General features: G+C 38.2%; 7 protein-coding genes across 13 annotated transcripts in view; 4 read left to right on the top strand and 3 right to left on the bottom strand.

Annotated features, from left to right (window-relative positions):
- The first annotated feature begins 3,960 nt into the window (after positions 1-3,960).
- gad1a (glutamate decarboxylase 1a) lies at positions 3,961-24,097 on the top strand. 2 transcript variants are annotated; one of them, XM_066686224.1, is made up of 17 exons: positions 3,961-4,076; positions 8,697-8,876; positions 10,855-10,914; positions 12,855-13,010; positions 14,590-14,832; positions 15,423-15,513; positions 17,296-17,408; positions 18,097-18,212; positions 18,571-18,650; positions 18,755-18,809; positions 19,278-19,394; positions 20,127-20,191; positions 20,281-20,359; positions 20,693-20,842; positions 21,088-21,195; positions 21,556-21,645; positions 22,136-24,097. In XM_066686224.1, exons 2-17 carry the CDS (start codon positions 8,801-8,803, stop codon positions 22,307-22,309), a joined length of 1,773 nt encoding a protein of 590 aa, XP_066542321.1. In that variant the 5' UTR covers positions 3,961-4,076; positions 8,697-8,800; the 3' UTR covers positions 22,310-24,097. The 2 variants fall into 2 exon arrangements, with proteins under 2 accessions (XP_066542321.1, XP_066542320.1); XM_066686223.1 differs by lacking the exon at positions 3,961-4,076 and adding an exon at positions 7,601-7,893.
- Positions 24,098-38,938: 14,841 nt separating this feature from the next.
- On the bottom strand, positions 38,939-68,924 carry tlk1a (tousled-like kinase 1a). Of its 5 annotated transcripts, none has more exons than XM_066686431.1 (23): positions 68,839-68,924; positions 68,487-68,630; positions 55,874-55,995; positions 55,295-55,366; positions 52,152-52,190; positions 50,937-51,012; positions 50,769-50,812; positions 50,389-50,484; positions 50,221-50,307; positions 50,031-50,123; positions 49,520-49,630; positions 49,210-49,346; positions 48,784-48,972; positions 48,587-48,653; positions 48,347-48,444; positions 44,909-44,990; positions 44,734-44,825; positions 44,099-44,188; positions 43,322-43,491; positions 43,086-43,221; positions 42,846-42,957; positions 41,069-41,176; positions 38,939-40,058 (listed from the first exon to the last, which is right to left on the bottom strand). In XM_066686431.1, exons 2-23 carry the CDS (start codon positions 68,623-68,625, stop codon positions 39,903-39,905), a joined length of 2,316 nt encoding a protein of 771 aa, XP_066542528.1. In that variant the 5' UTR covers positions 68,626-68,630; positions 68,839-68,924; the 3' UTR covers positions 38,939-39,902. The 5 variants fall into 5 exon arrangements, with proteins under 5 accessions (XP_066542528.1, XP_066542529.1, XP_066542526.1 ...); XM_066686432.1 differs by having other exon boundaries at positions 50,389-50,478; positions 68,788-68,900; XM_066686429.1 differs by having other exon boundaries at positions 68,788-68,900.
- A 1,607-nt stretch (positions 68,925-70,531) lies between these two features.
- On the bottom strand, positions 70,532-79,768 carry mettl8 (methyltransferase 8, methylcytidine). Of its 2 annotated transcripts, none has more exons than XM_066641242.1 (10): positions 79,676-79,768; positions 78,146-78,318; positions 77,850-77,941; positions 77,230-77,510; positions 77,060-77,109; positions 76,438-76,498; positions 74,121-74,260; positions 72,168-72,274; positions 71,120-71,185; positions 70,532-70,958 (listed from the first exon to the last, which is right to left on the bottom strand). In XM_066641242.1, the coding sequence occupies exons 2-10, from the start codon at positions 78,289-78,291 to the stop codon at positions 70,822-70,824; spliced, it is 1,080 nt and encodes a 359-aa protein (XP_066497339.1). In that variant the 5' UTR covers positions 78,292-78,318; positions 79,676-79,768; the 3' UTR covers positions 70,532-70,821. The 2 variants fall into 2 exon arrangements, with proteins under 2 accessions (XP_066497339.1, XP_066497340.1); XM_066641243.1 differs by lacking the exon at positions 79,676-79,768 and adding an exon at positions 78,865-78,886.
- dcaf17 (ddb1 and cul4 associated factor 17) lies at positions 78,954-88,004 on the top strand. The gene is made up of 14 exons (XM_066641241.1): positions 78,954-79,894; positions 80,355-80,458; positions 80,884-80,974; positions 81,084-81,220; positions 81,428-81,506; positions 81,613-81,702; positions 81,785-81,892; positions 82,350-82,455; positions 82,613-82,755; positions 83,260-83,369; positions 83,449-83,536; positions 85,387-85,470; positions 87,523-87,681; positions 87,766-88,004. The coding sequence occupies exons 1-14, from the start codon at positions 79,712-79,714 to the stop codon at positions 87,874-87,876; spliced, it is 1,593 nt and encodes a 530-aa protein (XP_066497338.1). The 5' UTR covers positions 78,954-79,711; the 3' UTR covers positions 87,877-88,004.
- A 161-nt stretch (positions 88,005-88,165) lies between these two features.
- On the top strand, positions 88,166-93,392 carry cybrd1 (cytochrome b reductase 1). Its single transcript, XM_066685997.1, has 4 exons — positions 88,166-88,659; positions 90,718-90,926; positions 91,032-91,186; positions 92,287-93,392. Exons 1-4 carry the CDS (start codon positions 88,473-88,475, stop codon positions 92,498-92,500), a joined length of 765 nt encoding a protein of 254 aa, XP_066542094.1. The 5' UTR covers positions 88,166-88,472; the 3' UTR covers positions 92,501-93,392.
- Positions 93,393-93,402: 10 nt separating this feature from the next.
- On the bottom strand, positions 93,403-121,624 carry itga6a (integrin, alpha 6a). Its single transcript, XM_066685996.1, has 25 exons — positions 121,393-121,624; positions 112,617-112,744; positions 112,180-112,259; positions 111,106-111,367; positions 110,408-110,539; positions 109,940-110,153; positions 108,904-109,097; positions 107,571-107,665; positions 105,890-106,017; positions 105,718-105,807; positions 105,034-105,095; positions 101,462-101,631; positions 101,097-101,240; positions 100,805-100,920; positions 100,503-100,662; positions 99,622-99,705; positions 99,455-99,534; positions 99,255-99,332; positions 99,068-99,170; positions 98,738-98,914; positions 98,203-98,304; positions 97,999-98,109; positions 97,801-97,899; positions 97,354-97,479; positions 93,403-95,994 (listed from the first exon to the last, which is right to left on the bottom strand). The coding sequence occupies exons 1-25, from the start codon at positions 121,572-121,574 to the stop codon at positions 95,830-95,832; spliced, it is 3,282 nt and encodes a 1,093-aa protein (XP_066542093.1). The 5' UTR covers positions 121,575-121,624; the 3' UTR covers positions 93,403-95,829.
- An 18,714-nt stretch (positions 121,625-140,338) lies between these two features.
- The window catches only part of dlx2a (distal-less homeobox 2a), a 3,553-nt gene continuing 1,191 nt past the window's right edge, over positions 140,339-142,700 (top strand). Inside the window, exons 1-3 of the mRNA XM_066687016.1 lie at positions 140,339-140,837; positions 141,554-141,738; positions 142,602-142,700. The exon at positions 142,602-142,700 is cut by the window's right edge and continues 1,191 nt beyond it. Coding sequence (XP_066543113.1) covers positions 140,519-140,837; positions 141,554-141,738; positions 142,602-142,700 — 603 coding nt within the window. The 5' untranslated portion in view covers positions 140,339-140,518. The remainder of the gene's footprint in view (positions 140,838-141,553; positions 141,739-142,601) is intronic.

Raw genomic sequence — 142,700 nt, forward strand, 5'->3', positions numbered from 1 at the left:
TAATTCACTGTAATTAAAGCTAATAGAGAGTCAAGGATCAAAATACTCTCAAAAACATGTTCATGTGCGAGAGACCCTGCAGATCCACCAAAGCTGAATTATTGAAGAGGTTAATGTTTGCCAAAGGGGAGATGTTGGTATCTAAGTGCTGTATTTACATTTCTCCATAGCGTCTTACAGAGGCGCGCCGGCTAAAAGACAGGAAACGAGTGGTTATCTTCTGTTCTTTGGTAGATCAGTTCTGTACATGGTTTGTTGCATTGAGTTGCTCCCGAAGGCAGTGTGCATTTATGAATTCAGCATGTGCTGATCCCACAGCCTTATATTCTTTTCATGTGTAATGTGTGGCACAAGCAAGTATTTGGACAGACAAATCCAGTGCGCTGTTTATGTGCAATAATTCAGACTGACAGCTTTGCTCTTTATGTTCAAGTAGATTCCTGTGCATCTTTAATGTTCCAGCCTTTATCGAGACAGATGCATGTCGATTGTAAATGGATAATATATAAACTGCATTTGAGTTAATAGTACATTATACAAAATGGTCTGATTTTTAATGTAGTTTCTCACTGGAAAGCTTTTTCCATATTTTTGTATCAAGCACTAATTTTTGAAATCTAACCTGATAGGATATCATTGGGGAGCGTTTCATTGATTTTAGCCGTGGCATTATTGAAGAAGCAAGGACCTGGAGCACACACTTTTTACTGAAGCAGCCAACAGACTGCAGAAAGGCTAAGGAACGTCCCACCCACTGCATGACTGGAAATTACAAAGGTATAATTTGGGAAATACACATGGAGATGGTGGGGCCCATAAAGAAACTACAACCATCCTTGTGTCATTTCCCAAATGGAGTCTCTACATCACTACAATAAAACTGCATTTTCACAAGCAATAACAACCACAACTTCATCCAGTGGTACTTTATTTGAGTCTGATCCTGCCTCAGCAAGATCCAGCACCTGTCGTATTTAAAACACATGCTTTCTGGAACCTAATCAGATGAATCTGGCACCTCTGCATTTTTTTAATAGAATAATTTAATTACCTTTAACCTCCCTTACCCCGCACCCCCAACCCCAAAGCACACTAGTCTGTCTATAACATGCACCCTATACTGCTCAACAAGCCCCCATACTGGTCTGTCCGTAGAATACAGCTGGATCCTTTACACTACACACACACTTGATGGATCACTCCACTCCATGTTCCCTTACTGCATGATTTACAAATTAAGCCCTGACTACAGCTATAAAAAAAGAAAGTCTCACCCCAGGGGATTACAGGGTCATGCTGGCAGCCATTTTGCATGGCTCCACCCCCTTACCTACTCTGGATGTGTGGGGGGAAAATGTGAAATGCCATTCAGCCACTCTCCCAAGAGCCAACACTCCCAGTGGCCTTCACTCCAGCCCCCAGCAAAGGCCCACACATCCACAGGCCAGCTTTCCTCCATCTGCCATGCTCCTCTATGAAGAGGAGCCACTAGGTCTTGCTGGTGACGTAGGTTCCGCAGCACTGATTATCTTCATCTGCTTTGCCTTCATTTGTTCAAGGCTGTCAAGTGAGGCAGTTTGCATGTGGCACTGGTGGGCCTCCACATTAGCTCATCCTGGCTGTGGCCCCTAAATTTAGGGTCTGCCAGCCTCAACATGGTGGTTAGCTTAGCAGCTAATGCTTCTAATTAGTGGCTACTGCTAACATCCTAGGCTACTCTCGTCTCTGCTACCTCAGACACTGCTCTGGAGCAAAGTGCTGCAGTCACTGTGGTCATCAAAACTAGACTGAATTACATGGCCCATGCCATCAACGCTGAATTTCCATTGAGTGCAGGTGTTGTGATGGGGGCCTTGCCCAGCTATAGCATGTGAGGACCACAGTGCCAGCCACTTTTATCTACAAGGCGTTGTCAAGTGGGGAGTTAGCAGCCTCCATCCTCTTACTCACCCAGATACCAAGCACAGAGCCCCGGACCACTAGTGCTGCATTCTCCATTGACTGACTCTATCTTTTCACTATGGAGTACCCATTTGAATGCATGTTGTCATGAGGGTCTCCAACACATTGCAACCACTATCCAGACCTCTAGCAACCTTTTCCACGCTGCCTACATTATGCCATCACTGTCTCTCCCTGGCTGGTAATGTAGCTGGCCTGCTCAGTCAGAGTACAGACATTGTGCTCAGTACCTACCTCCCGAGGGATCAATGTTCATTATTTGCTTAAAATCCATCCCCGTCCTCAGCTGATCACAGAGTGTGAAGCCCTGGACCACCCCGTGCACCATCCCTGGTCTGCCTCTGAGTGTCGCTCTCTCCACCGCTGTTTGTTTCTGTCTATTGACCCTGAAGTGCCTCCCTGGATACACATTCCTGCATGGGAAACAACACAAAATCAGTACTGGGAATGGTTTCCCGGACGATCAGTCCCATCTTAAGTGCATACTGCCACTGCCGATTCTCTCACTCAGTATTTCACTCAGTATCCATACCCTGGTGGGTCAGTGTTCATTGCTCTTTTCCACCAGAGAGAAAAGCAGATTTTCTGACACAGACAGGGACTTATTGGAAAGGCAGACCACCGTTAGAAAAACACCACCCAAACTGTAACACACACAGGGAAGCAGGTAAATGCAGGGAAAAAGACAAGTTGGGAAAGGAGACAAGAAAAGCTGGGGCCCTCAGAAAAAAAAACTCATGTATAAAGCAACACAGCCAACATAAATAAATAAATTCAATAAAATTATACCTACTTTAAAACAATAAAAAATATAAACATTGATATGGAGCCTGTTGTCAGCTATTGTGCATCTCACCAGTCCCTTATTTCATTGTTAATTTCATTAGTGAAATGTATGACAAAATATATTCTTTGACCACCTGTTTTTCACAATGATGAAAGCAATGATTATATTAATTTTTCAGCAATGATATAAAAACTAAACGATAATGTGATAAACAGGCACCTTATCCAGTTTGTAATTTGAAAACAGAAAATCACAATGAACCAGACTCTGAAATTATTTTACACACGTCACAAATAAGACACAACAGTATCTGTGTCACATGATTATGACGAAAGAGCGTTTTCCTTTAGGAGTGTGAGGAGATTTGGGTTTAAGAGTCGACATTATATCTATATTAAAAAGGGAAAAAGCCTTCTTCCACAGTCCCGCGACCTGAGGCAGATATTGTGTGAAATGTCCAAATTTATTTTCAGAGTATGGTTCCAGTCCGTCCCGATGAGCATCACATAAGAGCGGCAGAACACAGTCAAAGTAATAGGGTTTATTGAAGAGGAGTCGAATCTCAAAGAATCGATTCTTTGTCGCTCTTATCAAATGTTGCCCAATGATTTATGGAGTTGAGACATCTGGCGTGGACTCAACCTCGTTTTAACATGTTTGTAAATGTAACATAGCTATTAAGCTATGAAACTAAGTAAGAAATAATACCTATAAGATAGAAAAATCATTACAAATGTGTGCGTAAGATTAGGCTAAATGTTTTAATTGATTGATTAAAATGAGACTAAAATATTTGTAGTTTCCATTGATTAAAATTAAATTAAATCTAAAGATATTAAATGACAAATGTAACTGAAACTGAATAATTTATTTAAAATAAATCAAAATCTGCTGTCAAATTTAATACTGTTTATATATATATATCCAAAAGCCACAATTAAATACACATAACTTGTATCTAAAACTCCGTGGTTATAAACTATAAAGTTGAAGCCCCAGATAAAAGTGTAGCCTTTTAGATTTATAGTGTTTAATGAAATATGTAGATGTATGCATTTTTTCACTTACATTTTTTATTTATATTAGTATCACATTGGTCACACACAGCTAACATTAGCTACTCAAACAACTGACAAGAATTTCGTAGATAAAACGTAAACTGGCTTATGATCTGCTAGTTTCTAATCTTTTATTTGTCCCTTCCACCTTAACTGGTAGCACCACCTGATTCCACTTGTACTGACTGTTATGTTTACTACTGTGCCGTTTTTAAGGGGAAAGAGAAATTAGAATTAGAAACCAGCCTCGGCCTCGTGTACCATGTCAGGTAAACCTTTTACAGCACAGATGTAGCTGTATTACACGCTAGCTGGGTGATTAGCTTATGGGCACCAGGAATACAGTCAGAAAGAAAGAAACGATGGCGCTACAGAATGCTGTTTGAGTGTGTTAAACTTGTTGCATGATAGATTATCTTGAACTCTGCCATGGTGATAGAGTCTATACCTTTGCCTCAGACACCATTATATTTCGTGGTGTGTTTTAGGCCTTGGCATGACGAAAATAACATCTGCTAATATTTAATTTAGTATTAAGATTGAGTAGTAGACCCGCTCTGGGTGACACTGTGGAGGCTGATAAGTTTTCCCTGTGTCCGCCTGGGTTTCCTCCGAGTGTTCCGGTGGATTGGCTACTCAAAACGTATCCGGGTGTGAGTGTGTAAGTGAATATGTGAGTGTGTGGTGCCGTGCACTGTACTGGCGCCCTATACAGGGCGTGTTCGTGCCTTGAAATGCAGTTACAGGCGGTGAATGAATGAATGAGAGTGGTATTGCCTACCAAGTTTGCAGTTGAAAAGTGGAACCTGTTGAAGTGAGATCCCAAGGCAAGAGCGTTTATAGCTATACTGACATGCTACTGACCTGTGTGTGAGTTGCAAATAATACTGATCATGCACAGCAGTGCTAGTTTTTAAACCTTGTATATTTTTGCTGTCCACACTTGCCTTGTCTTGTAGATGTGAGAAGACCCTAGTTCTGTTGCTGCAGTTTGTTTTAATTCTCCTCTAGTTTTAATTAGTGTCAATTTCTTTGAATATTTTTGTTGGCTCTTTAGCCCAACAATGACACCAATTTGTTTAAGTACTGCAGCAACAGTACTGTATCTGATCCAGTGTCCACAACATACACAGCATCAGTTCCTGTGAGAGTCCTGAGGACTGGTGAAATGCAAAGTGTAAAGGCTAACAAATAAAACAGCAATAGATGGTAGGCACTTTACACTACTAAAAATCAATGTGCTACAAAAGATTCTTTGAGCGATGCCATAGGAGAACCACTTTTGGTTCCGTAAAGGACCATTTTTGCTGATACATTTAAATTGGTAAAGCATCTTAAGACAGGAACCCTGTGAAGGACTGGCGCCCCCTCCAGGGTGTGTTCCCGCCTTGCGCCCAATGATTCCAGGTAGGCTCTGGACCCACCGCGACCCTGAACTGGATAAGCGGTTACAGATAATGAATGAATGAATGAATCTTAAGACAGGGTGTTGCTCAATGAACCCTTTGTAGCACTGTTATTTTAAAGAGCGTACACTGTACTACTAGATCCAGCACCTACAGATTTTTTTAACGGATTTGAGTTACAGTGTTTGAAGAACATTAGTGTGACAACTGTTATATTTGTTGCACAGAAAAGCAAGATAGATTTACATAAAATACCACCACAATGGACCGTGAAGGAAAAATGTTCTGTATTGCCCACAGTGTAAATACAGATTTGTGATAGTCTACTGTAACTAAAATGTCAGGATTAATAATGAAGTTTACAGAAACATTACCGTGCTTAGATCTAGCTAAACAGCCCAGAGAGTGGGGGGTGTTCTATCACGGCAAAACAGTCATGAAACTCGAAAAAAAATGCATGGTTTTCATTGGTAACTATATGGGAATGTTCTAGATAACTGCACCATTCACAGCCACATCTTTTAACTCACTGAGAACAGACTCAGGGTAAAAGGCTCCAGTTCATGAGCTGTGCTTTTGTCTATACACTCAGACATTTTAACAGCTAACAAGTCTGAACAATGTAAAAACAAAATGGTTTCACATGTGACTTCTGAAAACCTTCACTTGAATAGGGGTTGACAGGTACTAAACCAGTAATTGTCACAGTGGAACTGTTCTCTATCTGGAGCAAATATAGTACGTTTAAGGTTGAATATATATTTATATATGTATGTGTGTGTGTGTGTATGTGTGTGTGTATTGTGTTTTTCTAGAAGACGTCACAGCGCGTACAAAATCTTTTTTTGTAATGACTCTTTTATGCAATGTCATACGTCACACTGGCAATGTCAGCTTGTAGATCAAGAAGTCTGTTAGAAGGCTGTTATATTGCACCGCCATCTAGTGGTGGTTTGTAGAGGTTTCAAATGTATTCTCCTGATTGTTTTTCTTCCTTGCTTCAAAGACCACAGCGTTCACTACAGAACCATTACCACCTGCAGAGCCCGGGGCGCCTGAGCCTCTCTCCGGCGTCATCCGTTGCCAGAAAAATGTTTTCCCACAGATACGCAGCAAGTAGCCTGGTCGTTAGATTTGGATCAGCGATTAAGGTGATCAGAATAAACTTTTTAAGACACTGTCGAGTACAATACAAAGTTTTCCCCCAAAAACTTGACGCTTCAAACAGGGATCCTTCATCAGCTGTGTAAGCAAATTGCTCCTAAAGCTTAAAGAGATCAGAACGGTGCATGACTCATTCACATCTGAACTAGCCGGAGTGTGTGGGCGGAAATATTACGTCAGTATGGACACTTTGGAGTGCTATTCTGCTCTACTTTTACATATGATTATATATTTAATACATATTGTGTATATATATATATATGTGTGTGTGTTACATATGATGATATATTTGGTGGGATGATAGACTTGTATTAGCACATGCTGGGGTAGGAGAAATGGAGGACAATGAGGTCAGTCAGAAATCATTGTACTAGGCATCAAAAGAAAGCCAGGAGACTTCTTTATAATCAGTGATGTCTGAAGGAGCTGTCCAGTGCTGAAACCTGAAATGGATCTCCATGAATAACGGGAATCTGGACCATATTTACAGAGAGAGAGAGAGAGAGAGAGAGAGAGAGAGAGAGAGAGAGAGAGAACGAGAGATGAATGCTCAAACGTGCACTTATTTTTGGTTTTGTAAATATGGGAGATCCACTGCCTTTAGTAGTCTGTGCAAAGGCATTATTTCAGAGATGTACAGCTCCCGCATAAATATTTTTATTCCTCTCAATCAGATAACCTCGGATTCGTTAGAAATGACAGCTTCAGACTGAAATGTTTACGTTCAGACGTTACGCTTCGTTCAAAAATCCCAGGGAAGGAGGAATAGGAGCTTATTAAACCGACTGCTTGCTGCCATCGTGTGGCTTTTTCTTCCAGAGCACGCACCTCCTGGCTCCTCATATAGACTTTAACAGATTTTCTGGCGTTTCATTTCAGCAGGAGAGTGCATAAGGTCATTTAAAGCAGATTAAACACACAGTCTGAAATAACTGTAATTTAAACGGGAGCGTCACATTTGTCCAAGTGCATTGTTATGATCAGTGACACAACAAACCAGCCCTAACAGACCGTACATCATCTCTGGTTAGCTATGGGCACAGCTGTCCTTGGTATTATGAAGGTCAGAATTGTTGCCCCTCCCTCTCCCTCTCGCCGCTCGTGGAAAGTGCTTGAGCGTAATGTGTTGCTATTGGGTCAAACTTCCCAAGTCTTTGTTCGTGACTCGGATTCTCATTCGAGGCGCAAAGTGCTGCGGGCGCGTCCTCCTCCTCCTCTAAAAAAAAAAAAAAAAAAAAAGTGTCTGCGCTCCCGGACACGCAGCCGTGAGATGAGCTTTCAGAAAACAAAGCCACTCGCGACATGCGCCACGGGAGCACACAGCAGCTCGAGCGGGGGACGGACACGCGCTCGATCCGCGCCGAAAAGCAGCAAATCGCGCAGTGAGTTGCCGGAGGTCACCGCGAATGGGAATTAGTCCTGCGCCTCTGGACAGAAAGCGCTGCGCTCACATCTGGGACTGAGCCGAGGGTTTTTGGAGTGGGCTGCTGCTGTTCCTCTGGATCTCGTCGGCGAGGTAACCCTGGATCATTTCCGTTTTTAGAAGAATGAGAAATGGCAATTTACGCGTCCTCTCTGATCTAACAGGTGCTTTATAACAGTGCTGGTGATGGCGGTGCGCGTTGGTCCAGTCTCAGGTTGCGCTGAGATGATGAGCTCATTAAAGCCTTTCGTTTTCATTAGATGATCATCCTCCAGATGCTGGCTTTCCTTTCGTAATTACTTCAGCCGTCACTGCCAGGGTCCTCTCACCTGAGGAGCCTGTTTCTGGGAGGATTCCTGTAATGTCATGGAGATCTGCTGCGCCACTAAGCTGTGGCTAAACGGCCTTTTCGCAACAATTTCAGCCGCTTTTCAGAACTTTACATTCCATCATATCATAATATCACCTCTGAGTTCGGGCTGCGTGAATAGAACACGGAGAATAATCCTGAAAATATCTTAGGGCTTCTATTGGAATTTAAAACCAGACGCAAACACAAGCTCTCTGGGAGATGCCACCCAAAATGTCTTTGTATATCTACAGAGATTATTATATTATTTAATTTCTTATATTTATTCGTACATCAGTCCATGAATTTTAAAGATAGCCCCCCCCACCCACCCACACGTATATGTGTGTGTGTGTGTGTGCATTTTTCATGTGAACAGGTTTCACATAAGTACCTCTCTCGTGTCTGTCACTCGTATATAAATGATTTTATAACAAGGTCTTCTTTTATTTGTCTATTCTATACTCAGTCTATTGTGGCCGGCTTAAACTTTCTCTCTCTCTCTCTGTCTCTCTCTCTCTCTCTCTCCTGTGTCTTCTTCTTCCAGTGGATGTGATTGTCCTCGCGCTGGTTAAAATAAGAGCTGTGCTCCTTCTGAAGTGACAGCGCTGCTGGCGCGCGCAAACGCCGCCGGTGTGTGTTCAGTGAGTGATGGCGGCTTGGGCACCTTCCTCCTCCGCCGGCGAGCCGGACCCCAACACGGCTAATTTACGACCACCTTCCTCAAGTAGGTCCATCACCGATAAAGCGCTATTTCACTCCGGCTATTTGCTTTGTGGCCAGCCTCGTTAATCTTGTCTTACGGTTGGGTGGGGTGGGTGGAGGGGGCTGTTCGTGGGGGGGTTTGAGGGGGCGTCGTTGTCGGGTGTAGGGAGGGGGGGGGGCGGTAAAACGGCACTCTTCGCGCTTCGTCTCACCTCCAACAAATCACTGCTGCAGTGCGCGCGCGGCGCGACAGACCCCCGCATCAGCCCACCAGCGCGAGCTGCCCTTTAAAAACACGGAGCGACGAACAATTAAAGAAGACACACGGGCTCACTGCGCCCATCCGTCTCTATCGATTACACAACGCCAGACTTTTAGCTCCACTTCACCCACAGAACTGACACAGAAATAATTACTGACAGGCTTATTAAATATGATCAGAATGTGATTATTATATTCATTATAATGATCTTTGACCCGTAACCGTTGTGGGGAAAATAGCAGAGCCATAAAAAATAAAATAATAAAAAAAGAAACATTATTTTATTTATTATACTTTATATTCGTGTTATAATACAATATATTTTTGTTTATAATTTCTACGTAATAATATGTGATTATATAACGCTGAATGTTGATATTAATGCACACAGACTTGCAATGTGCGCATACGATTGTTACGCAGCTGTAACATACGACGAGGAATTACTGTGATTTATGTATTTTATAACTATACAATAATTTCAGATATGGAAAATAAAGGAGAGCCAAATGTTCTTTAGAATTCCACTAATAAAAAATAGAACCATTCAAACTAATCATTAATCCATTCTTAGTCTTTACGTTTAGGTCACATGCTTACTATTGTTTATTATTATTATTTGTAGTATTAGTATTACTGATAGAATTATGGAAATTGCATTTAAATGTATCACAGTTACTCTGCGCCTATTAGTCTCCCAAATGGTCTTTTTATTTCTTCGTTATCAGTGTTTTTTTTCCTTGTGTGTGTGTGTGTGTGTGTGTCCGCGCAGTGCGGTGTAATGAAGTGAGGAGAGCCTCTAATTGTGGAGATATTAAAGAGCTCCTAATGGCTGGCTTTTGGCTGTGGCTTGGCTCCGAGGCTGTGGGGGTTTAATGGCTTTTTCAGCCTCAGAGAAGCGCGCGGACTCCGGAAAGCTTCCTACACTCACACACACTGTGCCCTGCTTTTTCTCCCCTGTAGCTGCGGGCGACTCCGCTGCTCGCCGCCCGCCGCTCTTACTGCTGCCGAAATGTCTCTCTGTGTTTATCGGCCTCCTGCAGAAGAGGAAAAAGCTTAATGTGATTATTTATATATTTATATACTTGTACAAAATACAATCATATATTTCTATATATCGGGCAATTATTATTCTGTATTCTATATTTATATTTAAATCTTATATATTATATGTCTCAAATTATGTAGTTTAAACCGTCAAAATGAATCTTGGACATTTGTTTTTTTTAATCACAATAGAACAGCTCTGACTCAGACTCTGATAGGGACATTTTGTTGAAATTGAGGTGATTTGGCGGGTTGTGTCTCTGTGTGTGTGTGTGTGTGTGTGTGTGTGTGTGTGTGTGTGTAAGAGAGAGAGAGAGAAAGAGGGGGGACAGGGAGAGATAGAGAAAAAGGGGTCTGGCCCGCTGAGATAATGCTGCTGCTGGTAAATGGTGGGGGAGAATGTGTGCCAAATCTGAAGTGTGTATTTGTGTGTGTGTGTTGGGGACGGGTGTTGGGGGGTGGGAGGGTATTTCCACCTGCTCTTACATTCACCTCCACCTCCGGCTTCTAAAACTAACACTTACTGTTTCATTAAATTGCAAATCGGTCGAGACAAAAGTACCTTGGTCTCGGCTGGACTGCATTTAAATTACAGAAGAGAGAGAGAGAGAGAGAGAGAGAGAGAGAGAGAGAGAGAGAGAGAGATGGAATTGTATTTGTATGTGATGGGTTTGTTGATTTGTTTCTGAAGGCTATGACTGGAGCGGGGTGGCACACGGGTGTACGAGGAAACTCGGGATGAAGATTTGTGGTGAGCTATATTTTTATCACTGTTTACGGCATAGTTATAAACTATATAAATGTGGTTATAAAAAAAAACTGGACCATAGCCATAAATAGTGAACTAAATGAATCTGGCCCTAAGCAGGTGCTGAAATATTCTCCAACAGAGGAACATCAGACAGAATTTCATTTTATATGGAAAATCACATTCCCCCTAAACAAATGGCCTTAGCTTCCACATTGATTTTCTCTATACGTTATATTTACTTGAGTAGAAAACTGATTTATTTCACATGAATTGGCGATGTATAGATATTATTCAATCATAACAGATCTAACATTTTGGTTACATTTGCACCAACAAAAAACAATCGAAAATGCCCATGTGTGCAAATAATCAGGCAACCATTCGATTCGATTTTGTGTACCAAAAAATGGAAACATTCGTGTGTAAAATGTTCTCTGAGATGACGCACATGTCCTGTTTAATGGAGGAGGATTAGATGAGAGGGCGGTCCTGTAGCGCCCCCAACTGCTGAAAGAGGGTCCTGACCTGCTGATTACACCTAATTGGGGATAAAACTAACTGTGTTTCATTTCGTAAAACAGCACACTTTAGGAACAGTATGAGAGAATAAAGCAGTAGCTGACTGGAGGGAGCAGACAGTAGTTGTAGATTACCGAACACTATATTTTAATCTCGCATGTAAATGAGAGCTTCTCTAAGTTAATGTTAGCTGTAGACAAACAAGGCGCATGTGTATTACGCTGTAGTTTCGTGTAGCACCGAAACTACACCGCTCCAGCAGGAGAGGAATCTTCAGTCTTTCATTAAACCATTCATATATCCTCTGTCCCTCGGGAGAATGGATGAACAGCACAAAGGTGTTCAGTGTCCGACTGTGTGTGTGTGGGAGAGAGATAGCGCGACCAGTGTGTGTGTGGGTTCATCTGATAACGCTTTCTGTGATTGTTGGGGGGGAAAGCTCGCCGATTCCCCTTCACATAAATCCGGGTGAAGAAGTCCCTCCTAGCGCCTTCGGCTTTACTTCAGTTTGAGCGACAAACGTGTTCAACATAGGCTAGTGTTTATTACTCTCGCGAGATTTACAGTGCCATTCTCAAGTGTAGACACATATTTTAAAAGCTTGGACGTTTTACTGAACCATATTTGAGATATTGCTATTATTAATATAGATTACCTGATAAAATTAGCTGTTGTTTAAAGGTAATAAATACTCTGTGTTCTGGACTCACTGCGCTCTGTGTGGCTGATTTAGTAGTTAATTCTCTCAGTCCTTATTTCTCCCCCGTTGTGTTATTCGTGTCGCTTCGTGTCGGAAGAATCTCACGGAGTAACGGCCGTTTACCTCAAGTCCCAAACGTATTTCCTTCATGGGTCGATGCATAAAATCAGCATCAGTCAGAAAGGGCCGGTATGGAAGAGCGGGTCTCTGATTATTTTATAGAATAATGACAGTGAATTTTGGTCGGTTTCAAATAGAATTTTTTTTCCAAGGAGAAACGCAATCTCGAGCCCTCCAGAGCTAGTTAGACTGCTATTAATTAAGCCGCTGATAGTTGATCTCCCACCCGTTTTCGAACAAGCTCCTCCCCCTACTTTGTGATTTGTTCAGACGGGTTGATAGGCGGGCTCCGTGTGGGTATGGACTGTAAGCCAATCACAGCAGAGACGACGGACCGTTCCCGCCTATCAGCTTGGTAGGAGGCGTCGTTTGCCGGACTATGGGTGGGAATCGTAAGGCGCTCTAAATGCCGGTGTTAGTTTGTGAAGACTGGACTTGCGCTGTTTGGTTCAGGAGGGAAACCCCCAGCAGCTCTCTGACCGTTAAAGCGCGCGGGATACGTGCACGCGCAAAGTGGAGAATAAACAAGACTCAGGCGGAATGTTTGAACCCTCGAAGCGCGCGCTGACCGTTTCCATTTCTCCCTCTTGTAACAATGCAGGGTTTTTACAGAAGAACAATAATGTGGACGAGAAGAGTCGGATTGTGGGCGCTTTTACGGAGCAGCCATCTCCGAAAAACTTGTTATCTCGAGATAACGAGCAGGAGTCCCGCTTCAGACGCACAGAGACAGACTTCTCGAATCTGTTCGCCCGCGGTGAGAGACACACCTTCACCCCTGCTCCACCACTCTGTTCAAAACCGAGAACAAGAGCACTGTCGCCCTTATTATTATTATTAATGATGTATTGGAATATTATTGCAAACAATAATAATGTCATGCTAGTAATTGTTTTGTCTCTTATATTCATGGCTCATTATTATTAGCGGTTGTAGAAGTTGTTTTAGTGAGTAAATATTTATTCAGTTATAGCATTTATGCGAATGATAATGTAGCTGTGTCTTTCAGATTAAATACACACTGTAAACTTTAACACACCGAGTTTATGTTAAAAAATGTTTGGAAACCTGTTGCCTCACATTTACAAAATTACTTTAATATAATTCATTTAATTTAATTTAAAGTTTTATTAATAATTTTCACTTGAGGATTCTTAAAGACTGTTACTAAAATACAGTTGTTGTTTTTTTGGGGGGGACAAATCAATGTTTACAATTTTGTATGGTGCAAATATCATGTGTCTGTTAGTTTGTTAATAGATGAAAGCTACAACACATGCTAGTGATGGTTAGGTTGATTAAATTCTATTATCCAAATGGGATATTGATTACAAACGGGATCGTAATTAGAAATGATGCCACTGAGCCCATATGTATCCATATGATTTATCTGTATGTTGCCTGTAAATCACAAGCTGTTGGAAATAAAAAGGGAAACTTGCCTAGACAAAAATCTTAGATAAAGTTTCCAGGGTCTGATGTTATAGTGAAAGATGGTACACAAAGACATTTACACCCGTCCTAAGTAACTGCTTAAATATACGCTACATGTCAGGAGAAGACAGTTGTGCTTTTCTGAATTAGTCATGGTCTAAGATACTACCATGTTCAATGCCTCATTTCAGTGGTTGATCACCTGGTCCCCATTGCCTATTGTCCCCATACCTAATTTCAGAGTAAATATTTCTTTTAAGATAACAGTAATCAGTTAGGGTTTCTCCCCACAGTCTAAAAACAGGATTAGGTGGATTGGCTACTCAAAAGTGTCCATATGTGTGAGTGTGTGTGTTGCCCTGTGAGGGACTGGCGCCCCCTTCAGGGTGTATTCCCTCCAGGTAGGCTCTGGACTCACTGGGACCCTGAACTGGATAAGAGGTAACCCTGGTGGTACTCCAATAAGTACCCCATCTCCTGATGTCAGCACCAGACGTACTGACTTTGGGATGATAAACCAACCCCCCTTCTTTCATGTTCAGAGAGACCCTCAGGCATGGAGCATTTGGTTAAACACTGATTAGGACCTTCATGCATTTTATACTATGTCTGTTCAATATCTAACCACTCTTTAAGAATGATCTAAGAATGATCATCAATCAACTTTTTAATTACCACTAAAAGAACATAACAATATTGAAGAAAGAAGATTTAATTTAGTAAAGCGGCAGGTGAACCAAACAAATTTCATTCAGTTATTCTAAAAGTAAAATCCATATTCATGAGGAAATTAATTTTTACATTTTTTTTTTTAAATCTGAACAACGTATCTCTTTTGTTTTTCCATTAATTGTATTTTCTCATTTGTCCCGCTGAAAACATGCCATGAATCTTCATTAAAGATTTACTGCCTGCCAAGAATGGTGAAGAGCCTACTCTCCAGTTCCTGCTGGAGGTGGTGGAGATCCTCACCAGCTATGTGCGGAAGACTTTTGACAGGTCCACCAAAGTGCTGGACTTCCACCACCCACACCAGCTCCTGGAGGGCATGGAGGGCTTCAACCTGGAGCTTTCAGACCAGCCTGAGAGCCTGGAGCAGATCCTGGTTGACTGTAGAGACACACTCAAGTATGGTGTCAGGACAGGTGAGAGACTTGAGACAACTGGCATGTGATTATGTGGGTTCAAGTGTGTCGGTACTTAGTCAATACTAATTTCTTAAACTCACAGACTGCATTCATAAAGACAGGTTTACAGTAACTACTATGAAACTAACACAGAATTCTACCCTGCTCTTCATGCACTAAATAAGAATATTGCTGTGAGGATTTCAGGTACTAATCTTGGATGATTAGTTCTGGATCACAAACACCCTTCCAGGTCATTTCAGGTGCTCCTTCTCTTCAGAGAATACTGCTCCACTGCTCTATAGCCAAATGCTGGGGCACTCACATTGGGTATGGTTACTGAAGGCTCATCTGCAGCTGCTCAAGATCATCCTATACAGAGGATCAATACAGAGACTGTACCAGGTGTAAAGGCAACTTTACCGGATATATTTGGACATATAATGACAGTGAGGAGCTTGTAGATTGGTCATTTGAATTTCAGAGGTGACAATTATACCCCTCTTTCATAAGATTAACTTAAAGTGCAGTTAATATTAGCACTCCCTCTGAGGAAACGTTAAGTCCTTTGGAATGGCACTTTATTGAGGATGTTGTTTTCTATTCAGGTCACCCCAGGTTTTTTAACCAGTTGTCAACCGGACTGGACATCATTGGCTTAGCTGGCGAGTGGCTCACCTCAACTGCAAACACTAATATGTGAGTTCTTTTTCTTATTTCCTGCTGGTGTATTTATCATACTGACGGGGTGCAGAAGGTGTAATTGAAACATTATCTTGCAAAAGCACACACAGTAGCTTTAAAAAGCCTATTTGTCACTTTGTGAAGAATTAGATTTCTTTGTTTCCCTGCTTAGTGTTTTTTCCCCCCACAACATTTCTTTATTCAGACCTCTGGGTGTGAATGTGATTATGATCAAATAATGATCAATGGTGTATTTGTTCTGGTAACAAGTAAAAAGCATGACATAGTTAGATTAGTCTGTGAAATGGCACAGAGGTTTAATACACAGCCTGCAGACAGGACAATCAAAGATTCATGGCTTTGCCTCATTGGTCAGGGCTAATTTACATCCTTATGGTCATACATATGGCTTCAAACCCACACAGTGTGCCTCCTTCATTTAACTCTCCATCACAAACACTCTCTCTCTGTCACACACACACTTTCACAGAGATCCCAATACAGTCAGTTTAAGCTGATCCGAAGTCTATGCTCAAAAATGAAACAGCTTGATATTCAAAAGAAATGCCACATTAAGTCTGTTCTCATCAAGTGTAAATGAGTCTTTTCACATTTTTGCATTCAGCAATGCATCCATTTTAAGCAAGTTAAGCCCTGTATCTCATACAATGATTCATCAATATAATCCGTGATGTTTTCCATCTTCACAAAACACTACAGCACATATAATCAGCAAAGTGTGAACACACCAGTTCTGGTTGACCTCTGGAGGTCAGACATTCTATTATATCTTTTTACTGCATGTGTCCTAACTATGTAAAGGTCAGTAAAGGATACACTGCTGATTTATTTTACCTTAGTAGTGCTGTGGTTCAATGACTGACCTGGTTGCTTTCAGTGGTTTAAAGAGTAGCGAACCATACTCACAAAAAGTTCACAAGGTCCATAATGACTTGTCACGTAAGGCAGAGGACTAATGCTGTTATAAAATGAGGAGTATGTTATCAGACATCAGGTGTTTCTTGTTTTATACAGCAAGGTGCAAAAGTCAGAGACCAATAGTAAAGATGTTTTGTGTTGTTTTCAAAAAATTTGAAAAGAAGTCAGATCCAGCCAAGAATCTGAAATTTTTTCTTCAAAAAACAAAAGCATAAAACATCTTTCTCTATAAAGATTTTAACATAGCAAATGTCAATAATTTGTTTACCTGTAGTAAACATATCAGTGACCTAGAAAGAGGGCAGCGTCTTGAATATTTCAAGATTATATAAAAATTAAAAAATGTCACATTGTTTATTTCCAGATTTTATCCCAGGTTTTTAATATGCTGTGAAAGGTCTGAAGCCACTGTAAATTTTGTGTTCGTGCTGAACACTCCATTGCCTCACAATAAAGATGTGAACACATGAGTAAATGATCTGAGACCAGGCTGCATACTTGACTGTCTCTGATGTCCCTTTAAAACAAGACTATTTATATTAATTAGCCTGAACAAACACTTGACATTAACATTCACTAATGAGCCTGAGATTGGTCTTAATTACTGTTGGTTATTGATCATCGTTATTGTGCTAAAAATGCCCCACTGGGATCTCTGTGCCAGAATATGTGATTAATTATGCTTTAATTTCAATAAGGTGCCACAAAGGTGTCATAATTTTAGGATAAAGATACTCTATTTGGATGATGATTGGTTGTGGTGACAATGCTAGTAGTATATTTAAGGGCTTTTGTTTGTTTAACCTTTCTAAGCATTTATTTGAAAGATTTTTCAATCGTGCATGGCTTTTTCCACAGGTTCACATATGAAATTGCACCAGTGTTTGTGTTGATGGAGCAGCTGACGCTGAAGAAGATGAGAGAGATTGTTGGCTGGCCTAATGGAGAAGGAGATGGCATATTCTCCCCAGGTAAGCTCAGATGCTAATGAACACAATGTTTGTGTGGGCTGATAGAGATCATAATGACTCTTGAGTCATATCAATCAAACCTTCAAAGATTTTGCCAGGGTACAATATGCAAACACTAATGCCACTCATAAGCATTAGCATACTGCAGTACTTCTTAAAGGGGGCATATTATGAAAAAATAACATTGTCAGTGCATGTGCACCTTCATTTGTGAATCTAGAGTCCCTACCAACCACAATCGTGAAAATAAACAATCCAGCCAGTTGTTTGTGGGCTGTCTAAATCTGAAAACATGAGATAACATGGGCTATTCAGGGCTTTCTTCAATAACTGAGCTAGACCTGTGTTTCGAGTCCAAAAAAGAGGATAAACAGAGCAAAACAAACATAAGCATAGAGAAAATGAGAACAGAGAAGAAAAAGAACCAAGCAAAAATGGCTAAATTCCAGAGCTTCTGCTCCTCGCTCCTTATTCATTGGCTTTAGATCTGAACATGGGCTGTGGTTCATTCTCATTTAAAGGAACTGTAACTTGTCATTCTGAACATGGCTGAGTTGTTTGATCCTTGTGGTATTCTGACCACAGCACGTCACAGAAGATGAATTAAGACCCCAGGGAACTGTATTATATGTCCCCTTTAAAACCCAAGGCCCATTGCCTATTGATCCAATCTGTTGTTTCTTTACAGGAGGAGCGATCTCCAACATGTACAGTGTGATGGTGGCTAGGTATAAGCACTTTCCTGAGGTGAAGACTAAAGGCATGACTGCAGCCCCAAGACTGATCCTGTTCACTTCAGAACATGTATGCATCTATATCTACCTCAATGAAATTTAAGGCAAAGTTCTCCTTGAGAGTTGGGTTGGGTTCATGGGAGTTCATGAGAGTTGGGAGTCATGCCTAAGGGCCTATATTGGAGTGGTTTGTACCCATGTCAGCAGTTAGGAGGCTGATATCACCCACACTATGTTATTGTACTCATGTAGCATCTTAGAAATGTGACTCTGATTTATTAAAGAATGTTGATGTTTGCCAAGTCCCCATCATGCATTATTAATGAATTTTCAGATGATTTTTAGAATCATGGTTGCTCCTGTTCATCTTTATATGTACTGATCAATATTTTGGATGACCTCTATGTACATTTTTCATATTCTTCCAGAGTCACTATTCCATAAAGAAAGCTAGTGCAGTTCTTGGTTTCGGGACAGAAAACCTGGTTTTGCTGAGAACAGATGAGAGGTAAGACAAGGCTCTGTCTGTGCTGTGATCTTCTTTAAGCTCCTGGTTTGTGTGTGTGTGTATGTGTGAGGGTGTCTGTGTTACATGTCCGTCTCCTTTGACAGAGGTAGAGTCATTCCTGCTGATCTGGAGGCCAAGGTCATTGATGCCAAACAGAAGGTGAGTTTTTCTATAGACCCAATGCCCCACTCAGGGCCTTTATAAATGTGTGGTACATCTAAAGGCTTATCATAATGTGCTTATTGAATAACACCAAAATTTAAACCCTGCATATATACTGTAATTATACTCTAATGATTCAGACATTGCATGCTATCTTAATGACAAATATAAAATAAACCAATAAGCTTGTTGGAAAATGATTAAATGAAGCAATTTGTCTCCACTGTGAGTGAAATAATTACATTCAAAACTGATTTTTAAGAATAAATTTAAAGGACCATCCTCATGCATGATCATATACTATGCACAGTCCATCACAATCATTCATGTGTCATCTACTTTCTTATGTTCATTTACAAGTGAGCAGCTTTCAGTCTTGTTCTCAGCTCTATTGGCTTTATCTGCTTTAGTCAGTGGATGTAATCCATTCAGAGTGACAGCTCATTTGTCTCTGTTCTTTTTCAGGGCTATGTTCCACTTTTCGTGAATGCCACTGCCGGCTCCACAGTTTACGGGGCTTTTGACCCCATCATTGAGATTGCGGACATCTGTGAGAAATACAACATGTGGCTCCATGTGGATGTAAGTACACACTCGTGTTTGTAAGTGCTCATAATGCCAACTGAAAAAAAAAAATTGGACAGTATTTGAAACCAGGAAAGTAGGGCTTCCTTAATTTGGCTTAATAAAAAGAGCACAGCATTTGATGTTTCCCTGGTGATTTTCTAAATTTATTTACTTATTTATGTAATGATTAAAAGCTCATTCCAAATTTATTGCCTGCAGCCATTCATTCAGGAATTGCCATTCATGTCCAGATGTCTTTTATACTTTAGATGGTATCATGAAATCTTTTCAAACATCCATTACTTTGTGTAACCAAAGACATATGTATATGCAAACATACCTGACCTGTACAAACCAATTAAAATGTAAAACAAAGGGCCAGATTTCACTTGACTGCTGCTTTTTATGGGCAAGCATGATTACCTCAGCTAAGGTGTTTTTGGATCATTTGAAAATCTTCAAAGTACAATTTGCCATTGTCCCACATTTTTGGAATGTGCTGAATACATCAGGTTAACAATCATTGTATATTTTCAAAATACTATAAATCTAATAAGGTAAAAGATATAACTTGTCTTTATGCTTTTTCTGTCAAAAGTGGATTTACAAATTATTTTCTTTGTATTTTACCCACGGTCCCAACTTTTTGGAACTGACTTTGTAAAATCATACGTTATTAAAAAAAGTGTTCTGTTGTCAGATCAAGCCTCTCTCAACACAAAGACATTGTGTGTTCGTTTTCTGCAGGGAGCATGGGGAGGTGGACTCCTGATGTCCAGAAAGCACAGACACAAGCTAAATGGCGTTGAGAGGTGAATTGTATCTTTCTACACCATGTACACAAACACACACAATCACACATTTTTGAGGCCATTCTTATTCCACTGTGTTATTACTGTAGGGCAAACTCTGTCACATGGAATCCACACAAGATGATGGGCGTTCCACTACAATGCTCTGCAATTCTGGTTCGAGAGAAGGTGAGGCACAGAGAATGTAAAATAAGACAGTGAGAAAGACAAGAGAGAAAGACAGTGAAAAAGAGAGAAAGAGCACTTAGAAGACAGTGCAACTATGTGAAAGAAACTGGATAGCAAAGTGAAATAGAGAGAGATGAACAGAACAAAAGGCTAAAAGAAAGAGAGAGCGAAGGGAGAGGTGGAGAGAGGGCTGGTGCTCACTGAATTGTATCATTAACGATTCTCCTCTTCCTGCCCTTTCTTCTCTCTCTCTCTCTCTCTGCAATAACATGTTATTATGTTAGTATCTGGCTCTCTGATAGTTTCATTTTGTGTGTGTGTGTGTGTGCACAGGGTCTTCTGCAGGGCTGCAATTCTATGTGTGCTGGCTACCTTTTCCAGCCCGATAAACAATATGATGTCACCTATGATACTGGAGACAAGGCCATACAGTGTGGCCGCCATGTGGATATCTTCAAATTCTGGCTCATGTGGAAGGCAAAGGTGCTTGGAATGAATGAATGAGAGGAATGAGGAAATACTCATATGCTGTATATATCATACTAATATGAGTGCTTTTATTTTGCCAGTTTTTAATATTATATTGTATATAGTCATGTATTTTATAGCGTTTTATGTTTAAAAAAGCAATATTTATTGTGCCTTATAAATGCATTATAATGCTCTAAAACTGTGACTGTAGCACCTTATAGACCTCAAATTAAAAGAAAGCTTTGTGTCCTTTACAGGGTACAGTTGGATTTGAAAAGCATATAGACCGGTGTTTGGAGCTGTCAGAGTACCTCTATAATAAGATCAAGAACCGAGAAGGCTATGAGATGGTTTTCCAAGGACAGGTTTGTGAAAATAATTCATTCCTCTTTGAAGAAATTAAGCATTGGCCTATTTATCAGATTTCTTCAAATTGATTGTATAATTCATGTAATTTTACCAGTTTTATGCACTGTGAGGAACAGCTGATGTAAATTTATGTCCAAAAAATGGGATATAAGATTTTGTTCCCATACTGAAAATATAATGATGACCAGTTCTGATTATATGAATACAGAAATACCCACAAGGATGTTCACATCTATTAAGCCACACGTTGTTCTATAGTGTATGGCTCAGAAAAACAACAGAAAAAAGCCATTGTGCATTCAGAGCAGTATGAGATGACTCATTATAGTTTCTGTTGTGCTGTTTCTCTCTCTCAGCCTCAGCACACTAATGTGTGTTTCTGGTACATTCCGCCAAGCCTGCGTAGCATGCCAGATGGAGAGGAGAAGAGACAAAGGCTCCATAAGGTAAAGTACTGTCTGTTTTAATATATCCTAATAATGCTTTCTGTGGAAACATTGGTCCTCAATAGACCACTGCATATAGAGCACTCAGAGAATCATTTGACTTCAAAAATGGTTCTTTACCCAGTTAAATAGTTCCCTATGTAAAAAAAAATCTGATTTAAATGGTTTTTAAAGATCCCCTTAAATCCTTTAAAAAAATTGCACTCTGCCACTGATTTGAGGCATCAATATCACCCATCGTGGATCAATTTGTTGACCGTGTGTGACCTGCAAAGTCATTTCCATGAGATGCTTCACAACCAAAAGCTATTAAAACTATTAACAATTAAAAAGCCCCTTTTCAGTGCTAGAGAACCCTATTGGCTAAGTGTTTAGAACACCATTCTAGCAAAGTGACCAATGATTAGGTGTAAATGATGTTTGAGCTTTCAAAAGGCTGTGTATATAAATGTCTGTGAATGGACTGGAATGGTTTCTCCTCCACAACCAGGTGGCCCCAAAAATCAAGGCAATGATGATGGAGTGTGGGACAACCATGGTGGGCTACCAGCCTCAAGGTGAAAAAGTCAACTTCTTCAGGATGGTCATTTCAAATCCCGCTGCCACCAGGTCAGATATCGACTTCCTGATCGACGAGATCGAAAGACTGGGCCAGGATTTATAAAGAGGCCACACATCATTTAGCCCGCTGTGGTCAAAATGCGGGGCAGGGTAGATGCCCCTGAGGAATCGCAAACAATTCCACATAGCATTAGCAAACCTTCTGGCAGCCCTTATACAGTTTTACCATCATTCTAAATAGCCTCCCTGGGCTCATATGACGCATGACTTTCTTTTATAACAACACTCCATAAAACAGATAATATTGGCACAAATATAATAGATAATATTGGGAAGTGAATGTTTCAGCATTTTCAAAATACTCTGTCTGCTGCATCTGTAACTTATGACTGATTACACACTCATTTTCTGAACAGAAAATAATCTAATGTAGTTGTCCGTGTCAGGGACTATGTGAAATGAAAACAGCAGATATAGGTATTACAATGAAAAACACCTATATTCCTTTACGTCTGTAGATGGTATTAAATCATTCCATTGTGGAACTGTTAGTGAAATTGTAGCTCTGTGAGGGCTTGAGTTTTTGGAAATATAAAAACTAAACCAGAAAGTATCTTTATTCATCTCTGTCACTGTGTCAATTCTGTACAAGATCTTCTACTCATAACAGTAAATATTTCACTAGATATGACTAGAGTACATTTGACTTCAGAGTTCTCTGCACTAGGATGTATTTTAAAACTGTAATTTATCAACATCAAGTAACTGTTGGTTCTAAATGTTGTCAGTGTGATTACAGAGTCGCATCTCTTAGCTGTTCTCCTGTGCTATAAATTAATGGGGAAAAAGGCATTAATTGCTACCATACCAGGAAATGTATTCAGTGTTTTTAGAACTATCAAGTCCTTTATGTAGATTGTGTATATTATTGTTATATGGCCTTTGTGACAAACATAGTTTTACAGTAAGAGATGTTTAAATAGTGATTACCAATTAAATAGAGATATTTATTAAGCTTTTATTTATACGAAGAGTTTAACTGTGTGAAAGATGTCTTTTCCTCCATTTGTAAGGGATCCTAATTTGTATTTTGAGAGGTTATAATGATCAGAGTGTTTTAACCAATGTTTTAAAGATTTCAGTGTATTCATTGACCAAAGACATGGAACAAAGTGGTGTTTATTTGTCTGTCACTTTAATCTGTACTACTCAGTGGCTTAGATGAAGTGATCAGCGTGTAACGTAAAGATATCAATGAGCACATTCAATATAACCCTAGTGCAATCAGTGTGGTGTAGCTGTGATTGTCACTATTATTATGCATACACAATGAATGTTAGCATTAATTGTCTAGTTCTAGTCAAGTCATAAGAAGTCCAGTGAAAAGAGGTGGCTGGGTTCTAGCTGATATGGCCAGGACTTGGTAAGAAAAGCACAAAAGACCTTTATCTCTTAAAATAAGTGTAGTGTATTTTATTAACATTTGGAGAGGATTTTTATATTAAAAAAATATTTAGCAAAGCCACGACTGTTTTCCAAGGCACAGATAAGGCCAAGTATCAGACTAAACTCTAGACTGCTATTGTGTTGTAATTCCTCTTTAATCTGAGAGGAGGCTTCTGTGTTTGGGAAGCAGAGCAGAGTCTGAAGGTTCTGTGTCTTGAAGCGGCCAATCAGTATGCTCACATTCCTCAACTCTCAACCGAAAAGTGTGTTCAGACAAGCCTGGGTGATGTAGTGTAAGCAGCAGGAGAGATTATGATTATTTACACACTGTTAAATGGTGGTGAAATACAGCCCTGTATATGAGAATGGTCTGTGAGATAAGAAGGCACTTTAACTTGTGCACAACTGCTGTCATATAAATACTGCAAATAAAGCACTCAGCTTTCCGTCGACCAGTCTATGATCCTTTATTAAAAACACTCAAACAGCGAGGGACTTCATTCAAGTATGCTTTATTTCCTTTCAACACTTTAAATGAATATGGATTGTTACCTATTCTCTCTCCCCATATAGTTATAACATTGCTTTATGTTAATCACAGAGCTTTTAATTAGCACCTACTTTTCTAGTCAAAGTAATATAAAGCTATTTACACTGAACACTTACAGTGACTTTATTCTGTTTCATTCATATAAAGTATACATAATGTATAATGCAGTCCATTGCAACCATTAGTTTACTAGCTGTGTGGTACTGCAGTCAAACCAGAAAACAATCATTTAAATTATACAAAAGTCTCAATAACATTGGTTTGTTCAGTAAGAAAAAAAACAATAATTCATCTTTTCTAACCACTTCATCTGGATTAGGGTTGAACCCAATTAGAATCACTGGGTTCTAGACAGGAACACACAAATAAACAAATGTTGTTGCTGTCCAATAATTAAAAACATGTATATCTATTTTAGTGTACAAAATCATTTGAAAACAGATGTCCTTTATGTTGTGTGAACATTTCATGATGAATGGCAACGATATATAAACAAGAACCATGTTTGCCTAGTTTCTTGTGTGAATATTAGTGTCTCCTTGAAGGAGAATACACCATCAGAGGCCTTCAGCAGAGCATTTATTATTTTATGGAGAGGACACATTGGTGATTCATTGGCTATTGACTAAAAGAAAGAGTTAAAGTTATTGGGAGATGTATTCAGCTTGTTTTGAGATTGTGTTATAGGCATTGGTTTTATATAAATATGCACTGTAAGTTTGTTTTCTGGCACCAAAAGAATGAATAACAAGCTAATTATAATCATACACAAGATAAGATGTAAAATATCCTATGCCAATCCATTAGAGCTTCACATAGGGCCCACCACACCCTCTTCCTACCTGCAGCCACCAAAATTCCTGCTGAATCTTTTATCACAACACTAAGGTTGCTGTGGCCGTTTACGATCCGATCAGTAACCGGCTGCCCTTAACGTCTACGGTTACTCATTGAGCCCAGCCCATGAGTACTCAGACCAGCCACTGTATCACTAGCTCTTTACAGGGGTCATCAGGCAGGCATCTCCTCTTTTTGGTGTTTCACTGAATTAAGCCCACGACACCTCCAGAAGGCTCAACAGTGAAGTCTGGCATCCTAGACCCACACCTCTCCAAGCCAGATATACAGTCCTACTTTACTCTTTACCATCAACAACCGTAAATCCACATTGTCCTCCCGGGTGACTAAGGCTGTACCTAGCCCCAGTGGCACCGTTAATGCATGCTCAGTGCCATCGGTTCCGTGTGAACTTTACGTGGTACATCACCATAAATAGTCAAATTAATGGAAACATCGTTCAACAAAAATGTATACAGTAATTTATACAAATATCGTCCATTATATGGATTTTTTTATAATCAAACTACGAAATTGTTTAAGGTCCCATCCACACAGATCAGTTTATTTTTAGGTTTTTGTCTGTGTTTTGGCCTCCGGTCCATTTGAAAAGGTTGTTTTAAATCACAGAAAATATAAGTTTTTGATAACGCTCTCCAAGGTGGAGGTTTTTGAAAACAGTTTTTTATGTGGACGAAGGTAAACGGACATTTTCGGAAACAATGGCGTCAGGCAGCATGCCTGTGTCTGGCTAAAATTCAAATCAATCAATAAATGAAAATGTATTTATATAGCGCTTTTTGATGTCACAAAGCAGTTTTACAGATTGGTAAAAGAACAGATATGTCGATACCTTCTCACTCCCTCTGTACTTAGGTACATAAGTCATTAAGCTACAATGTACATGCAGCTAGCACTAGATTTTAGATTCCCACATATGAATAAATATAAATGATGCTGTATTAAAAATATATAATACACTGTTAGGTTCTACATTCAGTAATTTCATGACTATAGTACACTTACATAGGGAGTATGGAGTGATTTGGGATTAACACCTCTGTGTTTCTCTCATGCATCGTGGTGTTTTGAAGCTTCTCTTTAAGAGGTACTATGGCCCCGTACTGGACTGGCATGATAATGCAGCCTTTTTATATCCGTCTGGATGGGAATATTTTCAAAAATTGAGAGAGGGAAATCTCCCTTTTAAAAATAATCGAATCCATGTGGATGGGGCCTATGAATGATCAGTTAAATTATTTCTCTGGTATTGATCCAAACCCCCTTTGTGGAACGTTTTTAATAGTATAGTAAATAATGTCTGTATTTTAAGGTGTTGAGTACATTTTCCAGTGTATATTACTATTTGTCATTTACATTTTCTTTTGTGAGAAGCTCAGGGGTCTCCTGGGGTCACAACTCTGTTATAGACATGGTCGACCAAGTGGAACAGACATTGAGCATCTGAATGGAAATCACTCATTTGAACAGACAAAGAGCTATAGCCATTCCACCATCAATCATTAGACATCATGGAGCATGGATTTTCTATGTTACAGCACATTTAACACAGGATATCTGTGAAGCCAAGCATGAAGTGATGTGATAGTGGAATGCAGATGTGGCCTTTAATCGAACAGAATCAATCCCACCCGAAAGACAAAAATCAAGCGTTAGCTGGTGTTAAAAAAAAAAAGCCAATTTCAGACAGCTTTCATCAAACCTTTCTCTATATCCCTGTATTCTGAACGATATTCAGTTTCCATTTTGCCTTGAGACAGACACTGGAGAATATTTCCCATTCTAGATCTTTTCTCAAATCCAGCTTCTCCCTCCTCTCCCTCTACTGTCATTCCCCATTTCTCAAATTAATCGCCTAGAGAGGGAGTTTTACAGGGCGATCTGCACAGCACTGAGCTTTCTCTGGCTCCTCAGCGAGACCGAGCTGCATTCATTATTCACTCTTTTAAAGATATTTATCATAAAAGTCATCAGACCTTGCTCTCTCTCAGACTCACTGCTTGCAGCTTATAGGAAGCCAATTTCAGAACCTGCCCTGGCTGAATGCATTTTATTTTTAATGTAGGAGAAGAAAGTGTGTGTGTGTGTGTGTGTGTGTGCTCGTGCACCTGGGCATGTTAACTAACTGTTAACCTTTGTAATATTTTTGAGTAGAATTATATTAATCTGACTACATGTGTCATGTGTATTTTTTCTGGATTATAAATCCAGCATATTGTAAGATCTGAGCACAGTATTAAACCACTTTGATCAGGTAGATATAAACCTTCTGGGCTTCCATTTTCACAAAAATTCTGTTCGCTTTGGTCTGTAAAGGCTGTAACTTGTGAAAGTAAAGATGTCGGTGGCCAAATGTTTCTTTCCTGTTCAAACTGTTATGGCTAGATGATTGGGTCAGAGCATCTTCACCACAGCATGTCTTGTGGGGTGTTATGCAATGGTTAGTACCAGCCACCAATGAACCAGCGAAGGGGTCATGGGCCCAAGAGGAAATGACGTGTAAGGAATTGCCAGTATAGGCGGTAAGATATAATTTACTGTGTGTGCTGATAACTTTCTGTCATAGCCATCTATCATTTCTTTGCAATTGCCAAATTTTGATCTAATAGCCCTTCTGTGGGATCAGACCTGACAGACTAGCCCCATGCACATCAGTGAGGCGTGGGTTCCCATGACCCTGTCGACAGTTCGCCAGTTGTCCTTCCTTGAACCACTTTTTGTTAGGGACTGATCACTGCACACAAAGATCACCCAACAAGATGTGCTATTTTGCAGATATTCTGAACCCTAAACTATTATGAATATCACATCGGTGCTCTCCAAATATATTTCCGTTTTTGCTTATGTCTGTCTTTTACATTATGTGAATTTCATGATGAAAGAACCAATAACAATGCTCCAAAAGTACTTTGAATCTTTTTTACATAGACTTCCATTGAATGTTAAGAATGCTAACACTCACCTATATTAAAGCTTACACATACACACATACATGTTTTTTATATCGTATTATTTTGTAACCACTACTTAAACATGCACCCACTGCAGAGGACACAAGCATTTAGTTGTGGACACAGAAACACAGTCAATCAATTGACATGCTCTGGAGCAGCTGCACAAAAGATTAAGGACAATGCCAAAAATAGCAAGAAAGGTATAAAAACCCCCAACAGTGCTTTCCAGAGTAATGGAGCTCATCCAGTATCTACAGCATAAGCTGGAGTGGTGTTTAAGATCCAGAAAGTTTATTTGGAGTTGTTATTAGTGTATGTCTATGCTAAAGTGGTATGTAGGAGTGCTTTAGGAAGTAATCACTTGTTTTTAGATGTAGCTTAAACTGTTTTGTCCTGAACATGTAAAGTATTAGTGCTGATAAAATTGTAGGAGCTTTATTAATTGATGCATAATTATGGAGTTAATTGGGAGGCAGGTGTCTCAGGCCTGAGGCTGTAATTGAAAGATAATGAAAACAAAGAGGGGCAATGGGAACAGAAGAATCTGTTCCAGCTTTTAATGCCACTATTACACTGACACAGTCCACTGACCACCCAGACCAGACTGCTTTCTGTCTCACATCACATAAGCCATAATTCGGGAGTACAGCAATACACACACAAACAGAACAATGAGAATAATGTTTCTCTGGTTTTTGTAATTGTGGAACTATGATGACTAGTGATTTTTAATGTGTGTGTGAGGTGTGTGTTTGATTGGTTTGGGGGGGAGGGGGTTGTAGCATTATATCTGTTAATCCATTCAGGCTTTTTAGTACCTTAGAGACTTCTATTTAAATGACGGAGTGCGTTAAGTTAGTGCTTTATAAAACTCTGACACACAGCCAAAAGAAATCACACTTAATTCACATTAGCTGCACAGCCTTAGCACAGCCTCCAATTCTGCATCAATTTCAATTACAAGCATTATTAAACCCAGACCAGACCACTAAAAATCTCTCTCTCTCGCTCTCTCTCTCTGTGTGTGTGTGTGTGTGTGTGTAAGATGGGCAGCAGACTGAGAAATACCTGCTGTCTGAGTCTATTCTAGAAAATGTGAGTGCACACATTCATATCCTCATTGCACCATATGCCTGCACCATATGCACAATATATAAAAGCATGCACATAAATAAAATTGATGGAAGTATTTTTCCATAGATTAAAGCTGTTGTGCCATTTCACAGCTACTTCTCTGACTGTGTCAGCATGTGCATAGTGTTTACTGTTCTAATCCCTTTTAGCATTTTTCTCATAAATCTCATAATACACAGTTCTCTCCATAGTTGCATTCAATGCCAGTTCCACAGATTACCTGAATCCTCTAGGCTGAGTGTCAGAAAGTTAGCACACGCTTCCTTTCACTTTTTGAAATGCTGCAAAAACACAGGATACCTTAATGCGCTTGGAGGAGATCCCAACTACATATCTCTGCAGGCCAGACACCAGCAACTGTGTGGGTCATACAGGCCGGAGAGCAGCATGTAGGTGGGGCATACACAGGAAATAGGTGGGTACCGGCAAATGGGAGGTTAGTGTTAGGTTGTCCCTCCCACTTGGAGTTGTTCCTCCCATTTGGCGGTGCCTCCGACCTGCAGAGATACCAGGGGCCTCATTTATAAAGGGTGCGTACGCACAAAAACGGGTCTGAAACGTGTGTATGTAACATCTCACACAGAAACTGTGAATTATAAAGAAATACTTTGAGTACAAATGAGCATATATTTAAGCAAGGTTTGACCCATTCGTAGCCATAAGATTTCGCGAAGAGAGCGCAAATTGATGACATCTTGTGGTACGAAAGAGACTTGCAAGTAAATGTGCAAAAGATCCTAACACGTAGGTACACGAGTGCAGCGTGCCCAGCAAACACACAACGTTGTCTACATTCTTAAAACGTTGCTACAACGTTGTCAAAAGATGGAACTGGTTACGTTGCCTGAACAATGTTGTCACGTATTTCTGTGGCGTATTTATATATATATATATACAAACCGGATTCCAAAAAATTTGGGACACTAAACAAATTGTGAATAAAAACTGAATGCAATGATGTGGAGATGGCAAATGTCAATATTTTATATGTAATAGAACATAGATGACAGATCAAAAGTTTAATCTGAGTAAATGTAACATTTTATAGGAAAAATATGTTGATTCAAAATTTCACAGTGTCAACAAATCCCAAAAAAGTTGGGACAAGTAGCAAGCAAGCAGCTGAAAGACCAATTAACACTAATTAGGTCAATTGACAACATGCTTGGGTATAAAAAGAGCTTCTCAGAGTGTCAGTGTCTCTCTGAAGCCAAGATGGTAAGAGGATCACCAATTCCACCATTGTTGCGCAGAAAGTTAGTGCAGCAATACCAGAATGGTGTTACCCAGCGTAAAATAGCAAAGACTTTTAAGTTATCATCATCAACCGTGCATAACATCATCAAAAGATTCAGAGAATCTGGAACAATTGCTGTGCGTAAGGGTCAAGGCCGTAAAACTCTACTGGATGCTAGTGATCTCCGGGCCCTTAAACGTCAAGGAAATAACAGAATGGGCTCAGGAATACTTCCAGAAAGCACTGTCAGTGAACACAATCCACCGTGCCATCCGCCGTTGCCAGCTGAAACTCTACAGTGCAAAGAGGAAGCCATTTCTAAGCAAGCTCCACAAGCTCAGACGTTTGCACTGGGCCAGGGGTCTTTTAAAATGGAGTGTGGCAAAATGGAAGACTGTTCTGTGGTCAGATGAGTCACGATTTGAAGTTCTTTATGGAACACTGGGACGCCATGTCATCCGGACCAGAGAGGACAAGGATAACCCAAGCTGTTCAAGTTGTTTAATTGTCCAGATCTTTCACTTATAGAGAACATTTGGCGCATCATAAAGAGGAAGGTGAGACAAAGAAGGCCCACGACGATTGAACAGTTAGAGGCCTGTATTAGACATGAATGGGAGAGCATTCCTATTTCTAAATTTGAGAAACTGGTCTCCTCTGTCCCAAGACGTCTGTTGAGTGTTGTAAGAAGAAGGGGGGATGCCACACAGTGGTAAAAAATGGCCTTGCCCCAATTTGTTGGGATTTGTTGACGCCATGAAATTTTGAAACAACATATTTTTCCCTTAAAATGATACATTCTCTCAGTTTAAACTTTTGATCTGTGATTTGTGTTCTATTCTGAATAAAATATTAGATGTTGGCACCTCCTCATCATTGCATTCAGTTTTTATTCATTATTTGTTTAGTGTCCCAACTTTTTTGAAATCTGGTTTGTATATATATATATATATGTGTGTGTGTGTGTGTGTGTGTGTTATGACCAGATGTCCTGGCAAGGTTAAGAGTTTCTCGCGTTTTCTATTACTGGCTCTATTTGAGTCGAAACAGAAGGTAAACGCAAAATCATTGGTCACGTGGATTGTGTCCTCATTACGGTACCACGTGCACAAGAGAAACCAAACCAGAGAAGGCATTACGTGTAAGTAGCTATCTAGATTTTTAAGACTCCACTCTACACTTTATTGCCTTCAGGCTAAAGATGCGTTTTTAGACACTTTGAACATAACTTCATCAGCTTTTAATGTGAAACAGAACATTCAAATAAGAAGCCAGGTTTATTTTTTATGTGGACTGTTTGTATTTTCTCTACAACATAAGCAGAAATGTATAAAACCCATCAAGAACTTACACTGAGCTTGTAGTAGGTGTTAATGTATGCACCATTTTAAGGTGGAAGGGAAAAATTGGAACCTGAAAAGTTCATAATCTGGTGGCTGTAGTAGTGAGGTATTAGTTGCTGCTGTGAGTAGTTCTACAGTAAACACAAATATTACTGCAGTGAATCAATACATTGATTTATAAACTTGAAGTACATGGCTGATGCACATTGGTTAAAATGTTTTTTCTTAAAAAACAAAAAACAAAAACTTGTTTCATCTATGATATAATACAACCTACATGCTGTATTGGTCCCAGTGTGAATGGATGAGATAGTACAAAAGCTTAAGCTATAGTGACTTTCAGTGACATTATTACCCATTTATTCAGAATTGGTTAACGCACGGTTCCAGTGGAAGAGATATTTTTTTAGAATGTGAATTTCATTTTTTGATTTTGATTATTGGGTGGCCTATGCCTTTAATGTTAGTCAGGTACAGGCCTAAATTGTGTATGGTAGTCACCAATGTTTTGACAACTTTTTTTGCACACAGCAACAAGAGCATTAGTGAGGTCAGATAGTAGGATACCACCTTTAGTGGCGTCCCGTAAATGATTAATAATCAAACATTTTGATAAGCCAAGGCTGAAATTTAGAGAGAGACAAACAAAAACAAAATGTACAGTAAATTAACACAAACATTCTGGCACCTAAGCTTTTTAATAGTCTGGTCCACCTTAAATGGACTTACATATGAGAATGTCACTATGGAGTGATTTAAGGTGGAAAACAAAATTAGAAATAATTGACGAAAAGCCATTACCTAACCACAATGTGTCATCGGCAAAATGACAACGACTCCATCCAGTGATTTCAAAGAGCCACACTTGCAAACTGAAAGAGAAATTAACACAAAGTATTTTACAGTCCCATCTTCTCCCAAATAATCAATACAAGATCAATACTAAACTCTGTTTATAAAACGAGGGCCTTGTTGTGTCTGACAAAATCTATTCACTGGCTTTTAGTGGAACTCATCCTCTGGCTTTATTTATTTACCGCTGCCTCAGAAATGTCAGCTTTTATAAAGTTATTTTCACACAGATAAACCAGGTTCACACCCATGTTCATTAACAATTAATAATGTGCACTGATGCATGAAGCTGATTGGTTCCACTCAGATTACTTTAACTAACTGAATATCTAACACAGTTTTAGGTGATTGTGGCTGGTCATCAGCACTGAAAAAGGGGGAATGCTATTTTACCTTATTTAGACGTAAATGCTAAAAGAGATTATTAACATTCATCTGTAAACGCTTATCCAGTTCAGGGTCGCGGCGGGAATACACCCTGGAGGGGGCGCCAGTCCTTCACAGGGCAATACAGACACACACATTCACACCTACAGACACTTTGGAGTCACCAATCCACCTACCAGCGTGTGTTTTTGGACTGTGGGAGGAAACAGGAGCACCCGGAGGAAACCCATGGGGAGAACACACCAAACTCCTCACAGACAGTCACCCGGAGGAAACCCACGCAGACACAGGAAGAACACACCACACTCCTCACAGACAGTCACCCAGAGGAAACCCACGCAGACACGGGGAGAACACACCACACTCCTCACAGACAGTCACCCGGAGCGGGAATCTAACCCACAACCTCCAGGTTCCTGGAGCTGTGTGACTGCGACACTACCTGCTGCTCCAGCATGCTGCCCCAGATTATTAACATATATATCTTAATTTGTCACTTGGGCGGCACGGTGGCGCAGCAGGTAGTGTCGCAGTCACACAGCTCCAGGGACCTGGAGGTTGTGGGTTTCAAGTCCTGTGTCGGATGACTGTCTGTGAGGAGTTGGTGTTCTCCCCGTGTCTTCATGGGTTTCCTCTGGGTGTTCCGGTTTCCTCCCACAGTCCAAAAACACACATTGGTAGGTGGATTGGCGACTCAAAAGTGTCCGTAGGTGTGAGTGAATGTGTGTGTGTCTGTGTTGCCCTGTGAAGGGCTGGCGCCCCCTCCAGGGTGTATTCCCGCCTTGCGCCCAATGATTCCAGGTAGGCTCTGGACCCCCCGCGACCCTGAACTGGATAAGTGGTTACATATAATGAATGAATGAGTAATTGATCAGTGTTGGATTTACCTCCAGCATTCAGGCTGAATAAAAGCTATGCTTAATACCCCCTCTGGAGAAGTCTATGAGCATGTTGGAGGAAAACAATGTGTCATATTCCCTGTCAGTGTCGGCTTATTTTCTATGCTAACCTTGCAATCTCATAGCTCTCTCTCTCTCTCTCTCTCCCTCTCCGTCTCTCTCGCTCTGTCAGGGTATCCACACAGACCTACACAAAGAGCCTCCATTGAAACCTCTTACACACACCCCAATGCAAAACTGTATATTCAGTGCCTGGGTAGTTTGAACAAACAATATGTGGATTAAACCTGGTCTTAGACACAATCTCAGTAGTGCTAAAAGAAAAATACTGCTGGATACTCAAGTGTAAATGTGGCTGGGAATTATCCCCCAGTGTATCAAACCTTTTCTTGTTAATTCTGTCTCGTCCCTCCAGCGCCCTCATGTGGCCATCTCTCTCTCTCTCCCGGGGGTTGATGTATAGTACTGCTCTAGTCACTGAGGTCTGATGTGCTGTGTTCTCCTGGGACTGCCTGCTGCATTAGGCTCCTGATAAATATTGACAGCCCGCTTTGTGCATGACTCCCTTCATCAAATGGTGATACTAAGGAGGGCAGGTTGGACTGGTTCCAGGATCTCATTCTCTCTTCACACAGACACATGCACAAAGATCTAGTACCTCAGTCAATAAAAAAACAGCCAAATTCCAAATGCTCTTCTATGGCCTCACTGCTAATTTGCTGATTATTTATTTCACAGTTTTTGTTTTGACTCCCTACTGTCAGGTTAATTCTGTTAAAGGAGGTTTGTGGTCAAAATGGCGGTGCTCAACAACGCATATCTGCTTCCACTGTTATTGATCCTGCAGCAAAGCTTGGCTTCCTCCAGAACAGACGGATTATCACTACGGGGAGATTTATTGGCATTCACATGCAGTTTGTTTCTCTCACAGTGTCTAACAAGTCTGTGGTGGTAAGTGTCTTTCTGAGAAGAGTCTCAGCTGTGGAAAGAGCTTTGTCTCTGTAGGAGTGAGAGAGGAGGACAGCTAATTCACCAAACGGCAAATAATTTGTAGCGATATTCGGAGGCACCATAAGCTTGCAGACACCCTTCTGTAAGATGGTGAGTCCCCAACAAAAAAATAATAAATCAACACCCCTTACCCACACAATAAAACTAAAAGCCTGAAAACAACCTCAGACAAATAAGTGAAACCGCACTCAACTTTTGACTAGTCAGAATAACAATTTAAGATATCTACAATGACATTCAGAGTAGTCAGAATTATCATTTAAGATGTTGTATACTCCTAAACTGGCGTTACAGGTGAGGTGTAAATTGTGCCACTGCGATGTATCACCTTACCACTAGGTGCTGGCACCTATAAATGACTTTCAGTTCTCGGCTTTTTGTGCCTGACGCAGACATATATCGTGATATTAGAATGGGAAAACTTGTAGTTCAGTTGTCCATAAACAAAGTGACAGTGAACTGTGTGCGAATATGGGATGCTGTTACTTAGGGTGACCAGATCTGAGATGGTGAAAAAGAGGACACGTCTTGGGGGCCCTCGCTGCCGTTGTATGCTTAGCTGAACCCATGTGTGCTTTTAAGTCCTTTACACCTTCATTTGCTACACAAAACATGGGAATTTCTTTTTTAATTCATCCGAGAACTTACATTTACGTATTGTCATAGCTGCTCGAGATGAGGGTGGGTACATGAGCTTTACCTGACGTAAACAAGGACTACTGACGTGCAGACTGACCAATTAAATGTTTACAGAGAAGGTTATTGACCAATAACGGTAGCTCTACAGTCAGACCGTCCAATCAAAAGATTTTAGGCTACGTAACCACGCCCCCTTCTCACTCAAGCGAACCAATCGGAGTAGGGGAGGGCGGGACTAGTTTGTGAACGAAACGCTTCTTGAAGTTCTATGTAAGCTCTAGAAAAACAAAATCCCGGATATTTTTTTAAGTCTAAAAAAGAGGACATGTCCGGGTAAAAGAGGACGTCTGGTCACCCTAATGTTACTTGTTTGGTCCGTTTACATGTTAGTAGCATACATGTGTTACTTAGCTATAGCCTAAACATCCATGCGCTAGCTAAACGTAGGCTACTGGCAGATGTTCAACAATGAATTGGAGTATATGCCAACGTAAAAACGGATGCCGACTTCAACGGCATATGCCACTGTCACCAGAACGTAAGGTGCCGATGCCTTTTTATGTTATTACTGCCTCTCTCCCTCAGTCGACTAGGGACGCGGCTTGTACTAAGACAAGGCTACAACAGGTAACCAGTAGTGATGTGTCGGTCGCGAACGAACCGATTCAAAGAGCCGGCTCTTGTACGTGAACGATGAGAGCCGGTTCCCGTCTAAGACCGAGCCATTTTTTTCTAAGGCTTGTCATTCAACCAATCAGAGAACAAAAAGCAAAGGTAATAATCAGCGAAGAGTTATACCGTCAAGCAGGGAGGGGAGGGGTGGGTGGCCGGATCAACCCCTCCAAGCTGAGACACTTGGTTTTCCTGAATGCCAATCTGCCTTCCAAAAAATATTTGAAAAAAATGTTAAATGTTTGTTGACAGTTGTGGTTGTTTTAATCACTACCGTTGAATGCTGCTGTTTTGCACTTTGCAGAGTATTTGTTTATTTTATTACCGAGAAATGGATGATTATTTAATTTAATAAGCTATTTTGTAATACCTACCTGTTGGGTTCCATTTGCTATATTTCAGAGTTTACAAGTGATTTTTTATTAAGGTTTTTAAATAAAAACCCAGTTATTTATACAATTGAATGTGTGAGTGCAGTCAGTGAGTTATTACAAGACAGCCATAAAACAATTGGCCACTGCAACACTATGTATTATTTTTAATATTGAACAATAATATTTTGTCCATATAGTCATGTAAAATGTAGGTAATATTGTTCTGTACCAGTGGAAATAAGTGGTAAAACAAAGAGCCATTTAGGAGCTGAAAGAGCCGGCTCTTTATGAAGAGCCGAGCCAAAAGAGCCGGCTCCCCAAAAAGAGCCGAAATTCCCATCACTAGTAACCAGGCCCTCTCTCCCAGAGGAACAGTGCTCAGAAACGTCTTTCATTTTCAATGAAACCACCATATTATCAATATAATGAAAATGGGCGCACTATGATCTGGGGGAGCTGCTGCTGTTGCCCTCTTGACAGAATACGCACACGTAGTGTTGCCAACCGTCCCGTAAAATAAGCGTTCTTGAGATCACAAATGTTATGGCGATGGTTTGAAACAGAAACACACAGCTCTCTCTCAACCGGAACGGAGGAAGAGATTCTTCACGACCCCTAAACGGAGAACAGGCTTTTCATTGGTCGTCACATTTATTTAGCCAATCAGCAGCCAGAGTTATCTGGCCATCATTCGGTGCTGCAGCCAATAGGGTCATAGTGCCTCCTACAGGGGGTTTGTTGTGCTGCGGCGCTGACAGCAGCAGGTAAGACCTGAAACATTGCCCAGTAAACAAGGAACGTCCCTGGACGTTCAAAATAGGTCTAAAAGTAGTCTGTCTGTCAAGGACATATTTTAAACGTCAATGGACATCTAAATTCCATCTTAATAAGTTAGTTAAGTGGTGACCAAACGATAACGTCAGTGGACGTCCAAAATGCGTTTTATACAAGTAATTTGTTTCGGGACCAATTACACTTTCAGTAATGCAGATAACTGTCCCCTGAGTTATAAGACAATATCACCCACATATGGAACTGGAATAGAGCGATCCTATTTTTAGGGGTACCAGAAGCCTGCAGACAGCAAAACCCCAACAAAAACACTTTGCAACACACTTCAAGCTCAAACACACACAAACACATTCATTTATTGTCTGTAACTGCTAATCCAGTTCAGGGTCGCGGTGGGTCTGGAGACTTCCCAGAATAACTGGGTGCAAGGCAGGAACACACCCTGGACGTGTGTGCCAGTCCATCCACAGGGCATAAACATACTCCAAATATTCACTCACACCTATGGACACCTTTGAGTAGCCAATCCGCCGATCAATGTGTGTATCTGGTACTGTGGGAGGAAACCAGAGCACACGGAGGAAACTCAGACACAGGGAAAAGGAAAGGAAATTTGTCAAGTCCAATGATCTGATAAACCTCTCACAAGGGTCACATTTTGACGGTCATATTGTGTTTTCAGAACATCTTGCAGACAATGGAGAAAGCTGGGTGCTCCAAATCTGTACCGGTTAGTACCTACCAAAGCCAGTCCATGGTCATGGAGCTGTATGCAACTCGTATGGTGAGATCCCGTAGATGAGCCACTCTATTACACAAATTGCTGAAAAAAAAGATAGCTGTTATACAAACTTGTTACAACACAGGGCTTCTGAACTTGGTGCATACGGAGCTGCCCAACACTTTCACTGTCCTGGCACATCAGTGAATTATGCCAGTTTACCAGTTATCCTTCCATATATATATATTTAACAAAGTTGCTCAGATGCTTACCCATTTCTTTCTGCTTCAGCACATCTACTTCCAGCAATGGCTGTTCACTTGCTGCTTGATAAATCCCACCCTTTGTCAAGTGCCACTGTAATAAAAGTGTTATTATTTTCACATTTCAGCATTTTTCATCTTATGGCTGATTGGTGTGTGCACTGCCCATTTGCTGAGGTCTATTCTGAAGAGGCCAGATTTTCTCACAAAGATTCAGACCAGTGGTTCCCAAAGTGGGGGGGCACAGCAAAGCAAATTAATGACATACATAATGCATGTCACTTGTTAGAATTCCATTGCAATTGTGATTTGTTGCTTTATTTTTTGTTAAACAGGGTTCACTTAGTGGGCAAAATAAATTCCAGTGGAGAAACAAACTATGATCCTTTTTCAAAGATAGCCTTTCAAGACCTTATTCCATACGACCCAAGCATTGGTTTACATCATGCATTGTCTCTCTCTTCTTCAACTGAAAACTGCTTATTGCATTTTAGGTGAACATTGTGGCACTTGCCCATCAGGATCAATGTAAGAAAACAGGCTCCAGGGCGTGTTTTGCAGCATAACAGAGTATAATTCAGGCGATATAATTTCCTGGCATTTATTATCATTTATTAATTAAACAGAACTGTACAATTTGTACCCAAAGTAGTTCTTACAGCCATTTTTTCTTTTATTTTCTATTTTTTTTTCTTAAAAAGCAACATCAAAGCAGCAAACACTCCAGGAAATCAAATTTACAGGAAAGAAGGGCAAAAAAAATGTTAAAGATTTGTACAGAATGAATTTGCTGAAATTTAACATCTGAAATTAAGGTCCTGTACAGCAAATATACATTATCTTTCTAGAAGGGATTCTTTTATTTATTTTTTTTATCCTGCATAGGATCCTGTACATTGTCATTTGTCTACATTTGGTTATGTTGTGCATTCAACATTAGTATGCTGCCTGGCCTCATTGTGACCCTAAATGTCACAATGTATGCTATAATTACATTCTCATAGCTAATTATACAAAGAAATGAGCTTTCCTCCAAAACCCAAACACCACCACTGAGCAGATGTGAAATCCATAGATACCTACACTATGTAGACTGTTTTAGCAAATGCCTGACATACAAATCCTGTTATCATGGCAGAAATCTCATGAATTTTCCTTACAGTGGGTTGCCAGGTCTTCACATATATTTTCAAGGCAACTGCCACAAAAAACAAAACAAAAAAAAAATTAAAATAAAAAATAACAAATGTCACATTTCAAGGTACTTATTAGTAGCAGTGCTCTATAGTTTCTTCAAGGCCATTACACTTCAACATTTATGCAGCGCTGTTCAATCTTGTCCCATACCCTCTTCTTTTCCTTTACACTTCACTTGGTCACTTACTCCACACTTGGTGCTGCCCAAAACCAAACACAAGCGTTAACCACCTTAATCTCCAATATCCACAACCTGAGGAGTTAAGTGTTTCATTTCCCTTGCTTGCTCTATCTCTGCCATGTTCCTGAAGAAGGGAGAGCAGAGATTGGCCAGCAATGCTGTCAGTCAGGGAGCCAGTGTGAGCTGTCAGTAGGAAATGACACTGGAAGAGGCGGGGCTTGAGGCCAGGTTGCCTGAAGAACTGGAGCGTCTCATGTGGGGAAGCAGATAGGAATCGCTTCCTAATTGATGTACATCGAACCTGTCCTCCTTTCTGTAGGCAAGACACCGTCTAATAAATGCCTGCAATCCACAACAGAACATTGTGTTAAAATGAATACTCAAACTCAAGATTTTATTTACAAAAATAAATAAATAAAATAAAAAAGCTGACATGTTTCCTTCAAACTTGGAATAAAAAATGCATTTCCACCTCAGTCTTTGAAACAATTAAAAACAAATGGAGTACATGGAGGACTACACTTACAACGAGGCAGAAATGTTTTTGATTACTGCAGTGCTCAATGCCATTCAAACCATGGAATAAGAAATATATTAAGTAGCTGCTGTGCAGGTTCTCTATATCAAGCTAATTACGGCGCTTTTGCTTTTCCACAGGCCAAATCTGGTACCTGGTTTTCAGTCTCAGCTCTCTCCGGGTTCTAACCGTGCTGAATAGGTACAAAACGGTGACGTGTAAACCCTCAGAGCGCTGATTGGCCAGAGAGACCCATCTCACCACAAAATGCAGATCTCATTTAAATCCAGCACAAACCGCCACTTGTAAAATGTCAGACGTTATAGCAGCTTTCACATTTTTTAATCGAACAGCAGCTCGTAACTTTACCTCAAGGTGTTTTGAAGGGGTTTACATTCTCCTTGGGCCGATGTCAGACAAAATTTTCAGTGAAAGTCGAACGTGTGACAAGTAAAACTGATCTGTGTGAACGGGAGTCGCAAACACACGACAAGTAAACAGCACATAGTTTAACCACCACCGTTGTTGTGGCTTTCAAAACTAGTGATTCCTGTTAGACGGGGTTTTTCGACACCACTGGCTCCTTTTCGACAAGCTTTAAGCGCGCCGAACGGAACCATATCTGTGTAGAGCCGGACCCATGCAGTGGAAAAGCGACATTAGTTCCAGTAGAAATGCTGTGAAAGAACTGGTCCTACCAATCAGTTCTATGTTAGTAACACTAGGGGGCATCCTTGTAGCACTACTGCAAATAAAATGACTCAAAATACCTTTGTAAAAATTACTCTCTCAGTCTTTCCCACCATGTTACTTAAACTTTGTTCCACCCACTGACCTTGGCCTCGTTGCTTGCCACAGGTTTGACAGGGAACTGCACCTCGGTGGCTTTGAGAATAGTGTTCTCCTGCAGGATATCTTGCTGTGACTGGTTATGGCCAAATGGCTGAAACAGAGTAAAAACATTCCTTTACAAACTCTCAAACAGGGTTTAAATGGTTAATACCTATTGCATGACTTATTATACAGACATTTGTTTAATATTTTAACTCTTAACTTATTATTGCTTTTTTTTTTTAAATATTACCGAATGTACACATTTTACATGAAACACGCAGCCTTTCCCAGCCTCATAAAATACTAAACAAAAAACAGAAGTATAAATGAGCACTGCATTGGATCCGAAAAACATGTAAGAACAGACATCGTCCTTGGTCATGAGTGCTGAACAGATCATAAATATATTTCACAATAGGAACAACAGAGGTAAAGCAAGCCATGTTCATCTCAAATAAAGTGTAAATCCAAGAGAAAAAAAATGATTTCCAGTCATTTAGTAACACACCAAAGCCTACAATTCATTAACAAAACACAGACAATTCAAGTGTCAGAGGATAATATCGCTCTGTTATAATTGTTTATAGCTTATAGCATAAACATGTTATGGCATGTTTCATAAGCAAACATATATAAGCTTGGTCCAATCATTGTGCAATATATTTTAAATATCTTAAAAGAGGGGGTTACAACTATTAAAATAATGTACAATTAGTGAGGGGAATAATTACTGGGTTATTTGCATATTCATAGATCACATTGTGTTCTTAAATAATGATTTAAATTCTGGGATGATCCTATGCCAATTTTAGTATAAACCCCATTTCCAGAAAAGTTGTAAAATGCAAGAATCTGTGTTGTGTTAGTTCCCTTCAACTCTCAAAAGCACATCAACACACACCTTTCACATTGACAAGTCACCCAATGCCGTGGTCACTGATACAACCCACAGCATTAGAAATACTGGCTTTTGCACCCATCTCTATGGATGATCCCGTTCGACATTAGCATAGAAACCACAACATGAAATTTTCATGAAAAGAAGCTGAAATATGGACTCCTTTGACAATAGCATGTTTCTGTTTTTTGGATCATCTGAGATGAGCCTGGGCCTAGATAACACGTTAGTGGTTCTGAATAGAATGGATGTATTTCTCTTTCTCCACATGTAACTGTTAAGTGTCAATAGTTTTTGAAGAACTCCCAAACTCAAGTGACTATATTTATGAAGGCAGCATGAAAGTTTCCTACACAGTGCCATCTGAGGGCTGAAAGGTCATATTTATTCAACATTACTGTCCAGCCAATTCTCACCTGTAGTTTGGCATATAATGAGAAGCAACAACCTATTTTTGTTTGCAAAGACTGAGCATTTCTGTGAATGGTCCTATTATATTCACCTTAAATTGTGTAATGCTTCAAAATAGTGATACATAAATGTTCTATAAACTTTTCACACAGTTTTCTCCAGTGGCAACATAATTTGAGTGTGGTGCAGGCACTGATTTCAAAGTTTTCTGCATATTGGGTTTGTATTTTCTTGGGAATAACAAATCAATAAAATATCAACTTATTATTCAACATATTTTTCATGGTTAACATATTTTCTAGCATGCATATGTTTAAAATATGGTTAAGAGAATTGATATCAAAGCAAGCATACTATTTGCTCACTACCCATAAAAGGACATAGTAATTTTATAAGACAAATTATTCATTTTTGAGAAAAATTATGGGAATAGTCACCATCGTCCTCATTACCCCTACAACCTACATACCTTTCTTCCATAGAGGCACTGAAAAAAGATGACTCCCACAGACCAGACGTCCACTTTGTTGGATATCTTTGGAGGTTCCTTACCCACAACAAAACACTCTGGAGGCAAGTACCTTACACGAAAAATCACACAAAAAAAAAATCTCAAAAATCATATGTAATACGTATAGTATCTACTTGTATTTCAAGAATATACACTGGTGTTCACGAGTTAGGGCATACATGGGTGAGTGTCACCTACCAGTATGTGCCAGCTCCTTGTGATGTCAAGTCCATTCCATCCACTCCATAATTGTCATCATCCATGATTTTAGACAAACCAAAATCTGTTATCTTTATTTCTCCACATGCTGTTCCATCCACTAGCAATATATTCCCTTAAAACAATGGGCAATGAACAATTATACAATAAGCAAAGATTACCTTCTAAAAAAAAGCTCACTACATTCCTGAACAGGATGAGAGTAGGCCTGGTACCTGGTTTAAGGTCATAGTGTATTATAGGTGGTTTGATCTCATTCAGATATCTTAGTGCATTAACGATCTGCATTACAATCGAACGAGCCTCTTTCTCTGACATCAGTTTGTGTTGCTTCAAGTAGAAATCCAAATCGTTGCCTTCACAGTATTCCAGAACTGTACAGAACCTATGGAGAAATTATAATATATTTTAAAAAGACTAAACATTGAATAAAAGGCTTATTGAATATCATTTTATCAACCACATCATATTTGAGATATCTTTTCAATATACAAAATGCTTAGGTAGAAAACAAAGCAAAGGTTTCATCTATAAATAAATCTGAGTCATATAGATGTAGCTCTTGACCCAGTTTCCAAAAAGCATCAGAGTCAGAGAAACACTGCAGGCAAAATACTAATGCTGTTGGTTTTAGGGGGCAAGTAGCCATTATACAAGTAAAAACAATAGCTTATGACCAACAAGGCATTCTCAACATCAAGGTGAATTAGAAATAAATGTCATAATCATTTTTTCTGTCCAAAACATGGCAGATGTCTCAACAAAACCACTAAATGAAGGACTCAAAGGTAGCTAAGTGTTTCCTGGTGAATTGTGTTGAATATGACTATGGGACGTTAACAAACACTGACAAAAATTAAGTTTCAGGCTGACGTAGGTAAAGTATTTTAAGATGATACTGTGCTACTGCATCTTTGGAATAACCATTCCTGGGCACAATTTAGCTAGGATGTGGAGCACAGCAGAAATTTAAAGCAGCAGTAGGTACTCACGTGTCCGTGTCCAGTGAAAAATAGTCATAAAGTTTGACTATTCGTGGATGATCCAGCTGCTTGTGTATTCTGTACTCTCTACAGGCATGTCTGCATATATGAGAGAGTGAGAGAGAAAGAAACACAAATGTGAGTGTTTATTTCAGCAACAGGAAGAAAGGGATGGAGAGGGTGAGAGAGGTTACCATGGGCAACAGAGGTGAGCCCCAGGCAGACAGACAGTCGGCCAGCCAGCCTCAGGTGAAACTGACTGGATTTCCAGACATTTACAGCACAGAACAGAATACCAATCAGACTTGAAATACCATATTACACATGGCCTGAGCTCACAAGGTTACAAAATGCAGACCTGTTTTACCTGCCAGTTCTATCAGCCTCTGGCCATCATACAGTCCAGTAGTTTCTTAACACAGGCAGTTTACATTTTTTCTTGTCAATACACATAAAACAAGCAAAACACTAAACACCTAGGTGCACTTCTGCTGGGGAGAAGATGGAATGAGAATCATGGAAAGACCAAAAGCAGGATTAACTGTCTGAAAATTATTTTCTGAAACATTGCTTTCACACACACACTTCCATTAAGACTGTTTGCTGGTACTATCAATTTATGACTAGGGATGAATGAAACATACTTGTGATAGTTCTCCTTCTTCTCCTCTCTCCAGTTTTTGTTGAGCTGATGGATTTTCACAGCTGCATACCTTTGTTCAATAAGGTCAAAAGCCTAAAAAGCACAAAATTAAACTAAAATGTAATACGATCTCACAAGTAAGGAATGCTGAAAAGACAGTACGAGAGTGTGAATACCTTGTAAACTTCACTAAAGCCTCCTCTTCCGAGCAGATGTAAAAGCAGGTATCGCTCGTTCAGAGTTGGGTGGTCTTTAAACCTAAGGATGCCACATAAACACAGTTGAGAGACATCAACTACTTTTAAATTACAATATGAAAAGAAGAAAAATCAGACATTGGTTTTCTTGCAGCTGTATGTCACACAGGACAAAAATGTAGGTGTTTAAGTTGTGCTACATTTGACTGATGAAAGTACAAGGTAATATTTTATGAGATTGGTAGATTATGCAATATTTTCATATTAGGGTGATGGGCATATTATTAACAGACAGGGTTTCATTTATTTAGGACATTGCTCAAACCTAAGAATGCTTCATAAGATAATTCAGCATATAAAACATGGGGTATGGTTTTTAAACATGATAAACAAAGCCTGGCAAAAAAGGTCATGTGCAAATACAAAGAAACACTGTCTGGCTTGTTATAATCGCACATTTCAATAACCTGAATCCGTTAGGCTACGGGGATGCATTAGTGCACATGGCATGGGTGACTTGCACATCTGTGAATGCACTGTTAAGACCAAACAATATATCGTTGCTGTCCAATGTAAACCCATGCGATGCAACACTATAGGAAACATGCCTTTGACAAATTTTTGTAATGTGTTGCTGGCATTAAATTAAAAATTTCTCAGCTTCAAAATTAAAAAAGATTTATTTGAAAGATTTTCAGATAAATACAGGTTTGAAAAACTAGAGCATCATTGCATTTTGTTTTCATTTACATTTTGCCCTGTCAATCTTTTGGAAATAGGTTTGTAAATATGCAATTTACAAAATATGTGTTTGTGAGGTCTGTGACTGAATAATTACTGATTAACATGTTTTAGCTGCAATAATACTTTTACTCGTATCTGTTAGCAGCTTATACAACAACGTGGAAAATAACCTGTTAGTGGAAACGAGATTATGTCTCACAAATGTCAAATTATTATCCTTCATCAAGCAAAGAAACCAGCTAAGGAGAATGCTGAAATTAATGGAATTAGGTTAGTAACTGTCCAACACACACTAGTTGTATGCTAAAATCTGGCCATAATTTGTGATCAAGATGGAAATTCATCCATCAAACATAAAACACAATGTGTTTGGCAAATCCAAAAACACTTACTAATCATCATGCCCTGTGCACTTACAGAAGCAATACTAAATAACAATGAAGAGATCACAGCTTACAAATGCTTTTTGCAGGCAAAAAAAAAAATTCAATCATTGTAGCTCAAGCAGTGATATATTCTTGGGTCATCTTGTATGTAACATCCTCAATATTTTGTAGGTCAGTGGACTACAGGGATATTTCTCAAAAGCTTCAGTTTCTGTCTGTTTAGGTCGTCCATACTGGATTTTGAGGTACAATATATTGCCAAAAGTATTTGCCTTTGAACGCATACATCCCATTCTTAATCCATAATGTTTAATATGATAGTGGCCCACCCTTTGCAGCTCTTCTGGAAAGGCTTTTCACAAGGTTTAGGAGTGGGTTTATGCAAATTTTTGAGCATTCATCCAGAAGCGCATTTGTGAGGTCAGACACTGATGTTGGATGAGAAGGTCTGGCTCGCAATCTCTGCCCTAATTCATCGCAAAAGTATTAATTCGGGTTGAGGTCAGGACTTTGTGCAGGCCAGTCAAGTTCTTCTACAACAAACTCACTCATCCATGTCTTTATGGACCTTGCACCAGTGTCATGTTGGAATAGGTAGGGGCCATGCCCAAACTGTTCCCACAAAGTTGGGAGCATGAAATTGTCCAAAATCTTTTGGAAGCATTAAGAGTTCTTTTCACTGGAACTAAGGTGCCAATCTCATTTCCTGAAAAACTATGCAGTCAGATAAGTACAGTTCTCCTGGCAAACACCAAACCCAGACTCATCCATCGGATTTGCCAGACAAAGTGCGATTCATCACTATACAGAACATGTCTCCACCGCTCTAGAGTCCAGTGGTGACATGCATCCGACGTTTTGCATTGGGCTTGGTGTTGTAAGGCTTGGATGCAGCTCCATGGAAACCCATTCCACTGTTCCTAAGGTAATTTGAAGCGACTGACTCTGTAGAAAGTTGCCGACCTTTGTGGCCGAGTTGCTGTCACTTTGTTATCATACAACTGACTTTAGACTTTTTGCACAAGTGGCATCCTATCATGGTACAACCCTGGAATGGAGCGTCTGAGAATGACAGATACTTTCACAAATGTTTGTAGAAGCAGTGTGCATACAAAGGTGCTTGTTGTTATACACCCGTGACCAAAGAAGTGATTTGAACACCTGAATACAATGATTTGAATGAGTTAGTGAATACTTTTGACAATATTGTGTATGTTTTGGATCACCGTGTTTTGTCAAAAGGTCAAAAGTAAGGTTTCCTTCTTGACTCTTCCATGAGGATTATGTTTGTGCAAGCAATGCTTAATGGTGGAACTCCTGACTCAACTTAACCTTCCTGCGGTTCTTGGCAGCCATATGAAGGTTTTGATTTACATTTCATACCAGTCTATGAGCAGTTCTCTCCAAAAAAATTCTTGGTTTTCTCATCTTAACCATTTTCTGAAATGCTACATTTCCCTGAAATACTATATTTAACCACAAGATGAAAATGGTTGGCTACACTGTTACAGAGCATTGTTTACAAGTATTTTCACATATTTAGACAAATCGGTGAAGGAGCCCATTCTTGCAGGGTGCACGAGCACATGCACATAAAAACAAAATCCATTAAAATGGTGAATTTAAAGGAAATTTAATTAGTTTAATGGCAGTTACAAAGATATCAGCCTCACAGCCAGGATTTTGCCAGTTGCATTCTGATTGGCTGTCTGCATCTTTCTAAACCTCATACCAAAATAGTAGACTTGTCATTGGTCCTTTCTTTTCTTACAGAAAGAAGGTGGTTCTTGGCCACGTTCAGTGGTAAAAGGCAACAGACTCTAGAGACCCTAGAGAGTCTGTCAGTGCAAGACTACTAGCCCAGTGACTAATTATTCACTGATATTAAACAAAATTGATCTAAATCTATAAATATTTAGGAAGTCCCAAAACGAAAATGTTTTTTCAAGTATTTGAGCCATGTTAGAATATTTCTATCTTTACTTTCTAGGGTGATCTGTTAATGTAAATTACAAGCATTTTTGACATATAGGTACTGTTGAATTATAAAATGTGATTTACACTACAGTTAGGGCAGTAGGTATTCTTCACCCTCATAGAACTTTACAGATTTTAAGTTACCACAACTCACAACTTGGTCAATCACGCTAGAAATGTTTTATGCCGCATTAATAATTATGCATATTATACTAAACAAAAAGTGCCATAACTTGCAGAACCCTGAAAGTCATAAATAATGATTCAGCTATAGAAGGCAGTTCAGTGTCACCATGGTGACCATACTCACTGAGAGCTGTCCTCGTTGTTTATTCTTTTCAGCTCACGGATGTGAAGGTTCCGCACCCGTTCCAAGCGCTCCAGCTCCGCCTGGATCTCAGCCTCCTCCTACGACACAACCACAAACACCATCAACCTTTCATCAAAAGACAGAGCACTCAACACTGACCACAAGCAGAAACATCTCATAGAAATAGATTCCCTCTATAGTATGGAAATATTAATATCTGATCTGTTAGAAACTACTGACCTTCTTGAGATGGCCAAGGCGTAGCTTGAAAATTTCCTCCTGCTCATGATACTCAGCTAAAGTTAATCTGCATACACAAAAGAAAGAACAAACAAATAAAAACAAATATCATAATTAGTAGTGGAAATAAAGCATGTTTCTACATGAAACAATTTCATAAATTACTTAAGCAACAGAAATACAGTACAGATACTCACAGCTGAGGTAGACTGGGTTTGAGAAAGGGGTCGTTCTCTGCCCCATTAACAGCCTTGGTTTTACGCTGCTTTGGCTCCGAATTGGCATTTGGGGTTTGAGGGTTACTGGCTGATGGGGGTTTCCTCTTGGCTAACAGCTTCCTTTGTCTCTCTATGTCCTCCCTCTGCTGGTTTATAGACTCCTGCTGCCTGCCAGACACACACACAAAGTACACATGGTGAACCACACCGTTAATACAGCTTGAATTGTTATTTCAATCCATGTGGACAATATTTAGATGAAAATGGGGGGGGGACAGGTATGTAAAAAGTACAAGCTGTTCCATCTTTTAACAACGCTGACACATTATTTAATGAATTTAGTCATAGTCTGTCTAAGGGAAGATAGACACCATAAGTAAATAATTATATAAACATTCTGCTTACTTGACAAGGTTCTGGAAAGCATATCCATCTGTCCACTGCTCAGTAAAGGAGGCCCCGTGTCTTACAGTGGTGAAGTGTCCTAACCGCAGCCTGTCCTGCATGCTCTTCTCTCGGCATGCTTGCTTCTCTTGGGTGCTCTAACGTTAGTTACAATAGTACATTTAAAGACATGAGAAGGGAAAAGAAATATTATATACACATCTCAAGTGAGCTGAAAGGTGGTGATTTGATGGGTCAGAAAGGGAAACACTGATTTAAAGCACATCTTTTCCTCTACTTATTTAAAAAAAAAAAAAAAACCCTTCCTCACCTTTTCAATGAGGAGTTTTTTGCTCATGGTGATACACTTGTTTAAGCGCTCCTTATACTTTTCAAGTAGTTTCTGTTGTTCATCTATTTGTCTCCTGAGATCACAGTTTGCCTTTTGTAAGAGGTAAAAACATTGTGTTAATATTTGTCCAAAGCACACAGATATTGTAGTTGTATGCTACAATTGAGCCATGATTGGCATTTAAGTCTCAAATTCTTCAACACACACACTAAATAAATATAAAAAAAAAAAAAAAACTAATCATCAAATGTGGCCTGGGCAAATGTCACCTTACAGAGGCAGTACTAATTAATAAATACTGTAAGCAAATAAGTAATTAAGCAAAAATCACAGCTTACAAAAGCTCTTTTTTCATTTATAATATTTCCCACTTTAGGGAAAAAAAAACACAAACATACCTCTATAACTGGCACCTACCACACCACAAATCATTTCAGACACAATTGTATGAAAAAGCACAGATACACTATTCTTGCTCTCCATTCCTCACCCGTAACAAGTCGTCTATTCTCCCCTCCTTCTTCTCCAGGTCCAGGTTTTTATTGCTCTCCAGAGCAGCCAGCTTCATTACAGTCAGATCAGTCTAGATGCAGAGAAGATTATGTACAGACATTTATTTACCCACAGCAAATAAGAGACCTAAATTGAGACTGGAAGTATAGAACACTTTCTTTTCTCACCTGGATACTCTTTACTGCTAACTGTTTAGGGTGCATCATATGGTCCCCAAAAGACAGACTGGTGGGTGATGAACTGTTTTGCCTGACCTGAATACGAGCACATGTTTAAAAAGACTGTTACGGCAAAAAAGTACACAACTATGTATGTGTAAGATGTGTAAGACATACACTAGATGCTGGTGCAGAATGGGAATGTGAGTTCTGGGGAAATCGAATGACTGGTGGCAAGCCTCGAACTGGACTGGACCCATTACCACCCTGTATCTAGAGAAAAAGTGAGCGAGAGGGGGGAAAGGGATAGGGAGATGGAGAAAAGGACAGGGAGATGGGGTGTGAGAGTAAACTGTTAATTTTTTTTAAATTGTTCCATTTATGAAGAACATTTACTTATGGTGTGTGTGCGCTTATTTGTCAGTAATACATTGTGTCAAATAAAACAGACTGACTGCTTTATTTCATTTGAACCAATTTAAGTTTGAAGAGTCAAACAATATATCATTTTCAAATTTTAGCTTATTAGTCAGTGAGAAATTCATTTAAACACTCACATCAAAATAATCACTAATTTTGGTTCCCCGAACAATAGATTTCCCTAAGAACAAAAAGAAAAAAAACATGGTGAGTAGTGAGGCTATAAATATGTAAAATAAATCTCATGCTCTGGCATAGAAAGAAAGCAAGAAAAACGTAAGGAAGAAAGCAAGAGAAAGATTTACCTTGGCTGCTCTCTGACTGAATCTCAGCTTTCCTCTTTCTTCCTCTAGATGATTCAGAGTGCTTTTTTTCAGGAGTCTACAGGATAGATCGTATTACAGAAAGGTTATACAACTAATACTTTCTAGATCCTGAAACAAATGAGAGCATTCCTTTTAAAAGGAAGGACTGAGACTTGAAGTGGAACTGCAGAAAAAGGAAAATCAGCCAAAATCTCCAAAATAAACATGCTATGACCAAACACTAGAGGTCACCTCTCAAAATAACCTAAAACCAAAACGATGTAACTTTAACCTCTTTGCTTCAATAACTTGCTTTTTGAGGAATGCTTCAGAACATTTAACAAAATGTAAATGATTGGTGAAGACAGTGGTACAAACCCTTGACCAAACAAAGAAATAACAGAGTGCCCATACACATTGCAGGGAGACTAAATTCAATTTCTCACAAATAAACAGTACAATGATTTGCCCCACAAAACACATCAACAGAAACATAACAAAACCACCAGCAAGTGGCTACAGAATGTACCAAATGAGCATTTTTATTCCAGCAAAATGCTACATCTGTATTTGTATTAATATATAATTATATTGGTATTAATATGTAGATAAAGAAATGTTAGTGTGACATGTCCATACATCATTTTCATCATAAAAATCTATACATTAACGTGAATTAATGCCTTGTTACAACCAGCTCCAAGCAAGAGGAGAAAGGATGCAGCAATCCTACTCAGCAGAGACAAAGAGTGGCCAGCTGCCAGTACATCTTTGCATTCTGATCACCAAGGAGTTCACTCGCTGCCTCAGCCTGGAAAATATTCTCAGCCACCTCCCCGCAAAACATATTTCTTTGACACAAGGCAATAAGATACCATTTTGTGGAAAATCAGATTGCACGCATTCAGAGTATGGCGGAACTTGTGTCTGTGAATATGTCAATGTCTGTTAAATGCAGATCTATTTATGGCTATAAAAAGAGGCTACTACCAGTACTCAGACATGGAGACCTCAGTTTATCCAGCTTTGACTATATACATTCCCTGTTTATTATTATATATTTATTTGCCCATGGAAGTCACATAAGGTTCCTTCTAACAGCACAGCATGTGATTAGTCTAGCTCAGATTTTAAGTTACTGCACTAGCTAAGAATGGACACAGTCACCAGACAGAGAGACAAAGAGGAAAAGACCAAAGAGAGAGACTGACTTACTGAATATGCAGGAGAACTGCCTCTTTTTACATCAGAGCCCTGGAAAGAAACAGTGAGGCATGGGCAGGGAGGAGAAAAGGGACAAACAGGGGAGAGAAGAAAGGGGAGAAATAAGACATTAAAGAAAAGCAGGTTTAGTGTAACAGACTACATGACCAAAGCCACTGTTTATAATTAGCCTTTAGTGACAGTGACTGAATGTCAGAGCAGTCTTAATGAGCGAACTGGGCTGGTTATGGATGCACCACGCGCTCCTTGCTGGCATTTTTGGGTCACATATGGGCACCAGCTCAGAGACAGGAAAACCCATGGAAATAAGATCATGATTTAAAAAAAAAAAAAAAAAAACTTGATTATTGGCCAGTAATTTCTAATAAGGGACACAAAACAACAATAAATACAAGAATGTGAGAATGTGTAACAATATTGTATAACAAAGCCTTCTAAAGGGGATAAAATAATACAGTGTATACTTATTTCACCATTTTAGACTTGTACAATTATTAAAATACTTTCATACTTGTGCTATCTATAGCCAGAGGGTTGCACACTCATTTCTGATATTCAACACACTAACATACTCTCACGTTTGAGGTCTGGTAATGATGACGCTCATATTTTAAGACAGAGTTCTATAAAAGTCTACATACAGTTTATGTTGTGCTGCTAGCACTTATTTGGTACACATTTAACCTTTTCTTTCTGAAGGGACCTGCTGAAATATATGTCTGACTGCTCATCACAGAGGTATAAAATTGAATAGCACAAATTTACGTAGGCCAGTTAAGTGTAGGTGGTAAAATGGGGAGCAGCTGCAGCACTCAGATAGGGTTGGCTCTTACATAAGCTTAATTTTGTCATCAAAATAAAAATGCAAATCCAGCCACTGGGAACATCCTCTCACAGCAATTCTATAGCCACCTTCAAAAAGCATACACAATATATAAATAAATACATAGATAAGGAATAAGTATTCCTCTATGATGTGTAGAGTACAGAAAGATAGAGTTGAGATGCAACAGACATCCTGTGCTGTATATTGTCTTTAGAGTGCTGTGTATTTTCTACAGATTTGTGTTTAGAGGAAAAGGCTAGTACTGGAGAACTGTAATATATTTTGGTCAGGGGTTGCTGGGCTGCTGCTAACTCTGCCATGTTTGATGTTATCTGTAATATTTATAGTATTGTCTGCTAGCTGCAGTGTTAGTGATGAATTTGTTGTGTAGAGGAGCCGGACTTGTTTTAATACCAATTTCTGAATCATATTCTGATACCTACTTATATATATTATATATATATATATATATATATATATATATATATATATATATATATATATATATATATATATATATATATATATATATATATATATATATATATATATGAGCACAAATCAATATCACGATTAATTGTAAATTTTACCACGATTGCACTGATTTCGTTTGTGTATTTTTGACCCTCATAGTTCAGTGACGAGGCTTGTACTGTAAATATGCTGCAGTATTAAAGCTGGGATATCTAATGATGCTGGGTGCTTGTTCCTCTTGTTTTTTGAGCACTGCTTATATTTGATGTGTGATTGTGCTTTGGTCGCTCACACTGTTTTTTCCCCTCAGTGTTTACATTTGACTTCTTTTTGTTCAGTGTTGTTTCAATTATAGTCAAATACAGCATGCTCACACCACAGATGATGTGTTTTTCTTTGGTATGGAGATGCTTGGTCATCCTCTGCATTTAGGTTGCTTCCATGTAGCAGATAGAGACAGAATCACGTGACTACATCATTGCAGCTTGGTTTTAAAAAGACAGTACATGAACACACAGTGGGGACAGAATAAAAATGATCAATGTTTTTGTCGATTAGAAGTTCTGATAGTCGATTCTGATGAGTCAAATATATTTAAAAACAGATTTTCTCACAAAAGGCTATAACAAAGGACATCATATTGTGCTGGGTAAATGTTCACTTCAAATTCATGCTTGTGTTAATTTGTAGTTTTTAGTAAAACTGTCCACTCCCACAAGTGCAAGACTCAGTAGTCCATAACTAGCCACATAGATATACAATTCTTGAACCAGGTTTACTTATCTATCCATCCATCTATCCCTTTAAAAATTAGAATAATAAAAAATAAATACAACATTAAAAATAAACAAAAATAAAAACTAAATGGCATGCTAGAATGGGAAAATTCACAGGAGCAGACAAGACTATGTAGTGATGTTAAGGTGCTGAACAGTAGAATTTGGTAGCATTTAAGTAAAGATGGACCATAAAATTATCCCACCCTATTTATTAACATCTGTAGTATTTCTGATACGTGATATGTGCATTATCTGTGGCATTTCCAGTGTCACATATTGTTGTGCTTTGCAGTCAGTTCTGTAGGTTAGGTGTAGTGGGAGCACTGAGGCGTGCTGTGTGTCTGTGGGAGTATTGTGACAGGTGTGTGTGGTGATTGAGAGTGTAACTGCTGCATCATTAGAGAGCACGCTGACGTATGGGGGCATCTGTGTGCCTGACATCTGCGCACAATCAGCAGCTCCGGCCAGCATAGGACAGGAGAGGGCTTTATAAACCCTTCATTTCCGCTCTCTGCCTTTCTCTCTCTCCGACCTCCTTTAGCTTAGCCCCCCTCACCCCCACCCAATCCCTGCACCCCACCCCACCCCCCCACACACACACACACCTTTCGTCCGCATTCTTTTTCCTGCATTACCAAATACCATCTCACCCAGCTTGCTCTCTCGTGTACTATCTCTCTACCAATCTGTTTCTCTCCAGCTCTCTCCCTCTCTCTGTGATATATGGCACAAGCAGGTGCGCTATGCAGGGGGCAGGAGGGGGAGGGTTGCAGACAACAGTCTTAATGTCTGGGAGTCTGTGCCTGTGTGCACGCATGCTTATGTGTATCTCTATGCGCATGTGTCGGGTGGTGCTAGCAATGCTTAGGTTTAAGTCTTCGAGGTAAACAGATGCAAGCTCACTAATTTGCCAAGTGCCTAACCACACATACGTTCTCTCACACATGCATGGCAACACTGTATCACAGCATTCAAATTTGAGGTCAACTCTAAAGCTGCGAATGTTCTGGAAAAGCAAATATGCAAGTTGTTAAGAAACATAAAACAGAACATACCTCTGACTCCTTATCACTGGAAGACCCCAGGCTGCCAAAGCTATGATTCGAACATTCGTTGTTTGTTAAGCCCTGAAACATTAAGATTGCATAATTCATACACAGATTCGCACATATCCCCACAAACAAATAGACCTCATTCTTTTTATCTTCTCCATTCTAACACCTTGCATCAATACAGCAGGTGGTGATTGCGAATTAACGACATCCCACAGAAAAGCACTAGGCATGCAGCACTAGAGCCTACCGAGGGGGAGCAGACAAGCCACAAAAAGGGAAATCTTTCAGAAAATCCATTCATCTCCCAGCCTGGTCTCTACTAAGATTATTAGAAGTATCAGAAAAAAAAACAAAAAACAAAGAATCATGAATTTCCATGAAAAATCAGAAGCTTCCTTTCATCGATTCATCTCCTGACTAAGTAATCTACTGAGAGACTGCAGAGGTGACAGAAGTGTAGGTGGAGCTGCTGCCATTTTGCTTTTACTTCTTGATCAGCTGAGAGAGAGAGAGATAGAAAAAAAAGAGAGAGAGAGGCAGAGGCAGCAACCTCTGATTTTAGGTCACTCTGCCACTCACTTTGGTTCCTCCACTGGTGCTGCCAGTACTGCCCCCTGTGCTGCCACTGACTCCTCCCATGAAACGTGCCTCCAGGAGTTCCTGTCGGCGTGGGTCCAGACTATGCAGCTCATCCATAGCACCTAAGAACATACACACAAACACATAAATATACAGCTCAAGGCTATGAAACCTCAATTACAAAATACACAAATACAACCTGAACTCTAAAGGTATGTTTATATTTTGCACTTGATCAAAACCCAGAAACACAGTAGTCAAAATATGAAAATTTTAACTTGAAAACAAGAGCTCTCTATTAAATAATCTTCAATTGTATTAATATTTTTTTAAATGAATAACTGAATATTTTACTAAACCTCATATAAACCATATTTAACTTATGAACTAATTTAATCTGAGAACTAATTAAGTTTTAAATAGATTATCAAGCAAGCTTAAACATTATGAAATATATAATGGAACGTTTTCCAAAAGAACCTACAGCTGAATTCCTGTTCAGCTCTGCTGTAAAGACATTTTGTAATAAGTAAATAGTGTGTGGTGGCTTCAGAGCGTATATGTGGTGGCATGAAGTTTCCAAAAGGAAGTCTACTGGCATGAGTCACATTAGGAATAATCACAGACTTCAGCAGAAACAAATGATTGAGATTGCAGTAACAGTTTTCAATAAAGCAGGTTTCAAGAACCTTCACCATGACTAAAGATTTCATTGCATTGTGAAAAGGTTCTTTAGACTGATGTCATCCTTGTAACATCAGAAGAACTGTTTTTGCTGCCATATAGAACCCATTCTTCATCAACCGGAAGAACCCTTTCATGATGCAAAGAATCCTTGAATCATGTAAAAGGTTCTTTTTAAGTGTTCAGAGATCTATATAGAATAATTTTCTTTACTAAAGAATGCTTGCAGAACCATCATGGTCATTTTTGATTTACAGCTGATTTCATAAAAATGTCTGGACCAAAGTCCCAACCAAGGTTCATTTTAGATTACATTGTATATTTTTTTTGTTCGACAGTTTTGGTTTCAGGATGCAATTTAGCAAACAGGCTAAGAGACTTTCCTATGTCCAATCGTCATCATGAGGGTGGCTAGAAAAAAAAAATTTAGATTCATTTTTACACCACCATAAATAGCTTAATATGTTGTATTTGCTGATTAATGCTGTATCGCATCTCACACCTGCCTGCTCTTTACTTTCTACACTACAGAGACCCTTCCAGTCATGATGGGGCATCTTTTTTTAAACCCTATATAGTGTGCAATTTGGGATAGAGAAAATTTAACAGTAGGAACAGTTTACTAGAGTAACACATGACATAAATACCAAGACATTCGATGTGTGAGACTGGAGAGAGGGATTTGGTTATATTTCCTTCATGTGTATAACTCTGAACATTACAGCATTTAGCCCGACTGAGAAACATTTACATAATCTCATGATATTCACAGTTCTGTGTTGATGCAGTTTTCACTTAAGGCAGCATGGTGTTGGTTACGGTAAAGTTACTTACAATTAAAATAAATTAAAAATGTTTTCTGTGTGAAGTGAGAATATCACCTGGTCACATCCATCTCTGTCATTTATACTGCCTCAAATTCTGAAGGTCAGAGTCATCCAAAATACGTTTTTTCACATTGCACATGAATCTACCCGTTTAATGTAGTTTAGAAAGTAAAGAGCAGGCAGGTGTGAGATGCGATACTGAGTCTGATTGTTTCAGACTAAACTGAAAATCTGAAATCCAGACTAGGCATGGGCAATATCCATATTTTTCATAAAGTTATACTGTCTCAATAAATTAACACAGTATCCAATCTTACTGTGGGGGTGGCGGGGTACACTGTTGTGAGCCTCATATCGGTGAGCACAAAGTCAAGTGAAGTGTTTTCAGGCACTGTGCAGTTCAGCTTAACACAACCCAACAGTGCGCACACAGACATATTGAAGATAAAAACCAGTTTCTGAGAGAGCAAATTTCAACTCAGGCTCGAGGAACAGAAAATAAGTGAAATAAGATGGTTCTACACTGTTTAGAAACATAGCTGGCCAGCTAACAGGGACTTCAGCACATTATAGCAGGTGGTTTTCCAATACATTCCCAACATCGAACTCATTCCCAAATGAGTTCAAATCACACAGAGGACAAAGCCTAATACCTGTGAGCACAAATCAAGTGAAGTATTTGGAGTATCCTTCCTTTTATTCAGCTTCCTTCCTCTCTCATTTAATCCCACTTCAGCACTACACTTACAACTGCCGTGGGCTACTGGGCTTGTTTTCCCCCCACCCGTTTTCAGACTATTACTTTACCATTCATTACACCTCCGCAACTCCCTTAAATGCACATGAATGAACTCTTTAGCCTCATACTAACCAACTTAACACACACGTCATAATTTTGAAATACAGTCCTCATTTTGAGATACCTGTGCAGCAGTATACAGCATACCAACCAACCCTAGTCCAGACCAAATATGGTATGTGCCAAAGCACCGAAAGTTAAATTTCTTACCAGTAAACAATATTAACCAGTACCCATAACCACCCAATAGTAACAAACGTATCTAACCATTTCATTCTGAATTGTGTGCAATTGTGTTTTTTTTAACTTATTAATGATTCTTTATTATATTAATATATTACCATATATATTACAGCTTCAAAATCATTAATGATTCTTCACTGAGCTGTAATTGGGAGAATAAGGCCTCTGTCGTTGCTACCCTGCAGTTCCTTATTACCTATTGTGTCAATTAGTAATTTTTCTAACGTAGCACTTAATTTCATGCATTTTATCTAAATAAGAGATGGATTTTTCATTTAGGACTTCAGACAATCCTCAGACAATTGTAAAGTAACCAGCACTTAAATAAATCATGACATGTACGCCATTATGCCTGAAATACCCACATTTTTAAAATACCACAATATGGCATTAGTAAGGGTGGCTCACTGCCTTCCGCATGGAAGGGGATTTTAACTTCTCTAAATTATGGCTGTGAAGCATTTTTCCCTGTGTAGCATTAGTGTACAGATCAAAAGATATGACTAATTTGAACTACTGACGTATGAATGACTCCTCGGTTTATTATTTGCACATGTAGCCATGTTAAAATGTTGTTTTATAGTAGCAACACACACACAGCAGGAGCACATCATTTCTTCCTGTTTACAAATCCCAGAGGTTACTTACACACACCCACCTCAAACAGATATAGACACACAACTCAACAGGGCTGGGAGCCTAGGGATTTCTTGATGGCACCATGCCCATAACAACTGATGAGCCAGACCCAAGAGATCACACCCTTCATTACTCAAGTGAACATATAACACTGCAACAGCTCAACACAGCTGACCTCTAACAAGGGTTATCGTTTTCACTGACACACACACACACACAAAGACCCCCAAGAACACATTTATAGTACCCAAGTTAGTGAATTAGGGACTGCTGTAAAGAAGAACCCACAAGAGACATTACTTCAGTGTTTCACCACAGCCCTAGAGCTCAATTTATTGCAATGAAATTTTGATACAAGCCTAGGCAAGACAAAGCTTGGTTAATCTGAGGCGTCTAGGTCAGAATGGGGTTCATGAAACTAACTGTGACTGCAGGAGAGTCTAAAAATATGAAGCACACATGATGAAGGCTAGTATTCCTGCATTGAAACAGCTCAGCAAACTGAAACACAAGCACATTAGATATGACATCTGAACAGAAATAACACTGAATTCGTGTGCTCCTTTTTGTAGGATATTTTCCATCTTTTATCATCCACATTCTTGATACTCCTACTACATATACCTCTTGGTCTCCCTCCCTCCTTCTAAAGCCCCAGGCTCGATCAGCCCCTCAGGCACAGCGGTCTGGATGTAGCTGTGAGGATCCTCCAGGCTACACAGAGCTGGCAATCTCCTCAGGGCCTGCCCTGCTGCCATCATCTTTCACTAATGAGCAGCCATCATGGCTCTACAGCACCCACAATTGCAGGAGGTCAGTGCAAGATTACATCGAGCCAGTGCCACTGTAACACACAGATAGATGCAACAGAAGCCTAATATATTCTCTTTGAACATAATTACTTGTCTTGTATTCATTAGGCTATTTGTTTTTCTTCATAAGGCACACCATTGATGTTAAATACTGCTTGTTGCAACCCGAGGCGGGGGTGGGGTGACCAAAAAAAAAAAAAACTGACAAAAGAAATTAATAAATAATGCGGAAATATATTTATATCGTTTATCCACACAAACTTTTATGATAGTAAAAAGAATCTTGTACTGGTGTTAACAATGTAACAGCAAGTAATTTGGACAACCAGTCAATATAGTAATACATGTATGCAGACTTCTAAAATGTAGCACTGAACATTGCAGTTCTTGTCTATAGTAAGCTGTTTCCTAAAGCTTAAGCCAATACAACAACATGATTAAATTCCAATACTGAGGCATAGCTGAAAGTCACATCTTGCAGCTTCCATCTTGTCTCTAATGTGCTTAAAACTAGCTATTGGTTATTTTCTGTAAATAATTTAAAAAAAGAAAAACTGACATCTCTCCAGTTTTTTGTTGTCTCTTGTGATGCCACATAAGGTCAATCATTATCCTGATCTGTGGCAAGCCCCAAGAAACCATTAAGACAAACAGAGAGAAAAAAAGACAATTTCATTGTGTCCTCACCTCGACCAGATAACCAAAGAACAAAACAGCACTGTCTACTAGACTATTCTCACAAGAGCTGCCCTCCACTGGGACATGCTCCGATTGGCTCCCAGAGCTCCCTCCCAGATACCACCAGAAGCATCAAAAACAAACTGCTCTCACCACTTAAGAGAGAGGTGTAATTACAGAGGTGAAAACGTAAGACTTTAAGGGCTTAATAAGGCCCTATATAATAATAATGATAAACTTTATTAAAATGAAATGACGACTCCGCACATGGAAGACACACTGATGTAAAAGCTTGCAATGGTGGTGCAAAGAAGCAAAGCTCATGAAGGCTTCCTAAATCAAGTCACAGAAAGCTAACAAAAGTCTGGAAATGTCCATGCAACAATATCAAATTAATTATTTTTATTTGCAGCACCAGTGTTTAAATTGGTTTCAGATCATTCTTTGTGATTTCAGTGTAGGATGTTTACATCCAAATCACTAGCTATATCTCACTGGAAAAATGAATATATATATATTTTTAATTATCACTATTAAGGCCCAATAATTTAAATCATATGCAAAAAAACAGACAACCAAGGGTACTGATAAAAAATGAAATAGTCAATTCACACACAAACTAGATTACATCATGAGGTGTGGAGGGAATTTGTATTGATCTTTAAATCATTAAACGCTGACAGCTAAATGGTATAAGCAACAATGTCATCTACTGTGATTAGCAAATGGAAAAGCTCAGAATTTCCACTGCTGTCATAAAATGACAAAATGAATTGTAACTATCTATGCATTAAAAAGTTATACAGTGGTGCTGACAAGTAAATGGTACATTGATATATGCAGACAGTGAGACCAAACAAAAATAACAGACAGATTGACAATAGAAACAGTGACAGAATAGAATATACTAATTACAAACACCTTTTCCTCATGTATTACTTAGCTCACACTAGTGCTTGGCAGCTAGATTCATTAAGCCCTCTTTAGTCTTTAACTTCATTTGACTCTACAGTAGATTATTCCCATAAAGCATTTAAGCTCCGTTCATTCAGCTGCTTAATGCGCAGTCCTGTCTAACAGAAAGAACAGGAGCACTATTAACCACTAATTTACACACACAGCCGAGGAAAGAGCAGCATAAAGACAACACGACCTGGCTCTCTCTTTCCCTGCCTTCGAATGGAAGGGCAGGTAAAGAAAAAAGGCAGAGAATGCAAAAGGGAGGGGAAAAAAGGCAGAGGGAGAGAGAGAATACCCCTGAGACACAAAGGATCAGGTAGTACAGAAGGGACTAGGACAGCCAAGATGGATGCCAGCATGGCTCATTTGTGGAGAAGGGTGAAAATATGTGCTGCTCTCATCCTATCCTAGTCTAGCATACATCCTTAGGAACAAGATAGCGCATACATTTGAAAAATTACAGCATTTTATTTAGCTGAAATAAAATGCAGTATATTATAGGCTACTGTTTAGATAGCAACTTCTCTAAGGAAATATACAATCAATGTCCAAGGAAATGAAAACGTATTAAATGACATCTTAATTATGCAGACAAAACATGATTATTTGGCAGTAACCCTCCTGTAATATCTTTAATTTCTGTTTCATAAACCAAAGAACAAAGCCCCCAGTGATGTGCTGTACAGCATTAAGAGTCACTGGAGGAGCAGCTAGAGGATATTTCAGCTTGGAGCAAAGGGTAACCTGAGAAATGTCATGTAACACTCATGATGCAGACCAGTAAATAACATTCTGCCAAATAATGATGCAAGGTTTCACTTTGAAAACACATACAATACATGTTTAACATATTTTGTGTGTCATACCTGAACAGAACAATGAACCAATACAATCATATTAAATCAGTGTAGGCTGAGGGCAGGGCAGCAAAGCAAGAAAATCCTTAAAACATAAACACTGACTTCTTAGATTGCATTATCTGTCATAAATTCACAGATTACTGGTTTCAGTACTGTAGGACAAAAGTACATTCTTGACTCAGCAATCTTCATACTGCTACAGCTTTCAATAGCCATTAAGTCACTTTCCGTACTTCTTAATTTAGAAACAGTCAATCGCAAAATTATTAAAACAGCAAATGCCTGTTGAAAAAATGAATGCAGCTGAAACATTTGAAAACAACTTTGACTAGCACATTTTACTGTCCATATGTACCACTAATGAACAACTTTTAAGCTACCAAATAATGGCAGTAATAAAACAACAACAAAAAAAATTCCATCAAGCAACAAAATAACCAGAGCACACTGTGGATTTGCATAAGTATTGAAGCACACTGTTCAACATTCTTGAGGTGTTTCACCCATAAGATATTCACTGCATCAAGAATCAAGCAAACTGAAACACTTGTTAAATGATAATGTTATGATAATGCTATGTTTTTAGTGAGCACCTGTTAACCCTATCCATGTGTTATATGCAAGAACTGCAATCAAAAATATTTGGCCGAGGGAAAAAAAAAAAAACAACTTTATCTCACATTCAAAAAATATATAGCCATACCAAGTTAAAGACATTGTTTTTGCTACCAAAATAACTGTCAAAGACATGTACGTCATCTTTGTAAATCTAAAGTATGTATATATCAACCACAAAAGTGTTAAGTGTTGAAATTCACATTCCCTTTACATCCCTACATGCTCTTCTCCCACTCACTGGTCATTGTGTTTTAAAATTACATAAGTTAAAAAAAAACAACTTTACTTTATTTAAATAATGCCACTCTCAAGACTCTACCCTTTTTTCTGTTTCATAATAATCATTCCTATTAAAAAAAAAGTTACATCTTACAATCAGGTAGTTGACTACAATAATCCTGTTATCCATCAAACATGGAAAACTATTTCCACCAAAATCAACACTGTATTCACTGCCTGATCAAGCCATGGGGAATAAGTGCTGCTTGCCCAAATCTCTGTGGTGATTTTTGCATACTAACATCATAATGGATTCTTAGATTTATGAAAGACTCTGAAACTGCTGAAAGTGACATTTCTTTGAGTCCTCAAAACTTAAAAACTTTTAGCTTAAAAATATCTAGCCTAAAGTACAAAATTATGCGTACTAAACACACACAAAAATATTTGAAAAAACATTTAGGGATTTTACATACATACATCTTTTCCACTTGTCCATTTCAGGGTCACGGTCATTTAGAGATTTAAAAATAAATAAAAATAAATAATTTAATAATAATAATTCAGATACATTCTATTACTTTCCAAGACTGCAATGACATCTTTGATGAATTTGATTCAAAGAATCTTACTAAAAGTAATTTAAGGCCCTGTGCATCCACCAATATAAAGTCTGGTAGTTACTCTTTCAAAAGTATATGCCCAACAAAAATTTGCACATGGACACATTTAAACACATTTTAACATTAGAAAATCGCTGTACAAGAACAGTTTATATGGGAGACTACCATAGCGCATACCACACAAAAAAAGCTGCCCTAATAAAGAGTGCTAAGATTACTTAAATAAAGAATACTTACAGCATTATTGTAATGAAGCTCTGTGGACAAAATATATTGATTCATTTATTCATTATTTGTTTGTAACCGCTTATCCAGTTCAGGGTCGCGGTAGGTACGGAGCCTACCCGGAATCACTGGGCGCAAGGTAGGACACCCTGGAGGAGGCACCAGTCCTTCACAAGGCAACACACACTCACACATTCACTTATATACACCTATGAAAACTTGAGTCGCTAATCCACCTACCAACGCGTGTTTTTGGACAATGGGAGGAAATAGAGAAGTAGAATGACTCATTTTATCTTGCGTATTATGTTGCTGGCTTTACACCAATTGACTTTGCATGTGAATTCACTGTTACAGACAATTTTCCAATGTCGAACAAATTCGCATAAAGTCTCGAGTCTTGCTAGAGTTACATTGCGGAGGTCAAAAGAGACGTTTAACTTTTTCTCGTATTATATCTTAGATAAAATCATCCAGGTATAATATCATTAATCTTCAGTCTTTGTTATTGCAAATAGTGACGTGGACACTGTTACTAACCAATTAACACTGAAAAGTACTGTATTTAATGTACGAAAATAGCTCACATTTGGAGTTAATTATATTCATGTGAGGCAGACATAAAAATGATCTACTAACGTACACATCACACTTAGCACCCCTACCTTGCACGTCCAATAACGCTGCCCCACCACTTCGATTCCTGACACAGGTGGCTCCTGACCAATTAGCTGTATTTGACGAGTTTGCAATGATGATGTGGAGGTGAGGGGCACTAATAAACTTGATGGTGGAGCGGCAGTCACTAATGTGGCACTAGTGTAGTGGGTGAAGTGGTTCAGCTTGTCACTCCATAACAAAGACACTGTAGAGGTCACTAAAATTACAAAACTTGTATAAATGTACTTTAAGGTGCTACAGTGATTTTAAAGTCCAGTTGTGTTCCTTAAAAGATCCTCTTCTACAGGAGGCCTTATGAATACCTGTAAACGTTTGTTACATTATGTGCAAAATAAAACAATAGTACTGGGGACAAAATAGGGTGTTAAAATCATCACAGCTTAAAAACCTACAATTAAATGTAGATAATGGCACAATTATGTTCCCTATCTAAAAGTACTGAATATGTACCAAAGACAAATGTTTTTTCTGAGACTAGTTGCAGTCTTGTAATTAGTGACACTGCAAGGTTTTCAGTCTTTGCAAAATCATAGTTTGCGACTAAAATCTCTGTGACGTTATCTTTAGATGTGAGAGTGTCACACTTTAGTCTTAAAAGTATTTTCAAAGTTATCTAGTGTATGGTTAGCAGTAGGCAGATTACAAAAAAACTGACTTGGTTTTTTTTATTTCAAAGTTTGTGGGTTGGGAGGAACTTTACATCAACAAATTAATATGTACATGCACTGAAAAAGTGACTGGTTTTTATGTTATGTTTCCTCAAAGTCCTACTGAAATTCTGTTGAATGTGATGGAATTAACCAATATTATTCTTAATTCAACATATTAACAGTCAGAGAATGTGTCTGGTGGAAGTTAAATAAGTTAAGTTTTTTTTAAACAAATGGTCCTCGTTGTACATTGACATTTATGCATTTGGCAGACGCTTTTATCCAAAGCGACTTACAAAAGAGGATCTAACATTCGAACTACAGCACAAATTATACAAAATACCTTACATTAAGTGCAATATGCCAGGAAGTAATAAGTACATTAAAGAAAGATATTCAGTGCAAAAGATACTCTCGGAAGAGCTGGATTTTCAATGATTTCTTGAATGCAGGGAGGGTTTTTGTTGCTCTGATAGTGATTGGAAGCTCATTGTACATATTACTCAATTAAAAAAGCACTGCAAAATATGCATTTAATGATAAATAAGACTATTTCTTATGACAGATTATGACTGTATTATGTAAAGCATCATCAAAGTTCACAAATATTTCACACAACTGTAGGTAAGTGGCATGTCAGAGTTACATCACATCTAAAAAGAATACATGTATTTTTGAGTGTTGATTATATATATATATATATATATATATATATACACACACACACACGTTAGACCAAATGGAAGCACTAAGTGTATCTGTAAACTATTTAGCAAAGGGCTCAGCCACAGAGCTTAGCCGCATCTCTGTATCCCACACTCTGCTATAGCTGACATTCTGCAGCACCGCCTGGCTGGCAGCAGTCCTTTAAACCAGACTTAGCCCACACTCTCTATGGAGCATGAGGAGCCAACATGGACGCCCCAAACACTAAGCCTGAAACAAAATGGCAGTGCAAAGATCAGCAGTGTTATCAGGCCTGAGGACAAACAGGCTGAAGATGGCGGAGAGAGTCATCATAAGAGTTAATGGCAGAAATAGCTGAGGAGAAGGTGAATCTGCTTACAGCAGCTTCACAGTGTAATAGTGTAGAAGAGAGGACATCCTTCAAGGGTGATAAATTATTCAATCAGCTTTCAAAACAATTGGTGATTGGGGGGGGGAGTCTGTGGGGAAAAAAAGTGGGCAGCTTTGTGAGTTCATCTGAACCAAGAATTTTCATTTTGTATGTTTTGTTGAGCGTAATTTGCATTTTATAAAGTTTTTTTTTTCTTTTTTTTTTTTTAATATCAGTGAACGCACATACATACAATTGAAAGAAAAAAAAAAAAAAAGGCAGGCCTATCACTAGGTGAACACTGGAGTACAGGAATAGTAATCCCTCCACCCCCCTCTGGTTAGGAGGCATCATTTCCTTGACATTCTGCATAGGTTTTCAGTGCGCACACAGGCACCAATTTTAAGCCCCTGCACAGGGAAGCGGTTGAACCCTTAGAATGCAGTGGATGTCATTTTAGCTCTCTATGCACTTCAGCAGAGCTGTGTCCACCTGTTTATGGCACACAGACTTTTAAATTAAAAATGCTCCATCTCATTTATCTACTACTCTTCAATACAAAATAAACAGTCAATCTAATGAAATAGAAAAAAAAATCTGTTAATATTCTTTTATAAAATAATGTAATATTATTATCAGTAGTAGTAGTATTTACAATAATACTACTACTATTAATAATAATAATAATAATATTTCTGCACCAACACTTAAAGTAATTTCAGCCTGACCTTGTGTTAAAGGGATACAAATATTTATTAGCAGAACTGTGGCACAACCAGCCAAAGGTAGACTCCCTAAAGAAGTAATAACTAAAGAAGTAATAACTGAACTGCCCTTGTAATACATTTTTGTCTCTTTAGGCCAGTGTTTTCTGAGAGCTCTCCAAGTTAGCAGAGATTTTATTAATCATTCAAATGCATAAAATTAACTGATTAAACAGCAAAACAATGTTGTTAAGTTGAATTAAAGGACGGTACACAGCAAATGACTAGCACAAGAAGGGAACCTCTAATTTAGTGAAATGATAGAAGTTGAAACTCTAGGGAACACGAACAAGGAAAATGTCACTGATACATGTAGCTACAGTGCTCTGTCCAGAATGCTCATGGATACATCTTGCCAAAACACTAAGTGTTTTTCCAAAGCAACACCCATGTCTTCATGACGGTGCTTATATCATGACACTCCATGTGTAATAAGCATGCATTTGCTCCCTGCAATAAAAAGGTGTCATCTGGACTCAGGTCCAAAAAAAGGAAAAGAGGCATACGAAAGAACCACCGCCGACAATAACAACAACAATACGTTTTAAAGTTGATTAAAAATCACACAAAAAAGTTGTACGGGATACATCAGAGGAAACTCTCGACAAAACAACCACAAGTCCTCCATGATGTCAAAGACCAGACCCTTGTTTTCTAACATGTATGACAGCCAATTCACGCTTTAACGTTGATCTCCTTGTTTGCAAGTAACGTTGTGGCTCGTATCTGGAAGCAGTTAAAACTTAGACGTTACGTTAGAAGGACGAAATTGATTCGAATGTAAACCACAGACTAACTAAAAAAAAGACTGACCGATAAAGCGGTGTCGGAGTCAAAGCTGGTCGGTGGATGTTTTCCGTTTGGTCACGTTAATCCACACAAACAGGCAGATAGAGACAGACAGCTCTCTAGCAGCTGCACTGTACTACAGTATAAACCCAACGAGCTAACAGAGCTAGCACACAGAGAAGGCACCATGAACCTGAAGTTGGCTTCTTATTTGATTTTCCCGATCCACCTTAAATGGTGCAGTAGTCACTATCCTGGCGCCCAGGACGCCTGACCGAATCTGATGCACGATTTAAGGTGGAACGAGTAATTCGAATAAGAAGCAGGCAAATAAGGAGCCAATTCAGCCTCATCAAGCCACCAACCCACGGCCTCGATGTAGCTCGGCTCGGGACAGGATTTCTAACCGCCAACAGCACGAACCGTCAAATAGTTCAGCAAATATGAAAGCCGTATAATGTAAGAATGAAATAAAAGCACAATACCTTCCTTGGCTTTTAAGAGAGGCGCGTTGAGCTGCTGAGAAAGCGAAAGCGACCCCGGCGTTGGGGACGTGGAGAGCTGGGACCAAGATGGCGTCCCCTCCAAACTTCCACCACTTCCACTGTTACTTTGGACACTCATCAAAGCTACTTTTGGGAACGACAAAGCAAACAAAAACCAGACGTACACCACGGTGAATTCCTCTTACTTTTCGTAGCTGTCGTAATTATACACAGTAATCGTGTATGTTACTACAGTTTTATATAAATATTTTTTTGGTAAAACAACATTTTGGACACAAACCTTCATCGCCCCCTGCACTGCGTCTGAAACCCCGGAGAGAGAGAGACTGACCTGAGAGTCTCTGTGCTGAGACGATATGGCGAAGATCACCACACAACGACACAGAGACTGAGGATGATGATGACGATGATGAAGGTGATGATAATGATGATGAAAAGGCCAAAGGAGGATCTCTCCGAAAACCCGTGACGTAATATTGTAAACATCTCTTACATCACGTACTGTAAATGATATCTAAGATATGCTACTGGCTAGGTTTGCCTGTAGTCTGTTCATGCCAGAAAATAATAATTCACCACATTGTACAAGTCTCATTCAACTTACAACACAATACATTATTTAAAAAATTAATACTAATAATGCACGTTTTTATTTAAAATGTATTTAAAAAATAAATAAAAACCTACTTAAAAACTACTAATAAAACGTCAATTTTTCATTTATCATTAATCATTTGATATTCCATGAGCATTAAAATTAAAACAGTACCTGCTGGCTGTATTACTAAATTACTATATGTACACTTTGGTTTACAAAAATTTTTCATTGTCAAAATATATCTAGAAATGTAGACGCCTCTATACCACATGTGAACTAATACAAGTAAAACATTCGTTTTAGCCAGGACGTTGGATTATCAGCAGACAAGATTCATGTGAGGTATCAGAAAAGATTACTCAGATGTTAATTCAAGTTAATGGCCGGTCAATATACACCAATCAACCATAACATTATGACCACTTCCTTGTTTTTACACTTACTGTCCAATCTCTCAGCTACGCTGTCCCCAGGAGCACATTGTAGTTTTACAATTACAGATTGTAGTCCATCTGTTGCTCTGTAGACAGTGTGCCCCCTTTCACCCAGTTCTTCAAACGTCTGGACCCCCAGAACGCAGATATGATTTGATCTAATATGATCCACAGTAGCACTGATGTTGTGGTGATGTGTTAGTGTGTGTAGCTCTGGTACGAGCGAATTAGACACATCAGTGCTGCTGGAGTTCTTAAAGCCCTCACTGTCACTGCTGGACTGAGAATAGTCCAACAACCAAAGATTCCAAGCCAGCAGTTTCCTGTGCCCACTGATGAAGGACTAGAGGACAACCACCACAAACTGTGCAGCAACAGATGAGCTACTCTCCGACTTTACAACTACAAGGTGGATCAATGAAGTAGGTGTGTATATCAGAGTGGACAAGTGGACTCAGTGTTTAAAAACTCCAGCAGCACTGTTGTCTGATCCACTCGTACCACCACAAAACAAAATAACGCACCACCGCTACATCAGTGTCACTGTAGTGCTGAGAATGATCCACCACCCAAATCTTACCTGCTCTGTAGTGCTGAAAAACAGGGTGAAAAGGGGATAATAATATATACAGAACAACAAATGAACTATAGTCTGTAATTATAAATATACAGAATGTTCCTGTATAGTCAGTGGAACTGAACAAGAAACCAGGAGGTGGTCATATTATTATGGTTGATCTGTGCATATGCTGTTATGTTTAAACAGTAACATTTGAAAATTTTTTTTTTTTTTTTTTTTAATGATTGTACCATCTTTATTACAGCTTTAACTGATCTGACCTTCATAGATGCTAGTAACCTCATGGGACTGGTTTGTAATTGATTAATCTCTTACTCATCTTCAACAAAATGCTCCACAATCACTTTTCATTGATTCACATGTGACACTGTGTATCATTGTTTTAAAAATATTTATTAATTTCATTCTCCTAAGTAAGAGCACAGTTTTTAGTTTTAGTAAGTATTCTTTAAAACAATAATCATATTTTGGAAAACAAGTATATAAAAAGACCCCAGGTTCATACTTTGTCTTCATTTCCTAGAGTTGCTGAAATGTCTTATTATCATTAACATCAAGTCCTACATCACCCACTACATGACATGACAACATCTGTTCTTCTCGAGTGCGGAGGCCATATTTCCATTCAAGTGGTCAGTATGTTCCTTAATTTGCAAATTTCGGTGGTCGATGCTCTAAAGCATTGGTAATGTCAGCATTGTTTTAAGGTTTCCGATATTTGCTCTGCATCCACACTCTGCGCATCACCACTTTCTTTCCTCGGTTCACCTGTAGCCTCCTGTCCTCCAGGTTCTGAATTTCCTCCAGACCAGCGTTGGTGAATAACAGGTTGATCTCATCTACAGAAACAACAAAGATCCTATCTATATTCTGTATCATATTACCATGATGAGTAATTACACATATTACTTCTACATTAATAAACTCAATTTAAACTCAATAAATAATTTCCTGATTATGATTTATGGTTAAATAATTTGGAATATATTTTTATATTTACCTTTAGTAAAAAAATATACACAGGTTCCATCTTGTCGCTTGTAAAAGTTTTCAGACAGACATTGACCTGTAAAGGCAGAATATTGAATCAAATGAATCAAAGCTCTAAACTGCTCTATGATTTTAAACTACAGTCTTGCAGTGTTGAAAGAAAATTATCCAATGCATGATGCAACCAGAAGTGGCACCATGTTGATTTGATTATGAAATGTGACTGGAGGGACCACTTAGTTAAGAAACACAAGATGTATTTTATTTTTATAAGAAGTCTGAAAACAAATTATGGTTAAAAAAGTGAAAGCATACTGAGTATTATTATAATTCAGTTATTAGATTCCACAGCTGATTCAGTTGAACCACCTTCACACTGATGCAGCAAAGAATTATTGCACCTCTATGAATTCAGAAGATCCAGAATACACATTAAGGATTTATGGATTTTTAACTCATGCAGACGTCCTGACTTCTCTTAGACTGGAAAGATAAGGCAGGGTTGTTTCACAGTAAAGTATACAAAGTCTACAATTGTAACTTCACAGATAACAGAGGGTTAAAATATGCATGTGGACATTACAGATAAGATTGTCTAAGTGTGCGTGTGTTTGTTGGGTGTGGAATCAATAATTTGTTTCTCCTAATTGTTATCCTCAAAAATATCAAAAGAGCTATTGTCATTCATTCATTCATTCATTATCTGTAACCCTTATTAAATTCAGGGTCACGGTGGGTCCAGAGCCTACCTGGAATCATTGGACGCAAGGCGGGAATACACCCTGGAGGGGGCGCCAGTCCTTCACAGGGCAGCTATTTTCATGTGATACTTTAAGCATTACCACAGCAATCAAAGCTCTAAATTATACTGTTGCATGCATGTAAACATCTCTCATGCTACATTTTTATGAAAAACTGTACCATGTCAAACCTTGACCTAAATAATGTTAAAAAAAATATATATATATATATATATTGAAAAATGTAAGTGATCTCTACACCTACAAGCATGTTGCATTTAATGTTAAATAAGAAATGAAAAAAGAGAAATTAAATACCCTTTTTAAATCGTAGCTGTGACAAATCAAATCTGCCATAGTCTCTGAACAGGATTATTCCCCCATGTTTCAGATAGCCAGCCAGGCGATTCAGCACTCCTTGCATCCTATTGTGGAGGGAAAGAGCTATAAGCATGCAATCCAATGATATTTACAATCACCAGTATTATATCTGCTGCTGGACAAAGACCTTTCATCTCAAAGATTGCAACTATACAGGTAAATAAAATAAAAATTATAAATAAGACTGGTCTAAGACCTTTCCTTTTGGGACTATAATTAAATACTGTAAGTAAGTTGTTTTTATTGTATGTCTATAAAAATAAATAAATAAATAAATAAGAACTTGACAATAGCAGCAAAAAATTAAAATAGAGATACAAGATTTAAAATATATATTCTCACTTTCACTCATACACAGAGGACAATTAATCAATAAAAATATGGGGCTTTTTCTCTGAAATCAATAAGTTGTTCCCTGAAACCACAGCATTACTTCAGTTAATCATATTTCAATTATGATTACCTTTTTCACATCTTAAATTAAATAGAAAGAGTGATACTGACAAACTTAGATTGATAATGGGCTGACATTAGATACTGATGTTTAAAGGTGGGTTTAATTATACAGTGCTGAAAATTGTGCTTCTATTTAGTCACACACTGCAGCATATATATATATCATTATTTTTTATGTATTTTTGTAACTAATTAATTTCAGGAAAGTCTTATTTTGATTCCAAGGAATATAGATTTAAAAAGGTATGTATACATTTTAAATAATATATGGGATTTGTTCCTGAATGACTAATAGTGATTTTATTTTTTAGTCATATTACATTATGGCAGTCAAAAAAACACAAAACACAGCAGCAGAAAACAAAAACATATTCTAGAACAGTCTGAGAGCTGGTAAACAGCCAGACTGCAGTCAGGATCCTAATCAGTGTCAATCCACAACAGCTCACACTATACAGAGAAGCAAGCAACACTGAGTTACATAGAGAAGACTGCTTCCACTTAATTCTTCTGCAAATGAATCACAAATTCTTAGGAGCTGTGGCAAAAAATGTAAACTGAATGTGTCAAACATTCATACAGGGCAGAATTTTCCAGAAAATCTCTCAAGTGTCAGGTGTGTAACGTCTATACATAGCATGGGATTGCCATTGGAGTATTATATTTAATATGGATAACTAGAACCACCATTTGGGATGACAAACTTTCAAGATACAAGTTTACAATCTTTAGCCCATATAAATTGTTACACATGATTTATTCCAAATTCACTTATTGTGAATTATATGTTTATTTTGTTGCATCAAAATGTCTTGCATAACAACACATGGCAAGGTGCACTACCAAAAATTGCTAGAGGCTGGATACAGATACTGAATGCAGACCAACTGTAAAGGAATTCCTCCCAGAAGTGTCCATAGATGTGAGTGTGAGAGTGAGTGGGTGGGTGGGTGTGTGCTGCCTGCTGATGGACCATCCAGGAAAAGAATAAAGCAGTTACAGAAATTTAATAAATGAAAGGATGTAAGACATGGTAAAATTTTAGAAAATCTGAAATAAATAAGTTTATCTTTGGGGACTACTTTGCATAAGGTAGTCCCTCCTTGTACTTATACACAATTAAAGTGAACAACTGCAAACCTACTGCCAATGTCTCTGGCATTAAGCTACATATTCATAGAAACTTTGTGCAATTTTGCATGGTATCTTCAAGGCATAAAACAAATTCTGCTGTGAACAGCTCAGACTTAGTAAACTTCTTAATTTATGAGATTCAGTACTGTAACATAACATATACCAATGGACATATAAGACATTAGACCACATAGGTTCTAATAATTGCCAGATAAATCTGTTTTTGTTTCACATCAGGTGATTAATAGGCTTATGCATATATGGCTGGTGTGCTCTATCCTCAACACCCATGTACGTTACCTTTCAGGATGGATTGAGGACATCACAAAAACTACTAGAATAACATCCAGACTCTCCTGAGGAAATGGAAACAGGGACGCATCATCACAAATGTCCTGCACAAATGCATAACATACTGCTGGGTCATAGTCCGGATGCTCCTGTAAGTTGGGGAAAAAAATAATTAATTTCCTTAAATGACACATATTAATCCATTACATCAAAGCTTTCAGGCTCAAATGAGTTTTTCCATTCATTTTCTGGAACCACTTTATCCTGTTGAGGTTTGCTGGGCACAAAGCAGGATCACACACCAGACAGGGCACCAATCCTTCACAGGGCAGTCACACTTCTAAATAGTCAACCCACAAACCAACATATTGCTATGGGAGGAAACATGGAGAACACACCAAACTTCTCTCAGACAGTGACTTAAGGTGGGCTTTGAACCCACACCCCTTAGGACCTTGGACCTGTGTGTCAACTCTACTTGCTGGACCACAAGCAGCCGAAGTTCTTTTTAAAGGAGACATATTGTACCACTATTTCACAAGTGAACACAGTTCTGGGGTTTAAATGAAATGTCTGTGATGAGTCTTGTGGTGTTTTGACAAAAGCATATTAACCACAGCACCATACCTTCCCTGTCTAAACAGCCCTTTTCAGAACAACCAGTTCCAGCACCTGTTACTTTAAATGAGAACAAGCCACATTTTAATGCAGCACAAGGGACATAGGAGTGAGGAGTGAAACTGTTTTTTTAGCGATTTTCATTTTGTGCTCCATTCTTGATTTCGCCAGATTAATTCACTTATTTCATTCATTCATTCTCTGTAACCGCTTATTCAGTTCAGGGTCGCGGTGGGTCCAGAGCCTACCTGGAATCATTGGGCGCAAGGTGGGAATACACCCTCTAGAGGGCGCCAGTCCTTCACAGGGCAACACACACATTCACTCACACACTCACACCTACGGAGTCGCCAATCCACCTACCAATGTGTGTTTTTGGACTGTGGGAGGAAACCGGAGCACCCGGAGGAAACCCACGCGGACACGGGGAGAACACACCAACTCCTCACAGACAGTCACCCGGAGCGGGAATCAAACCCACAACCTCCAGGTCCCTGGAGCTGTGTGACTGCGACACTACCTGCTGTGCCACCGTGTCACCCACTATAATTATTTCTCCATGCTCATTGTGTTGCTCTGTTTAACCTCCTCTATAAATGTAATCCAGCATTGAGACTGAAGAGATGAATGCTGCTATCCTATGTACAATGCAGCACAAATTCAGAACAACTCATTTATCCCATGATTTCAAAACAGACAGCCTACCAAACTGACTGGGTAGATTTATTTGTGTGTGTGTGTGTTAATATTTAATTTTTTTAATTAATTTATTTTTTCATAATATGTCCCATTTAAATAAATTAGCCAATTAAAATACAAGGTTAAAATGTACATCAGTCTTAAACTTACACTAACAAAACGTTATTATAAAAGATAAAAATACTGAGAAATGGTCAAGAAGAAATAAATTATGACCATAAAAACACACAAATGTTCAAAGTGAACCTGGGAGAAAAATATACAATAAATGAAACATGTAGAAACCTTTTCATTAAATTAGTGCTAAGATTGAAATTAAAATTTCAACCTCGGGATGCTTTATCTCCAGGATGATTAGATGGCCTACTCCTATGGTGTATAATTTATGATGTACTGTTGAATATTCCACTGTTACAGCAGGGGAAAATACAATTCTTGAATATCAGATGTGATTATTAAAATTGTGTAAATCACTTCAATCTGTTTTGAATGTAAGCTGCATGATTTAAAAGCACATACAAGAATAACTAAGATGAACTGTCTGCCATAATGCAGAATCAATTTAATACTTTATTGTGTTTAACCTGAAAAACAGCAGCATTTTATTTAATTTAGGCATAAAAAATGTAAACTTAAAAAAAAAATAATTCTCCAAGGCTAGTATCCCATTTAACTTGCTAAGAACTACAATTCCCTGCCCCTGTGCAATCTGACATTCAGTTAGCTACCAGCCTGCTGTTGCCATTTGATAAAAGCCACTGCATTCTGACAGCATCAAATATCCACTAGGCCAACAGGCACAGCACTCAGACACAGCAGCCATTTTGACTGACTGATCTCCTGTCAGCAAAATGGATGAGGATAAGAAAAAAGGAAGGCAGGGAGGAGCCACTGTTGACCCTCCGAGAAAATGATAGTTTCCTCGTGGGTTTCATACATGGGGAATGTTGATAAGGTGCACTAGCTACATCTGATTTTGCATTAAGCAGAAGGTTCAGAAGTTATTCACCTTGACAAGCTGAATTGCTCGAGGTGAGAAGTCGAAGCAATACAGGAATGCATTACTCTCCCTGGTAGAAAGGGAAAAAAAGAAAAATCACACAAATATATTTAAGATACAGTCTAATGGATTGCATATTAAACATTCCAAACTTGAGGGCAAATGGCACGGTCAAGTAATCTGCTTAATTTTTTTCTCCATGGTTTACATTTTGAAGGATACAAAGCCACTATGAAAAATCTGCTACAAATATGTTTCTTATACTAATTTAATGTTGGAATCTGATTTAAGACTAACTTAAAATATGTACCTTTAATTTAATTAATTTGATAAACAATGTTTTAAATGTTGAACTTTTACTAAATACATTCAGTAGATTGCTGGAGAAAAGTAGAAAAATAAAAAAATAGTGTTCCTAACTTCAAAATGGTTCCTTAATTGGAGATTTCAGGATCCACTCAATATCAATATTCTCTTAATTTGTATACATATATGCTTAATTCTTGCTGCGTAATATTTCTGTACTGAACCCAAAGAGACCCATCTTGCTTTCACTACACTGACATGTATAAAAACCATTAAAATTACAACATGACAGTTGACATTGTGAAGGGATTTGCAGCTTCTTCACCTGATTGTGTTGATAATAGGGAATACACTGTTGCCTGCACCACAGCCCACCTACAAAAATAATAAATTTAAGTTCATTTTAAATTAAAACAAAACAAAAACAGTCAATTTACAAAATCTTGCATCAAGCCTTAAACTTAACTAGAAAATGATATCTGGAATTCTAGTGACCTCAAGTATCCGGAAAGAAGCATGTTGTCCCGGGAAAGAAACAGTATTGTGCTGCTGCTCCACTCCAAACACAGGACTGTGACTGACTGAGTGATGCCCTCCCTGGCTCCCCAGGTCAGTCAGCCAACTCTCCTGCCACCCTGAGGAACATTTTGCTTCATAGTCTGGGGGCATGAGCTCTGGGAACTCAGAGAAAAGCCACTGTCGATTTTTGAAGAACTTGTTTTTGTGCATCTCATAAAATCCATTCCAATACACATTAGCATCTCTGTCATATGTGACTGGAAGATACACAAAGAGCAAATTGGTTTAGCCACAGTGTGCATAGAACAAACATCAACACATTGTATGTTCAGATTAGGATGGTCCCAATTTGTTAATCACTAGGTGGTCAATATAAAATTGTATTAAATTTCTTTGTAAAGCTATGTATGAATTTGTATTGTTCATTTTTTATCATGGTATCTTTAAAAGAACTCAAACCAAAAATCTATTTGAAAATTCCTGAGTAGATTACACAAGTTTCTAATTTAACTGACATGTGAGGCATTCCATTTCGTATACATTCCTATAGTCATTCTAAACTTAATCAAGATATTATGGGTTTTGGGTGATCCTACCTTGCTCTTCTGCTGTAATCTGTTCTATGGAATTTTCCTCCACCATTTGCCGGGCTTTTTTTAAATCTTCTGGTGACCACTGAACATGATCCCTTCAATAGAGTAATGTGAATATTTAATTTGCCCTTGTCAGGAAATCAAAATGATTTTGAGTGAAATCTTGTTGTGGTTTAGGTTAGTGGCAAAGGTCTTACATTTTCACATTTAATTCTCACATTGTGGGATAGAACATATGGTTCTATGTGCCTTGTTATGATACTTCACACAGAATAATAACTTTTTTTGGACAGACATACCACATGTTGTGTTGGAAGATGTCATCAGGGTTAGTGAGGATTCTGGCTCCGAGTGGAGCAGGAGGCTTTCCACTGTAGAGTCTGTATGGAATGTGTTTAACCCCATGGACTACAGCAGTCACAGTCAGTTTCAACAGTTCTCGCATTTCACCTCTTTCATTTGATCAGGAAAGCTGCAGAATATAAAAAGCCATAGTAAATATTCATTCACCTTTCAAAGTATTTACAGGGAAAATCAATCATTTTCCCTAATGATTCTGCTGTCTGTTTTGAAACAACCATTATTTTGACATGTAGTGGCTTGTGTATGCCAAAGATTCTGTACTAAACTGATTTTGAACATCTCCTGGGTGGTATATTCAATACATAAACTGATTTGTTCAGAGACTAATAATAATCACTTTGATAAAAGGGTTACGCCTTGCTCGTTGTTTTGGTGCTGAAAATGTTTTTCAGCACCACTTGTTTACAGTGTTATAATTTTTAAATATGAAATACCACAATGCTATTCGATGTTTCAATATTGTTTAGTTATAACTGGGAAAAAATGTGGTGGTGTGCCTGTCATCAACATTTATGGAAACTCCAAAAATGTTCCTATAAAAAAGAAACAAATAATATCTACGGTAGTAGTTTGCTTGTTCCTGTAATTAAAAGTGATGTTTATTAATAGCAGATAAAAACACAATGAAAGGGTAATTTGTAGTCCAGAGTTAAACCTTTTTTTTTTTCACCGTGTAAGTCTCAGTGTTTAAAGTGAAGACTGAGGCGGCAGTCATAGAGTTAAGCCGGCGGTGTGCGGTGCATTGTGGGATATCCCCTGTGTGTAGTGAGGTTTGAACACTGGAGTGGAGGAGGGAAACCAGGGAATGAGACTTTCACGAGAACTGCAGTCTAATTTTATCTTATCCACATTTCCAGTTTACAGATTTTTCCGTGGATTTTCCGCTTCTCTTTGAAGGAAAACTGGAGCGAAACAATGTTTCAGTGCTTAGAGAGGGTGTCTAAACAAAAACTTACTTAAACGGGCTTTATCTTGTTTAGCTGTGTTACCGGTACAAATACGAAGTATTATTAATAGTCTTTAGGCATAACAACTAGTACGAAACTGTCACGTTAACTCATCAAGCAGATTAAGTGAGTTGTGTGCAGATAGTAGAATATTAGTCGCAAGCCCTCTATAAACTGCCTTTACTTGCACCAGTATCTAAACCAAAACCGTTGGAGGAAAAATACATCTAATTTTAACTTAGTAATAAAATAAAAAAATCAAATTCAGTGTCTCGGGGTTGGTTAACTGCCTAGAAAATTCATTTGTTTACATTTAGCTAGCTACATATTGCAAGCTATCGCTAGTTGTCAACACTGCGGTGTTAAACCGAGAGTTGGGAGCATTGCAGTAGGTTTATGTTGTATATTCGTGTCATATTCCACTGTCATCTCCCAGACGAAGAATGGTCATCACGGTTTTAGCAAAGATGAAGTTAAAAAGGGAGGACAGTTGAAAATACCTAAGTTGGGTTTACAAACCTGAATGGTCTCCGCTAGCCAGCCTGAGTTGCCTCCATGATGTCAACCTCGATCTCCATGTGTTTGGATAAAAGGTCTCCCACGCGCCCCCCAGCGACAAAACGGAGAATAAAGAACTCCTGCACTATTTTATCCTCCAGGACAAGGGGCATAACCTCCAATGACTTTGGTACTCTACTGGGAGGAAATCTCAGGATCCTCAAGAATATTATGCTCCAGGTATTTGTTTGGCACAATCTTTAAGCTTCTCTAAATATTTATTTTTATTCTTACTAAATATGTAAAATATAATTACGGATTACTGTTAAAGTACATACAGTGTTCAAATAAAGTATAGATGATGATATGTAAACATATGTCATCTTTTTTACTGTTTTATTTTTCCGTTAAGCTTTACCACATCAAGTAAAACTTTTTGTTTGAAATAACAGCGCGTTATATTATGGACACCTGTCAATTTGTGGGACTGATGGTGAGCTGTGAGCAGGGCCTTTTATAATTACAATGCAAAATCATATGTGAATGTTCCCTTACCTCAGTTTCCTCCTTTACTGTTCAAAACATTTTGCTAACAGGATCAATACTACATGCCATTCATGGCAAAATAATGACACTTCTTTTTTTTTAATGGGCCATGGCTGCTTTCTGTTTTGTGTTTGAATCCCTACGGCTGCTGTAGGATGGTACAGAATTCACCAAGGTGTGGACAAAATCTTCCAAGTCCCTCATCTCTTATGAAAGTGGAAGGATATACTTTGAGAATTATAGGAACTGCTACAGCAGGTAACTAGCCCAGTCCTATAGTTTCTGATTAAAATGTGCATAAATCCTCATGTTCTCCTTGATGAGGGGCGGCACGGTGGCGCAGCAGGTAGTGTCGCACTCACACAGCTCCAGGGACCTGGAGGTTGTGGGTTCGATTCCCGCTCCGGGTGACTGTCTGTGAGGAGTTGGTGTGTTCTCCCCTTGTCCGCGTGGGTTTCCTCCCACAGTCCAAAAACACACGTTAGTAGGTGGATTGGCAAAAGTGTGTGTGTGTGTGTGTGTGTTGCCCTGTGAAGGACTGGCACCCCCTCCAGGGTGTATTCCTGCCTTGTGCCCAATGATTGCCCAATGATTTTGTGATTTCACACTTGTTTTGTTTGGTGCAAATATAAGTCAGAAGACCAGTATGAGAACAACTGCCTAAAATCCATAATGAATTTCAGCCTAACACCACAGCCACGGCTCTTTTATGAGCTACCAAGACGGCCCAAAGCTGAGAAGATTGAGGATTCCTTATTATGCCAGTGTCCTCTTGTAAGTGCCAACAAAATATTATATTTAGGACACTGACTCAAGATACAAGGAATAAAATACTACAGTACCACCATGCTTTGTAGTGTCATTATGATATTTATTATTACAGGATAAGGTACTTCTGCAAGCCTCAGAACAGAAACCCCATCTGCTGGCCTTAACGGCCAATAATTGGTTGTATTGCTTCTCAGCAGACACAGGAGAAGTGCTGCAACAAGTCTACCTCTCATCTCATTTCAGATTCAGGTAATGTTATACCTCCTATATGAAAAACTAAAAATAACTAAAAGATATTTGTAATGACTGTCCATGGTGTGTTGTTTCTTATTACAAATTTGGCATTGTATGTTTGACTCTGACTTTGACAAGGTTTAGGCCAGTACTGTCTTTTAGGTTTTTTGTTTTTCAGGCTTTGAAACCGGAAGTACTAACCTCTGTGTTACTTCTGGACAGATCTCTGGGCTGGGATATCTCACAGGAAACATTTTATGTTAAATCCATCTTGAACAAACAGACACCGATTGCACGACAGGTGAGAAACATCAGATTTTTAATTATGTGTTTATTTTATTATTGGTCATACTGTCTGTAGTTGATGTGTATATTTTTATAATTTCTTTTTAACGTTTTCCTCACAGGCTGGTGTTGATAATAACATCCTCATGCATTTAGCCATATTTAAGGTCTTTCCTCTTGATATTGTTGGAATGTTGGAGATCAGCAAAAAAGTAAGCTTTGGCATATTTTTTAACAAGTCACCAAAGGTATGTTTTGGTAATGATTGACTGTCGGGTTCTTTTTATTTTGTAGGTCTTTGGGAAGACTGTAGTTGATGTGCTGCTGTCTCAAGGTGTCCTGGCCGTGTCACACAGTTCAAAATGTGTGAAGCTTTACAGCATTGAACACATTGTGAAGCAGGTAATATTCTACATGTCAAAATATTACAGTCATGAAATTTAAATCTCTAGATTTAGATTTTACACAATTTTAAGTCATTCATTCATTGTCTGTAAGCGCTTATCCAGTTCAGGGTCGCGTTGTGTCTGGAACCTACCCAGAATAATTGGGCACAAGGCAGGAATACTCCCTGGAGGGGGCGCCATTCCTTCACAGGGCAACACAAACTCACACACAAGGGCACTTTTAAGCAGCCAATCCACCTACCAACGTGTGTTTTTTGGACTGTGGTCCAGGAAACCCGAGCACAGAGAGAACACACCAAACTCCTCACAGACAGTCACCTGGAGCAGGAATCGAACCCACAACCTCCAGGTCCCTGGAGCTGTGTGACTGCGACACTACCTGCTGCACCACCGTGCCACCCACTTTTAAGCCAGTTTATTGCAATTTAATATCTCAACCCCTCTTGCTCTAGTGCAGGATTAAGGAACTGGTTTTGGGACAGCAGTGTGATTTATCCAGTTCAAGAGGAATAGTGGGCCATGCACCATATGGCATTCCAGTCAATATTCAGATCAAAGGTGGGCAATCATCATCTCTTTCCAGAAAGTCCCTAATTCATATATTGTCCAGTAAGGTATTATGAAGCATTTTCTTTCAAACTATTTGTGAAGTATTTGTTTGGGTATTGTGTTACTTTTTATTGTGTAACACTTTTCATCTCCTATCACACCCCAGAACCACCTCCTGTACTGTTTGAGGTGTCATATTTTGATAATGGGATCCAAATTGGAGGCCATCCATGGCACTACATCTACACACCTAACCATAAGAGACATAGAGGGACTCACTACATCTGCTCAGTCAGAGATGGCACTCTGGTAATCACTTACATGTGAACAGTATGTAGTCTTGTAACATGTAAAGAATTATTTTTTTTTATTATTATTATGTCCAGAGTTATTAGACTGACCTAAAATGGACTCATTAGTGTTGCTTTTGACCACACTGATGTCCCAGATCGAGATCTACTACCTCTAGATTCAGACAAATAATTAATTTCTTATCTGCAGTAAAGAGAATGGTTTTAGATGCTAAACTGTTTTGTTTGTATATTAAAAAGCTACAGTAATGTACCAGTTCAGAGATCTTGCAGCCTACTGCTACTCATGTCAGACAGATACAGAAACAGAAGCTGGGCATGTGTTCTGTGACTAGTAACAGAGAGAGACATATCAGTCACAGATTTTGATTACATCACCTGAACGTTTCTTTAGTATCAAATGTATGACATTTGTAACATAAATGTAAGTTAATGCATTGTGTAAAAAAACAATGGAAGAATAATTCTCTCTTATGCTGCACTGCAATTTCCCTTAAAACAGGCAAAGAATGGCGTGCAGGACATGAAGTGTGACTCACTGGAGGCAGACTGGATCTTCTTCCACCCTGATGACTCCGGTAGGATCATCCATGCTGGGCCTAGCACCATAAGGTGAGAATCACAAATATTTCTACTAAATAAAGGAAAGATCTGTGAAGTAATTTAAGTTTTTTTTTTGTTTTATTTAAAGTGTTCTGAAGATCATAGAAGAAATGGGAATTGAGTCGCACTATGAGGTTGTGCCTGATTTCTCTATCATTGCTTCTCGGGACAGCAGTGTAAGTTTTTTAATTGGTTCATTTCTGTATGATAATACTTTACGAAAAAATTGTTTTACTGACGATCTACGCACAAATTTGCTCACATCATTGAGGCCCGTTGTCAATAAACACACATCACGAGCAGATTGAATTTGGGAGTAGATAGTCTGTAAAACGTTTTTTCCTAAATTTCCAGATTCATCAAAATGATTAAAGTTTCAAAATGTTTTTAGGAATGAACAAGATGTACACCTGCTTCTGAAAATGCATAAAGTGTGCACAGTATCCTGACACGGCTGAAATTTAACAGTTATTAGTAATGAAATGAAATAATTAAACTAATAATGAAATAATAAATAAATTATTTATCACCGCAACACAGGATAAGTGGTTACAGGCAATGACTGAATGAACGAATAAATTATTCATTTAAAAATAAAATCAGAAAACAGCACCTTCAAGTAGCTAAAGAACAATTTTTTGCAAATTATTTTGTTTATTCATTTGGTCAGACAGTTCCTTAATGTGGATAATTGGAATATAAAAGTGTTTAGGGTCTGTAATATCCACTTGAGTAAATGGCTGATCTTGTTCTGATGTTTTATTTAACAGAGTTCTACATGTTTATGGTTTATTAGCTGAGTGATGACTCTCTGGTTAGTGGACAACCGAGATCCATTCTTTTGTGTTTATGCAACATTTTAGAACCAGCTTTGAGAAGGGAGTCCAACAGATCCTGTGCTATTCTCGAACCCGTGCCGTTGCTCTCTGTGCTTAGCTCCTTGCACACTGGAATGTTTAAGACAGAAATGTTTAAGCCGTCCTTCATTCAAAAATCTTCCCTGGAATGTTAAGCTATAAGGCATTTATTTCTCTATGAGAGATTATAGAGGCAGACAAATGGTAGAAAGAGCTTGTGTCAAGAATGAATGTCTTTATCTTCCGTGCAGAATTGTGCAGAACAAACTACAGTGAACATGTAGTACTGGGCAAATTCACATAAAATTATTATTTAAAATATTTTGTCTTGTAAATAAGTATGATACTTGTATAAATTATATAAAACAGCAATAAATACAAAGACATAAACGCAGTAAAATTAATAGGATTGATGTGGTAGATGTGTGAGTAGTTATTTGCAGCACATTTGACTTAAAATAATACAGTATTTATTAAAGCTCTGGATTGTTTGGTAACCTCAGAATATCACTACGCATTGGAATAAACTTGTTTATTTTTATTCAAAAGTTAGTTTTTGGTTGGGTTTTTTTTTTTTTATAAAAAAAAAAATTGTTACTGCTCAGATAAATAACTTCCTAAAAGCTGCCAAAACTTTTGCACAATTTGCACTCAGAACAGTTACGTATTTTCTTTTGCTTTTCTGGAGATTTTTTTTTTTTTTTTTTTTCAGTCTGAGAAATTCAATAACATTCAGACGTTTTACAAAAAAAATCTGGTGTTTACCAAGCGTTCATGAATCTAGTGGAAAATTTTCAGGATCATGTCCAGTTTAAATAAATTACATGCAGTTTGCTCTTGGTTTAATGAATGAGGCCTAGTGAATGTAGATTAAAGATGTAGATAAAAGATCAGGTGATCATTTACTGTGTGTGCTTTAGATTTATATATATATATATATACGCACTGAACAATCACTTGATTAGGAAAACTTGCCTTGTATCTACACTCATTGCTCATTTTATGAGGTCCTGACCATTTAAGAGCAGGGTGAAATGGGGATAAGAATTTTATCAGAGAAACAGGTGCACTGCATCTGTAACTATTGAACTATTGCTAAGTTCTGTAGGCTTGATAACTTGAAATATTATTGAAGCTTTAACTCTAGAAAGGTGAATTTCTGTGTACAGGCTTTCTCCCCAGTGACTGTGACCTCCTCTGGCCGCACTGTGAAAAGGAGAATTCAGCAGCTGGATGATGATCCTGAACAAGAGGTAGAAGTTTTTCGTTACATTCTTATGATCTTTAATTCACGCATAAACACAAAACAGGGGCATTTATATGTGCGGTGGCTGGAAACAATATGCATTCATGTATATATGTGCATCTTGAACTTGTATGGAGATAAATCAGTGACATGTATTTCAAACTGAATTTTGTACATTTGAATTGTATTTATCCTAATATTTTACATTTGAATAATTTTTGTATGGCAATTTATAAACTTGAAATTTTGAGGAGAATTATTTAGATCACAAAAATTTGAGGCCAGAGGACAACCAGTAGGCTTCTCAGGAAAGGTAAACTTCCACAGAGAGATGGGCCACAGTGTTTAACTGAACACATCTGGCAGAACTGCCTTCTGACCAATTTATCTACTCAGTATCTCTGTTTAACTTTTTAATTTTACACCAAAAGAGTCAAAATCTCTGGAATATAAAGCCACAGCACCAGAGTGCATGTTTTTATTTTTTTATGATTTTATACGAGATGACTGGATCTCCATTACAGTTTTTTTTTATTTTTTTTTATTTTTTTAATATATATATAATCAGATGTTTATACAGATATGTAAGTATTTCTTCATAAATGACAGGTTCCAAACAATACCAAGTTCTTAACATCTGGTTAATTAATATATAAAGGTATTTGTGTTTCATAACATTAAAATGATCACTGTTGAAATGTAGTAGTAATAATAACAAACAGTAATTTCTGTAAAATGTCTTTTTTCTAACATACTGAATTTTGGGGGGAAACTGTTTAACTTGACGTAGTGATATAATGCATACGTCATGGGGTTTAGATGATCATGTCTGTTGGTCAAAAATTCTGTAAAGACACTGTGCTAAAATGACACTTATTCATTTACACATGAAAACCCATGATCTTGGCAGGAGCTGAAGAGATTGAATTTTAATGGTGACCTTTAATGGGCTTAGGCGCCTTTACATATAATTTACCAAAAATGATATATGCTTGATAAAGGAACAGGGCATTTATGTACAAATGTTTACATGTTTATAATGGTCTGATTGATTAAACAGTGATCCACAGTTTCATTAAAATATGCAGCCACTTGCTGTCTGGTAGGGGTGGGCAATATGACCCTAAAATAATATCACAATATTTCAGGGTGTTTTGGCAATTTGACAAATGACTGAAAAACACATTAATTTCATGAACACCATGTTGCAACAAAATGTGTTATATAGGTAGTAATTATATTAAATATATTTAATTTTTATTGATAATATTTAAAGGCTTTACTTACTGAAAATATTCAAATATTCAGAAGTGACCAAATCTGAAATATTTGTTTATTTAAAAAAAAAAAAAAGAATAAAACAAAACAGTAACATACCAAGATTCTGATATTGTATAAAAATAATGTAGCCTATAAAGTGCAGAGAATTACGTATAAACAGCAAACGAAGAGAAGAGGCTGCTGTGATTGGTTAATGCTGCAATGATTCTGTGGCAGTTTATTTTTTGATCTGACAATCAAAATTTTTAAGACATGAATTTATGGGTCTGAATTATTCAAATCTGAATATTTCTCTACCTCACCATGTCAAGTTTATAAAATGCCCTACAAAAATAATATAAAATATTCAGAAAACAATAATTCAAATATTAAAATGATAATTATATTTAAAATATTTAAAATTCAGATTAAAGTAAATATGTCATTGATATAGCTCCATACTCATGCTCAACAGATATTTTCAGCAAGTAAACAGATTGGACTGTATTGGATATTGGAATTAATGTAATGGCTGTCCAACTTTAATTATTAAGCAGCAAAAAATGTGAAACGTATTCTTTCAACACACCACAAAAACATTAAAACAGTAAGTTTACCACTGAGGTACATCACATTTGCTTTTAACAAATAATTTTGAGACTGAAGATATCACTTGATTGTGTTTTGGAAGCTGTGTCCCTTTTTGGGAATTTGTATCACTCATTAAGAGATTTGTTCATAACCTCTACAAATATTTGGATATATTAATTACAGTTATTCATTGCTCAATGTTTTGTAGACATTTAAGATGGTGAAGTATGAGGATGAGTTGGATCTGTTGGCTATAGTGGATGTGAAATCCACAGCGGAAGATGTAGGACAAGCCAGTATCCGACTCCATGATAACAAATGTGGAGACTTAATGAAAAGAATTGTCCTTGAGGAACCATGGGATGTGGTGAGTGGTGTTTTTAAATTTGTGGCTTACACACATGGGATTTTTCAAGATACATGTTTACATTTTTTTCTTTCTTTCTTTCAGACTTACAGTCACGAAGTTTACTTTGACAGAGATACAATCATCCACATTGAACAAGAGAGGAACAACAACTTTTGTTGCCATGTTTATAAGATGAACCAAAGGATAAATTGACAATAACACAAACACTAACCTTCATAGACATGAATTTTAGCTGGAAAATATTTTTGTATAAGAATTATGCAATTAATTGACCACAAGTGTTTGTTTTATTTGTGTTGAACTGTGTTACAAGGATTAAAATCACAATGTACCCAGATTATTAGTATTTATTCTTAAATGGGTCCCTGTTGATTTTGTGGGTGGGTGGCTACAGGGCATTTTCTCTTTAAATCTCCAACGGTTGTGTTCAGTGACGTCAGGTCTGCAGCAGTAAACAGAATCATACACAAGTGATAAGTGTAGAGCTGCTGTGCTCTGGAGGTATTGTAGTATAATTATGATAATAGAGCGGTGTGTCACGTGATCAAGTACATTAAACCCTGTTTAAAGTTTTGAGGAATTTCGCCACAATCCCTTGCGTAATGGTGGTGGATGTGGCAAGTTACAAAACGATGACAGACTGAGGAGAAAACAACACAGACGAAGTTGGTCTTGAGAGCAGCTGGAGAATGAACCAGACCCTGAAGTGAACTCTCAACATTCCTCCAGTGAGAGTTCGTGCTTCGCAGATCACGGCAGCGTGCTTAACGGTCACCACAAGAACGAACATGGAAAAATACAGGCTTTTTCTGGCGCTGTTGTTTCTCGCCTTGGCGCTGGGCTTCGTTTCCGTTGTGTTCGTGCTCAGATGGGTTTTATTTTACAGGGAAGGTCTGGGGTGGGATGGAGGACCGGCCGAGTTCAACTGGCATCCTCTTCTGGTTGTTATCGGCTTTATTTTTCTTCAAGGTATTGGTAAGTAATCTGATTTCAACATTTTCTTACATCTGTGATAGCGGGAAACTTTATAATTCGCGAGAGTTAAACACAGTGGGGCTGCAAAGTTTTGTCGAATAGTGGGTTAACTAACATTTTCCTTGGATTTTACAGTGAATAATATTGAGTACACTTGGATCTGGAGTCTCTTCAGATCACATGACCTCTTAAGGAAACCATGGAAGTGGCTGTTTTTCATGGTTAGGCGCTGTGTTAAAATTAGGAGCTGAATGTTTTAAAGGAGTTTCACGCCCTCCACTTTGGAATATAGGAATTTACATGGATGACTCCATTGCTGTGATTACTGTCATCTGTTCCACAGATCCTTTAAAAATGGCGTGGTTTATAGTGGTGTCTGTGAGGACAAGCGGTGTGTGTGTATGTATGAATATGTTTGGTCCCCCTAACTAAAAGAATATATAAACTGGAGAGTGCAGGGGGATGTTGCCATGATAGTCTTAATTGTAGCCAGATTCTGAAATTGTTCACTCGCTTGCGCATTCCTTTTACAGGGTGTTTTAAATCTATTCCATAGAACATTTATAATGAGACTACAGACAAAATTCAGACAGCTTACACTAGAAACACTTATCATTGTGATTAAACCGTGTCGATCAGAGGTGTTCAATATATCCAAAATGCTTTACCATCATAAAGCAATAGATATTTTCCAGCTTTATATTGTCATGCCTACAGCTATATCATTCATTCATTGTCTTTAACCGCTTATCCAGTTCAGGGTCACGGTGAGGCCAGAGCCTACCCGGAATCACTGGGCGCAAGGCAGGAACACACCCTGGAGGGGGCACCAGTCTTTACAGGGCAACACATACACACACCTCCAGAGAAAACCCACACAGACACGGGGAGAACACACCAAACTCCTCACAGACAGTCACCCAGAGGAAACCCACACAAACACGGGGAGAACACACCACACTCCTCACAGACAGTCACCCGGAGGAAACCCACGCAGACACGGGGAGAACACACCACACTCCTCACAGACAGTCACCCGGAGGAAACCCACGCAGACACGGGGAGAACACACCAACTCCTCACAGACATTCACCCGAAACGGGACTCGAACCCACAACATCCAGGTCCCTGGAGCTGTGTGACTGTGACACCACCGGCTACCACTACTGTGCCACCTACACAACTCACATAAATATTTAAATTTTATAACTTTATCTGAAATCTTATGCTTAAAACAAGGATAGCTTATTGTAGCTCACTTTACATTAACATTGACACTGTTACTTTTCATACTAAATTTCATTAATATTTATAATAAAATTTTGCCCTGAGATAGAGACCTGTGCTTCAGCAAGAAATCTGACATCAAACTGTATTAGCTGAATCAGATATCTGATTCATTTAAATGAACAATTCAATAAATTAGCTGAACCTCAGAACCAATTTCTTGTTGAACTTTGGCCAATCGGCAGCCATAAACAAAACTTGTCCATTGTTATATATACTCATCGTATCTCAAAAAAGTTTGGGTAACAGAGTCTGTATCCTTGTAGTGTTCACTGAAGGTCACAGTAAAGATGCAAAGAGGGCACCTATGAATATACCCTTGGTTGACAAAACCAAGCTTTGTGTTTGTGCACAATGAGTTGTGACCCATTTGGGATTGAGCTTGGGTAGCATGGCATAATGGTTAGAGAAGCAGACTTGGGACTGGAGGGTTGCTAGTTCAATCCCACAACCAGCAGGACAATTGGGGTCGGGGGAACAAAGGAACAGTGCTCTCCTGCTCATAAATCCTGACTGCCCGTAGTTCCCTAAATTGTGTGTGTTCACTGCTACAGAAGGGATAAATGTGGCAGACACCTTTTGTTGCACATTTGTTCGTGTTATGGAAGTGCTTGGCCTTTGTAAAGGCTTTTGGGGATCCTATTGCCCATTTTTACTCCGATTCCACAATGTTTTTGATTACCTAAATAAATATATTAAGTGTAGTAAACAATTGCAAGTTTTTAACAGAAGGCATTTATAAAACTAAGTCATGATATTCTGTTCCTCCAGCAATTGTTGTCTATAGGCTTCCATGGACATGGAAGTGCAGCAAGTTGATGATGAAGTTCATTCATGCAGGCCTCAATGTGCTGGCTTTCATCCTGGCTGCTATTTCTTTGGTAGCCGTGTTTGACTTCCATAATGCTCAGAATATTCCCAACATGTACAGCCTGCACAGCTGGGTGGGATTAACTGCCATTGTACTGTACTCACTGCAGGTAAGATGCACATAATTTCCCACATCAGTAAGTTTGAAGTCGAAACCCTTGTTGTTTTCTGTGTAGTGGGTATTTACTCATTTTCTGTACTCTCTAATTGAACAGATTGTACTGGGCATTGGCATCTACCTCCTTCCCTTGAGTCCAGTGTGCTTGCGAGCTGCATTTATGCCTATACATGTCTACAGTGGCCTGTTTATCTTTACTAGCGTGATTGCTACTGCTCTTATGGGTATTACTGAGAAGCTAATTTTCAGCCTGTAAGTATGCTTGTATATGTCTTTTAAACAAAATTACAGGTTATGACTGCTCAGAAGATAAATGCTGATGCACTGCTTCATAAAAAAACATGTCCAGTGAAATATGTAATTACTGGTATTCCTTACTTTGTGTCATGTTTTTTTGCAGGAACCACTGTGGTCAAATTCCAAAACGTCATTCTTGTCACGCTGAAATTATAATTAAGTCATCAGTGGCATTACCAGCTATTAGCTTCAGTTCTTTGTTAGTGACCTGAAAATGTTGCTGTTTCCCAACCAAGACACATGTAGCATACACTATATGGGCACTTGTAATCAGTGAATTCAGCAACTTTACAGTGCACTCATTGCTGACACAGCTTTTCACATAAAGCTTGTATAATAATATCCATGAAAAAAAACTTGAAAAACACTGTATTAGCTCCCTATGAGCCGAAGATCACAGGGCTAAATGATAGAGGGATATAGGTTTACATGTGTCTAATCAGAATCAGAATCAGAAATACTTTATTGATCCCAGGGGGAAATTGCAATTATTACAGTAGCAGCCAGTTGTAAAAGAATAAACACTCTAATAAAAATTTAACACAAAAGGAATTTTTTTACAATATGTACACATCTATAATAATAAATACGGATATACTGTATACAGCAGTATGAGTATTGCACATTTGAGTTGTTCCACTCATAATTAAAAAATTTGTTCTATTGTTATTACTGTACGTGTGAAAGGTGTCGTGCTTTAAGTGTGGAGTTATAAAGTCTGGTAGCTACTGGTAGGAATGACCTCCTGTGGCGCTCTGTAGTGCATTTTGGCTGAATGAGTCTTGCACTGAACGTGCTCCTGTGTCTCGTTACCATGTGATAAAGAGGGTGGGAGCCATTATCCATGATAGCCTGCAGTTTAGACAGCACCCTCCTCTCAGACACTGCCGTCAGCGAGTCCAGCTCTACACCCACAACCTCACTGGCTCTACGGATCAATTTATTAAGTCTGTTGGCATCTGCCACCCTCAACCCGCTGCCCCAACATGCAACAGCTGTGTTTAATACTGTGTTTAGAGTAAAGCTGATATTCGTCTTTTGTAATTGTTTCATAGGAAAGATCCAAAATACAAAGAATCCCCTCCAGAAGCCACATTTGTTAATGTCCTTGGCTTGCTGCTAAGTGTGTTTGGGGGTCTTATCCTCTGGATAGCCACTCGACCCTCGTGGAAGAGACCCAGTGAGCTGGCACCACCAAATGCTGCGATGACTGTGAGACCAGGCGCAGAACCTAACAGAGATGCCCATGGAAGGAATGGCAAAATGTGAGGTTGACAACCAGCAATGTGGAGGACCAAATTTAAGAAGCGTCCTTTGAATATTGTTTATCATTCCATAGCAAGCAAAAAAATCTTAATTTTCATATATAGATATATTCTACCACATTATTTAAACAAAAGGATTTAAATACCAGAGCTAGTTTTTCACTATTACTAATATTAAATGCTTTTTTATTACAGAAATGTTGAATGTCAATTTTGATAGTAGTTATTTTTGTATTTGTTATATAGAGATAAGGCATAATGCAATGATCAGTACACAGTTCTTCACAAGAATGCCTCCATGGCTATTTAAAAAATGTGTGGACTTTATATAGGGCTGATTTTAAAATAAATCATACATTTCAGTTAAAATGAAATACTATTCATGTATTAGAACTTTTTCTAGTTGTAGTGTCACTTTCTGCCTGTATCAGTGTTTCTGACTATATTTGTCTATTTTGGAAAATGTTCTACAGTTAGCAGTTCCAAATACAGTTACAATACATTCAGTAACTGAAAAAACATATTTATTAAAGTTTATTTTCACAAGACGACACAAGAGGTTTTGGTATTTTGAGACTTCGGAGCGTACATTTTTGTTGGATTTCTTTGTGTATGTTGTGATTGTTGTTGAGAATACATTTTTGCAAAAGTACAGGCTTTGAATCAGAATATCTCCAGCAACAATTGACTGCAGTCAGCATGTTACTCTGCTTAGTCCCTGTCATGATTGGGTCCATGTTTTCAAATGCTGGAACTGCTGATACGCTTTGCTTTATAGAGGAATGAAAAAACTGACTTGTTCACTGTCTGGGCGATATATTCAGGCTTTTAGGTGGACATCTGTTATGTAACCTTCAAAGAAAATCATTACAATCTTTAGAGGTTCTCCGCTTTATTGTATGGTGATTTTTTTTTTCCATGATCAATAAAAATATTCTGTTTCAGTTTAAATGTTTTCGTCACCTCTTTTCAAGTTAAAATACAGTTAGCAGATATTGTTTACTTAACCCCAGTGTGGCGTACTCCAGACCTCAGACAGTTCACATTATCCTTTATTTCAGCTACCAATGTAAAATGTGGCGTATAGTAGCAAAATTAGAAGATCTTGGTACAAAACGCTTATACTCATTGCTGTCCTCGGTACATAGGAGTGTATAACACGGCACGGAAGTACTTAGTACTTACTGTTTGCTCATTCAGTCACTATACATTATAGCACTGTCCTTTACATAGTCCATGGATGTAGTCTGCACCTGATTCTGCTTATCTAACTGCTCATTCACTTTTCTTTACAGCGGTCGTGATAGGAATCAGATGTCTAAAGTGTTTGCCTCTAAATGCCATTGTAAAAAAATAAAATTCACCAGTGTTAACGCTGAGAGTGTTAATTTAACACTGGTGAATTTACTCTGTACGTATGCATTTATAGACATTGTGACCTCTGGTTCCTATCTCAGTCAAATTATTCAAAATATAACTTGTGGAGTTCCCCTGTAAGTGAATTGAACTAGATTAGCTGCATTATAACAGTGAAACACTTGAACGCACAATACAATGGTGCTTGGAAGTGTGTGAATTTATTTTTTATTTCTGCATAAATTTGACTGAAACTTTAATAAGAAGTCCAAAAAAGAGAGATAAATATTACACTTGGTCTTTTATTCCTTGTGGAACATTATCCAACATTACAGACCTGTGAGTTTCAAAAGTATGCAAACCTTTCAGATTACCAGATAATTTGATAAAATTAGAGTCGTGTTTATATTCAATGGGGTGACAGTGAAGTGAAAGTGTATCATGGCACAAACGGGATTTCTGAGGACCTCAAAAGAAGAGTTGCTGATGAAGATCGGGTTAGAAAATGTTACAAAACCCTCTCTAAATGGTTTGCACTCCACCACTCCAGTCTGACAGATTGTGTCGAACTAGGCATGTAATAGTCCACGAGGTCACAAAAGATCCCAAAGTAACTTCTAAGCAAATAAAAGGCCTTTCTCACATTGGCTAATGTTCAGGAGTTCACCATCAGGAGAACAATGATGTGCATGGCAGGGTTGCAAGTAAAAGACTGCTGCTCTCTAAGAAAAGAACATTTCTGCCTGTGTAAAGTTTGCTACAGTTCACACAGCCAGAGGTCTACTGGAACAATGTTTTGTGGATGGATGAGACCAAATAAAAAAAAGTTTTGGTTTAAATGAGAAGCATTAGTTTGAAGAAAAGAAAAAATTGCATTCCAACATAAATACCTCATCCCATCTGTGAAACATGGTTTAGGCCTGTTTTGCTCCATCTAGGTCAGGACATCATGCCATTATTGATGGAACAATACGTTATAGCAGCATGTTCTAAAGGACAATGTCATGACATCTGTCCATGAGATGAATCTCAAAGCAAACGATCATGCAGCAAGACAACGAGCCCAAGCACATGTTCTAAAAAATGAAAGACTACAGAAGAATGTAGTTAATGTTTTGAGACTTTGAGTAGAAATTTTGTGGAAGGCCCAGAAGCAAGCAGTTCATGGAAACCCACCAATGTAACATAGTTGAAGCTGCTTGAAGTTTCACACCCTTGTGCCACTCACAGATATGTAATATGGGATCATTTTCCTCAAGTAAATGACTTGTATAATTAAGTATAATTTTTTTTCCTATCTCATTTGTTGGATTTGATTCTCTTTAGCTACTTTTAGGAATGTCACATGTGTAACCTTATGCAGAAATACAGAAACTTCTAAAGGGTTCACAAACTTCCAAGCACCACTGTACATAGGCCAGAGACCCCAGAAATGAAAAAAATAAAAAACATTGCCATATAAACAGTATTTCTTATGAATAATGTTTCACTTTCATCAGTGTGATACATTACCATGGTGTTCTTCTAATGTACATTACAAACTTCTAAATCCAAAACCCTACCATTTTGTTAAACCTTTGACATAATCTTATTTCACATTTTTTGAGACTTGTAGGACTTGCAGAATCTTTGGCACTGTAAAAAGAAAATAAATAAACAACACACTTAGATATTTACAGAATTGAAACATACCAAGTTCAGTCTCATTATTTTTGGAATCATCTAAAAAGTTAATAGCCAGAAGGCAAAGTTTGCTTGAGTCCTTGTGTAAAGACTTTTCAGCTAAACAAACCCCAAATATATCCAACATGTGCCTGTTATTTTTCTTGGATATAGCAATCCAGTGCATGGAAAAAGAGTCTTTTAGTTTCTTCAGTCCGACAACACAGACATGTATTAGGTCCTGAATCCATGCCCTTGTATCTTTACTGCACACTGGATGGTCCTACAGCGTGTCAGACTGGTGAGGTCAGCCTCTCAGGAGTAACTCTCATTTTCATTCCATGTGGTCATCCACTGCTTCTTCTCAAAGGGATCAAACATGACATCATCATCTTTAAAGTTACGTGTCTCCTTTCGGATCCTCACAGCATGGTACTTGGGAACGCTGTCATCATTCTTGGAGCGTTTGAAAAATCCACACTGATAGAAAGAGCACAGAGAAAATAAAAGATGTATGACACATTGGTGTTAGAAAGTTTGAAATGCAAGCTTGGCGAGTGCATAACACTGAAAGAGCATGCTTCACAAATGTAGAATGCATTCATCACAATCTGGTATTTGAGCTTTTTAAAATTCAACTGGAACAAAAGTAAAAGAAAAGTTAGAGATCTGCTAGAGAAATATGAAAAGCAACACAGCACGTGCAAAGAAGAAAGCATAATCATTACACGTATTCAAATTCACACAGCATTGACAAGCAAGGCACATGGTTCACAAGAAAGCTCTTTTTCCTTTCTTGTTGTCTTTTGGCAAAGCAAAAGATGTGTTAATGGCTGTTAAAGCTGTGCCACTGCAGATTGGGGTACTTCGGCGCTTTGATAATATTTTACCCAGGCAAGGCCTCTAGGCCTCTGTGGAGAGCTTGTCTTTGTCTGAGGGCTGAGCATGGATCTCAGCTTTGTGATACGCTGCATCAAATTGGTCTTTTTGGGCACGCTTGAAGAAACCGCACTACAGAGGGAGCAAGGTGGGTGATCAAACACGGATGTAAAAAAACAGTTCTATTGCACAATGAAAGGCATTGCAATATGAGCAATTTGTTAACAACATCTAATATATTTATTATTTCACAAAATTTGTAGTAATAAAAGTCAATATCCATTATAAACAGATAGGTGAGAAAATTAAAGGCACAAAATAATGTAAACTGCATGATACAAGTAAGCAGTTAACATCTTATCTCTCTGGCATGTATTAGGTGTACAAATAAGTTTAAACTTTTTTTAGTTAGAAAACGGTAAGTGAGAAACATTTATTTCAAGAGTTCCATCAAAGAAAAAATACTGCAAAAGCACAGGAATAATACTGTATCCAGACATACATGAAAATTTAGATTTAGACAATTTAAAAATGATTAAAATGATTTAAATTGTGAAACTAGAATATTAATACCTATATTTAGGTCTGTTTTCTTAAAATAAACTCTTTAAACTTACACGTACACCTAATAGAAATGCAGAGCAGGCCCAGACCCCATTGTGTACCAAAAGTGAAATGACCTTGAAAAGTGGTTCAGTATTGGGTTAAAGATGGTAGGGTCAGGGCACAGATGATCCGTCACAAAGACTGTTCAAAAGACTAGTATTTCAAAGGAAAGTGACTTAACTGACACTAAAAAACATTAAAAGTGTGGGAAAGACATAAGTAAATAAAGTTAGATATTGTGGTGGAAAGGAGATTTTCTTTAGTCAGTCACCCATCTGTAGGTTATTTAGATGTAAGCTTTATTATAATACATGTCAAAACAATGTGTCAAAAATAACCATCTGCTAGACTTACCTTCCAGAGTAAAAGAACTAACAGAGCCAGCATCAGTATGCCTGCTAGTACGGCCACCAGGATTATCCACCAAGGAACGCCACCATAATGAGCCACAGTGTTTTCAGAGAACACAGTCACTCTTACCTTCAGCAGAGGGGAAATGAACATATTAACTGTTAGAGAAGGGGTTATGCTTCAGGGAGAAAAGAAAGAAACCTCAGAATGTATGTACTAACATGTTACATTTTTTATTTACACATGCTCATTCAACGCTTATTTTGTCATGAAATTAAGGTTATTAGCAGTTGCCCAGTCTATTGCAATCTATACTCTTCTAGGAAGTACTTGTGCTACATACTAGAACATTGCTCTGAGAATTTGACAATATTCAGCCAGAAGCATTAATGAGGTCAATGTGATTTATTACAAATTAAGATGATCAAAATAGCAAATAACAAATATTACCTGTGTCTCAGCATTCCTCAGCACAATGTTCTCTGCAGAAACATCAAGACTGATGGAAGCTTTCACTATTAAATCAAGATAATTATAAGAAGCAAAATCCTGCTCAAGAGAAAAGAGGAAATATTTTAGATGTCAATCTGAGGGAACATTAAAATAAATACGGTTTACATATATTGAATTAAATGACATTATAATTACTTCAAGGAAAGTAGAGTTCCAAAGGCGAGACCTCAGAATAATGTCTGCACTACTGTCCAAATTCAGCAGAGGGCACTTAATCTCCACACATTTTACATCTCCTGGACATGACTTTAAAATTACATTAAATAGTGTTAGTTTTCTTCACACAGATAAAGGAAAATGACTGATAAAAACAATATCCAAGAAAGTCAATTCATTCACCAGAGTTTTGTGTTTCCTGTGATCTGTGAAGAGAAATTTTTTGCTTGCATCAGATGATCTACTTCCTTCTGAACTGCGTTTCCGCCTGGACAAAGAGGAACCCTGGAAGAAGAGCATAAAAAAAAATAAATGGTAAGGTACATATCAGCAATTTACTTGCCTGTGAATCAATCAGAATAAAGAGGTGTTTCTATTTGACTGTCAATCATATTAAGTTTCCATCATAATTCTGGACTCTAGACTAGACCTCAACATAATTTTTGTTTTCCAAATTTTCAATTTTTTAGAATGGTTTCTATGATAGTGCAACAGCAGATTGTTGTTTCTTCTAGGAAGCATAAGACCACTTACACAAGCATCCTGACATTGATGTCATATTTTGAGGGGAAGTCTTTGAATGTCTTAGAATGGGTGGGGCTGCATTTGTTTGGCATTCGAATGTCAAAACTGCAAACTATAGCTAGCTTGACCACGCCTTTGGGCACTTTCAAAAGTGTTTTGAAAGTGTAAATAAAAAAGAACACTAAAACCATACCTCTGTCAGGCCCAGGGGGTTGATCTCAGTCTCAGGGGAACAGGTGATTTCCTCCAATTGTTTAGAGTTGATCTTCACCAGATACAGGAGCCATTTCCCTACAGCACTTTCTTTAGGCCATTGAATATTGAGAAAGGCTGTGCCGAATGATTTTAATGGCTTGCCCAAATTTATTACCTGGAATACAAGCAGTCATTCTTTCAGTCACAGTATTTTCTCAATGCATAATCACAGCATTTCCATTTTAAATGTAAAATATTTAATTACATTTTATATTTAGAAGAAAATTAAATGACATAATTTGCAATGAACCGAACAGTACAGACTTACTCTGAATTCATATTCAATCAAACTCCCAACTTCCTCCTCTGACTTCATGGAACTTTCACCTCTAACATCCCCCCCAAAATATACCTGAGAGGGCTTGGCAACCCTAATCCACAGTAAGAAAACAAAGAATCAGTCGCAGTATCAGCCAGGTTCACATGTATATAGTATAAAATGCGATTATCCATACCCTTGCACTGACAGTAGAAGCTCTATTATGACTTTAGCTTTAGCTTTTTTTCTTCCCAAACCCTCCTGCAGGCTGGTTCTGTTGAGGAAAATCCATTTTAAATCAGTACTCCAAAGGCTTTCTGGAAACAATGAAATCAGCAAAATATTCATCCCTAATCTAAAACCCAATACAAATTTAGTTTATAACGAACAACTTACGTCTCTAACTCCAGATCAACCTCCACCTCTGTGGTGCTCACAGATATCTTTGCAGTGCTGAGTATGATGTAAAATGTGACCTGAAAGATATTTATAAGTCAGCATGAAAGAAACTGTGTGATAAACACCTGTGTGAAGTGCGATAAACACCTGCGCAAAGACTTTACCTCAGAGTCTCTTTTGAAGGGATTCCCCAGCTCACAGTCTGCTTGGGAACCATTTTGATTAGCCACACAGATCACCTGCTTGTCCTAAAGAATTTAAACAAAAAAATTAACAAATTTGTTTAGCCTTGTTTAATGTTTATCTTATGGTTTAGTGTCTTGCCCCTTTAGATCTGTTCTTGTTTAGTGTTTAGCCCAGTGTTTAGTGTTAAGCTCTTGTGTTTAATGTCCTAGACTTTGTGTTTAGCCTTGTTGTTTATAGTTTAGTCTCTGTTTTGTGTTCATCATCTCTGTTAAGTGTTTAGCCTGTTCTTGTTTATTTTCTCTGTGTTTAGCCTTGTTTAGTATTAGTCCCTTTGTTTTGTTTAGTTTCTGTTTAGTGTTCATTGTTTTTGTTTCAAGGTCTTTGTATTGTTTTTGTTCTATGGGTTAAATTTGTCTTGCATAGTGAGTTTGTCTAGTTCGCTTTTGTCTCTCTCTTTAGTTCCCTTTTTGTGTTTATTAAAAGTCTCCTGCGATTACCTCCTTCCGTCAGCTAGACGGGTATAAAGTCCCCAGCACTGGGCCGTGGAAAGGTAAAACTGCAGTTTCATGAGTAATGTAGCTTAGTAATGCTCTTATGGCAGAATGCAATCAAATACTCCAAGAAACGTTCAGAAATCTTAATACTGCAGTTAAGGGAGTCAAACTCCTAATTTTAACCCTAAATTAAGAACTGATGTACGAGTTGGTGTCAATAAACTTAAGGACTATACAGTGTAATTCTGTGGAATGTACACCACTCTATAAATTAAAATTAAATACATAAATATTCAGTGTTCCTCTATGTCACTGTAAAATATTATAGTAATAAAACAGTTAGTTTAATAGTTTTTGCTACTCACTGTGTTTTTTTGGGATCTGAATCCAGAGTAGGAGAGTAAATCCCCAAACATTCCCACTAGTTTGGCTTCATGAGCATCATCTCCATTCCTGTTGTTCACAGTGATCTCCAGAACAATGTCCTTTTGGTCACTGAGAGATATCACTGCCACACCGTTTTTCCTGATATGGAAAACAAAATGTGCAAGAGTGCCAGTGGAGATCTGTCTGAACATAGCTCTAATCCAAAAAGATGCTATATGTGTTTATGTTTTTATTAATTCACTATAATTTTAACATGTCTGATTACTGCATGGGTACTCACGTAGGTAATGGAGGAAAGACATCCTGATTGGACGCTCTGTAACAGAATCTGTACTGGAGCTGCAGGGCACTCTGGCAGATGTTGTCAGTCCCACAGCCCTCCTTTAGAAAATGTACCTTGGAGAGAAAAAAAACAGCCATTTAGTACACTCCTATTCTAAATAAGAAATCTATATAATGTTAATTGTAGTCCTGTTGAGAGTCATAAAAGTAAACATTGACTGGGATTGAATAAATAGAACTGAGAAGTCCAATGCATGAGCTGCATGGTCTATGCCTTGTAATATGCTTACCTCAGTGCTGGCCTTGCCGGACAGTCTGGAGTCCAGTACTGGCAACAGCTCTGGCAGAGTGTTTTGTCTCTTTCCTCTTTTAGCACTTTTAATACCCATGGACACCTCGAAGGGAATTGCTCTCAGCTTATCCTTGATATTCTCCTGAAACAAAATGTTTCAACACATTCATTTTTTTTAACATTCTTGCTGAAAATATTTGTAACAGTTTATTTGGATAGCCCTGAGTCTCTGGAGATCTAGCCTAAACAAATGAAAGTCTACAAAGTGGTGTATGGTCCCTATTATATTTTAATTGAAAAGATAAAAGTACAAGGGTAACAAAAATCCCACAATTGCAGTGATTAAAAAATGAGAGCAGGTACCTGTAGTCTTAGATTGGCTTTCAGGCAGGCTGTCTTGTTCTGGCCTTTCAACTCCAGTGTTCCTGTAGACTGGAAGTCCTGATCACTTGGCTTCTTATCCGAGAAGGAGATTCTTGAAGATAAACCTTGCTTCCTGCGGAGTGACTCTGCTTCCAGTGTGTAGGAAATCACTGCAGAGGACAAACATATTATAGTTATGATATGTGCTTTGTTGTGGCCATGGACGTAGAGGGATTGTACTCCAAAATTCTTTCATTTTCAATAACGGTTCTCTCTGTATCCATACTAACAATGTAATGAAACTTCGGTGCACTAGGACCTGGGGAGCATTTGACGTCGTTGGCTATAGGTCTATATTGCCTTCTTGACAGAATGCGCACAGATATTCTCTCTCTCTCTCTCTCTCTCGTCGCAGAGAGCAACAGGTCGGTGTTGAACTGGGAACTACAGCTCTTCTTTCAGATAGAACTAATGTTAGCACCGTGTCCTGGAGAAACTACATTTCATTCCCTCTCAACACATCACAGATGATATTTTGAATCAAAGTTATTCTTAACACACAAATCATATTAGATAATGTCATATAGTTTATCAATAACATTATCAAACTATTATGAGTGTAAGACAAATATAAGTCCTAAATAAGCAATTAATTATAAATAATAATATAATGAGGACGGGACTGACTTTTAGACTCATAGACCAAAAAGATTATTTTACTTCAGATCTTACTGGAACTAATGAACAATTTAAAATAATAGTTATTTTAAACTGGCAATACAATATTTGAAAAATACATGGACAGATTCTGCTTTGCCATTGTTCAAAAGAGCTACTGACAGGCACTGACACTCTGATGGCAGTTGGCTTAGTTAATGTCTGACAACAAGTTTTATCTGATTTACTACAGTCGAATAGGATTTACAAATGCATACTGGTCCCCTGGACCCTGCGTTCCTTATTTTGATTTCAGACATTTGGGAACCCCATGCACATGGTGTATGCAGGGAGAAGGTGTAGTGATTTATCTGAGTGTCATTTCAAGACAAAAATAAAGAAAAAAAAAAAGTTAATTGAATGCTTATTGCAATCCTTCATTAACCAAACTGAAAAACCATTGATGCACTAGTTGAAAGTAAACCTGCCTAAAAAGACAGTTAATATTATCATGCATTAAACATTATATGTTTGTAATGTAGAGCCCTGGAACTTCACAGTGTTGTAGGACCTATAGCCAATTACATTGCTTGTACATTTTGGAGTGATCCGACTTATTGATTTCGGAATACAAGCTTCCAAAATGGGAAATTTTCCCATAGCAATGCATTGCTCCAAATTTCAAACTGCTCTAACTCAGTCAGATTTCAGATGTTGACACCTGGGCACACTAGGCCTCATCACATCAAACTTCAGACCAATCTGAGTTACGGTCTTCATACAATTATTGTACAAATCCACCCCATAGCCATGCATTACGGAATGTTCAGATGATGATATCACTATGGGCATATTTCACACACACCAGAGAGAAAATGATCATGGCTCCCTTCCCTTCTTTAGTCCTGCAGTACTGTCTGTACATTGAGGAGCTTATGGGCCATCCTGCCCTTGGTCCTTACATTTAGCAGGAAATTTAAGGTAGACAGGGACATTATAGGGACAGTTAATTTAATGTAGAATTCATTTTAAGGTGCCAGGATAAGTATAATATCCATGATGGAGTTTTAGAGCCACTGCACTGGGGAAAAAAAAAGAATAATCTCTGAATAATTCTGAGAAAAATCACAGAATTATTTGCTACACTTATGGGGGAGACACAACCACAGTGAAATTGAGGAATCCAATGTGTCGCTGAAATCATACTATGGTATAGATTTCAGGAAGAAATACTCAGTTCTCTGCCACATCAGGACCAGACTGTGATTAACATTTAAATCCTGAATCGGTGCAAGAACCACTTATTCAGAAGAGGGCATGTAGTTTCCATCCATCCATCCATCCATTATCTGTAAGCGCTTATCCAATTCAGGGTCATGGTGGGTCCAGAGCCTACAAGGAATCATTAGGCACGAGGCAGGAATACACCCTGGAGGGGACGCCAGTCCTTCACAGGGCAACACACACATTCACTCACACATAAGGACACTTTTGAGTCACCAATCCACCTACCAACGTGTGTTTTTGGACTGTGGGAGGAAATCGGAGCACCCAGAGGAAACCCATGCAGACACAGGGAGAACACACCAAACTCCTCACAGACAGTCACCCGGAGGAAACCCACACAGACACGGAGAACATACCAAACTCCTCACAGACAGTCACCCGGAGGAAACCCACGCAGACACAGGGAGAACACACCAAACTCCTCACAGTCACCCGGAGGAAACCCACGCAGACACAGGGAGAACATACCAAACTCCTCACAGACAGTCACCCGGAGCGGGAATTGAACCCACAACCTCCAGGTCCCTGGAGCTGTGTGACTGCGACACTACCTGCTGCGCCTGCCATCACGTTACGGTTCAGACTCGTACAATAAACTAAAGCTGTGGGCATCGCAGTCAGGGGCTGCACTGACGGGGTTAGTGGTTATATTTTGTGTTTAAAAAAAAATTCTGTTCACTTCACTTACTGCTTCTTTCACATCTCACTTTATGGAGCACAGACTGTAAGCCTGTCTGTCTACATATTATAATAAATAATAACCCAAACAGTGTTTCTCTAAATACCCCAAAAGCACAGAAATCGCTGCTCAGTATGCATGATTATTGAGCCCTCAGGTAGCGTCATTTAAAAAAACTTGCTCATTGTCACTTAAAACCATCTGCTGCTGCTTCAAGAAATGCAACCTGAATTGTAGAAAGTTAAACCATATATTAGTTTTGCACAGAATTGCTTGGGCCTACAGTAATCTGACACACACCAAAAGACAGTGGACCAGTGGTGTTGTCAGATGTGTCCAGGGAAAATGTATGTTGTATTCTACTTGTTGTATTCTAAAAGACCATCCAGACTGTTACAAATGAAAAGTGCAAAAAACAGCATATTTGATGTCATGATCGTTCATTTGCTCCCAGAGCATGGGCGATCCACATATATGTGAAAATACTATTAATGCAGAGACTTATGTTAGGATTTTGGAGAGGGATGCTGCCATCAAGACATCTTTTCCCAGGAACTCCATGTCTATTTCAGCAGGATAATATTTGGCCTCATTCTGTACAAATCACATGGCATTTTTAGAAAAAGTCCCAGCTTTTCTGGAAATGGGGTTTGTATTAAAGACCATTTTAAAGAGTTTTCTCTGTTCTGGTTTTGTATCTTCCAGGATTCTCACATAGATAAAAACACACAATCTAGACATCTCATTTTTGTTTGTAAGGATACATCATTATGTTTTAAGCTCCTTCGGCCTTGTTCTGCCAAGTTCCAATCTGTGCGATTTTTCATGTTGTTCAGTAGTTAATAACTGGTCAATAACTAAACAAAGCTGTAAATGACTTCTATATTTCTAACATACATGTATTTAAGTTAGTGGTCAATTAGTGGGTAATTAGAAGTGTCATACTTACTCAGTTTAGGATTGTAAGAGACAGGATTTGCTTTGTAGGTAAAGCAAGCTTCAACTAATAGGCTGTAAATAAAATAAATATATACATAAATAAATAAAGTACTATGAATAAAAACATATACATTTAAAATGACTGAAAACAGAAATGTCTGGTTTGAATCTAGATTAAAATTGAAATTTAAATCTCTCGTCTTCTCCACAATTGAGAAAGACTACTGGGAATACAGACTTGTGTAGGTTTCTAAAATTAATAGCAAAATACACGTCGTCACTGTCCAATTACAATCAAATCCCCAAAAATAGTGCCTTTACAGGAGAAGCAAAAAACTTCTTAACTTTCTATGGAAGTCAGTGTAAAAGGATTTTATCCCAAGTAATTTTGGAGCATTTATATTGGTCCATTTATCATTCACTTTACACAAAATATGGACAGCTGCTGTGTTCAAATGATGTAGTAAACTAAAGATTGGAAAAATGGATTTGTTTGGACAGCAACTATATGTGACATAAAACATGAGACGATCAAACAACAAAAAAAGAAAATATTTTATATAAACAAACAATTTCTTCCAATGTATTAATACAGAGCTATGGCTGGAGGCCATTAAGAATGAGATTTAAATACATAAAATCTCATCCAAACTAAACATATTTAATATATAATTCCAATGTATAATTATCTTACCAAATATTGTTGCCACAGGTTTTCTTGGTCAGGTCGATTTCCTTTGGTGTGACCATTATCTCACACTTCATGCTGATGACCGGTCTGGCCCTTAATTTGATGAAAATTAGTTACATTTGAGTTGCAGAGCAGTAAGAAATGCAGTTACTGAACATGAAGAATTTATGAATACCTGTAAACAAATACAGAATCAGACAGAGATCCAACTGCCAGATCTGGGTAGGAGTTGTCATCCAAATCCATATTCCCAGCCAATGAATACCCAAACATTTTTATGCTATGGTTCCTGCCCTCCAGAATCTAAAACATGTAAAAAGACATCAGTGAGGAATTTGATTACAAAAGGACATTTATCTGCATGAATATGTCTTAAAAATAATTTTAGATTTTTACACCAGTCCTAGGAGTACTACTGCTTTTGTCCACGTCACTGAAACTATCTGTGTGTATTGCTTGTGTGCTATAGTTGTTGTTTTTTTCAAGATCACACACTGTACTTCCTCAAGGCACAGTCTGTGACCTTCTTTCTTTTACCACCACTTCCCTGTTGTAATCCAGCTGTTTGTTTTCTAACTGTAAGATGGCGCAGGCACCTGCTGCTGTTGCGCACACCTAACCCCTGTTTGGGTGAGTGGACAGACGGAATGTAATTTCGCTGCAATGTTGTACTTGTATAACTTTGTATGTGACAAATAAATTAATCTGAATCTGAATCTGAAGGAGTAGGTAAAGAAAAGACAACTAAAGAAACGAGACAACAATATACTTGATGGTTTATTTACTGAAGAAATTTTTAAAAATTAGAATCAGGTGCTTTCAATAACAATCATGTGTGAGTGGGTGCCCTGATCTATTTAAAGAACAGCTACACAGTAAATTCACCAGTGTTAAATCAACATTATTAGTGTTAACATAACACTGAGAGTTTAACACTAATAGTGTTAATTTAACATTGTGAATTTTTTGTGTAGCTGTCAATGTCTGATTTTTACAACACATATCTGTGTTAGCATAACATGACACAAATTAAGCACATTTCTCACACACACACACAGTGATTGGTTAATTCTGAACACCGCCAATTATAAGAGGGTGTGCACAATTATTCAACAATTCTATTTTATTTAATTTTATTTTTACCCTGTAAATAATTTCAGTTTGTTTTTCAATTAAATTGCAGAAAATATAGGTCACATTAAAGGTGGAAATAAATAGTTTTACATAAAAACCTGGCATTTTAACATTCTGTTTCTCATCCACTCGTACCAGCACAACACACACTTACAGACCACCACCACAGCAGTGTCACTGCAGCTCTGAAAATAATCCACTGCCTTGTAACAAATAATACCTGCCCTGTGGGTGTCCTGACTAGTGAAGAACACAGTGAATGGAAGAGTAAAGTATGCACAGCAAGAGATGGACTACAACCTGTAACTGTAGAAAAGTGGTCCTGTATGGTCAGTGGAGCTGATGGACATTGGAGGGTAGGTGTTTCAAATAAAGCAGCCAATGTGTGTACATGACATATTTACTCACTGAACAGAGAGTGCCCTTATGAGACACATCATTAGTTTAAAATAACACAATGGTGGCACAAGCCTTCAAATACCTTTGTAGTCTGTTACAAAATTGTTCAAAATTGTTAGTCTGTCCATCTCCCTGTTCCTAATCATAGTAATACTCTTTTGCTCTCAAGGATGTTATCTATTACAATAGCCTATACACAGCACAATAGAGATACAGGGAGATCTAGAGGTTACAGATTCAGAGAGAGAATGACGCAGTGTTGGAGCGAGCAAGCAAAGAAGAGCAGGAGAGAAAGAGAATAACTAAGAGTGAGATTTCCTGACCTGAGCTGGTTTGGTGTTAATGCCATCTGCAGATCCATGATAGATGTACACTCTACCTGACCCTCCATCTGCATAGGGAGCACCTACAGCAATATCTGCCAGGGAAAAAGAGGAGTATCACAAAATGAAATGTACACACAAACTGCCACTCAAACATGGAGTGTTAATTTTTAAAAGCAGTGCAATGCATACACAGAATGATGCTGTGTGAAACAGCAACACAGATAATATAGCAAACAACAGTAAACAAGATAATATAGCAAACAATATCCACATGTCGTCTTTGTCCATTGAAAAACATGCCTCTAATTTTATCATTTTCTTTAGTTTACTACATCATTTGAACCCATCAGCTGTCCTTCACATTTCCATCTCCTGTAAAGTTGCTATTCTGGAGATACGTGTTTTTCAGTGGACAGTGATGATATATTTTAAATACACTGATCAGCCAAAACATTAAAATGGCCCACTTGGTCCTGCACTCAGTGTCCATTAGCTCCACAGTTCACAGGCACACTTTATAGCTTTACAACTACAGGCTGTAGTCCATCTGTTGTTCTTTACACATAATTAGTCGTTCCACCTGTTCGTCAATGGTCAATCTCCTCCCCAAGGTCACCACGGAGCAGGTATTATATGGGTGGCAGAACATTTTCAGCACAGTAACTTAAAGGAACACTATATCATATTTTTACCTTATAATTACAGCTTCTGAATCATTGTAATGTTCCACTGACCTTTGATAGGGAGAATAGAGCGCCTGACGTTGCTACTCAGCACTGCAAAAAATGCACTATTTAATATTTGAAGGAGGTAGTAAAAAACCTTCCTTCCCCTACCCCTTGATCCCAGGACAGTGTTTTAAAAGTGAACTACACTCTGCAACTTTAGGGGAGCCCAGGAGGAAAATTTCCAAATCTTACCTAGTGTTCCTTTAAACCCATCAAGCTGATAACAGACAAAAACCCTGGACTGGATGTCAGAGCAGAAAAATGAGACTCTTATGCTTGTGCAGTCTTGCAACAAATCTAGACTTTATTAACACACACACACATTGTGTGATGTTATGTTGTTAGCTGTGCATTTCTTCCTGTGAAATACTAAAGTGCTTTCAGTATAAACAAAGCATCATACTTTAAATGATTGGCCAATAAGGTTTGATTATTGATATTAATGATTGCTACTAGGAAAAAACAGGCGATATTATGCTGTATCCAGTTAAACTTAGCACTATGGTTTTGCTTCCCAACGCTTTTCTCTTTTTATTTCCTCTGTCTCCATGGTTTTGTATATCAAACAAACAAACACACTCATCCCATCCAAAATGCCCCACCTTCATAAGAATCCAGATTAATGTCTCCAACATTCTCCACTGCCAGTCCAAACATTGAGTCTTTAGTTCCATTGAGGCGGATAGGCACTACGCTACTCCACTTCCCAGCCTTATTAATGTAGACATACACTGCTCCTCCCACCTCTCCGTCTCTCTGGAAGAACTGAGGTGCTCCCACCACAATGTCTTGCCACCTGGAGGAACGTTTACACAAACACCATGACATCTCATCCACATTCACATTCTCCAGCCTACATCCCCATGCAGAAAAACATGGGTCAAGACCAAAATGGCAAAACGTGATCTTTTAATGCTATTAACAACAAATATTGCAGAAAGACCTGCTTCACACATGAAATGAAGTGTGTTTCTTCCCACACATGAAGTTGTTTTCTAAAGAAGACTTCCTTTCTCAAGACAAATTACTTACACTTCACACCACACCAAGACGTGCCTTAAAGGAACACTAAGTAATATTTTTACCTTAAAATTACAGCTTCAAAATCGTTGTGATGCTCCACTAAATTGTACTAGTGTTCCATTAAGGAGAAGTCCCGCAGACCAAGTTTTCATCTGGTAGGGATTTAGAATACACAAACTAGCTTGGAACTGTTATTTCCAGTGACTTATTAACTGTCTCTAGCCATCAGCATTGATAGTTTATTTTTCTGGAATAACTCTCAGTAAGGCTTCAACAATTAAAGACAACAGAGGAAAAAGTTCCCATAGTAAGGTTATCAACTGGCAAAATTCCTCTTAATTAAACGCTTAATTTTTTGCTATTCTTTGATTGACTTATTGTATCTTTGTATGTATGCATGTATATATTTATTTTATATATTTGTATGTGCCGTGCATGAACGATTTTTGCAGTCATCTCAAAATGTTTACGTCTAAGCAAGAAGAAAAATGTTCTAATCAGTTCTTGTCAGTTTGTTGGCACTAGCTGGCTTCACTATGTTTTCAATGTCAGAATGTCATTACAGAAGCATGAAATAGCAAGCATTTTTAAAATAATTCCAGATATTTTCCATACCCGTCTGCATTCAGATCCACCACAGCTACATCATATCCAAATGACGAGGCAAGTCCAGGACCCTCAAAAATATGTTGTGGGGACAGCATAGTGGACATCTCCCCCTCTTTCTTTAGTAGGATCACTGCTCCACTGTGATTGGCCCTTGGTGCTCCAGACACCACAATCAGTTTGCCCTTCTCAGTAATGCTGTGGCCAGAATCCAGGGAGAAACCTTTGGAATAGGATCCAAAATATTTTTCATTATTTTCACATAGTTTTCAAAGTTTTGCTTTTAATTAACATTTTATAATCATTTTCTGTCTTTTCCTTCCCTATGGAAATTTTCAATGTTGATTCAACACAGAGAAATTGATTTAAACCAGAGGCATGCACACACTTGCACTAGCACACATATACATACACACACACACACACACACACACACAAAAGCACAATCAAAGTTCAGCAGATTCAGTTAATACCCACCCAAATAACTATTAGCAGGTACAGGCACCAGATTTGGCTCCAGACGACTTTCATCCCCAACCTCATATGGTCCATCATCATAAAAGCCCATTTCCAGCAGGGTGTTATTCTTCTGTTCCATTCGCACAACACCTAAAAGACACAGAGGTCAGAGCAGAAGGATGCACAGAAACTAAACATAAAATTATGCTCTGTCAAATCACAGAAGAAAATTAACAAGTTATAATAAACAATAACTTATTATAAACCCATTAGTTTGCAGTGTATGTGCTCATGAAATGAAGTATGTTTTAGTTTGAAAGGGTTAGAAATGTGAATTTGATATAATCAGACTGTGACAAAATCAATTACAGGAATGTAAAATAACCAGCTGTGGACTGATTGATTACTGCCGGGCAGTTCTTACACCAAGATATGTGTAATCCTTTATGGTTGCTTGGTGTTTACATTGGTCTTACACTTTAGTTGTTATACCCATCTGACTATCAAGCGTTGAGTTCAGTGTTTAATTCTGTGTTTAATGGAGGGACTGCCTGAACATGGGGTTAGAACCACTGCTATATAAAATAATAATAGCATCTGCAAAACTCACTCTGATAGCTTGACAATTCAGGAACCAGCTAAATTAATGTATAATTCCTAAATTTCAGCCTGAACATGTGTTGCTGCTTAAAAACATGGCAACTTCGCTTGCCTACCTTTCCAATTGTAAGCTCCTGGTGCTCCAAAGATGACATAATGGTAATCTTTGGTAAAGGTGGCAGCCAGACCCTGCTGACAGACACCAAACCTTTCATGACCTCTGGCACGACCTTCACAGAATTTCCAGTTGCCACCATCCTCATCTGATTGGATATCAATGCTCAGGTCCTGACTGAGCACATAGCAGCGTCCTGTGATGTCCTGCGACTCCTGTGGCGTATTCACAAACAGACGTCTCTGGTAGCGGTGGGCACAGGTCTAACACAAAGGCAAAAAAGAAAACCACAGGTATCTCTAATGTAAACACACTGTGATACAGCTGTTCAAGAAAACCGATTGGAATGTGGGATGAATGGAGTTGAATGCAGTTTGTAAATGACTCAATGAACACAATAGCTCGATACTGAATATAGCATTAAAGGTAATGTCTACAATTGTAGGGAAATGCTGTTCTCTGGCTTATTTACGGTCAGAGGCATTTTTAAGGTGGAACAGTATGTTTGAGGGGAAAAAAACAACTCTTGTTTGTACGTGGTTGAATTATAACTTGTCTGTAGGTTTGAATTACCACAGAAACTCATTTGTAACTTGAGCTGTTTAGTTTTGTAACACTTTCAGTCTTTGTTTACTTTCATGCATATAGCACTCTCCCAAATTTGGTTTAGTTCCATCTACAGCAAAAATAAGTCAATATTAATCACTTATGGAGCAGGAATAGAACAATATCCTCATCTCGGATCATGTTATTCAACATTAGAAGTCTATTAGTTGTCTAAAAACCTCCATATGCCGTTTTTTTTTTTTTTTGCTGGGAACAGACAGAGAAAGCCTAGCATGCCGGACAGAGACCCTTTGTATATTTTGCCATTTACAAATACTGGGGTTTCATAAACAAATTAGACTAGTTTCAAGCACTCAAACAGACTGGAGAGCTAACAAATGGTGAGAAAACATAGTCAAAAAGTGTTTTTTGATTAAAATCATGCATGTCGCATTTAATTAATGTTTTATCTGTATAACATTTTTGATGAAATTTTGCACTTTAATAGTAATAGCCTAATGAGTCTTACCACAATTTTTCCTCCAGGCCCCTGACTCTGCACAGTCACTCCCATCCACTGATTCTCCTTATTCTCCACAAACACATCAGCTAAAGATAATTCATTAAAAAAACATATTTTTTTACTGTCTGGCACTACAAGTACAATACATTATTAAGACTTTAATGGCAATGGAAAAAATATAAAGAACACATGAAACAATTATCAATTAATCTATAAACATTAAGCCACCATAAAACATTTACCACTAAAATATTTTCAAAAAAGTAACTTTACAGGAGAAGGAAAAATCACCTTATTATACATTTGGACAATTTCTAGACCTGTTTGTAACAAGCAGATGGTATTTTCAACTATATAATTATTATGATTATTTGAAGAAGAAGCCATAATGTATTGTGAAAAGCTGAAATAGATTTTTGTGAGAGTTTCTCTGAAGCACTAACCATCATTGTCAAACTCAATCCGATCACAGTCATCCGTTTGAGTGGTGATATCACAACTGTACAGACCCCCAGTGATATTAGCCCCTTGATTGGCTAAAGCTTTAGCCCTAGGAGCTCCAATTAAAAGCCTAAGGATGAAAAAACAATGTATAAAACATTCATAATTATAATAATAATTATAATCAAAAAGGAAAGCTCATTAAAATGTTACATGTGAACTACACTCATTATGTTACACATAATATAAGCATAAATGTCACATTCGTTTCCAAATACAGAGCATAGTGACAATGGCAGCCTGTTTTAAAGCATATCTTGATATTTGAATGTAATGTGTACTCTATCACAATAACGTGTGGAGCTGTTAAAAGATGAGGAGAGATGAAAGCTCACTTTCGCTCCAGCTGTCTGTCTGTCTCCTGTTCCATCAGCCAGCTGGACTGGGTCAATAATTTATGCAGACCACTGTCACTAAAACATGACAATGTACAAACACCTCTAACTACTAACTACGGCTGTTATATAAGCTCTGGACTAGGGTTACCAAAGACCTATTAGCATGAAAGACCCCTTCCAATGAATGAAAAGGTTTAAAATGTTAACATATCCATGTGGTGCTGTATATGCTAGAAGATGTAATATGCACAATATAAGCAATCAACACTATGACTGAACATTTCTGCTTTTAAACTGCAATGTTCCTAAGACATGGGTTCAGACAGCCAGAGTTTTCTTATGACAAAAATGTAAGGAGCCAGTCCCCTCAATTTGTAGGGTGGGGCTTTCCATAAAAACTTTACCTGTGGTGGTGGATGGAGATAAAGGTGGGGACAATTGGCCTACATTGCACAAAACAGATCTGGCCCACTGCTGGCATATATGGCTGATTTGGTCATGGAAAACTAGATCTGGGCCATGAATATTATAAAAGTGGGCCTGACAAGGGCCAGTATTTAGCTTTACTTGAAATTATTATTACAATTTTTTCTTGGAAATACCTTTTAAATATGTCATTTCAGGGGGTAAATTGATGACAGGAGAGGTAATAAGATAACAGTTAAGTGATAAAGCGAGTATTGCATTAAAATCTAAAATTACTATGAAGATTTTGTAAATGATTTCTCACACTAAAATATTCATCAAGCAAAAATACGGCCATAAAAATAGAGATTTTTTGGCGAGTATCCTATTAACACTTAAGCTACGTAACACCATTATACGTGTACAGCACCCTCAAACACTTCCATTCGATCACAATTTTAAACATGCATGCAATCACTGACATACCAAAACCTTTATCTTCACAGCAAATATCATCATTAAAATTACTGCATGTTAAATTTAAAACAACAATAAGGGCCTTTTCTACTTGTTCATTTCAAATAAAAAGCTCCCATGGTGTAAAATGGCAACTTCCATTTCCAATCAGGATAAGAAAAATAAAATATAACTTGGTTTCAAGGTTTTCATATTTTATTTCACTATTTTATCTGCTTCAGTGTCTCTTTGCTATTCAAAAAAAATTAAAGAGGTCATATCAGTGAGTTAAGTAAACTGCTGAATGTCAGTTACCCTCATAAAACCTTTTTTGGAATAGCCTTAGGCATGACACACTTCTAAAATGACTGTAAAAGTCCTTAAAAAAATTCACTGGACCAACAGGGCACAGAGAAATTATTGTTGCATAAAGTACGAGAGGAAAAAAATGGTTAAAGACTCATTTTTTCCAGGCAGGGCTGTCAGGACTAGTGCATTGGGGCAACAAGCAGAAACAGACACAAAGACACACACGTGAGAGTGAGAGTGAGAGAGAGAGAGAGAGAGAGAGAGAGAGAGAGAGAGAGAGAGAGAGAGAGAGAGAGAGAGAGAGAGAGAGAGAGAAATAAAGCAAATATTAAGTATGAGCCTTAGGGAAGCTACTGCTAACAGATATTCCTTAGACGCCACTAGCATTACCACACTACTGCGTGATAAAAACAAAATTAAGAAAATGCACTGCTAACTGCTTGAACATTATGCCTCCAGCATCAAGAATACACTGGAGCATAGTGAACACTACAAGAATATACAAATCATTCTATGTTTGGCCATCAAATGAAAAATAGAATGAAAAAACTGTGTTTTTCACTGAGCTACATTAGAAGAACAACAACAAAAATCTTAATCCAAAGATTCAATATTTCCACCAGGCTGAACAGACCAAGCACTGACCTGTATTTACTGCAGTACATGATTTCTAGGTTGTCACTGCAACACAGCATTACAACATAAAATCATTCAGTCCTGCTGATCTCCAGGTTTGGTTTGGCAGGAGAGAACACACCATACTGCAACTCTCAGAAATGGTTGTTGAATTTAGCACGTTACTGAGAGACAACATTGGCGTTTACCCACCACAGCTTCAACACTTAGGTCCAGCAAACTACTCAACACACTGGAAACAGGCCAGCCATTATAGTGGAGATAGAAATCTCATCTTTTCATCTGTGAACTCAAAGCCCCTTAATCTGCTTTGTGCCATGGGTTTGTCCAAATGAGTGGGCAGCCAGGCTGTGGGAACCACACAGCACTTCATAGGATAGTTACTGGGTCACTCGGTCATAAGGATGAATGAGGGGCTTCATGCTGATCACAGGATAATGGTCATTGTCCAGCATTTACCATATAGGCTCGTTTCGGGCCAGGACTCTATCTAGTCCATGGCCCCTTCTTTTAGGCCTCCTTTCTGTGCAATGAAATATGTGGATTGTAAGGCAATCGCCTTAAAAGGTAACCAAAAATACTTCTTCACTGACTGATACCAGCTCAGAACTGAAGGGTAAGAACACAATGTTAACGCATATTGGACAACTCATCCAAGCTGAATGTAGAGAATTTGCCAGTGTGCCCGACCACCACACTAAACATGTGACTAGGGCTAATGCTGAGGAAAGAAATTAATGACTGTAATCAAGAGTTTGTTTAAAAATGCTTGAAAAAAAACTGGGTTGTTTGTACTACCTAATGGAATTCAAGACATTTTGCCACCCATGTTATTTTTTAACTATTTATTTTTACTGTCAGTAACTAATAGAGGCTAAATTACCTGGTGTAACACTGCCATCAAATACATTCCACACAATACACACATATACACTACATGTAAACTATATATGAACACCTGCTCATCCAACATTAATATTAAAATCAAGTGCTCTTATAGACAGTATGTCACATTTTACTTCTGTAGCAGCTCCTAGTTTTCTAACAAGGTTTTGCATTACATTTCACAACACTTCTGTAGGATTTTAATTGCACTCAGACACAAGAACACTAGTAGAATCTGCGCTGATGATGGCTGATTAGTTTTGAATCACCGCCATCACACCAACTCATCCCAAAGCTAAACACTTAGGAAAAATGTATGATAGAGGTACATTATTGTCACTAAAGGTACAAGCAGTGTAAATGTTCCTTTAAAAATGTACAGCAGTGGTTTAAGAGTCATTTTGTGTTCTCTAATGGTACATTACATTCTCTTCTCCAAAAGGAGAAATGAATATCTGTAAGATTTCATTAAAGAACTGTGTAAAATAAAATAACATAATGTAGGTTCTGTAGCAGAAATGGGGCATCTGAAATCCACACAATTTTCATTCATTCATTCATTATCTGTAACCGCTTATCCAGTTCAGGGTCACAGGGGGTCCAGAGCCTACCTGGAATCATTGGGTGCAAGGCGGGAATACACCCTGGAGGGGTCGCCAGTCCTTCACAGGGCAACACAGACACATTCACTCACACTTTTGAGTCACCAATCCACCTACCAACGTGTGTTTTTGGACTGTGGGAGGAAACCAGAGCCAGGAGGAAACCCACACGGACACGGGGAGAACACACCAACTCCTCACAGACAGTCACCTGGAGCGGGAATCGAACCCACAACCTCCAGGTCCCTGGAGCTGTGTGACTGCGACACTACAATTATAACAGAATAAGGTACTATTAAATTCCCTAACTAAATGTACTGAATATGTTCCCTCTAGGGTACCACAGTGACGGTTTTTCTAACAGTGTATTGGATAAAGCTCTACCACTCTAGGGAATACAGCTCTACCCCAACCCAGCCCAGTGCTAGTGGTTCTATACCTGTCAACCAGAGTTTACATTCATGTACAGCTGCAGAGCATGCCATTTCATGCTTTTCTATGAAGAGTATACAAACTGTGCACAACCGAATTTCTGTGACAGCAGCATGTGCACATTAAAGCAGCTGAATACACTAATTCTAAAGGACATATGATTTTTCTAAAACTGTGGTGTGTTATATTAGAGGGGGCTATACATTTCATATTTTGTCTCCTTCAGGTTCTGTAAACTCTTTAGGTTGGTTTAGCACATTTGTGTGTGTTTGTGAATTGGCCTGTGAATGTTCATACACAAAGACTCTTGTTACATTGTCCACAGCTGTGTCATTACAGCCAGATGGGTCACAGCAGCTGGCTGATGCCTGTCACTGTACCCGAAAATCTCTACCCCTTACCAGGCCTAACCGCGGGCCAAAACAACCAGTGCCAGTGTAGCAGCAGCTGCTTGTGGTCTTGCTAGAGGAGTTCCTGAAGGCCTGTTCATAACCATACATAATCGCAACTTTTCAGTTTCATTTAGTTCCAAAGATGATAAGAGAAGAGTCACTGCAGTTGTTCAGGATCTGAAAATACAGAAACGTCTTATAAACCGTTAATGTGGCTTATTTCAATAAGATACGGTGGTGACTACTCTGTGGAGAAGCTGTGTAGTCATGTCCTTCTGTTCTGGAAGTACACTGCCAGAAAAGTTTCTTTGTGCAATGCTATAAATTAATCACTGTTGGTTCCTGAAAGAACTTTTCAAAGGATGGTTCTTTCAAGTACCATGTCTGTTGACAAGATAACAGTGAGTGTGATCAAAAAGTATGGAAGTTTAAAGACCAACTGCATGAAAAGTTCTAGGAAGGACCCTTAAACTGCTTTACATCATTTAAATTATGTTGAAGTTTAGTCAGACTTTTTAATAGTAATCCATACAAAAAACAATCTTTACTGAACCTAAGCTGCACGTCTATTGCATTTCTCAAAGAACCTGTTTTTAAAAAGTGCTCACAGCCTTTGCTAACCTATGTTTACTACTTACAATGCACCTGACATTTGAAATAAACCAGGAAATTACAGAGCCTCTTCATTCTGACTATGCTCCAGGGTACCATGAGCCTAAAAAGGTGCTAACAACACAGTGGGATACAATAGAGTTATTGTGTAGCATTAACAGTGATCAGTCTCTCACTCGTGCAGTTAGTGTAGAGTTCAAATTTGCACCACTTTGGCAAAAGCCAGCTTCCAGCTATCTTCTGTCTATCAGGTTACATTAGCACAGATGGCTTTGTGTATGTATAACCTCTATTCTCTGGTTTGAGAGTAAACACGCGCCAACCCCATATTCTTCTCTGATAGTCACAGCAGCAGAAATGTTGTTTTTGCTCTTTTCAGGATGATCCTAAAATATGACACAGTAAAAGTAGCTTAGACCATCCCATTTCCACTGTACTGGAAGCTGCATAAATAGGTGGACAGCAAACCAGTCATGTAGCAGCAGGAAAGTAGAAGGTATGGAGTCCCAGAGATATAGTTACACAATAATTATTCACCTCCTGCAGGCATTAATACATGATCCTCCAAAGTACAAGAACTCTAATCCAGTGGACTGTGATTCTAAAGCCCCACACTCTACAGCTAGCAGCCACTGAACAAGAACTCACAGGATTTAAGCTGCATGATGTTTGGTTAAAATGAAAAGTAAGAACACTCAGTCACAAGGAAATAAACACACTAAAATATTGTACCTGTGCTGCAGTGTATCACATTAATCACATTAAATACCACATCACTATTTCAGTAAAGCCTGAAATAGTCAACAGCTGACACTGCAAATTGTTTTTCCGTATGACGCATAAGATTTTCGCACTTCCACAAAAGAGATCTCCAAACCCCAAAAAGATATAGCCATTATCAGAATCACTCTCAACACTTTCTATGCATAGCCCCAGAGATGTGGGAAAGTATGGCTTTGTCTGAACATTGTGTTTAATTCAGTCATTTGTCATCACTTCAGTCCTCTCTCTCCGGTATGCAAGGACTAGGACCTTTTGTCAATAGATGCCCTGCTTTGTGTGACATCTTTTCCTGTGCTGTTTTCCTCTTTCTTATTCTTCCTGAGAAAGAGTAAGATAAATGCCAGGCTTCACAGGAATTCCAAATCTCCATTTTGCCAATGAAAATAATGACCTCAATGAGAGACAAAAGCATTAAGGGAACCCGACTCCAGGTTCAGAACTTGCTGTTCAGACTGGGCCAAAGACCCCAATCTCGAAAATATTAATAGTTTGGAGGTTGTGACAGTGCTATCATACTGACATATCAACACCAACTCTCACATTCAATAAGCTAACATTTCTTGCACATTATCTATATCCACAACAGTGTTTTTGGAGAAGAACATCTCAGAACAAACACTATTACAGTAAAATGTTGTAAACAATAAATGCTTTCATACGGAAAACTGATTTAACAAGAACAAATAGACAATGAGTAGAGACTAAAAGCATTAACGAAATCCTTGTTCATGTTTTAATTTTAAAATATTTTGTCAGTTAAATTTTGGCAACTGAAATCTCACCATATATAATATATAAAATATTAATTTCAATGAGCTGACAGAATTAATATGATTACACATCATTACTCAGTATGAGTTAACGTTATGACTTTTCACACTTTTAGTTACTCACTCACACATGATATCACAGCATGTGATTTGTGACCCACGTCCAGTCACATTTGTTCCGTAGACTCATTCTCTATCCTCCTGCTTATTCATTTATTCAGTTCTATCTGACGCATGACTGCTCATGCACTCTAACCAACTTTCACTCCAGCAGCTCCATATACATCTGCATTTCTCTCCCAAATGTACATTTACTAAATAGCCTGAGTTTCTGGAGGTGCTGAATATGCCTTCCCTGTACAAACGTTTATACTTTTTAACCTCAGTATTCTGCAAAATACAGTCGGCAGTCTAACAGACACGTTGCTGAAGCTGTGTTATGTCTGAGATATCAAATTGGACTTTAAAAAGAGATAATTACCAAATGCATTTAAAAACCTATTCTAATCTGTGAGGCCATTGAGTCCATACAGTTTGCATAATCTCATTCCAATAGATTGGAACACTCTGGAGCAGCTTCTAGTGAGCCTACGTCCACCATACCAGTACCATGTGTTCACTAGAGGGGCATAACAGCCCACAGCATTGGGCTGTGGAGCAGTGGAACTATTCTCTGGAGTGATGAAGCTCTTTTGAAAAGCTTAAGGATGATTTGAAGTGGCAGCTGTACCTGACCTAACACAATCAAATCCTTATAGAAATCTTCCAGCGTCTAGTGTTAAGCCTTTCCAAAAGAGCTATTACTTATGCCAACAAAGAGGGGGCTCCTGTTTAATACCCCTGATTTAGAAGACATGCTGAAGCAGGTCTGTCTACAAACCTCTAGACAATTAGAACCTGATTCCCAGACCCTGATTAAGCCTAAGTTAAGATGTGATTTACAGTGTAGTCTAAGGCTATGCTCAAAACATGCTCTGGAAAATGAGTCTCTGTAGATTGAAAAAGTTTCTAACAATATTTAAAAAGAATAACAACTGGTGACCAGTGAAAAAGTATTTAGCTTCCTAATAAATGTGGTTTTAAAGCCCACTCCCAACAATGTATAACAGGAGGGAAAAAGAAGCAGTCTACATGTGTTTTTAAAATGAAGCCTTCAATCATAAATGAACACCTGTGCTTGCTGAAAAAGTAGCTTTTACTATGGTTTGCCCATCATAAGCCAATATCGCGTCTGCATTTCACTGCAAGACACTTTTAAAACTCCAGAACAAACACAGACCAGCTAGAAGTGCAAAAAACCACAGCATTAGGCTGTGGAACAGTGGACCAGCGTTCTCTGGGTTGATGTAGTTTGGGAGGAGTTTGGGGTAGAGTTTTAAGTCCAGACATGAACATCCAACATCAGAACAAAAAAACTCTAGCGACTTAATACAAAGTTCCAACATCTAACATTAAGATTCTTTTTTACTTACATTTAAAATAACAACAATGGCAAACCGTTTAACTACAGCACTGATATTCGTGTGTATAAATATCACTTTCAAATAAATCAGGAATGAATGGAAGTGGTCCATTAGAGTGTTTTGGAGCAAAACCCTTCAGGTTCAGAACAAAAGATGTAGGTTTTGCTACACTTTCTATTTGTATGCTATTATCAACATGTTATTATCTGCATTTCATTACTAGGCATGGTAAAGAGAATAATCAACGCTGCTCGTGCATGTGGAGACTTCTGTCTGAACTGATCCATTCAGAATGGGCTTTGTGCTCGGCATTGTTGAGTTGTAGCAGGGTTTTCAAGCACCACTTCCCCCAACACAGGGCTGTCCCAACATGGGCCACTTCCAACCCCGCTGTTATTCGACGAGCCTGGAGCTCTAAACAGACTTAGGATAAGCTGGACATTCTGCTTCTATTTTACGCACGTTACCCTAGTAGTTTAGAGGTAGTTACTTATTAGTTACGAGGCGCATTTTATGTTTTGTACGCGAGAGGACAGCAGGTGTACTTGAAGATAGGGGAGAAGTGTCTCCCATTTATTAAACACATCCCCACCCCCTGTAATCACAGAGATTTCCACAGTAAAGGTGCTACTCACATCCTCTTATCACTGGGCTGGAGCTGGCGGTGCAGGGCGAGTGAAAAGCCGAACAGACTGCCTGAATCCCCGTTCTTTCTCAGCACGCTCTGGGTGTCCAGGTTAAAGGCGCGTGCACCTGTCCACAGTAGCAGAGGGCACATCCACGCGCTCAGCCAAACACACGCACCGCAGACCCCCATAACGTCCAAGCGTACCGTAAATATCACCCAAATCACCGTTTCAGCAGCTGCCGGACCCTTCACTGAACACACACTACCCTCTTCACGCCTCACTCCGCTCACCCCAGAGCTGACAAGTTAGAAAAGCTCGCCCCTCCTCCTCCTCCCCCTCCTCCTGCTGCTGCTGCTGCTCCCCCTCAGCCCTCCCCCATCGCTGTCTTACCGCAGTAAAGTTGGCTTGCGGTTAGCGATTCAAATTTCTATCGGCTTTACCTTAAACCCATTTACAGCCTCCTGTGGAGCCCTTGACATGTCAAAGTAGAACAAAACTAGAGAGAGAGAGGTTTATGACGTTTCCTCAATTGAATCAATGATTATAAATAACTTCCTGGATTTATCAAAAACAGTCAACGCATTTGCTGAGCATTTCCTCAAACAAGGAATAAGGGTTTCTTACATCATAAACCTAAGGAAATAGTCCCCAAGCTTTCAAGTGAGAATAACTGCATATCACCACTACCCAGAGGTAAACATTTATCTCCAAAATAGTTATTTATAGAAGAAAAAATGTTCTTAATTTTCAGTGGAAGTCAGTGTAAAGATGTTTTATTCAGAGTAATTTTGGAGCATTTTTATTGGTCCATTCATTATGAAAATCTGTGAAACACTCATCTTCAGAGGATGGCTGTTTAGTTGTAAAGCAGAAGTCATCATATCCCAGCCTTTGATGCAGGTTCCAGGCCAGGTTTTTAAAATGGCCAGCTTGTATGACACTGTTGCTGTGTTTGAGGCTCCCTACTTACTATTCCCTACATGAACCATTAAATAGTGCACTATTATAGTGAACTGATTTAAGAAGTGTAGTACAAATTCAAAATGATGAACACAGTATTAAACTGCAACTACTAATGCACCTGACCCTGACTTGCCAAGTGTAATGTCATACTAGTCAGCCATTTTAAAATTCCAGCATGGAACCTACGATTGAATGTTGGATTTGAAAATTCTCTATTCCATCCATCCATCCATTATCTGTAACTGCTTTTCCAGTTCAGCATCATGGTGGGTCCAGAGCCTACCTGGAAAAAAGAAATCATATGGGGACGCACAGTGGTGCAGCAGGTAATGTCGCAGTCACACAGCTCCAGGGTCGCAGTCATATTCCTGCTTGGGGTGACAGTCTGCGAGGAGTTTCCTCCCTCAATCCAGCTGCAGAGCTTAAGATTTGAAGGTTTGAACATCTTCTTGTTCATTTGAATATTTGAGTTCCCTAGAGTACCTTTGAGGTTCCTAAACTTTTATTCATTATTCATAACTTTTTTTTCTGTAGATATATGTAGATGTAGAACATATGGTCCATTAGTCATAACTGGCATTAATTTCACTTTTAAAAATAGAACAGAAACCCGCTGAATTAAAATACACTATTCATCTCAGAATAGCATTTTTGAGTAAGCAGTGTTTCTCATATAATTATCTATGGTTACATGAAGGAGATGTTCTTCAAGCAATCAAAAAATCCTTTTCTAATGGCATCAACCCAAAGCTGTATGCACCACATTTATTTTAAAGAGTTTAGAATACTGTTCAAATGATCTACTCAGATGAGACATTAAACAGTTGTGAGTGATGTATATTAAAGGGGTGAACTCGGAAGTTAAAGGCAATATTTGCCCAGGACCTCTACAAAGGTTCATTCTAAAGGCAACCAGCTGGACACATAAGCCTCAAACTCCACAAACAGCACAGCAAACATCTTTGGACAACACCCCTCTTTGGGCTACATTATCACCCTTAAAGCCTCTAGTAGGCCTGTGGAGCAGTTGTACTTTCATATCTAGAGAGATGAAGCACCATTCAATAATATCACGAAGTGTTGTAGTGGCTACTGTGATCCAGAACTAATTATCCATCATTAGGATATGACCTCACTAACATTCTTGCGGCTGCTGTCAAATCCTCCAACAATTCCAATCAGTCTAAAATATTTTCAGAAGAGTAGAGACTGATAATGTAGCAAGTGAAAAGAATTTCTTATATAGACCACTACTTATTAAAGTTGGAGGAGCAAGTGTCCACAAATGTTTGGCTTCAGAGTACATCTTATGGCACTTAAATAAACGTAATAAATCACATATTGCTGAAAGAAAGGCCCGTCTAACAATGACATGTCAAGTTACACATCAGTGAATGGCCTCAACTGCCCACAGTCTCGTCCAGTAGATCAGAGGGCAGCATGGTGAATGACAAACTTGTGTGGACCAACATGACTCACAGTGTGGGCACTGAAATTCCTGGCGAATTACAAAAAGATAGGAAATGCTTGGACTGACAGTTCAGACCTCGGCTGTTTTTAGTCTGTTAAAACAGTAATGAAAATGAAGACCATTGATCACTTACATCATAATGTAAGAAAAGAAGAAAGAAGAAGAACTTTAGGATTCCTTTGGCTATCACAAAAAGTAAGACATATTGCTTGAATAAATTATTAAAATCTTAGAGTCTTATACATACAAATAGCAGTAAATATGTTTGAGGTTTATATTAATAATTAGGGGGCGGCACGGTGGTGCAGCAGGTAGTGTTGCAGTCACACAGCACACAGAGGAGTTTGTTGTGTTCTCCCTGTGTCTGCGTGGGTTTCCTCCGGGTGCTCCAGTGGTTCTAATATCCTCACTCTCATAAACTAATACTGAAATATTTCTGCTCATCTTTTCAATCTTGAATTGTTCAGTGTGAAGGACAAGTGATGTACTTAAAAAATGTAGAAAATTTTGTCAATGTGTGATTTTGACTACACAGCAAATTTATGTAATATGTCAGTCAAAGTAAGATGTAACTTTGACTGATTACAATGTAGAGAATCACACAATGGGAGTTCTGACATAATTAATTCTAATCAATCAATCAATCAATCAATCAATCAATCAATCAATCAATCTATCATTATAGGAGGAAACAGACAGCAGACTAGAAGGTTTAATACATATCCCACTGTATGTTCACTATCTTTAGCATCAGAAAGGAAGTGAAAGTGTGTGTGTGTGTGTGTGTGTGTGTGTGTGTGTGTGTGTGTGTGTGTGTGTGTCTGTGTCTGTCTCTGTGTCTGTGTTTCTGAGAGAGAAAAAGATAGAAAGAGAGAGAGAGAGTGGAGAAGTGTTGTTTGCAGGTGATGTGGCATAAATCTTGTAAACAAACCTTTTGCTTAGAGCCATGTCTCCTAAAATAAACAACACAGTACTAAGAAGCACCTGTGTGGGCTTCAATGTGCTCTGCAGCTTCTATAGTTCCCGTGTGACAGGCCTTTAACTTTACAATTACCACAAAGAGCCATAATGTCATTGTGATGGCCACAGTCTATGCATTTACATGTCTATAGTTTGAAGGAGACAGATGTTTGCTGCACACAGAGAGAGGCTGATTTACTGAATAACAAAAGATGACAGTGATAGACAATAAATGCAAGACATTTCAGATCAAATACCAGGGGGGTTCTGCACTCCGTATACACACCCACCATCAATAGCTAACACCCTGCATAAAATATTGATATGTCTGATAATAGCTCTTAAAAAATTCGATGTGATGTCTGTTCTGGTATGATGGCTGTAGTACAACACATCGGGTTTGCAGGTTTAAACACACAAGAGCACAATGCACTTAACTGTAGAAGTTTTTAAAGTCTGAAATAGTACCTGAACTATGTTAAATTATAACAATTCTAATATTCTATCAAAAATGCAATGATAGCTTCATAGAATCACCACAGATTGCTCTCTACCAAATGAACACAGATGCACGTATGACACACAGAAAGCTATCCCAGTAGTTTCCCAGTTACTCTTATGGCAATGTTAATTAGAATATATTTGAATTTAAACAATTTTTTTTAAAATCTGAACTGAATGTGTCAGAGTGGCTTATATGCATCTGTCAGAAAAAGGCTAGAATGCAAACGCATGGATACATTTTATAATAGATTATTTCCTACAGTGGGAACACTTATTAAATTCAACAAATCTTGGGAAATTTGAATTGCTGTTATATTAATTCTCTTAAAGATTGATTTAACAGGCAAAAGCACAAAGCAATGATATGCAGAGTTTTCAGTGAAAAACATGACTATAATTTGTAAATATATGCAAATTATTTTTTATTTAGGGTGTGTAACATACTCAAAAAAAGCTGGGAAAGAGCTGGGAACTGAGGATACAAATTATTAAAGTTTTGCAAATGTTATTTCTGCCCATTCATGTGGTTAGATGTATCATTGTAACATTACACTTCCTCATGCAGTGCCATCTGAAGGCTTGAAGGTCAAGTTCCTTCCACATTGTTGTTCAGACTTATCCTATATGAACTGTTATTCCTCCAGATTTTCTGAATCATTTCACATGGTAGGTTGAAAAAATTCAGTTTGGACTGTCTAAAATTCTACCATGAGGTGGTAAACATTCACCAATTTTTGCTTGCAATGTCTGAGCCTTTGGTGAATCCTCCTTTTACACCTTCTATATTCACCTGCTTATAATTTCAGGAGCGTGGCCTGTGTTACATGCATCAAATTCAATATTTGTTTATATTTATAAAACACAATGGAGTTGGTCAATAAGAACACTAGGAAATGTTTCTTTGTAAATTTGTCAGGTAAATAAGTTCTGTTTTACAAAATGTCCCAACTATTCTAAAAATGGATTTGTAATAAACTGTATTGAAAGAGGGATTAGTGTGAAGTAAAAAAGGAACAATATCCATTCATTGTTTGTAACCACTTATCCAGTTCAGGGTTGTGGTGGGTCTGGAGCCCACCCTGAATCACTGGGCACATGGCAGTCTTTTGCAGGGTAACACACACTCACACATATGTAGAATTTTGAGTTGCCAATCCACTTACCAATGTGTTTTTTTTAACTGTGGGAGGAAAAGGAACATGGAGGAAACCCATGCGGACACATGGAGAACACACCAAACTCATCACAGACGTTCACACAGACAGAACCGTGCCGCCCTGAAATGTCAAACATTTGTTACCAAATATCTGCTTTTTTGTTTGAAGAGATGTAACACAACCTGCTCACATTCTGCACAGACAGCAGCACACACATACACATGTAACTTGAATAAGCACTCATGATTCTTATATTGATTACTGTCTGAACGTATTCTGGTCTTAAGCACACTCCACAATGTATCTATATTAACAAACCGAGATTTACCAACAGCCAGAGTGGATCCCAGGTGGCCTTGTAATACGAGATATTAGAGAGGCCTCTCTAATTCACCTGGGACTCTTCAACTGAATGGAGTGAGGTAACCTGAGAAAGAGTTTACAAAAGACGACTCCAGGTGGATCTCCACAGATGGAGAATCTTGCTCTGAGATTTGTTTCATTTTGCTCCTTGGCATTCAGCTGCTTTAGTGCTCTAGGATGTACGGTTGTACAATAATGCATTCAGTTCTAACACCTTCTAAAACGTTTTCTTATACAAACATATTGATATCCTTCAAATATTATGACCAAACTGAGAAAGCAGACACAACTACAGCACTGTACATTGTCACATTTTCCCTCTTGTAGCACTCATTTTGAGCTTGATTATTAACTGACAAGTTAAAGCAACTGAGGTGGAACAGGGAAAAAAGAAAAGACCATCATCCTGGACTGAAATTAGTAAAACATTTAAATATTCATGGCCACAAACTGTAAAAGTAACCTGTGTGTAGTGGTGGCTTCTTTAATGAGCACCAGAAACAGTGTGTTTTTTTGAGAAGTTAATACAGTGTTACAATTATGTGTACTATTACTTGTCAAAATTATTACATTAAGTTTACAGTAATTCATATATATAAACATATATTTAGCTACTGATATCTACTGTATTTTGTATGGGCTTTATGTATTAATATGTACACCAAACTGTTGCATGCTGCTGGTTTTTCTACAGTGCGACTTAATAAGAAAAACTACGAAAAGGTTACACTCAAAACTAAGCACATATCTCCCACCTGGGACAGTCTATAAAAAAAATAAACAAACAAACAAACAAAAAACCTGTTCTATTAACTCTTCCATTCCCCTGCTTGAGGTGGTTCTACGGCATGACTATGAAGGACCTTCACCTTGCATCAGTGGCTGCAGTGTTTAAACCACACCATGCTGCAGATCCGTCCATGTTGTGACAGCACATTCCCTTTTGTGTGGCCTGAAGAGCTGTAAATCTATCCAGCTCTGTCCTCACAAAGGCCTAGCTCCTGTTTATGAGTGAAAAGAGTGGGGGAGCATTCCCCTATGAACAATGAGATGTCAGAACCCTCAGACACCAACGCATTCTTTCTCAGACGGTTCCTGAATGTTGCACTGACAAAACGTTTCATATAACTTTGACTAAACGACCATTTACTCTAGACTGAAAGGCACAGTTATTTGTCAGATTTCCATAAAATCACTTAATAAAAAACAGGCATGCTGTCATTGTTATAACTCATCCAGACCAATTCAGTCAGCTGAGGTAAGCTTATTGTATCATCTTAGGATGACTCACAGCTCAGGTAATGGAACCTGTTTTCTTAAATAACTATAAAACTCTGGCAACACATTCATATGATGTTAAGAATAGAAGCTTAATGTGTTTTTAAATTCATATAAAAAAGAAGTACACTGCCTCAAATTTATAACTCATTTCCACCTGTAGAATGCATACAGAAATTGACAGAATTCTATCAAGTGGTACTGGAAGAACTGTTAATAACTTCCCAAATCATAAAGTAAGACATGGGTGTCCCACTTTTGTTATGGCAGGTTAAAGCAGTTCATTTTTCCAACATTATAACCGACAGAGTGCTTTATAGATTTGGTAATTATTCATTATTTAGTGAAATAATGTAAACTGAATCATAGGTCGGCACAAAACATAAATGGCACATGTATTCTGCAATAAGACATCTCTACTCCTGTTTAATATGTTCATTGTCCAAAGACAATGAAAGAAATATGCAAACATATTCAAATGATTTCTATGTTAATAACATTTTAATCCAAACAAGTTTGAAAAATTGTTTTGATCCATGCATTAGTTTTCATAAAATGTGAAGAAAAAAAGCTCCGGACCCACCACAACCCTGAACTGGATAAGCGCTTACAGATAATGGATATATATATATTACAGGTAGCAATATTTCTTTAATACAGTTTGCATACTAATAGTGTAACAGCACACAAGTAAAAAGCCTGTTCTATATCAACTGAAGTAGTAGCAGCAGTAAAGAGTAGTAAGAGGCTTCATGTAACACAGATTCTATTCACAGAGTTCTATTCTCCTGAATCCACACATGGGGCAGTCACAGGGAGGTAAACAAACATTAACTCACTGTGTGCTTAGTAATTTGCTGTGCTCTCTTGGGCACAGTGTCACAGTGCTGGGATAAAGCAGTGGGATTACTAACAAGTTTGAGGACCAGCGATGGTTACTAAGGTGATGAATAACCCAGTTAACAGGTTTAAGCATGGGAGAATCCTTCATTATCCAAATCAAATTCTTCTACTATCAAAAATCACATACCACCTCTGTTGGGACAAAACCAAAATCTCCAAAATTATGGCTTAGTCAATGAAGTAAAGAAGTGTTCAATTTGGATGGATAGACATAAAACATGATTATTGTCCAGTACAATATTGGGCCATTTCTATTATTCTTCTTGAAATGTTAACAAAATATAAATAGCAGCTGGCATTTTATATTAGGCCTTAACTGTTACAAAAATTAAAAAATGGACATAGCAGGTTTTGTCCTGACAGATGCTAGTGTTCATTCAACTTCTTCACAAAAACACAAGTCTGATTTGCAAAGCTGTTTTTTTCTCATCGGTTGAGACAGGTGGTGCAAGCTAGTCGTGCAAATCTAAGCAAACCTTCAGAATAACTAAAGCACAGAGCTTCCTACTGTTGAAAGTGTTCTGAATCTTGGTTAATGTGTTTTGCATAAGAGGTGTTGGAGCATGTCTTTTAGTTTTTTCCATCCTCTGACTGAGGGAGATTTATAAAGCTGTGTGATTCACAGTGACCTCTGTGCCCTAATGTGAATGTTTAGGGCAGGAGGGGGACAACACTACACAGCAGGGCAGTTCACAGCTGATTACTGGCACAAAGGAAGTCAAATCCTTCACTTTCTCCTCCTCCTCCCCCACCTCCACCACCTACACACTACACAGATACTGCTGAAACATTTGCTTGTTTCAGAGTGGAATTAAGAATTTGGAGCCTAGGAAACAGATGTGGCAAAGTGGTTAAAACCTTAAATTCCATTGATCTGTTAATTCAAATCTTGGAGAATAAAAACATTCCAATACAAAATAATAGCATTAGTATAGTATTTCTGATGTGTTTATTAGAGTCTTTATCTGCACATAGACCAATATCACAGAATCAATGCATTATAATTTATGGTCATTGATTTGCACTAATGCTGAAAAGTGGTTTTGTACGTTAATACAACCCTGAGGTTGAGTATGAGACATGACTTCCTGAATACATCACTGTGTCTCTTTGATATCCAATGTCTCCACAAAGCAAAAAAGACAGATCAGAGGTAACCTCTAACAATACCTCGACATTTGGTCTAAACCCAGAGCCCTCACAACACAGCACTATAGATTACCATTCAAAATATTTTGTGTTACAACACATAACACAAGGCCATCAGAGGCACACGGGGACGCAGAATTAAATGTAGGTGTGCATAATGAAGCAAAAGTACTTTAGAATATTCACTAAATTAAACATTGATCTTAAGTGTTCTTAGGTTTAGGGATGTGTGCTTTGGGCTCTAGTGAGTGATATTAATCTTCACACTCAGACAAATGATCAGATTATGTACATTTGGGTAGATGAATTCATTCATTAATTATCTGTAACCACTTATGTGGTCAGGATGTGTGACTGCGACACTTCCTGCTGCGTGACCGTGCCGCCCTCATTTGGGTAGATGTTTCATTAAATACAATAAATTCAAATGTAAATGTTTTCCAAGATAAGGAGAGAAAAATGATCAAGTATTTGAGATTTGTGAGCACTGGTGAGGTCTAAATGAAAATAAATTAAATATAAATTAAAAATCCCATTGTTATAAAATATAAGTAGTGAATTCACATACTACTCAATTAAAGTAAAACACTTCAAAAACAATTACATCAGTAAAGTAGCAAAGTACAATTACTCAAGTATTTACTTCTAAACATTACTGTTTCATTAACTGTTTTAACTGTGGATTTATCTATTTATTTATTTATTTGCTGTATTATGCACGAATGTGTGTGTGTGTGTGTGTGTCTGTGTTGCCCTGTGAAGGACTGGCGCCCCCACCAGGGTGTATTCCCGCCTTGCGCCCAATGATTCCAGGTAGGCTCTGGACCCACCGTGACCTTGAATTGGATAAGCGGTTACAGAGAATGAATGAATGAATGAATGTATTATGCACTTTACACAATGTTCCCTCTTTATTTTGCATGCTGCAGTTGTTAAAGGTCTGTGGTAAGCTAATGTTTATTATAAGCTACTACTAAATCCTTATATTTGCAAGTGTTGTAAAAAAGGTATGCTTCTGTGGTCATAGAACAAAGGGCTTTATGTGAGGACAACAGTGACTTCATCAGAACATAATTTATAGCACACATTATAGTTTTATTACTACTGAATCTAATTAGAAATTATATATGAATCTAATTAGAAATTATATATAACAACTGCATGTTGAGTTATTTGAATTTAATTAAATTCTCCCAGTGTATGAAGATTTATTTATAGCACAAACATTATCCATATCTTACATGATCCATACATGTAAAGTGTTGGTGTTCTGCAAAGAGGAGGATGCGTGTTCAGCATAGGACCCAGACACACTATAAATAACACAGTACATCTGCACCAGGCTGCCTTTGATGCCTCAGTATTAATCTTATTTTTACTGTAAATCCTTCTTTCAGATTGCTCAACTATCCTGCCCCTCCCCCAATGCACTGTATCTAGTCTACAGGGGCATTCACTATTCATAAATATGGCATGGGTGCTGTTCAAGCAATGTTAAAACCTGTCAATCTGACATAGCAGTTTGCAATCTCTAATATAGCATCTCTGCAAAAGCCAATCTCAGTCATTTAACCCTAAAGAAAATCCTAAATGTACATTCTAAATAGTGTTTTTAAAACATTGTTCCTAATTGTTCCTAATCCACCGTTTTCCAGGTGTTGCAGGCATTAATTGCAGATAGCTAAAAAAGCCCAAATAGCATTTATTTGCACAAAACAAGGAAACAGAAAAGATTAAATCAAGACTTTCCCCAACTTCCTGATTCCTCTCATTATATTATGATTAATCCGTGATTAAATACATGTCAGTAGTGAATTTACAAATCACGCATTTTTGTTTTTATGCTGAGCTTCATAACAAATAGTTGTATATGTGTAATCTGTTCAAAAGCAAGGTAGTGCAAGTGGATAAATGTCAAAATCAGCAAAACTGTAAGTAATCAACATCATAATTTTATTGACAGTTACTGTACTTTCCAGCACAGCCATATTTTTAAAGTACAAACCCCATTTACAGAAAAGCAGTGACGACTTCAAAATATGTAATAAATACTGATGTCTGTAATTCATTAATTCACTTGAAACTTTATTTAAGAGACAAAAGGAGAAAAACAAACTCTGTCTTTACAATGAAAAATGTCTTAGTTTTTGTTAAACAGAAACAAATTTAGGATTAAGTGCCTGCAATACACTCCAAAATAAGTTGGGACAGAGGCATGGTTTCCATCGGGTCACGTCAACCTTTCATTTAATTACAGTGTTTAATTGTTTGGGAATTGAACATAGCAATTTTAGCAGTTTTGCAAGTGAAATTTTTGCCTATTCTCGCCTATTCTCAACACCGTGGTCACCATTGTCTGATTATCATTCTCATGATGCACAATATATTTTCAACAGGAGATGAATGTAGACCTTAGACAGACCAGTCAAGAACATGCACTCAGTGTCTACACTACCACACTGTTTTAGCTCATGCATAATGAGGTCTGGTATATATATATATATATGCATGTTCGTTACAAATGTGGCACCATTTAAAAGGGAAATTAAAAGGCTTTTCAACAATATAAGATTTTTTGCTGAATATATAATATTCTGAACTGTAGATGGTAAAAGACATATATTCTTTTCAATGACTGAGAAACATTGTTATTGAACTCACTGATAATTCTGTCACTAAGTTTGACAAAAAGTGATGAACCATGACCCATCTTTGCTTGCAAAGGTTAAGCCTGTGGTGGATGTTCTTTTATACTCAGTCTTGATGACTGCTAACTGTGGAACCATCCCTGTATCATTTGTATAATACTTTCAGTTTTATTTTGCAACTGTCCCACCTTTTTTTTTGAGTGTTGCAAACATTTCACTTTCTACTGTTTTTCTATATAAAAAAATCAATTGAAAACAATGTAAATGTTTTCTTGTACTTGTATCAGTTAAATAATAGTTCCAAAAATTAAACCAATTACAGGTTTTAGTTATATTGCATTTTTATAAAACAGGGCATGGATATCACAGTCGATATTTAAGCTAAATTTGAATATCAAACTTCAGCTGTTAAAGTACCATCAATCTTCTCTCTACATATCACAAAGAGCAAAGTGTATTTATGTATGGCCATTATGCTTAAAGTCAGTGCCAACTTTGCACTCAGGAACCCAAGCATTTACTGAACACCTGCATGCTTTTAGCCTCTATTACCATATATACAGAACCTCTCAGCACTGATGCAGGTCCTACACGGCAGAAAGAGATGCTGTAAGGATTTCATGACCACTATATATTTAATGTGCTGCCCCCATGGACCAATCAGCAATTCAAATTCCACAGTAGAATTTCAGGTGCTATATATTATTAATATTCAGCTACTAATACAGACTAATACAGGGATGATGTGGTGCATCAGCATAATTTAACATAAGCATGGGGATTTTCTGCACAAAATATGTTATCGCATGCTGGCATCATTCACCAACATATATCTGTTTCAATTTGAATGTGTGACTTCCTTTCAGACATGGTGGTTACAGACATTCTAAAATTAAGACAGACATATTCACTTTGCATGCTTTTATTTAGCTGTGAAACTGTAGTGTACTGAAGTGTAAAGTGAAAGCACCTGAATTATATTTGTTCATGTCTGTTGTTTTTTCAGTAACTAATCAATTCATTAAAAAAAAGACAATTAAAATAAAAGAAATTTAAATAAAAACCTAATAAAAATGAAATGTGTATTTCTGATTAACTTATAGTAACAGTGAGTTTGTGGTCCTCTGATATACATGGAAACTGATCAACACTCGTTTTTTTTATATTCAGACAAGAGTGTTTTGTGATGTTTTGTAAAACAAGTATTCATTCATTCATTATCTGTAATCACTCAGGGTCTTGGTGGGTCTGGAGCCTACCCAGAATCATTGAGTGCAAGGCAAGAATACACCCTGGAGGGGGCGCCAGTCCTTCACAGTTTAACACACACTCACACATTCACTCACACACTCACACCTACGGACACTTTCGAGTCGCAAATCTACCTTCCAATGTGTGTTTTTGGACCGTGGGAGTAAACAGGGACCGTGGACACAGGGAGAACACACCAACTCCTCACAGACAGTCACCCGACTCAAAACGACAACCTCCAAGTCCCTGGGTGTGACAGTGACACTACCTGCTGCGCCACCGTGTCGCCCCTAAAACAAACATGTTTTATGATATTATGTATCACAAACACCAGCTATCTATCTATTTGTCTGAGTATCAGCTGCTTCATGAATTTAATCTGTCATTACATTTCAATGTAAACTGTCCTTCCTCCACAGATAATGACATGAACAAACATGGTGATACAAACAGGAACATGTACTGGTCGATAAAACCATGCTTCCTCTTAAAGCATTCTCCATTTCTCCATGTAGTCTGTAAAGAAAGATAAAGTAAATACCCTTTATTTGTCTGCTCCAGGGTGAAAGTACATCTGAGATATGAGAAGATGGAACAATAGAGAAGGTCACTTGTCTTGTTATGTCTAAAATATGTCATACAATCAGTAGCAACAACTATCACAAAGAAAATATTTTTTTTTTACATTTTTGTTTTATCTGTGAACACATTAATAAAAATACAAATGCTTTAGAAGCCTATTTATAAGATATCAGAGATTAAGACAACATTTGTCCCCTTAAGGTGAATAGCAACACTTAATGTTAAAGGTACTTTTACAAATTTCCTCTGGAATATCTTTTAACTCTGTATAAACATCTTGATAACTAACAACTTGACTTATTTCTTAACTGTCAATGCAGTGTGAAATATTATTAATGCATTGTTGACCATGAGGCCTCTTGGGACATTGCCCAGGGGCTTCTGAGTATCAGAGTAAATATTATATTGCACCTTAAAATATCCCTAGAAAGCCAGATACTTTCAGTAACATTAAGAGGTACCTGAAGGTAGTGTCGCAGTCACACAGCTCCAGGGGCCTGGAGGTTGTGGGTTCGATTCCCGCTCCGGGTGACTGTCTGTGAGGAGTTGGTGTGCTCTCCCCGTGTCCGCGTGAGTTTCCTCCGGGTGCTCCGGATTCCTCCCACAGTCCAAAAACACACGTTGGTAGGTGGATTGGCGACTCAAAAGTGTCCGTAGGTGTGAGTGAGTGTGTGTTGCCCTGTGAAGGACTGGTGCCCCCTCCAGGGTGTATTCCTGCCTTGCGCCCAATGATTCCAGGTAGGCTCTGGACCCACCGAGACCCTGAATTGGACAAGGGTTACAGATAATGAATGAATGAATCTTAACGCTGACAAAATCTACATAATTTCTTTTTTTGTATTCTGAAATAATTGAAAATGTATTGTCATGAATTAATAGACATTTCCTAGAAGAGTGCTGTATTATTTTCCTGATTAAGTGGTTACAGACAATGAATGAATGAATGAATGTATTCATTTCCATTAGTTGAAGAATATTTTTAAACTTTCCTGTAGATTATTTATTTTAAAATCTATGTTGTAGTGCACACATCAGGCTTGTCCTTGATGGAGTGTTTATAGATTAAGCTTCAGTGATTAAGCACCTGCTCCATGTCTACTTTAGTTATTCTCACCTGACTGAGCTCATCTACTCTGCCCTACCTCATTGTAATGGTTTATAATGAAAAGGTGTTTTTTTCTGGTACGGAGCTGGAGACTGCCAAGTATAAAATGTGTCACTAGTGTGTGACATCCTTCTTATTTCTTTCTTTGAAGAACTTCACACATGAACCTCTGTCTGTTTGGCGATTTGTTTATCACACCATTGCTCAGCAAGTCTTCATGAGTGCTTATCTAGAATCTGGAGGCCATGTGAAACTGACAAACTGATTCACATCCTTATAGTTATATCCATGGTTTAAAACAGGGCTGCCAAAAATGTGACATAAACCTGGCCCAAAATGTAAACATAACATGTTAATTTTTTAATTTATAAAATTCAATACTTTGTGTACCATTCTGTAATTTTGTCCTTCTGCCCACCACAACCTTTGCTCCCTGCATAAAATTATTGGGGCACACTAGACTTATATCACTGAGAGATATTTTAAGGTTTATTAGATGATATTTTATTAATTTACTGTCAAATATTACTGTAAAACACCAGAACAAGTGTTCTGGTGCCACAGCACAGAACACTCCTAAGTTGTGCAACTGAAGCTAACAGCTGTACATTGAAGGCAGCTGAATATTTGATGAAGTGCACAGCTGAATGAGGGAACATGCTGAGTCTATGGTATTTCTTGTCAACTTGCCCAAAACAGTATAAATCTCAGTGGGAGAAAGACTGCTATCAGCATTGCTTCAAACAACAAAGGGCAGCTGTGCCACTCTCTTCAGCAAAACCTGGCTAAACACTACAAGAACTCTGGCCCAGCTAATGATAGAAGAATCAATTTAAAAATATAATCACTTCTGAAATAGACTTAACGTCTTAAATCCCCTGGTTCAAATTAGCATTTTAAAGCCATCTTAAGGCCTTTTATTCATACATTTTTAAATTTAAATTTAAATTTCGGCTACACATGTACATTGCTAGTGTCACTCTGCTGCCCCCTTTTGGTGAACGAGTTTTATTACCAGAGTTATCTCAAACTTTACTTTACTTACTAGAACATTACTTTTGAGTGTGCATAAACAAAATTGACCTATGGACCACTGGAGATCCAGGAACTCTGCCAGTCATCCTATTTTACTGCTGCAGTTGCTCAAATATATAATTACCATTTTGTTTTACCAAATTTTCAAATTGGTGAAATAAAGAATTGAAATGAGTTACATTAGCAAAACATATTATCGGTAATATTTTGGCAGGCATTGTATCCATTTACATTCCTTAAAGGAGCCAATGCAACTCTTTGAAAGTGTCTAAAAATTTTATTTGTCAACAAACTAAAAATATAACACATTAATACATTTATCTAAACTGTTAATTATATTTGTACTATTTTACTTGCATTTTTAAACATTTAAAACACATCTTTTTCTGTAAAATATGTCACCAGTGGCCATAAATTCACACTGCAAATGGAACAGTGCCCTCTGTTGGTGCCTTGCTCTTACTGCAGACATCTGTCAACATCAAGTGGCAGGAGCCGGCAAAAATTCTCTTTGATAAACAACCAATCCGAGAGCTGCAGAATCGGACAAAATGGCGCTAAAATAAAAACCTGCACGGTCAACGCGCTCAAACTGATTTGCTTCACATACATGCTTCTGAGACTAAATCTCATATCCATTTATTAATAACAAACATTTAATTTTTGAAAGATTTATTCACATTTTAATGTGTGCTATTTCAATTTTAATTTAATATTAATATTTACAACTTTGAATCTTTTAAAAAATATTTTTAAATTCTGTTTATTCTTAGGTTTGTTTTTGTGTATCTAGTTTGGAAAACCAAATGGCCCTTGAAAGTACCCGTAATACACGTGTACATAAACATACAATACAAAATGTATTGTGCAAAATAATGTGTTACTTAACTTAGTTTTAAATACGTGTAAAACTTGTAAAACATATTCTACTTTAAGGAAGATAAGAGACCTGCATATTTATGTATTTTATGTGAAGAGTACACACTATTGTGATTGAGGAACTATAGTTTTCATTATTTATATTGTTGTTTGGGACTAGTGAAGAGACAGAAGCAGACTTAGGGACAGTAAGCTCATCCAAATTTGCACTACTGTTTACAAATTTCACTAGCCATACCTACAGGCCTTAAAGTGTTAGGTGCTTATGTCACTTTATGGTTTTATGCCAATATCAGGGATTATTATGTATATTTTTGTGATTAGGGTCTATTAGTTTTTATTTAATGTTGAATGTTCGTTGCTGTACCATGGGTCTGAGAGTAATGAAATTCCAATGCTCCATATGTCCCGTACATATAGTATTCACAATAAATTAGACTTTGACTTTGGAATAAAACACATAAAATCCTTAAATATTATTTCTCCACATGATGAAAATTCATTCATTCATTCATCATCTGTAACTGCTTATCCAATTCAGGACCGCTTTGGGTCTGGAGCCTACCTGGAATACATGATGAAAATATAGCTTTAATTTCACAGCAAGCCCATTTCTGATGCATGGAATTTAAAGGATACCGTGATTTAAACAGTGTTAACGTTAAAAAAAAACTTGACTTTAAAAAAGTGTTCATGTAGAGCATTAGAAATAACGAACACAACTTGAAAGAATTTCAGACTCGCGTAATATTCAACCTCTGCCTTCCCCATGTAAAGTGAAAAAAGGCATGTCTCAATGAGGGGAGTTAGGCCTATTATTAGCAACAAGCTAAACTCCAAATTGAGTGGTAATCTCTATATGTATATATCTTAAACAGATGCTGAGATTTAATCCCTTATCGTGTTTCTTAAATAAAAGAGAAGTGGTGTTTTACCATGGTTGCTGTTGACTGAGATCAGCCTTCTTTATTTGACATAATCTATAGAGCTTGAAAGCAACATGTAGACTTTTTAAGAAGAATTTTTTTTTTATTTAAATGCATGGGTGCATTTTCTTTTCTAGAGTCCCTAGAGTTAATAATTCTTATTGAACTTGAACAAAGGCTTACATTGAATTACATTACTGAAGAGTGCATTTAGCTTAACAGCCATATTCCAGGATTCAACTTGATAAAAATTTTAGGGCTGAAAAAAAGAAGGGCCTGAAAGTATTTATTTATTTATTTATGTAACAGTTCACTGGACTGATATTTTCATTTTTATACATTCCTATGCCATCAACAGTCTTCTATTAACATTTTGGTAAATTAAACAGTATATCAGCTGGCTGGATAGTCTACTTAGTCCAAACAGAGACACGGAAACACAACCACAACAAATAACCAGTCTAAACTATCATTTATAAACATTTCCCAAAATCATTCCTATGTCCAAATGTAGCAAAAACACAAAGCTTGTACAAACCATTGCTATGAGAATGATATATTCTGGAGTAGCTGCAGATGAGCTTTACACTGTGCCCAATATCAAGTGTTGACTAGAAGAATAAGTGCCACAGAGCATTTGTGAAGCAGTCCATTCTCTGGAATGATAGAGCACTAATAAACACAGACAAGTTTCCAGAAAAGTTTGAATGCTTGAAAAACTATTTACCAGTTTTGGACGAGATGTATAACGTTTTCTGATATTTCCCCACAATATTAAGGGGGACATACGAAATGGAAGAATTGTTTGAAAATATTCTGAATAACTGCCCTGGCCATGAAAAGAAATGAGGGTGAGTCAACTATCAATCCACGTTAAAGGTAAAGACACAAAATGTCTGAAGACTAAACGCTATGAACACAACACACTATGAAGAGAGATATAATGTCACGGTTTGACGTGTATTATACAAGGTCCATCTTAGAGTAAGAAAACTGCCTACAAATATTGGCATATTCAGTCCTTTCCACTGGATATTTTTAATCATATCTCACCTCAGATCAGAAGGGAAGAAGACTGTGGCCGAAGGTCCTGAAGGCTTTGTCTCGGTCTCTCCTCAGTCGGTGTTTAAGTGTTTTTCTGGCCGACAGATGTCGCAACATCGCCAAATGTTTGGCCTTTAACACTAGTGTGATGTAGTAGGTAAACTGCCACGAAGCCTGAGGAAATCAGAGCATTACACACATTATGAGCAATGTGGACAGGCTTGAACTGAATGTACGTAATGCCACAACACTGACTAACGTCGTATTTTTTTTTACTTTATTTCTTATTCATCTCTTTCAACGTTTCTGTATTTGTATATTTACGCTCAAGTTGTTTTTCGTTTTTCTCTTTCTTTCATTCTTTTTCTTCTCTTCTTCCTCCCTTTGCTCTTTTTTCCTCTTTGCATGCATTATTTATTTCTAACTAAAAACATGCCCTGTTTACTGTTGTTTGATTCTTTCAGTAATTATCCTAATTGCCCTCCTTTCTTCTTTCTTTGCGCATGTACTTCTTACTTTGTTTTCTAAATAAATTGATACGTTGTATACTTACATTTTGCATTGTGTGCTTTTTTTTTTTCTTTTCTTATTTCTCTTGTTTTTCAACCTCGTTCTCAGTCGAACTCAGCTGAGCTGTTGTCTGTGAACTCTACGTCCATTGGCTGCTGGCCGCTCCTCTCCCACGTGACGCAGGATAAATGCTGCGCGTTGCCACCTCTGCTGACAGACAATCACGGTCTTGTGGTCGGAAAACTTCGCCGCTGTTTCTCTGAGAACTCGAAGGAATGACAGACAACACACTAAAAACCAGCTTATTCTGCTAATTGACTGCAAACTGTTTTTATTTCTCCTTTTCTCTTGTGTATTTATTGGATGAGTGCCTGTGAAGAATTTGTACTGTTTTAGTTTGAACCATGACTGGAGTTTTCGACAGTCTCAGCACAGATATGCATTCCAACCAGATTACCTCCAGCAGCTACCACAACTTGCACAAATCGCAGGAATCCCCGACGTTACCTGTTTCCACGGCCACAGACAGCAGCTACTACACCAACCAGCAGACAGGACACTGCGCGGGCTCGCCCTACGGTCAACTCGGCGCCTACCAGTACCACAGTGGCGGCATGAGCGGTGTGCAGTACGGAAACAAGAGCTACGAGCTCGGCTTCAACAGCTCCTTCAGTCCGTACGGCGCATACGGCTCCAGCACCTCTCCCGCTCCAGCAGACGCAGGTAAAGCAGCCTCCACTCGGGACCATCAGCCGGCACCGGAATTACACCCCAGCACCACAGAACTCCTTTATTTGTGAAATGACTAGGGATTACTGCGTTTACAGGAACATTTACCACTGTGTTTGTAGTTAATGCAAAAAAAAATAAAATAAATGACCCAGTGAAAAACAGTGAATGCATCGTTCACGTATTTATTCAAAGGAAATATTAAAGACTCTATTTATTTCTAACATATGTTTTATTTATCGGTTATAATTTAAATCATAACACATTTATTTGCGTTATATCTATTTTAAAGCGTTTAATGCTAAACCGACTCAGACGGCCGCAAAATATATTAAACTCTTTACTTTTTAAAAACGTTTTATTAAAACTTTATACATTGTTTATAACGCTGTCACGGTTGAAAACTCCCAAACCTTGGTTGATTACAGTTTATATGTTTTTTTGTTTGACCGTTATCGCTGGTAACAGAGTATTAAAGCTGAGATAATTCCGCGCTGTTTTCTTTAGACCTTTTGTACTAAAGCTAGTTTTAAACCGACTCATTTTACAACGCAGGGTACATTACCTTTTCTTTAAAAGCGTTTAGGGAACTTAAGTAAGTGGTGAAGACTACCAATACATTTAAACTATTCGGTACTTATTTATCTACACTACCTCCAGGCCTTTGTAGAAAACGCCGTAATGTGAAGTTATATTTAATGTGGTTACAGAGAAGGAGGAGAGCGAGCCTGAGATCCGGATGGTGAACGGAAAACCGAAGAAAGTGAGAAAGCCGCGGACGATCTACTCGAGTTTCCAGCTCGCGGCTCTTCAGCGGCGCTTTCAGAAAACTCAGTACCTCGCTCTGCCGGAGAGAGCCGAGCTGGCGGCTTCACTGGGGCTCACTCAGACGCAGGTCAGTACACAGTCCGGGGCTCCGTACACCAGCTACAGGGGGATATCTGTACACTAACACAACAGATTCTTTGTAGAAATTGTTCCCAACTGTGTCTTAGAGCTACGCTATAAATCCATCTCCCCCGGAAGAGACGTTCATGATTTTCTTCCCTTAACTTTTTCAGTTTAAAACACGAGACAGAACTGGTTCTGTGAAGTAAAACATTTTTAAAATAATTATAATAATAAAGGTAATATTAGTAATTACATTAGAATAAGCTGCAGTTTTGCGTTGTCTCCTGCAGGTTTAATGTGCAGGAAGACTTCAGTGTAGAATATTATTATTATTATAAATATCACGTTTTCTTTCTACGTCAAAGGGACTCGGATCCTGTGAATCATTCAATTCTAACGTGTTTTGTTCGTGAGACAACAATAAAATAATTCCTAATACAAGAGCGCTGTATTGATTATATGTGCCGCTTTAGAAGCAGGTTTAGACACACTGTTAAAGAGCGCGAGGAACGCTCATCTGACGCGGGAACAACTACTGAATAGTGCATTTTCAGAAGTTGTGAAGGCATTTTCTGTCGTTTGCTGCAGAGCCGGTTTCTGGGTGTAGTCGAGTATTTTGAAATAACAGGCATGCACTGAAAAAGACTGGGTTGAAATGTGCTTATTAATTCAACGCGAATGAAGAGAAAATATATTTATTTATTGCCGTGGTGACTGTTTTTTTGTCGTATATTTATGTAATAACTTTTAGACGCGACAGAGTGAACACGTTTGAATGATGTCATTAAAGACCGCGCGAATAGCCTCTATGTGTGTGTTTAAGTGTATTTTAGGTCTGTGTCTGATAAGAATGTGTATGGTTTGCAGGTGAAAATCTGGTTTCAGAACCGCCGCTCCAAGTTCAAGAAGTTGTGGAAAAACGGCGAGATTCCTCCAGAGCAACATGTGGCGTCCAGCGAGTCTCCT

Source organism: Hoplias malabaricus, chromosome 12, assembly GCF_029633855.1.
Source record: "Hoplias malabaricus isolate fHopMal1 chromosome 12, fHopMal1.hap1, whole genome shotgun sequence".
Lineage (NCBI taxonomy): Eukaryota > Metazoa > Chordata > Actinopteri > Characiformes > Erythrinidae > Hoplias > Hoplias malabaricus.

Bases quoted from the DNA above. Each gene is read 5' to 3' on its own strand.
- dcaf17 (XM_066641241.1), top strand. From the start codon at position 79,712: ATGATGTCAACCTCGATCTCCATGTGTTTGGATAAAAGGTCTCCCACG. The intron at 82,456-82,612 runs GTGGGCAATCAT...ATCACACCCCAG, and splicing joins AGTCAATATTCAGATCAAAG to AACCACCTCCTGTACTGTTT. The intron at 83,370-83,448 runs GTGAGAATCACA...TTTTATTTAAAG, and splicing joins GCTGGGCCTAGCACCATAAG to TGTTCTGAAGATCATAGAAG.
- cybrd1 (XM_066685997.1), top strand. From the start codon at position 88,473: ATGGAAAAATACAGGCTTTTTCTGGCGCTGTTGTTTCTCGCCTTGGCG. The intron at 88,660-90,717 runs GTAAGTAATCTG...CTGTTCCTCCAG, and splicing joins TATTTTTCTTCAAGGTATTG to CAATTGTTGTCTATAGGCTT. The intron at 90,927-91,031 runs GTAAGATGCACA...CTAATTGAACAG, and splicing joins TTGTACTGTACTCACTGCAG to ATTGTACTGGGCATTGGCAT.
- mettl8 (XM_066641242.1), bottom strand. From the start codon at position 78,291: ATGCGAGAACTGTTGAAACTGACTGTGACTGCTGTAGTCCATGGGGTT. The intron at 77,110-77,229 runs GTCACTAGAATT...TTATTTTTGTAG, and splicing joins CTTCTTTCCGGATACTTGAG to GTGGGCTGTGGTGCAGGCAA. The intron at 72,275-74,120 runs GTAACGTACATG...CCTCCACAATAG, and splicing joins TCCTCAATCCATCCTGAAAG to GATGCAAGGAGTGCTGAATC.
- gad1a (XM_066686224.1), top strand. From the start codon at position 8,801: ATGGCGGCTTGGGCACCTTCCTCCTCCGCCGGCGAGCCGGACCCCAAC. The intron at 10,915-12,854 runs GTGAGCTATATT...GTAACAATGCAG, and splicing joins ACTCGGGATGAAGATTTGTG to GGTTTTTACAGAAGAACAAT. The intron at 21,196-21,555 runs GTTTGTGAAAAT...TCTCTCTCTCAG, and splicing joins AGATGGTTTTCCAAGGACAG to CCTCAGCACACTAATGTGTG.
- itga6a (XM_066685996.1), bottom strand. From the start codon at position 121,574: ATGGGGGTCTGCGGTGCGTGTGTTTGGCTGAGCGCGTGGATGTGCCCT. The intron at 107,666-108,903 runs GTGGGGCATTTT...TTTCCCTGGCAG, and splicing joins TAATCTGGATTCTTATGAAG to ATATTGCTGTAGGTGCTCCC. The intron at 99,333-99,454 runs GTAAGTTGTTCG...TTTCCTCAACAG, and splicing joins GTTGATCTGGAGTTAGAGAC to AACCAGCCTGCAGGAGGGTT.
- tlk1a (XM_066686431.1), bottom strand. From the start codon at position 68,625: ATGAGTGTCCAAAGTAACAGTGGAAGTGGTGGAAGTTTGGAGGGGACG. The intron at 55,996-68,486 runs GTATTGTGCTTT...GTATGTTCTTAG, and splicing joins TCTCTTAAAAGCCAAGGAAG to GTGCTATGGATGAGCTGCAT. The intron at 44,826-44,908 runs GTATTCACACTC...TGTGCTTTTTAG, and splicing joins GCTTTAGTGAAGTTTACAAG to GCTTTTGACCTTATTGAACA.